Source organism: Populus nigra, chromosome 7, assembly GCF_951802175.1.
Source record: "Populus nigra chromosome 7, ddPopNigr1.1, whole genome shotgun sequence".
NCBI classification, from domain to species: domain Eukaryota; kingdom Viridiplantae; phylum Streptophyta; class Magnoliopsida; order Malpighiales; family Salicaceae; genus Populus; species Populus nigra.
In genome coordinates, this window is record NC_084858.1 from 16,592,790 (window position 1) to 16,732,551 (window position 139,762).

The following is a 139,762-nucleotide window of genomic DNA, read 5'->3' on the forward strand; positions in this document are numbered from 1 at the left end:
CACATTCACATCTGTACTGGTTAGGTCACAATAGTTCAACTCTACCAATGCCAAGTAAAGAGCCAAGTTGAGGTGCCTCAAGGTTAACCCACCCAATTTGATGAGAAACCAAAGTTTTAATTAGACCCTTACCCTTCTTATCTTTATTTTACAACATCTAAGATTTTTTTTATGTTAGTGGTAATGGTTTTTTACTTTTATTAAAAGAATGACATTAGAACAACAAAATTATTATTATTATTATTATTATTATTATTATTATGTAATAGATATTAATAAAAGAAAATAATAATTATACTAGCAAATTATTTTATTTCAATTAGCGTAATAAATATTAATGAGACAAAAAAAAACTGGTTCAACAGCTAAAGAGACTCCATGATGAAGATAATATAATAAAAGGCAGAAAGGTTCTTGGAGAGGTTCACAGAGAGCAGAGCATGTTACATGTGCATCTCAAGTTTAGCAACGCCAACACAGAGAATGATGCTCGTTTACCTTTGGATAAATGTCATGAAATCTTGTTCAGACATCACCAGTTGAATAATTTCACATCCTTGAGATTTGGAGGGGAAATGCAGCATCATGGATTTCACCCCTAGAGGGAACTAGCTGGAGCTTATCAAAGTAGCCAAGTCTCTCCAATATGTGTCCTTGACAGTTCTCGGCAGCCATGATTCCTGCCGAGTATGCTCCGTGCACGGATCCTTGATGGTCCTCCATGCTGACTGCTTCTCCTCCAAAGAAGAGATTGCCCAATGGTGCACGGAGTCTCTCATATGAATCTCCAGGCTTTCCAACTAGATCATACGAGTAGCAACCGAGTGAGTTAGGGTCTGTTCCCCACCTTGTTACAAGATATTGAACCTGTTCCAGCAGAGCCAATGATATTAGTTAATAACCTTTGACATGAGAACTGAATTGAGAAAACTAACATGAAAGAGATAATAGGAGCAGTGCAGAAACCATGCAAAATTTACCGGTTCTGTTGCATTAGGAAACATTTTCTTCAGCTGCAACATGACAAAGTTTGCAGCAGACTCATCAGATAGCTTCTCGAGATCACAAGCAAACCTTCCAGCAGCCATGTAGACAAGAACAGGCTGGCCAGTTGCCTTGTGGAGATTGAGAAAATAACCACAAGCATAAGATGTGGGTGCAACAACACCCAAGAGTTCAACATCTGGCCAAAATACTCTATCAAATTGCATTGCAATCTTGTTTTCACTGCCAAAACCAAGATCTGAAATTGCATCAACCTTCCACTGTGGCAGCTTTGGCTCAAAATGAATTAAGTTTGCTTTAAGAATCCCAAGGGGTACTGTAATGATAGCTGCATCAGCAATAAAGCCTGTTCCATCCTCTACAGTGACCATCACCTTATTAGGCCCGTTCGATATTTTTGCAACCCTACTCAATCACAATTCATTAAAGAATGAAATCATTTCACCGGGAAGCACTGTATAAAACTTCCAATTCAGAAAACAAGATACATCCAAAATATTAAGAAATGAGCAAGTATACCTGTGATTCAGGCATATATCAATATCTTTTGCAAGAGCCTTTATTATAGGGTCATAACCTTGCACCATAAGACCATGACCGCCAGAAAGAACTTGTTCCTGCATGTCAAGCAATACCCTCAACAACGTCAGCATTCATCTAAAGGTAAACTCAAATTGACCTTAACATGGTACAGATTTTGTATAGAATTTTGCAACATACAAGGAAGAGAACGTATTACATTTAACAGGAAAGCAAGCCAATTCTGCAATCTAAGATTCTCAAAAAAACATTCACCAATTTCTTTGCTGCTACTATCTCAAATCAAATTTATTTTTTTTCTAAATCTAAAGTCAACCCATAATGATAAACAACTTCTTTTCAAGTCAATTTTATAAAGGCAAAGCATTTCTTGACATATAGCAATGTTGTGGACATAAAAGTATGCATTAAAGCACAAACATCCTTATGCATAGTTCATGAAATCATTGCAGCACAATGACAAGACACTTTAGAAGAGGTGCAGAAAATCAAGTAGTCCACTTGCCTGATCCCAAGATTTCAGTGATATCATATCGGCATCTGCTGCAAACCAAGCTTCCATTCTACAGATGTACCATTGCAGCACTTCATATGCAAGTCCTTCTTGCCTGCGGGAAAAAAAAAGTTTTATTAGTAACCCTCAAAACTCCATGCTGAAAAAAATTCAAAAGTTTGTATTTGCTACAAGCTGTGCTTTTTACCGTACCTTAACTCTGGATGCCTATCCAACACAATCCAAATCGCTTGAAGAACAGACATGTCATCTGTGTGTTCATCTCTTACTTTCTCAGTCTAAAGGTGTACACAAAGAACTTAGTTTGCTTTAGGAGGAGAATTTTTAATCATAAAGAAAAGTTTCAGTCACATAATTTAGTATGAAAATCCTACCTCGTCAAGAATTCTTTTGAATGCATCTCCAACTTCGATGACCATCTGTTGTGGAATTTTGTGTCCTTCCTTATCAAAAAGGGTGTAACTGAAAGGGAAAACCCAAATCCTCTTGATAAGTTTGGACTCTAAATTAATAAGAACCAGAATAGTGGCTCATAATTTTCTAAGCGATGCAACTTTAATCCATACAAAATAGAATCAGTTTGTTCTACTTGAAAGGAAAAGGAAGGAAGGAAGAAGTTTGCTTAATGCAAAGTCTGAAGTGAATTGCAGAGAACGTAAAAGTAAAACTGGCAAATGACAGACCTCTCTAGATCATGGTCATATAATACAGAGTTGTCTCCACTAGTACGGTATAGTTTAAGCCCCAGACCTCGTATCAGCGGCGCCAAAGGATTCTCATTGCAAACACCATGTAGCCTGGAAGGCAACATGAAAAAAGAATTAACACATTGAGGAGTCAATCTGTGTGTTGCTTCACATTTACAAAGAATCAAATCAAGGCAACCCAGCACATATGACAGCAATGGTAAAGAGTGGTTAAGGAATCAAATGACACCTGAGCACAGAGATCTCTTCCTGAGCTCCATGAAAAATTAATTGTTTTTTCAACACACAATTAATGAGCATTAGCATCCCTAACAAACAAACATATGGATCAACCTTTCCAATGTCAGCACATGTAAAGTGCATTCATTCCACAAAACATGGCAATCACACTACCGGATTATGAGTCAAAATCTATAACAACTTGATATTAGGCAGAATATTAAAAGGTTCCAATAAAATTAAATATGACTGAGAAAGGAAAAATACCATGATGCTCCCAAATCCACAGGATAGCCAAATGAATGGTCAGTATGAATGCGGCCACCAAGTCTATCCCGTGATTCCAGCAAGATCACCTGAAACAATAGAACACCTATTAGCCAATTGATGCATATGAATACACATATTCCGACAAACATATAACTAGGTGCATAAATACATATTCACAGTTTGCTAACCTTAAAAGATGCATCATGGAGTCTTCGGGCAGCAGCAAGCCCTGAAATACCACCACCAATCACGATGACAGTAGGAAGCGAACTGTTTGGCCTCTCAACTTGTGAAATGAAAGTGCCTAGTCATTGGTTGAAGAGAAATCAGCAAATTTGAAACATATGTGTTCATCAAAAAGTAAGAAAGCAAGACTGGAGAGACATTTAGAGTACACTGGCATCACTTGATTTTGTCCAATCGGTTGCTTCTTGCTCATGAAAATTATGTTTAATATTTTCAAAGAGACAAAGACTGCAATACATCATACGCAACACATGATCTACCACATCAACATGGTTGCCAACATGATCATCCAAGATGACAAACATGTCAACAACTTTGATGACATGCTCATGCCAGCTTCCTTAATGTAACCTGACATAATTGACAACTTGGACGGTCATGTTAGCAAACATGACTAAATGGTTGCCGACGAATGTCCTACAATGTTTGTCCCAGTCCCAATGCATCGAAAACTTATTTTCATGGTAAAAATCATTTTTGTCCTAAAATAATTTAACTATATTAACTCGAGAAAATAACTGCCTTCTGTTATAGGCTTATAATCATGCACGAGTCACGTCAAACAAACAACAAAAAATCAATTAATACTATTTACTACTATATAAAATCACTATCTTTTCACCCTAACAAATCACAATCTATATCATAATACAATACCAAGAGAAATTCAATCAAATCATAAATAAATAAAAACCCATGTGCTATCTTTTCAACTTATAACAAATCCAAAAACAAATTGAAAAAAAAAGAGAGGATGTATTATATCTTTTCAACGTCAACAAATAATTAATGAAATCAAGAAAGTGTTTCATAGATTATACTAACCGTTCTCGATCAGATTCTCCATCTTTGAACCACACAAATTATCAGAACACGCAGAAGAATCAGCCAAATCGACGGATTATTATTCTTAAAAAAAAAACAACGGATCGCTCGCGGTTTTGTCAAAAGAAAGAAAGAAGAAACGAATCGTTCACTGGTGTATAGGAACAGGAAAATTAGAAATTAATTGAGAAGAATGGTAAAGAATATATAACAGAATTCCAGCAATAAAATGACTAAAAAGACTGCTCAATGAAGAAGAAGAAGAGCAGTGTAGCTGCTGCTTCTGCTGTTGTTTACGATTTAGACAGCTCATAAGGAGATATTTTCTTAAATCCTCTCAAAATTCCTCTTTCTTTTTGATCAATTATGTGATTATTCAAACCTAAGAACCGAATTTCTTTTAGAAACGAAGATGGTTGCATAGATCGATTGATTGGTTTTTGATGATCAAAATATCAATCGATCGATCAATGCAGGTGAGAAGGAGGGGGAATTTAGGTTTTTTTTTTGTTTGGGTTTCCTTGAGTTTCTGTTGTGCAAGCGAAAAAATCTTCGGTGGATGGGGTTATTTTATAGTAGTGTTTTGTGGGAATAAATTATGAACTAGTCCTTCTAGTGTTTAGAGAGGAATGAATTAGTCTCCTTTGTTTCGTCCATTTTTTGTTCTTTTTCGGTTGATTTTGTAATTTTATTTTAAAAATAGGAAAGTTAAATAGATGTTACGAGGACATTTATAATGGAAGAATATATCATCTGAATTAAATTAATTTAAATTAATTATTTGATTATTTTTAATACAGTTAAGGGGTAGATAATTGTACAGTTAAGGGGCTAAATAATTAGTTTTAAAATAAAAGGAAGTAATTGATTATTTTTTAATAGTAGAGGGACTAGGTTATAATTTACTCTGTTTTTGTGGCGATGACCAAGTTGCTTACGGCTTTAGGTTGGGCTGGGAATAAGAATTGGAATGGGAATGGGAATTGGAATGGGGAGGGAAGGTTCCTTTTTTTGCTTTATTCTGGGTGGATGAGAGATCGGCCATTGAACCCGGTCACCTTTGATGAAGAACTAAGAAAATATTCTATTTTTGTGATTTCTTTTTAGGAAAAGACAAATATAAAATCTTTTTAACGTGGAATATAATTTTTTTCATATATTTTTTTTATTGTTTTAATGTTTTGCAGTTAAAAATAATTTTAAAAAAAATATATTTAAAAAAAAAACAAAAAAAAAACAATTATTATCATATTTATAAACACTACTTTAAATATTCTCAAGATAAAATAAAATAGATACTGTTAGTTAGGATGAATTTAGCGATAGATATTTATATGTTGCAGTTCCAGCCTTATTTGACTTTCCCCTTTCATAACCTATCCAAAGAAGAATATGATTTTTCTTGATTTTGAGAGTACTGAAATGCATAGTAGTTGTTTATTAAAGTAGTTTTTATTTAAAAATATATTAAAATATTTTTTATTTTTTAAAAATCACTTTTAATATTAGTACATTAAAACAATAAAAAAATTAATTTTAAATAAAAATAAATAAATTTTAGCCAAACCTTCATTTAAAATGCAATATCAAATAAAAACTTAATTGATTAATCAAATAATTGAAATATATATTTTATTCCCTTAGAAGATCTTTCAATTGAGAATACCTTTACTTCTTTTATTAATGCTTTAGATTACAAGTTCCAACTTTAGGATTAATATCCATGAAAAGATAATTTTGAAATAAAAAAATATAATTTCGTTAATGAGATTTTATATTAAAGGATATATTAGATAATTAAATATTATACAATGATATAGTATACACTTTTAAAAGTGAAAAGACACATCGGAGACTTGTCCATTTACCTTTTTTTCGTTATTATTATTAATTATATGCGTCCTTGAATTAGAAAATATTTATATTTTTTTTTCCTGGACAATGATTTAATTGTTCTAGATAAAGTGCCCGCTTTAACCTTTTTTATTGTTTTGATATGATTTTTTAAAATATAAAAATTATTATTTTAATATATTTTTAAATAAAAAATACTTTAAAAAATAACATCTACTATGCTTTCAAATAACTCCAAAATCATGTTAATACACCCCATCTCTTACGTAAGATTTGATTTCAACAATCATAATGTGATATTATTATTATTATTTTCTGTGTAATTTTAACAAATAAAAAAATAAAAAAAATAGAAAATCAATATATGGTTTAATTTTGACAAAATAATATTTTCATTTTAAATAATATCTTGATTAATCAATAAATATATATAGAGGTATTACTGTAATTTGATTTCGTAATTTTCTAATCTCCATTTGAATTTAAATTGGATACGTTTTTGAGTGAATTTAAAAAAGAATTGCAACCTCTTGGCCTTGACAAACGACCTCCTGGCTCACGTAACTCTATTATTTTTATGTTACTTTTGTAGCCATCTAATTTTTTATGTGATTCAGTGGCAAGGAATATCTTTGTATTTAATTTAATTTAATACAGGTTATTTTTTATAATAAATGGTATATTAATATCATCTTGTTCGTTAAAAAACATGGTAAGAACAGGCAGTTAAGATAAAAACTGCATTTCTAAAAAAATTAATTTTTTTTATTAAAATTTAATATGATTTTTATATTTTGGATTGTTTTGATGTGTTGATGTCAAAAATAATTTTTAAAAAATAAAAAAAATATTGACATGTATTTTAATATAAAAAATTATTTAAAAAACAATCGCTACCACACTGTGAAATATAATCTAATATATATAAAAAATTCTATCAGTAATGTGCTCAGAATTTGAGCTAAAAAATGAAGAATAATGATTTTAGTGGTAGTAATATTTTTATTTGATGAAATATATGGGTCCGTGCATGAGGAAAATTCCACGATGCTGCTGACTAAGGGATGATTGGAACACAGCTCAGCTACCCTCAATTATTCAGCAACTGATCAGAAGAGTCAGACCTGGCAGTGGTATCTTCGGAAAGTGGAAAACTAAGTAGGTGTCCTTGATTTAAAAAAGTACTGGTACCCGCTGCAGAATATTCCTTTTTAAATGTAAAAAAAAAAACATTAAAATATAAAAAAATATTTTAAATGTTTTTATCTAATAGACCCATAAAACTTGGATTTAACAAGACTTTATAACTTTGGATCTGATAACTATATCTTGATTTCATCATAAGTTCAACGCTACTCAAGGTTATATGAACATTTATGATGTGATTTACAGTGTAAATATTTTATATTTATAATGTAACCTATAATAAAAATATTTTATGTACATAGTTTAAAGTATAATATAAAATTTTGTTGAAATTATTTAAAAATAAAATTATATATATATAATAAATAGAAAACATGTTATTTTAAACTATACAAAATTAAAATTTATAACATAATTTTATTTAGAATTTAATATAAAAAATAAAAACTATTTATTTAACAAAATAGTTTTTTTTTTTTTAAGGTGATTGGATAAAAAACAAATATCTGAAAACAAGAGGATGATGGAGCAGTAGCAGTCAATGGCCCAATGAATCTGCAGAGGAGTGTTGGATTATAGCGTATTAAAATATAGTATTTGGGTTAGGTGGGGGATTGGAAAGGGCTATCTTGCTTTTTTTGGTCAGATTAACTTTTTAAGGTGACGGGGGAGAGGATTAGACAGGAACACGGAAAGGTTACTCCATATCCGTCTCGATTCTGATCCAAAAATGGGTGCAGGCTATTGGGCAGTGGAATTAACTTGGTTTCATCGAATTAATTTGGATTTATTAATTTTTTATTTAAAATACTTTTTTAAAAAAATTATTAGTTTTGATCTAGTCAAGTTTAAGTTTAATTTGATCAAATTATATGTTAACTTGTTAGATCATACAAGTTTAACTAGATGAATATAAAAAATTGATTAAAAAATTTAATTATATGCCAAGGCCTAAAAAACAAACAACTTAAAGTTTGAAAAAAATTATATATATATACCCAACTAATCATGTATTAAATAATTATAAATTATAGTATTTATGTTCAGGCTATGGGTATCCGTAACCCAGTCGAGTATATTTTAGGTATTATAAATCAAAATTTCATAGAGCTTAGATTTGAATAGTTATTTTATTTTTATTTTTAGATATAAATAATATAAAACTCGATTAATGGATATATATTATTATCCCTGAAGGTAGGCTACTTTTTTTTTCATGATATTCTTAGAAGGATTTTTTTTTTAACAAAACTGAATCTATATTATCCTATAACAAAAAAAATCACAATTAAATTTACAAAAAAAATCAATCCTATTAATGGGTTTAAATATTTAGGTGTAGAATGCTAACTATTTTGTCTTAATTATATATACTATAATCTTATATAAATGTTACTGAAAACTTTCTTTTAAAACCTTAATTAAAATAAAAACTGTAATTTATAAATTTTTTTCAATCAATTCTTTCAACCCACAATTATTCTTTCTCTGTCCATTATTTCCTGGGCAGTCATAAAATGATGATTTGATGTTGAAAAATTTAGGGCAAGCTTTGATTTAGAGGGTGGTCTAGTTATGATTTTGAGAGCTGTGTTTTTGAAATGACGCTGGGCTTTGCTGAATTGAGCTACCATCTCCATATTTGGGATGATTCACGTCATCCTAATTAGTGAATTAATTTGGTGGTAAACATGGATTAGTCTGATGACTCAGTTACAACTCCCATTTCCACTAAGTTTCCCACCAACTCTTTTGATTAATGCTTTCTCATCATGCTAACCTAGTATCATCAAGTTAATTAACATTTTAATCAACTTGCTTAATGTTATTTTTAGATTAATGCTTTCCCGTGATCCGCGACCTTCTAGAAAATTCTTCTTTTTTTTTTTGAAGTGGATTATCTTATCAATATACTCTTTACTTGAAATTTATCAATTAACATGTTTATAATCATTTCTTTTTTTAATTAATCTAATTATTTCCCTTTCACTGTCTTATGAAAATACATTTTTATTTCGTGTTATATATACACACACACACACACTTTTTACTATCAATAAATCTTTCTTTCGTTTTGAATTCAATATTAAATTTTACATATTTTTGTTAAAGAAATCAAAGTCTTAATGGAATGATCTTTTCTCTTTCAGTCATCTTAATAATTTGAATAATTTCTTCTCCAATTTCAAACTCATATTGTGGCCTAATGGGACCTAGCCAATTTAAAGCATCCATTCAAGGGTTTTTTTTTTACTTAAATTTCTATCTCATTAATTCATATTCTAATCACTAATGAAGTGTTGGTCTAACGATTAAGATACTAGTATATCCCTGTAAAGATGAGAACGCAAATTTGATCCTCAAAAAACGTACTTATTAAAAGGGACAGTCATGAACCTCGAACAGGACTAGTCTCACTCTTTAAAATAATGTGAGGATACCCAAGTAAAAACAAAAAAATATATATTCTAATCAACATGCTTACTTTATATTTGTTCATATTATAGTCAAATAAACATCACAATCCCACATGAATATTTCTAATTAGAATTTAGCATATTCTTTCAACAATTTCTTTCAATTACTCCTTACCTAAATAATTTATCTCGCATAACAATATTAATCTATCGTATAAACATCAATTCAAAAATTAAATCATTCTACACAATTGTACCTAACATTCTTTTATGCTAAATTCATCAATATATCATTAGGAATGCATGAAATTCACAAACTGAAGCACTTAACCACTTACTCATAAGGATATATAAATGAAGATAAAAGGTCCTAGAATAATTTTTTCTTTTCTTCCTCCCTATTTCTTAAAGAACCCACCAGTCTCCTACCAAGATCCTAAGGATTTTTTCTTGACTCTTTGTCTAAACCCCCTCTAAACTTCTTCTAATCTTCCACTCATTAGTATTTAGTACTTAATTAGGTGTAATATAAGTGAAAGATGTAAGAAATCTCACACGATTTTCCTCTCCTCTAACCCTCACATTCGTCGGCCATGAATGGCTTCCCAAGGAAGCCATTAATGTACTTATGTCATGTAATTTCTTTATTTGCGTAATGTTCGTAAATTTTTTTAATTATCATTTTGAACCCACTCTTTCGTCACCTTAATTGATTCAATCTAACAACCATTTGCTTAATCTTATTCAATTGCACCCCTCTCCAATTTAATATAATTTTATTCATTTATATTTATATTTATATTTATATTTCTTTCTTTTTTAAAAAAATTATTTTATATAAAAAAATTTAGCCTCATTAATAATTCTATTTTCTTTTTGTTAAATTACTAATCCAAAAAAATTTTGACCGGGTGTTTATACCTTGAGCTCAGGCTACTAAGCCTGAGCTCAATATATAGTTGGGGCCTAAGAAAAATGGGTTTGAGTGTTATAGCCTGAGCCCAACATCCAAAGAGCATGGACTTGGGTGTGGTAGCCCGAGCCCACCCATAGATTCGAGTTTTTGCACCCTGGTCGTGAAACTAAAATAATCTTATAGAAAGAAAATAAAAAAAATAACCTGATTTAACCTGGGTTAAACTGTCAAATTTATAACTCTAGTCATGAGAGTAATATAACCCTGTAAAAAACAAGTTAAAATAAATTATAAAACTTAATTCTCGATCGATTCTATTGGATCCAATATGGAACGGTGAAATTTATCAAAATTTTAGTTAAAAATGACACAAAAAATAAGTTAAGCAAACTTGAGTTAACCTGTTAAGCATTATTTTTAAGTTATGATGATGAGATAATCTAATAACAAAAACTAAAATAAATGATGAAGTCTAATTCCTAATCAAACATAATATTAAATTATAAAATTCAGAAAAAAGTCAATTAAAAAAAACTGAGTCAACCGGGTTAACCCGCTAAACCCGTGATTAAGATCATGAGACGGGGACAACCAAATAAAAAATAAATCTAATGTTGAAGGACCTGTGATTAGGGTCTTGAGATCGAGATAACATCTTATAACAAAATAAAAAAAACTGATTTAACTAGGGTAAAAATATCAAAACATGTGACCTTGATAATGAGATTAAGATATCATTATAAAAAGTAAATTAAAATAGATCATGAAACTTGATTCTTAACCGATCCAATGTTAAATAATGAAATTGAAAAATAAATAAAAAAAAGACACAAAAATAACCCAAGTTAACTCTGGTAACCCGTTAAGCATTATTCTTAACTTATGAGACTGAGATAACCTAATAGAAAACAAACAAAACAAATTATGAGCGTAATTCTCAATCAATTCAATATTAAAAGATGAGATTGAGAAAAAAAAGTTAATCAAGAAAAAAAACCCCAAGTCAACTCATCTAACCCACGATCTATGTCATGAAAGTGAGATAATCCAATAAAAATTAAATTTAATATTAAACAATATTTTTTTTTAAAAAAAGCATTGATTGAAAAAAAAAGAAAAAAAATTAATATTTTAATGAATGATACTTTGTAAGGAGAGGTACAGTAAAACCCCCTCATCTCTTGTTTTTTTTTTTTTTTGTCAATAATGATACAAGAAACAATAAGAAAAGAAAATTTATTTTTCTTAAAAGAAATTTTTTTTCCAATCATTTAGGCCATGATTTTTCAGCCAAAGATCTACCAAAACCAGGTGTTGCTTAGTTCGAGTAGTTCTACTTAACACACTTTTTTATGTATTTTTTTTTAAGTTCCTGCCTATACAAGCTTTTCATACACACAACTTTCTCAATGCCAAACTAATATGACACCAATTTTTTCACCAATGATATAATTTTTTCTCCATGAAATTTTTTTAAAATTGGGTGTATAAATACAACCAATAATTTCTAATAAGAAAAGCTAGCCAAGAGCCATGAAAGTTAAGCAAAACTAGGCCAGACCATATAATTTTTAGGCCAAATATGTGCTTCTTAACTCTCATATTTTTTTTCTTATTGTATATTTATTTTTTCTCTACATACATACATACATATATATATATATATATATATATATATATATATATATATATTGATTTAAACGTCAAACAAAATCCATGTTTTTCAAGGAATTTATTTTTTCAGAATCGATCAAATCATCAACTTAGCACATAAATTTTAATTTCTGTATGAAGTTTTTTTACGAACTTCATTAATTTCCTTTAGCAATCAGTATATACTTGGATGGATAATTATTGATCACTTCATCTTTGTACAAATCTCCTTATGATACTTTTCTGTCATTTTTAATATCAATCTCCTATTTTTAACAAACCTGGTTCTTACTTGGTCATTGAAAAAATTTAAAAGCATTATGAAGCAACAAAGTTGTTGTATATATGATGCAATGCTAGTGAGAGCCTTAACTAAGATAAAAGAGAATAAATAATAATGAAATATCTATTTTTCTTGTTATAATTATTAACAATAAAAGATACAACAAATCAATTCTCGTATCTTTAAATCAATCCTAAACTTGATTGATTAGAAATCTAGTCGAGGCTAGTTTTAAAAAATCTAAATAATAATTGATTTAGTTAAATTTAGATAATTTAGTAATTTAACTAGCAAATTAATCATAAAATCTATTTGATTTTTTTTAAAAATAATATAATTTTAATTTTTTAAAATCTTAAAATTATATTACTTTTTATTCATTTGAATTAACTTCAATTAACCTATTTTATAATAGGTCTAGGGTATGGTGCCAGGTTTGATAACTTTTGTTAAAACAAGTTGTGGGCTCAAATATTTGGGCCAAGTAAATAGGCCTATCTAGTGCCTTATGTTGGTCATGAATGGGCCGAACTTTCATTGAAAAAATGGAAAATAGTAATAAAAAAAAGAAAGGCTACTTCTTTCCAGACCAACTAAATCAAATTTCCATTTAGGTTTCTTTCACGGATTTGATTTCATTCTCGCCGAATTAGAGAAGACCTAAAAAAAACTAAAAAAACTAAAAACCCAATAGAGATCGTAACTTTTCCTTTTATTTCCCCCAATTTTCGATTGAATTTTCTCCATTTCTCTCTCTACAGGTACTTGCTAGCCTATTTTATTTTAAGATTTACAGCTATAGTTACATTAAATGGAACTCATTTCTTGATTTTTTTTTAATGCAATTTAGTTGATGTATTGGTTAATTGAGATTTTGGGGCTGCTGGGTTTTTTGTTTTATATGATGTGCTTGGTTTGTTGGGTTTTTGATGATGGTAAAGATGCAGACTTTTGAAGATTTCAGCTTTAGAGCAGTAAATAGAATTACAGGTTTTACTTTTTGCTTCCTTTTACTGATTGTTTAAGCAGTGAAAAGGATTTTTTGGGTTCTTAATAAAGCTAAAGATGCCGAAGTTGAAGTCCTCAAATTCTGTTTTATTGAAAGTTTATAGGGCTCTGAGTTTATTGAGATTTGTTATAGCAGCATCAAAATCGAGCTCGGGGTTTCATGGGCTTTTCTTTTTATGTCTTGTTATTGATTGTTTTGGCTGATTTTGTTAAATGTATTGATTTAGTAGATAAAAAAAGGTTTTTTTGGGTTCCCAATGAAGTTAAATTTACTAGCTTTGAAATTTATAAAAGAGTTTTAGAGCTTAACAGTTTTTCGGGGTTTCTATCTGATGTATTTTTATTGATTGTTTACGATTAATGTTGTTAAAAATATGTTTTAATTTTGATTTCGGGTTTGTTGCCTTATCAATGAAGCTAAAGAAATGAAGCTAAAGATACAGACTTTGAAGTTTTCATTTTGGTACACATTAATAGCCAGCCTAAACAGGATTTTGTAGCTTCTTGGTTTTTGTGTTCTATTTCTTGTTATTGATTTTTTATGTTCCATTTTGTTAACTTCATGATGTTTTTTATTTTGTTGCAGGAATATGATTTGAGAAACTTTGATTATATGATAATTCATTGATAATTATATGTTGTTGTTTCAATTGTACTAAACACAGGAGTGCTTGCATTTGTTTAGTACATTATGGAGGTACAGACAAATGGGAAACCGATAGATTCACTCTTTGAGAAGGTCCTTTGTATGAACATTCTATCATCGGATTACTTCAAGGAGCTTTACCGATTAAAGACGTACCATGAAGTGATTGATGAAATATACAATCAAGTTGACAATGTTGAGCCATGGATGACTGGTAACTGTCGTGGCCCATCTACATCCTTTTGCCTTCTGTACAAGTTCTTCACCATGAAGCTCACTGTCAAACAAATGCATGGTCTGCTAAAGCACAAGGATTCTCCTTATATCAGAGCGGTAATTGTGCCATACCCTTGCTAAAGCTTTACCAATTATTTTTTTGTTGTTATTGGCTTGATTTGGTTGCAACTTCCTGATGTGTGGATATTTATTCAAATACTTCATTGGTTGATCACTCTTGAATTTGAGAAACATTCCCTTGCTAAACAACTTTATATTCTCTTATGTGACTGTATTTACAAGGTCGTTTAATTTGTGGAAGCACTTGTTAATCTAAAAGTGTTTTGGTGTGTAAACATGCATAATTGGGTCTTGAGTTTTAAGGTCACAGGTTGACTTTTGCGGGCCTTAGCTTTAGATCATGTCTTATCAACTTCTTAAGGTCTTGTCTTTACTTTATCTTTTCTTGTTTTCACAAATATTAGCTAAGCTTGGAAACATGATGACTGACTTTTATCAAATTTGGGAACTTTTGGTTAGAGTCTATGATTTTGTTACATCTCAGGAAGTATTTTACCATTTTACATGATTTAAACTGCACAAAGGAAACTAAAATTTTTTATGCAACTTGATTCAAGCTGTTCTATCAACTGCAAATTTATGAATGGATATTTTTATATGAATTAAGCTCCACTTATAAGGACTTTTTATCAACTTTGCTGGAGTGTGAACTGCTGAGAAATTACGAGCCTGTTTTTAATTACAAGGTAATGGGCAAAACATTGCCACGTCTGAATTTTAACAACATTTGAAAATCTCTATTTTGATTTACATATCGCACATGATAATGTCCTTGTTTTTCATAGCAGATCTCTGCAAACCAAGGTTGAGGTGTTCTTGTTTCTTTGAGTTGCTCTGACTTTCTCACTCCTACATAAACTGCCCTTGCTTTGCTGAGCAGGTTTCGCAAAATTAAGGTTTGGGGTGTCTTATTTTTTATTCTCACTCCTAGGCTTTTTAATCCTGAATCGATGCTGTCAGCACTTTTTTAATCATGAATCAATACTGCTCGTTATCTTTTAACCCAATTTCTCTTGCTACTACTTTGACTGGTATTGTTACTATTTTCTAATTATGGGAAAACCAGAACTGGCATTCTGTTGCCCACTTTTATTGACCAGGTGCTGTTATTGTTACCATTTTGGTTCGTTGAAACCATGGATAGAGATTCCTTATTCCACTGCCATCAAAGCTTGGTTCACATTAATCCGCATGTTTACAGTTTTTCTTCTCTTTCTCTGCTTGATTTGCGGAATGTACTGTTTAGCATAGGGACTGCTTTATCTTAGCTTTGTGTTTGAAATGAGGGATTGATATCTCCAAATTTGATTGCAGGTTGGGTTCCTTTACCTGAGATATGCTGGTGACCCAAAGACACTGTGGAATTGGTTTGAACCATATATCAAAGATGATGAGGTACTTCTCTTATCCTTGTTTGAACTACAGTTTAAGTTTCTCTTACCAACCCATGTATAATAACTGGCAACTTGATGCCTTCTGATTCTTGAACGCCTAAGTTGCAACTCAATCTGCTTTTTGAAACATTTTTAGTTTGTGAAAAATGAATGCCCAATAACCATGTTTAAGCTTTCTTCCACATCTTTATTTTGCAACTGGTACTGATCCTAGCAGTTGCTTAGTTACAAGTAGTGTATACATGCCAGTTGTTTAAGGTCTTTGGTGGTGGGTGGGGGAGGGAATTCAACTTCAACACAAACTTATCAGAAGTGTTGATATAGTCTAATCTCCATTAGAATTGTATTGTTTTAGTTGAAATGATGATTGCAATCGCTGTGCTCTGTATTCTTTGAATTAGAGATACAGTGAGTGGTCTTTTGTTCAGGGAAACTGTCTAAGAGCACAAGTATGTTACATACATAGAGATGGACAAACACTTGGATATCTCTTCTGCAACCCAGTTTAGCCAATGTATAAAAACGTGGTCGAACAGAATGCTGTTCATTTCACCAATTGCTTTTCAGATACATAAATTCAGGAGTTAATGTATGATGATTTTTTAATTGATGGTGAAAACTTCTAGATGAAACTGGTAAAGCGGCTGGAACATTTTCTAGTTCTAATTGCTTGATGAATGTAGGCATTGAGGGGGGATACCGATTGCACAAATAACTGAAGTAGTTGAGGAAATAGGAAATCCTACTTAATAACTAAAATACTGCTCCATATACCAGTGTAACACCTGGCCCCAAAAAAAAATATTCTGGACTTCTCCTTCAAATTATGTATTTATTTTTTTGGTTTCACATTATGTTCCTAATTAAAGTGTATCAGGATTCCAGCTAGATAGCTACCAAAGATTGTTTAATGCATGGGTTTCGTGAGACAACTTGATTGCTTAAGAGGCTGACCTCTTTGTCAAATTGGTCATGTTTCTTGCCTGTCCTTTAGTTACTGACATGTATCAGTGCAAAAGAGCAGTTCGTAATTTATTTAGGCCCCTGTCCTTGTTGAGTAGCTTGCTGAAAAGAGCTCGCTCGCAACATCAAATGACCTTGGGAGAATTTTTTTGTTTGCATTTGGATTGGTGGGACTGAAATGCTTCCTTTTCTAATATGTGAATTTTCCAGTAGATCCTGCTTTCCAAAATTTGATATTTATATACAAGTACCTATCTTTGACAGTTACCTAGTAGTTTTCTAGCTAATGCCATCTTTCCTTTAACTGCTACTGTTAACTAAATGCTCCTTCATGCGAGATGTTAATCCTTCATGATTTTTTTGACATGATATGCATGTCCTTTTCCATCAGTAGCTTAAGTTTCTCTGTGTAGTGACGCATTAGAGTTATGATATTATATTTCAGGAATTTTCTCCTGGATCTAGTGGAAGGAAGACAACAATAGGCATATATGTGCGTGATTTACTTCTCGGACAGGTCAGGTTGAAACAATATCTAATGCTTTGTATTGTAGTATTTTCATATTCTGTTACTCTTCCTGGTAGGCAAAAAGGGATTGATTCCATATGTTTTTCTCTTGCAGTACTACTTTGATACCCTTTTCCCCCGTATTCCTGTTCCTGTCTTGCGGCAGATCACAGCCAATCTTGAGATGATGAAGCTACCCACAAAAATTTCTGGTTCAACAGGGGATGGCAACCGTCATGGATCTGATGATACTGCACGTCGACCACCATCTGTGAAGGCTGCACTTTCAGTCTCTTTTGGTCAGCGTGCTCCTCATCGTGCATCAACTAGGGACTCATCTCCTGTTCGTCGCACGCTACCTCCACCCTCCTATGACAGAACCAGTGATGATCCACGAAGTCATCGCAGCCAGAGTCGTGAATATTCTGATAAAGAATATTCAGACAGGGATCGGGATCAAGATAGGGGTAGAGAAAGGGACCGTGACAGGGACAGAGAGAGGGACAGGGTTCGGGATAGAGATCATGATAGAGAAAGAGATCGGGACCGTGGCAGGGACAGTGACAGGAAACAGGAACGTGAGAGGGGTAGAGACCGAAGGTCTGATTACGATAGGAGTTCCAGGTACACTGACAGGGAGAGCAGAAGGGATTATGAACGGAGCAGCCGTGATGGAAGTAGGCGTCATAGAGAAAGTAATTATAGAACCCGGAGTCGGAGCAGGAGCAGAAGTAGAAGCCAAAGCTTGCAAGCTGGCACATCACCATTTGATCAGCATCCAACTCCTCAAAGGGATGGAAGCAAGGATAGGACATCTGCATCTAGCAATCTGGCTAAGCTCAAAGATCTTTATGGTGATCTTGGTGATCAGAAAGGGGATGCTGGCCTGGAAAGGGTTCCTCGGAGGGACAATGATGGTGAAGAAGTTTTTAGACTGGGTGGTTCTACTTGGAGGTAGGTAGTTCAATGAAAGCTGTCACTGTCTGATGTATCAGTAAGGTCTTCAGCCATGCCAAATCACTGATTGAGTCAAGAAAATGGTCACCATTATAAACCTTTCCTCATCTCTATCTAGTCATAGTTCATGTAAGCACGTGTAGTGCATGTGCTTGAGCTGTAGGGGTGCATGTACATGAGCCCCCCCTCCCTATGTTCCATGCGTACAATTGTTTTAGAAAATTTCATATCATGTCTAATTAACTTATTGCATTAAATACGCAAGAGAACTTTCTTTGTCATATCTCGATTCTGTTTTTCTTTTGCTAGTGGTTTCTACGATGTGGGTTGTGATATTCATGTCGATCAGGCACGATTTCTCCTTGCAGATACTACTCCTTGTATCATTGGAAGGGACTTCGTCTTTATGCTAGAGGTTATATGACTAGCAGTTTGGATCCCATTGCGACCATGGAAATTTTAGAGGAAACTGTAAAAAGTAGACCCAGATTCTCCAGGCTCTAATTGTTTTGTTTTTCTGAGAATGAATATACAGTTTGGTGTAATTCAATAAAAAAACAGCACACAGCCCTTCATTTAATTTCAAGATTTGAAAGAAAAAATGAAAAACATTAAGAAAAGATAAATGGAAAATATGAATTGGATAAAAAAAACATACTTTACATGTTTTATATATTTTCTAACCTAGTTTGAGCAATTTTTACTATTGTAATGTATAAAAAGCTAAAGTTGAAGGCAAAAACCGGCTAAATTGATGTTTATGCCCTTTTTATGAAGTCCACTTGCCTTTGAGGCAGAGATAATTTTATTTTTTCAAATGAAGTATTGGTTATTAAAGGATTGTTCTGGGTATAATTGTATTTTTCATTTTTGTTTGCATAATTAAATAACTTAATTACTTCCATATAAAAAATAAAACTGGTGGGAAGGGGTGTAGAGGTCTTTTCATTTATTTTTATACAGTAAATTGATAGATATGTCCTTGAGGTCAAAAAAAATTATACCATAGGATCATGGGTCTTTAGATCTTTTTACCAAGTTTTTATTTTTTATTTTTTATAATTGTTACGAGGTTAAGGATGTTATTTTTTATTTTTATATTTATGATTTTTTTAAATTTTTGTTCTATCAAGTTATTTCAATCTCATAAACTGAGTCACAAATTTTATGATTTAACTTGGATTGACTTATTTTTTATTGTCTAGGTTACATGTATATCATGTTTTATTAGGTTGACTCGAGCAAGGTATTTTTATTTATTTTTATCCAACTATGTATGTTTAGAATTTTTTTCCGGTTTATCTTGATATTTTTTTTATTTAATATATTTATTATCATTTTTAATTTTTTATCCTCGGATGAAAATAAATAAAACGATGTTATTAAATCTAATGAGGGCTATAACTTAGTCGTTTATTTGTTTTTTTATTTCTTTGAAACACATTTGCAATATCTAGACATTGTTCTTTACACAAAAATAAATAAATAAATAGAGACCCGTGGCGTAGTATAGATTTCTAGTCTTAATACAAAAACTTACAGTGAAAGAATATAATATTTTCTGCCAAATTCTCCTTCTCCTCTCTCTCTCTCCTTTTCTTTTTATTCCTTTGCTCTTATACAGAATCAGAGCATCAAGTTAAGAACATTCGTAACTTCACGATGTGTTCTCTCTTGCTTTTTTAGCAATCAAGAACAACAACCTACTTCTTCCCTTCCAAATGGCCAGCAAACTACAACAACATGCTCCTTACTGTCCCTTTGTAAATGCATCAGAAAGATGTTAAATCCAAAACACAAACTCGTAGCAAAATCTTCTTCTGTTTCGCTTCTTCTTTTCATTCTCTTGATCTTATAAATCTTAAAAGTTCATTCCTTACATCCACATCGTACTTGTCTACTCAGGGGAATAAATTCTCCATGTAAGGCTCATATAACTCGATAGCAGGGGTTTTATGCCTCTTTCTTCACTATTTCATCTCCCGCTCTGGGAATGAAAAACTGTTGGGCCTAATCAATAAATAATGTTTCTGTTAACATGGGCCCAGGCCTAATATTTGAATTGGGCTTTTCTCTCTTCCTCAAAATGCTATTAACTACCCTAAATTACAATAAGAAGTAACTTCTAGCCGTTTCTCAACGACCTTGCCCTATACATTCCTTCTCGTACCTTCCCTTCGTTTAGATTCTACAGGAGTTTGGTTCTTTGCTGCTTTCTTCTTCAGCTTTATCTTGTGTTTCACTGCAAACAAGAGAGAGAGAGAGAGAGTTGCTTAAGTTAATAATAACAGAGAAAAAATGGAAGGCAGAGATAACAAGGAGCAAATAGTGGACGTGAGATCAGTTGTTGAAGCTATCTCTACAGCAGATAATAATGACATTAATGTCCCACTTTATGAAGTTGAAAGTCTCTGTATGCGTTGTCGTGAAAATGTATTTCCACTCTCTTTCTTCCTCAAGTTTCTTTGTTTTCTTTGTGTCTCTTTCATGTTGGTGTTTTAGAAAAATGTTTGGATTTTGATTGATTTTAGGTGAATTGTGAGATACCCATTAACTAGAATTTGATAATGAAAAATGGGTTTTGGTTATTTTGGTTTGTTATTTGTTAAAGTTTCATGCTTGCCTTTGTTTTTGACACTAGCTAATGTTGTGTGTTTGTTGCTAACAGGGAACCACAAGGTTTTTGTTGACCTTAATTCCACATTTTAGAAAGGTATTGTAGTCCTTGTGATTTGCTACCTATTAGGATCAATTCTGGTTTTTGTTTGGGAGGGTTTTGCTTTAGAAGTTCTAGTTTTGATTGTGTTAATTATTAATGAGCCTAACTTAATTTTGTGCTTGCAGATATTGTTATCTGCCTTTGAATGCCCACATTGTGGTGAGAGGTAGGTGGGCCGGGGGGGGATTTTATTTTAATTTATTTTTTGTTGCTGAGGATATACCATTTTAGTTTCAATTTCTAATTTTTTTTTATTCCTTTATTTGTTATTAGGAACAATGAAGTTCAGTTTGCCGGTGAAATTCAGCCGCGCGGGTGTTGTTATTCTTTAGATATCCCATCAGGCGATCAAAAGGTTGTTTTCTTTTGTCTTTCAAGAACAACAAAACCAAAAAAAGGTTATGTTTTGGTATAATGTGTAGAAGTTCTAGTTGTACGAGTTTGTTTTCCACTGCTTTGCTGAGCATCATATCAAATTTGAAGAAGATGCACTTTGATAACCGAACAAAATTGTGTGTTTGACAATGCAGATTCTTAATCGACAAGTTGTAAAATCTGAGTCTGCCACGATAAAGGTACCTTTTACTTGATCCTACTTGTTATATTAGGTGTACATTATTTTTTTTACTTACAATTCCTAGGTTTCTGATATTCTATTGAGCTTATAACTTTATTAAAAGCCAGATTGGTTAACTTCTTTAGCAATTCAATGCATGTATCTTTCTGATTTTGATCTTGGTCTTGGTTTGTTTTCCTTCTCTTGGATACTAGTTCTGTTTCTTTAGTCTGGAAAAAAAATTTCATTAGAATTAATGATTATAGTTTGGTTGAGGCCTTAAGTCATAGTGAAGATAAACTGGTATCAACAAGCTTTCTGCAAAATTTGTGCCATCCTTTCTTATATTGTGAACAATGCATCATTTTATCCTAAAAACGAACTTCCTACTTTAGGAAATGAAAATAGAATTATGAGAATCTTTCAATAGTAGAATGCTTTCCATCATCCTTCTGCTTTTTTTTCAAGAAAATAATTTAACTGGTGGATGATGCATTGACATCATTTCCTTTCATTCTTTTATCTATCAATTGCAGATTCCTGAATTGGATTTTGAGATTCCTCCAGAGGCACAACGTGGCAGTTTGTCAACGGTATGCTTCAGACCCTAGTTTTCTTTCAGTTTTACTAGTTTTCAGTTTCCATCATCCTTCATTTTGTTGATGGCTTCAGTCTTTTGATATCTGTCTTTCCCCTGGCCTGGTGCTCTGATTTTGTGGAAACTGAAAACTGTTTCTGTGCATGATTAAATTTGGTGACATCTCTCTGACATTTCTTTTTGTTAAGGGGGAGTGAAAAACAATACCATCAGAAATAAATGTGATGGATTACTAGAGTGAACAGTTTAGAGAAACAGAATGATGACTTTTTAACCTTTTTTTTGTCATCTTAAACTTGATGGCTGGTTGGTTCTATTTTTATTTATTTTATTGTTTTGGGAAGTCATATCTTGAATGCTACAAGGAGATAGCCATCTGGATAGTGATTGGTACTTGATCTCCCTTTATTTTCCTTAAATTGTATTATAGAGAAAAATAGAAGATGATTTAGTAGTGCTCGTTCCTCTGAAAGATGTTGGCTAGAACTACATTTGAAATCAAACCTTATGCTGCTTATATTTACTTTCACCAGAAAGATAAGTTCAGTTAGATATTGCAATGAGAGATTTGTCTCTGCATGCCTTTGACAAGATTGTTACTGCTTTCAACTTCAACACAAAAATTCCTTTTACATGTTTGTTGTTCTGAATCTTGATCTCTGACCATGATACCAATTTCAGAAAGGACCATGGCAGTGAAAAATTGTGTGGTGTGAAAGTTTAATGCCATTGGATGGGTGAATTTCTGAATAGTGTTTGCTGTGTTCCTCTGAATTGCTTCTGGTGCATCATGTCAACTTAGAACAACTCATTCACCCCGGATATCATGCTTTTACTTTGACCATGCTTTTTGCTGCATATGTGACTTGAAGATAATGTTTCTGTTATTTCCTGTATGTTCCTAGAGTATTTTATATCTTCCTTTGAATATTTAAACCATCTCTTGTTTGGCATAATTCTTTTAGATTGAAGGGATTTTGGTACGGGCTGCTGATGAATTGCAGGCACTCCAAGAAGAACGCAAGGTGAATGATAACTTTGATATCACTGTTGTTTGATGATGTTTAATCTGCCATTTTCTATTTCCTCAATGTTATTTCTTTGGTTACCAGAAAGTGGATCCAAAGACTGCGGAAGCAATAGACCAGTTCTTGTTGAAATTGAGAGCTTGTGCAGCTGGGGATTCATCATTCAAATTCATCCTGGATGATCCTGCTGGAAACAGCTTCATTGAGAACCTGTAAGAGGCTGTCTTAAACTTGAGCATTTGTTCTTTCCTTTCGTACAGGAACTGTATATATTTTTCTTCTTTGTTCCCTGCTGAGCAATGTAACCCCCCCCCCCCCCACTCTCTCTCTCTCTCTCTCTCTCTCTCTCTCATGCACGCACACAGACCCCTACCTTTTAAAGTTTTGACAATCTAGAGGTTGATATTTTATTGTGATTTCGCACGGATGATTAAAATCATTTTGCTTTGGCTGACATGGGCTGGGATCTTGTTTTTCTATCATGTATTATGGCATATTGAACAAACCTTTGGGTGATTCTATTACATTTAAATTAGAATATAACAATATTTGATAAACAGGTTTGCTCCATCCCCCGATCCATCATTGAATATAAAGTTTTATGAGCGAACACCAGAGCAGCAAGTAGCACTGGGCTATCAAGTTGGCCAATCACAAATGGGAGTACCTGGTGATGGACCATCATCAGAAGTGACCAGCAATGTTTCTGATCAGATGCGAAGAGAACCTCATGGATCAGTTGGAGCTGCAGCTGGTCATCGGGCCATTGCTCAAAGTAATAGTGCAGAAATTGCTGAAGCCATATTTCGGTACTCTGCACCGGAAGAGGTAAATGTGATTGTCAATTGCAATCATTAAATATCTTATACGATGAAGGAAATTGTCTCTTATATATCATATTCTTTGACACATCCTTCCTTCTGTCAGGTGATGACTTTCCCATCAACCTGTGGATCTTGTGCCAGCAGTTGTGAGACTCGAATGTTTGTCACCAGTATCCTTGACCATTGTTCCATTTCTTGTTGTTGATGATTTAGTTCCTTTTATCAATCAACTTGTCTTCTTTGCTGGAAATGTCGTAAGTTTCTAGTTTGAGTTAGAATATTATAAGACTGTTTAATGGGCCTGCCAAAAGTTTATTTGAAATTTGTTTATGGAGAAGCATGAAAAGAATAATTTAAAGGCCAAGTAGTTTGGCACTGAGGTAACTTAAAGTTAAGGCGCTGTAGTTCAGCTGGTGGGGAAGGGCAAGGTAATCTGATCTCATTATCTAAACCTGGCGCTTGAATTCATTATGATATCCATCCTTTTTTCAGGCATTGTCCACCATTTTGTATGTAGGGGTGCTGCTACAATATTATTTTCTGGGCAGACACTTATCAGTAGCTAATTGTTTCTTGTTTGAAATGTTCACTTTTTGCTATTTGCTGATAGATTTACACTTGTTGAGCTTATTGACAAGAGTTGTCTAAGAGAGCATTGAATGATTATGGTGGACTGTGTTTCCCAACTGTATTTCATGGATTTTTCTGTGTGAGAATAGCAGTCTTGAGGTTAATACCTGGTTTATGATTCAAGATAACTGTCTCAAGGAATTGTTTCATTGGTACCTTCTGCAACTTCCCCCGTCACTGACTTATTTTTCCTTCAACATTCTCAATTGCTAAAATAAACTGTAAAGGATTGCAGTTTTGTGAAATTTGACCATATTAGTTGCTGTGTAGAACTCATCTAACAAAATTCAGTTGAATGCTTCCTTTATAAGGATGAACTCATCAAAAGCATTATGATATGAATTTTGATCCTTAAATGTTAGAGCATATTGCTGGTATAGTGGATGAAGATTGTGGGTCTTAACTTCAAGCAGATATTCCATACTTCCAAGAAGTAATTGTCATGGCATCTACTTGTGATTCCTGTGGTTACCGAAATTCTGAGGTTTGTGCTTTTGTGGTATCATGTTCTTACTTTCTACTCGCTTTTCCATGGAATGATTTTAATAATTATTTACCATGCAGTTGAAGCCTGGTGGTCGAATTCCTGAAAAAGGAAAGACAATCACTTTGTGTGTGAAGAATGCAAATGACCTAAGCCGTGATGTGATAAAGGTTTGCTCTTGTCTTTTATATAATCTTTTTTTTTTGTGATACAATAAATTCCCTATTATGCTGGTTTTCTAGTCACAGAATCCCCTTTCAATTTTCCAAGTTTCCGTTGCCAACTCCACTATTTTGGATTGAGGCTTGGCTGAGTTGAGCTGCTATTGCGGAGTAAATTTTAATTCCAATTGTATATACCTCTCCACTGAAAGGAGCATCTTGAAAAACAAGGAAGAGAGGTGCTAGTGAGGACCATGTGGAAGTGATTCTAGGAGACAAGAAGTTCTTGACCTGTGCCCACAATTTTGGGGTGCGAACATTGGGACCATTTGGGCAAATAGATGATAATCCTGTCATCAATTTTGTGTTGCCTGCTGTTCCATTAGCTTTGTTCTTATGGGCAATAGAGGCCTGAAGAGGACATCATGAAACCAATCTAGAGTTAGGGGAGGGTTTTTCATCAAATCTCCTAGTCTGCTTATGGCATGCACGGCACAAAACATGTTCATGTAAAGGAATGAAACAAACATTTCGCTGTATTTGTGATCAAAACAAACATTTTTCTGTGCAGTTGATCATTTTTTCTGTGTAGTTTCATTTCTAATTTTGCTTTCTTTTTGTGTTTTGCTGCATGGCTATGCATATACTGACTGTCCATTGCTGGAAGAGTGTGCTGACTGTCCATTGTTGGAAGAGTGGATGTTACTACTGGTGTCGTCGAAATGGAATCAGATTAATATTTTTATTGTTTGACTTAGAATATTGAGGATACTGCAAGTGTGAAATATACTTAAATACACATTTAAATCAGTTGCATGTATTGTCTGCTGGTGATGGAGAAAGTGTAGTCACTGTTTCTTTCTGCCTTTACCCTTGCTTAGTACTTAGTGTTCTGCAAGATGTTACAAACCACTCTCTAACAGTATTTTGGTTTTATCAGTCAGATACTGCAGGTGTGAAAGTCCCAGAGCTTGACTTGGAGCTGGCTAGTGGGACTTTGGGTGGCATTGTTACAACTGTTGAAGGTCTGGTCACAAAAATTAGTGAAAGTGAGTATTATTATTACATCTCGCACCTGTTTCAGTCATCCTATCATTTTATAAATGCTCTTGTATTTGTTTTTAATTTCTGTAGTAACTTTTTTTCCCCAAATATATTGCTTCTGACCCAATATGTGTCACTGCTACCTTGGAATAGACCAAGTACCAGCCCAGTCCCCTCCTGGGACATGAATAACGATCCTGTTGTGTTCACATCTTATTGTAATTTTTTTGTTGGTCAGACAACAGACCACAATAACCAGTTTGCAATTATCTTTTCAAATTCTATACTATGAATATCATTTTTGTTCTTACAACATTTGCATCTTATATTATTGCTTGGCATCTCCAGTTAACTAAATGCTGGTTATCACTTTTAGGAAAAAAAAAAATTTCCAACTGTGCAAATTACTTCAGCTGTGCCCTTAATTCCAGAAAAAGGTTTAAAAGTACTGAAACCCTAACCTTCTTTTTGTGTGAGTCATGCCTTTCCTTCATTTCCTTGAAGCGTCTTTCCCCTTATTTGTGCTCTATCTTTCTTACAACTTTTGTCAACTTCAATTGTTTCCTTGTCCACAATAGTAATCTTTTCAACTAAAGAGTGACGTTTACTTAGAAATGGTGAATATTCCTTTCTGTAGAACTGAATGATGTCGAGCCAAAGATAGTAATTTACCTTCTGTCATGATTTTCTTCTGCATATCCACTCTAGATCATGTTAACACTTAAGTGTGATTTCCTTCTGGACACTGAAAACTTACTAAATTAGATCCCAGTTTCATGTTGATTTCCGTTCTTCTAGCCATTTTCCTTAGAACACAGTAAACCCCACCCAAGATTTTCCAAGCTTGCAAGCTGTAACTCTCTTTTTTGGAATGTGCATCTTTTTGGAACTCTTATAAGAACTCATGTATATGTGTGTTAAAATATAATCCTAGGGAGTTCTGTTATTATATGAAAATATTTTCAGGCATTGGTTGGGTGTGGTTTTTCTGTTTTTGTCCTGCTTTATTTATCACATCTTCATTGCAGTATAAGTTTAATTAGTGTCAACTTTTTCTGAAAAGAAAATGACGTGTACTATACGATTTACTATATGGACTTCCATTTTCCAGCTTAAGTTAAGGAAATCATAATATGTATGCTTTACATGTGCAGGTATTGAGAGAATTCATGGATTTACTTTTGGAGATAGCCTTGATGGATCCAAAAAAAGCAAGTGGCAGGACTTTAAATTAAGGTTAAACAAGGTAAAATGTGGTATATGGTTATCGAAATTGCAATCCAAGTGTAAATTTGTACAATCAGTCCAACATGTTTTGGATGATCCTCATTTATTCAAAAATTGCAAATTTCTAGGATCTAGGTTTGGATCATGGCACTGTGATCTTATAGTCCTGCAATTTCATTTTAATCAAGACTATGCATTGGTAATTACTTGGTATATTTTAAGTTTTGACCTTCACCGGTATTATTAATGATTTTTTTTTATTTAATTTTTTTTTATATGTTTCAGCTTCTAAATGTGGAAGAACCTTGGACTTTGATTCTTGATGATGCATTGGCAAATTCTTTTATAGCCCCAGCTACTGACAATATCAAAGATGACCATCAGTTATCATGTGAGTTCTTTTCCTTCCTGTGTTGGCATGTTCAATGTCTTATACAAAATTTTGATGATAGGTCTATATGGATGCTTGCTTGCTTCAGAAATACATATATAGATTCCTAGAAATACGTTTGTAGTTTGAAATGAAAACATTACACGACAAACAATTGAAGAGAGCATTGAAGGAATGTGTTTGAACTAGTATAGTACTCTGGGAACTAACAATTCATTGCATTTTTTATTTTAAAAAAAAACCTTAGCTTTGAAAGGAATGTAATTTGCTTACGAGGAGCTTATTATGTGTCGAAAGTCATGCTCTGGATTTATTATTCAGATGTAAAACTCAGTGAATTTAGTACTTCAAAGATGGTGCGTGTAATTTGTTTCACTCAGCAGTTTTATGTCTGAACTGATTGTTTATCAAGTCTTCCCGTGTCAAATCACTGCATTTTCCTCTTGATGACTTCATTGTGTATTTTACTATTTTCAGATGAGGAATACGAGAGGTCCTGGGAACAGAATGAGGAGTTGGGATTGAACGATATTGACACTTCTTCAGCTGATGCTGCCTACGACTCAGCACAGACAACGATAAAAGAGAAAACGAGAGAGTAGTTGTTATGTTCAATCGCCATGCCCCTCTCTCTTTCTCTCTCTCTCTCATCATGGGGAGTAGGAGGAGAGAGGCGATGCTGAGAAGAGTGTTTTTAGAGTCTAAAGTTGTGCAACAATGTGTTAGGACTGCTTGTGGTGTGTACAATTCACAGTTTTCTGAAGGTCGGATACTGTATGATATGAACTGCCCGTCTGGTTCATTTAAATAAAGTGCTGTTTTTTTGGTTAAATATGGTAAAGCAAATGCTTCTATAGAAAACGTACTAGATTTTTGCGGCCTAGCTGTGCATTGGATTCAATATTTTATTTTTTTTTAACATGCAAAAGGAACATCCATTGTTCATGTTTTTCTAATAGAAAAAAACTTTTAAATTGTACAGGGATTTACCTGATTTACATTTGATTGGCTTATAAATTTAAAGATAACTTAAATAATTAGTTTGACTTATAAAATTTCAAGAAAATATTTTTTAAAAAACAAAATATTAAATTAACTTGGGTTAATTTGAATTAACTTATTAAATCCGTGACTCGGATCATGATTCTAAATATAGCAAATTAAAATAAATTATAAAGTTTAATTTTTAATTATTTTGGTGTTGAAAAATAAAATTATATATATATAAAAATTCATCGTAAGCTAACTTGTAAAATTTATGATTTAAGTTATGAGATCGGTATAATCTCATGGAAAATAAGCAAAAAAAATTATTCATGTTAAACTGGGTTAACCTGTCAAAACTATAACTTAGGTTATGAGACTTTAATAACATTATAGAAAGCAAATCGAAACAAATCATGAAAATCAATTTTCAATAAATCTATTGTTAAAGGATATAATTAAAAATAAATCTAAAAACATGACAATAAAAATATCTTAATTTGCTTGGGTTAACCGGCAAAATACTTGACTTGAATAATGAGATGAGAATAATTTCATAGAAAGCAAACCAAAATAATTCATGAGACTAATATTGAATGATGAAACTGAAAAAATATCAAATAAAAAAAGAAAAAAAACTTGAGTCAACTGGGTTAACCTATCAAACCTGCGACCTGCAACTCAAGTTATGAGACTAAACATCATAGAAAAAAATTAAAATAAATCATCAAACCTAATTCCTAATCAATTCAATATTAAATGATAAAATTAAAAAAAATAAAAATAAAAAACTTGAATCAGTCAAGTTAACCCGTCAAACCCGCAATATTGATCAGGGCTTATTATATAGAAAATAAATCACAATAAAGTATAAAATTTAATCTCCAATAAATTATATATCAAATTATATATTGAAGAATTACATTATATATATAGATTAAAAAAACCCCCTCGATGGCGAAGAGATGATGCACGGTAAAAACACAACCGCTTTTATGTTATTTTGTTAATGCTAATGTTCGACAGCTGGTAACCTTCTTGTTCTTTTTTCTTAGCGGCATAGAAGTCTTTCAAAGTGCTAGAGAACAAATTGTCGAAAGTGTTCAAAAAATATTTTTATTTTTTAAAAATATTTTTTTATAATTTTAAATTATTTTAATGTATTAATGTAAACAATAAATTTTCAAAAATTAAAAAAATATTATTTTAATATATATAAAAAAACAGGTGTTAAAATAATATGTGTAGCTATCATTATCTTGAATCATTTGTAACACGCACTTAACAGCAATATAGCACTGAAAAAGGGTTCCGTTAAATAACGGTTAATGCCTTACAATACACTCAAAACAGAAAGCAATGCTCACATTCAAGCACTGCATGATATGAAGTCCTACATATTCTACTATAAAAGATAACATAACAAAAAGTCCTACATGTAATCTGCAATCATTCTCCAAGGCAGTGGCATAAAGCCCTTGAAATCCCAGAGCATGTCTTCCAAGCCACCTGCTGCATCTCCTCCTGCAGCATAAGAGATTCTATAAGACAACATTCATGTATACAGATGTGCAGAGTTATCTACAATGAAGCCAGTTAAGAGAAAGGAAAGGGGCCTACTCATTGAACATGATGAACACCATATCACTTGCTATTCGCACTTGATTGAATGGTAAATGTGGCGGACAAAAAATAAGGAAGCACGGAAACCAATGGAGCCAAGCATGAGGAAGAAACCATAACAAACGCAAGCCATGTAGCCAAAGAAAAATGAGGTCTGCATGAAGCCGGACATATCCGATCTTGCAAAGTAGTAATACAAGCAATAGCCATAAATGAACAATCCAGTTGATCCACCACAGAGGAAAGACCTGACAAAAACCAAATACATGATAGTGAGTGTGTAGAAAGACGGATCAGGCAATCAGATATCCTTCTAAAACAAGACAATTTGCAGAAAACGTAAGGCAAATTCATGCAATGGGTGATGAAAAGCAAGCTAGGAGACCATTATTTCTGGAAAGTTTGTAACATGACACAAATGATGCCAGATTGACATTATGACTTGGATAGTTCAAGCAATTTAGATAACATCCAACAGTGAGAAAGCATAAAATAAGTAACACAATCTGCTAAAATATCACTACAAGTTAGAAAAGAAAAACAAAGATGAATAACTTTGCAGACAATGACGTAAAATTGAACCAATAACCTTAGAGACATTGATATTTTATAAGTGAAAATTATATTGATCAGTAAAACATACCTCCACCACCACTCATGGTCTTCAGCAGCAAGTTGGAAATAAGTCAATGCCACTGTTATAAAAGCAGTGACAATCAAGAGAATGATGAAGACAATGAACAAGATGCTGTATATGGTGTAGATCCTGTGACCCCAAACACTGGCAAATATGTAGTAAAGTTCGATATAGATTGCACTGAAAGGTAAGAACCCAGCCATGGCCATCTGAGGAAGTGTTTTCCGATACCAAGGCAACAAAGGAATCTCTCTCGGATATTTAGTGGTGCGGCAAGGAGCCTGAAACTCAGCCTTGCTATTCTTCCCAGCAATCCCACCAAGTACCAGCAATGGTGTTGTTACCAAAGCCCAAATAAGAAATATCACCACTATGGTTCCAAAAGGCAATGCTGCAGTGGCACTATATGTGATTGCAACAGTATTAAGAAAGCTGAACGTGAGGAGCAGAGGTCCGCAAAACAGACCTCCAGTTAACAACAAGTTCCTGACCTGCCACACCAAAATTTCAGAACTGTTCAGCCTAGCATGTCTCAAAAGTTGAATGGTAGTTTCTAGAGTAAGAAGTTTTGCGATAAAAGAGGATATAGGATCACAAAAAATTACAATGATGCCAGTGCAAAATGCTTACATCATTATAATAATGACCAATGAACATCAATATCATAGCTCTAATGAATGCTGGCCATGCTAATTTTCACTAAGTCGTAACCAGCATAAAATAGTCAATTGCACTCGTATCAAAGTCTACATAGTTTCATTTCATGTAAACTTATATTCAACTGTAATCTTGAATGCTGAAATCTAACTTATTGTCTCCTTAAGATCGCCTTTTCAAATGTACTGCAAGCCTTCAGGCAGCAGTACACCATCAATTTTCAAGTACACTGTTTCAATGCACTTTCTTCTTTCAAAAAGCTTACCTTTCACATCCCAATTGGTTCAGTTATTAAGTGAGAAGAACAATTCAGTTATCAAGTGATAAAACAATTCACAGAGTAGGTGGTTTTGACCCCCTTCTCCATGCTTAAGCCAATTTCCACTAAGCATTTATAAAAAAATCAACCACATTCTGAAAAACCATTTTCCATGCTTAATTTCTCTCAAAACCAAACACATTCCAAATAAACATTGAGAATTCCAATATGCATGTTACTGAATTTGAATCCGAATACCCTGGGAGACACAGCAATAACAAGTTTCAAGGGCATGCCCAGCAATGACAATGATGTGTGCAGAAGGCAATGAGAAAGGAATTCATGATCACTTACCCAGTTTGTTCCTTCCAGTTGGCAAAAGAAAGAGGCTGCAGTGTAGCCTGCAATTCCAGCTGTGAGGGCATATATGACAACCAGGGCGGTGAAAAGAGCTCCACGATTATAAGGATAAAATACACCAACTAGAGCGAGCAAGAAAATGAAAATTGTGCTGGCAAAGTATGTATATATACAAAGTTAGCAGGTTGCTCAGCAACATACAATAATTAAAAAAAAAAGTTTGAGACAGAAACCCCATAAGCACAGCTTTGAAGTTAAACTTACAGAGTAAACAGCTGGGTGCCAGAGCCAACTGCTGCCGCAAGTACAGACTTATACTTTGGATATCTAAATACATCACCATGGATGTACTTCCACCCGGTCTCTTCTTGGTCTTCAGCTGATTCCTCATCATGAGCATACCTATTGTAAATGGGAGCATCACCATATAAATAAACCAGAAAGCTTAAGCAATGTTAGTAGACATGTTCTAACAACATAAATCATTAACATGTTCTTACTTGACAAAATCATTCTTCAGGACTCGCATGAGAATTGTTGCAAGAAAACCAGTCAAGAGGAGAACAGTCACACATGAGTTAATAATTGAGAACCAATGAATTTCCAAGTGATGAGGCAGTGAAGAAGATTGTGAATATTTCTCCATCCTTTTCTCATATGGAATTTCTGTTTCCTTCCATTTAACTGAATACATGAACTCCACATTAACTTCCTTATTTTCAGTCAGCTCCACAACATTTTTCTGATCGGATAGTGCAGTTATCTCAATGACACGATCCTTGTTGTAAAAGATGGTGAAGTGAAGATGCTTAAAGAGGTAATATTTGTATTCGCTAGGGTCATTCTTGCCTTCCTTTTCAACTTTCCCTATGAAACCCCAAATGGGCAAGTCATCGTAGTACATTTGGAAGTAGTAGTCCTTGGAAACTGCTTCTCGGAACTGAGCAACTTGCTCCTTTGTCAGCTTGTTTTTGCAAGCAATTTCAGAGTCTTTGTCATTTAAAAAGTCAAGTTTGTATGGGGCAGTGACTAAACGATCCCCGTTCAACAGTTCACCAAGGGCTTCCTTCTTGTCCTTTGTAGGACCTGTAATAAATAACATCAGCAAACTTCCACAGTAAAACATAGCATTAAAGTAGGAATAATATAAATTGACGCAAACCTGATGAACAGAAAGGAAGATCGAAATACCGGTATGTTTCACTGACAGAAAGAACAAGAAAGAAACAATATCAGACAATTATGACTAAAAAATACTTAAAAAAGTTCATAGTTCAACGGTTAAAATCTCAGTATAAAAAACCAAAAAATTGGGATGATACGAGTACTTATATGTTTCCTATCTAATTCATACCACCCAACTCACCACCAGCCATGCCTTCTAAATCAAAGCAAATACACATGTAATCTAGAGTGGACTAAGAAAATATAGTTAAATTTTCCAGCATAATTTTGGCTAAGGAAAAGAGTTCTTTCGATTGCTTATAGGATCTAAAACTGAGATCTAATTTTCAGCATTAACAAAGAAATAAGCCCCTAAATAAAATTTTCCACCTCACAAGAAAAAAACAGAAATACAAATCACCTCCTACATCTCTAGACATTATTCTGTTCTTTTACAAACAACCTTTCCTAGCTTGCAGATTTCTCTATTCAACAACTTGCATTCCCGAATCCCACTAAACTATCTCCCCAACACAAAATTAACCAGCTCCTTGTACAAACATTAAGCTGTGTTAAATTTCCAACTTAATTAGTACCTAACCGACATCAACAACATTTTCATGTTCAAGTCCAAGTTCCAATCTTTGGTCTTTTTCTTTAGAAAAACAAACCCAGATCCACTTTACCATAAGCTCAGATCCACAACAATTAAAGAAACCAATCCAAAATTTCATTTCTAATCCAAATCCCACGGTCCCCACCATCCCAAATCATCAAAAAGTCACAAACTTGAAGACAACCCACAAAACCGACATCCTTGAGCTAATAAAAAATGCAAAAGACAGAGAATTGGATTACCTGGGATTGTGAAAAGGTCCAACTTTGTTAACATAAAGAGGGACATCATCACCTACTTTGTAACGATTATTAGATGCATCTGATCTAACACGGGTCACATTGCATAGGATCAAAATAGAGACTACCAAACAAGGCACTAGTTTCATCTCCATTTTCGCTCTCTGTAACTCATAAACAGAGCAGAGAGATAGAGAGAGAGTTATAAAGATGGATACTTTTCAGGCTGTGGCTCGAAGAAGACTTCAAGACGCTAAAACGGTTAACCTTCGTGTGAAAAAGAGGCCTTTCTTTAATTAACAATAACAAGGCGAGTAATTGACTTCTCATTAAGGTCATTTTTTTAATTTAAATTTTGGTTTTAATGATTTTTCTATTCTTGAAAATTCTCGACCTTGAATTTTTAAGTCTAATTTTTTTTCAAAATAATTAAATATTGGGCATCCCAAAAATATCATTTTTTTACTTTAATGTTCATCTCTTTTAATTTATTTGGAAATTAATCTTGGTATTTTTGTATTTATTTATTTCAGCACCTCTTATAAATTTATAATTACATTCTTGATTCGAATAAAAAATAATTATATTAAAAGATACCCTCAATGTATAGTTTTTGTTTTTTAATTTTTTTAGTTTTGAAATGATTGTTAGGTAAGTCAGGTTGCAAATCAATTTATTGGATGATCCAAGTTTAACCAGGTAAATATTAAAACTAGTTTAAATTAAAAATCAATAAAAGTCAAGTCTCAAATCCCAAGTTTTTTAGGTTAACTTATTAAACTAGATCAATATCAAAACTAGTTTAAATTAAAACCTAATTTGAATTAGGTTTCGAGTCATGAATTTAGTAAGTCAATTTATTAGATTGAGTTAATGTTAAAATTGATTTATATTAAAAATAAACTCAAATCAAGCTCTGAGTTGTAAATTTATTGAGTTAATATCAAAACCAACTCAAATTAAAATCTAGCTCCAGTCATGTTTCAAGTTATAGAGTGTGTTTGGTATTGCGGTTGCTATTGTGGTTTAAAAAAAGTTGTTTTATAAAAAGTACTTTTAGTTGAGGTTGGTTTGGAAAAATATATGTTTGGTTAAAACTGTGGTTAAAATTGAGGTTGACCAAAAAGTAATTTAATGTGTTTGGTTAAAAATGCTTTTAAAATTGAGATTATAAAATAATTTTTAAAAATATAATTAATATTGATGGTTTTTAATTTAAATATTGTTAATTTAACTACTGCTACTACATCATGAAATAAATTATATAGTGCTATTAAATAATGTTAAACACTAGTTTTTCAAATAAAACACGATACCTAAAAAAAATATTTTTGATATTTTTAAGATATTAAAAAATTAAAAAAAAAAAACAATGACAAGTTCAATGGTAATTAAACATTGTCAGCATGCTATATGAAATTGATAATCAAAAAACAATGACAAGTTTCAAAAAGGAAAAAAAATGGAAAAAAAAATGAACTGCTGATAGAAACAAAAGGATGATGAGAAGCAGGTCAGGGAGAACATGAAAAGCAGGTATGACATGCTTTTGATGAACATGCGGTTAAGCCACAATTATTATATGGGTCCCACAATTTTAACCAATATTTTATTGTTTTCCAAACAGTCATTGACTGTGATTCGCCGTACCACATTTTTTACCACAACAACAAACAGCCTCATAAATTTGCTGGATAACCTCGCTAAAATAGATTTAATAACTATGCATTAAACTGTGGTACTTGAATTAACGTTAATTATTATTATTAAGAAGAAGAAGCTTGACTTCATTTGGAATAGATCCCAAATACATGCATAAACTAATTGAAGAGTAGGAATCAAGGAACCCTCCAAATTATGAAGGTGGGGGAATGCTTAAATGCCAAGGATTATAGCTTGACACTCATGAAGCCCTGGATATCAAAATTGCCATGCCATCATCTACTCTGTGGTTAATTCTGAGGTTTCTGCTGTCTTTTTTTTTTGTGGTAAATTGCTTTTACTTTGATCCAACTCTCTTTCCCATTACGTGGTTGTAATAGTTATTTTACCATGCAGTTGAAGAGGGCATGGAGGTCAGGTCAAATCCCTGAAAAGGAAAAGAAAACCACTCTGTCTCTGTGTGTTAAAGAACGCTAATGACCTAATTAGCCGTTATGTTATGTTATGTGATGAAGAGGGTGATTTTATGTGATGAAGAGGGCGATGAGGGTGTTTTGTTAAAATTTTAAAAAATATATATTCTTCAAGTAATTTTTTTTTAATGTTTTTTAATCATTTTGATGTGCTGATATCAAAAATAAATTTTAAAAATTAAAAAATATATATTATTTTAATATTTTTTTAAATAAAAAACACTTTAAAAAAAAATAATTGCTACTCTCGAATACTTGTAAAGACTTGCCCTAATCTTTCCATATAAATTATAATATTTTCTTCCGTTTGCAATTTAATCAATGTTTCATATTATAATGTGAAGTCATTTCAAATTATACCATTAGATTTAAATAAAATAAAATAAAATTTTAAAATTCAAAATCAACCGTGTAATGGACATTTCACTCAAAAACATTTTGTTAATTTGATAATTTTTATTGATATTTTTTATAGTTTTAACATGCTAATATAAAAAAAATTATTTTAATATATTTTCATTTAAAAAATGCATTGTACCACATTATTAAATACACACTAAGTCATCATGTCCACAACTCAAACTATCATAGTTATTAAATCGATCTTAGCACAACAAGTTGACTTAATGATTTATCAAGTCAAAACCTATTTTAAATGGTTTTTTTTTAAATTATTTTGGAAGTTTACCTGGTTAAATCTAGATGATAAGGTGAGTCAAACTAGAATCTGACCAGGATAAAATCTAGTTGGGTTAACTTTAAGTATTTTTTTATTCAAGAAGACATCATTTTAGGGTTTTTTTTAAATTTTATCTAATTGACATTTAATTTTGTCTAATTGACATCATTTGAGATTTAAAAAAAATATAAATTGAAGGTTTTTTTTATTAGATTAGGGTTAATTTGTTCACTTGCTACTTAACACGATAAACTTGCAACCTGATCTTGAACTGATAGTTGTCTTTGGCCGGCATTGTCATTGAAGAGCGGATGAATTCTAGAATACTACGTTAGACTGTTAGGTTTAAATGCAACAACAGAATCGATCAATTCAAAACGAATCCAACAAATTCAAATCCAGCGATTTAGCAAGCATTGGTATTTTATTTGCATTGAAATGTCTTGACCTGATTTGTTACTGCTTACATTGAAATGGACAGGCTACCAACGCCATCCCCTCCTGGACCAGAATGTTGTCTGAGACATAAATAAAAGTTTGCTGACATGTCCACATCTTATTGCAAATATTTTGTTAATAGACCATGATTTTCTGTTAATGCAAGAACCATAGAAAACTCACCAAGGTTAACCAGTTCAGTTCCAAAAAATTAAGAGATAGTAAATAGATAATTTACAGCTTAGTTTAATCCTCTCGTTTTTGTTCAATCTAAAGATTTCAAGGCAGTGCAAAAACATAAAAATTACCGGTTAGGTTTCATCGCCATGCTCAAGTTTTCTAGTTTTACCCCCGATATAAATGAATGATGGGAAATATATCTTGCTGCTGTAATAAATTGTGGAAATAAGAATGTTCAAGTGCTGCTACCAGGAACACTAAGGCTTCTTACAGTTCTAGAATACATTCAAAACGATGGCTTGTGCTCACATTTAAGCACCACAAATTCTTATAACAGCATTCTAAGGTCCTATATGTTCCTCTCCTATCAAATAAGGTTATTACAGAAGTCCTCCATTTGATGTGCGGTCATCATCCTTCAAAGTAGTGGGATAAAGGCTCCTGCAATCCCAGAAGACTTTTCCCAGTCAACTGTTGCTTCTCCTGTAACATAATGCGAAACGATAGAAGACTACCTTCATCAATACAAATGAGCTGAGTTTCCTTCAATTAAGCCTGCTAAGAGAAAGTAAGCGATCCTACTCACTGAACACAATGAAAACCATATGACTTCCTACTCGCACTTGATTGAGTGGTAAATATGGCGGACAAAGAACAAGGAAGCACGGAAACCAATGCTTCCAAGCATGAGGAAGAAACCATAACAAACGCAGGCCATGTAGCCAAAGAAAAATGAGGTTTGCATGAAGCCGGACATATCTGATCTTGCAAAGTAGTAATACAAGCAATAGCCATAAATGAACAAGCCAGTTGATCCACCACAGAGGAAAGACCTACAAAACACCAAATATATAAAAGTGAGTGTCTAGAAAAATATATATCAGGCAATCACGTATCCTTTTAAAACATGGCATTTTGCAGAAAACACAGCTACCAGAAAAGGATAAAAGAAGCAAACTAGGAGAGGACTAAATCAATGCCAAAATTACATTATGACTTGGATATTCCAGCAATTTACATAAAGATCTGAAGAGTCAGAAAACATTGAGAAAAAAAGGCAAAATTTAACTCAAAGTTAGAAAAGAACAACATTAAAGAACTCTTTTTTTTTTCTGTGAGTGAACCTTGGATATTTTATTGTGCTTATAATAATGGAAAAGCAAATAAGAAGTAGTAACAGTTTGTACCCGAACTTCATATGATCTAACAGTAAAACATACCTCCACCACCACTCATGGTCTTCAGCAGCAAGTTGGAAATAAGTCAATGCCACTGTTATAAAAGCAGTGACAATCAAGAGAATGATGAAGACAATGAACAAGATGCTGTATATGGTGTAGATCCTGTGACCCCAAACACTGGCAAATATGTAGTAAAGTTCGATATAGATTGCACTGAAAGGTAAGAACCCAGCCATGGCCATCTGAGGAAGTGTTTTCCGATACCAAGGCAACAAAGGAATCTCTCTCGGATATTTAGTGGTGCGGCAAGGAGCCTGAAACTCAGCCTTGCTATTCTTCCCAGCAATCCCACCAAGTACCAGCAATGGTGTTGTTACCAAAGCCCAAATAAGAAATATCACCACTATGGTTCCAAAAGGCAATGCTGCAGTGGCACTATATGTGATTGCAACAGTATTAAGAAAGCTGAACGTGAGGAGCAGAGGTCCGCAAAACAGACCTCCAGTTAACAACAAGTTCCTGACCTGCCACACCAAAATTTCAGAACTGTTTAGCCTAGCATGTCTCAAAAGTTGAATGGTAGTTTCTAGAGTAAATCTAGACATTCAGCAATGATACAGATTAGGATCAGAAGGAATTCCATCAATGCCAAAGAGAAAAACTTAAATCATCATAATAATGAATAATTAATATCAATATCAAGAAACCAACAAATGCAAACCACGCTAGTCTTCATAGAAACCACAACCAGCATGAAATAATCAATTGTACTTGTATCCATGTCTAGCATTACTTAGTTTCAATGCACCTAAAGTGATACATTTAAATGTGACTCTCTAAGTGTTGATCTTTAGTTTATTGACTTCTCAAAATCACTTTTTTAAAAATTTAGTGCAAGGCTTCAGGCAGCGTTAAGCCATCAACTTTCAAGTACACTCTTCTCTTTCTCTAGGACAGGTTTTTTTTGCAGCATCAAATGGGTTCAGATATGATACGTAAGGAAAACAATTTACCCAGCATAAGGTGGTTTTCAGCCCCCTTACCCATGCTTATACCAATTTTCACAAAACACTTATCCCAAAACCAATCAGATCCTAAAAAAAACTGCAATTCCACTATGTATGCGTACTGAATCTGATAACATTAACCTTATAGAAATACACCAATAACAAGTGCTTTGGGCATGCCCAAGAATGATGTGAGCAAGAGGCAGTGAAAAAGGAACCCATGATCACTCACCCAGTTTGTTCCTTCCAGTTGGCAAAAGAAAGAGGCTGCAGTGTAGCCAGCAATCCCAGCTGTAAGGGCATATATGACAACCAATGCAGTGAAAAGAGCTCCACGATTATAAGGATAAAAGACACCAACTAGAGCGAGTAAGAAAATGAAAAATGTGCTGCAAAGTATGTATATATACAAAGTTAGCAGGTTGCTCAGCAACATACAATAATTAAAAAAAAGGTTTTGAGACAAAAACCCCCCATGCACAGCTTTGAAGTTAAACTTACAGAGTAAACAGCTGGGTGCCAGAGCCAACTGCTGCCGCAAGTACAGACTTGTACTTTGGATATCTAAATACATCACCATGGATGTACTTCCACCCGGTCTCTTCTTGGTCTTCAGCTGACTCCTCATCGTGAGCATACCTATTGTAAATGGGAGAATCACCAAATAAATAAACCAGAAAGCTTAAACAATGTTAGAAGACATGTTCTAACAACATAAATCATTAACATGTTCTTACTTGACAAAATCATTCTTCAGGACTCGCATGAGAATTGTTGCAAGAAAACCAGTCAAGAGGAGAACAGTCACACATGAGTTAATAATTGAGAACCAATGAATTTCCAAGTGATGAGGCAGTGAAGAAGATTGTGAATATTTCTCCATCCTTTTCTCATATGGAATTTCCGTTTCCTTCCATTTAACTGAATACATGAACTCCACATTAACTTCCTTATTTTCAGTCAGGTCCACAACATTTTTCGGATCGGATAGTGCAGTTATCTCAATGACACGATCCTTGTTGTAAAAGATGGTGAAGTGAAGATGCTTAAGGAGGTAATATTTGTATTCGCTAGGGTCATTCTTGCCTTCCTTTTCAACTTTCCCTATGAAACCCCAAATGGGCAAGTCATCATAGTACATTTGGAAGTAGAAGTCCTTGGAAATTGCTTCTCGGAACTGAGCAACTTGCTCCTTTGTCAGCTTGTTTTTGCAAGCAATTTCAGAGTCTTTGTCATTTAAAAATTCAAGTTTGTACGGGGCAGTGACTAAACGATCCCCATTCAACAGTTCACCAAGGGCTTCCTTCTTGTCCTTTGTAGGACCTGTAATAAATATAATCAGCAAACTTCCACAGTAAAACATGGCATTAAAGTAGGAATAATATAAATTGACACAAACCCGATGAACAGAAAGGCAGATCGAAATACCGGTATGTTTCACTGACAGAAAGAACAAGAAAAAAATAACATTAGATAATCATGACTGAAAAGAAAATCCTTGTGATGCATAATGGAACTGTTAAAATATCAATATAACAACGAAAGATTTAGAATGTCTCGAGTACTAAAGAAGTTTCCAATCTAATTCAAAATAATCCAATTTGCTACTAGCCAAGACTTCTAAACCCAAGCAACATACACAAAACGCACATGAAATTTAGAGTAGAAATGAGAAAATATCAACATAATTCCAGCATAATTTTGCTTAAGAGTGATAGTTTTCTCATTGCTTAAAAGATCTGAGAATGTAGATCCAAGTTCCGCATCCACAAAATAATTTAAAATCTCTCAAATACCTAAACTTTTCTAGCTTACAAGAGCCACCAGAAAAAGAAACACCTCCTACATCTCTAGACCCACTCTTATATTAACTACTGCTTCTTGCTTACAATTTTCTCTATTCAAATCAAACAATTTCATTTCCAAAATGCCACTAAACAAATTATCTCCTCAGCACACTATGGCCTACTTAATCAAATCCTAGTATAACATTAAGCTATATGAGATTTCAACTTAATCAGTAACCAACCCATTTCTTTATCATGCTCAAGTTCCAATCTTTGATCTTCCTTTACAGGAAACCAAATCACGGATCCACTTCCTCACAGCTCAGGTCCACACAAATTAAAGAAACCAGCACAAACAAGAACAAAAAAACTAAACATGGGTTCTTTGAAATCAAACCCATTAATGCTAAAATAAAATTCTCCAAAACCCTACTCCACAATTTCAATTCTAACCCAAATCCCACAAACCCCATTTTCTCAAATCATCAAAAAGTCACAAACTTCAAGACACCCCACAAAACCAATAACCTTAAACTAATCTAAACTGCAAGAAGATTGAGAATTAGATTACCTGGGATTGTGAAAAGGTCCAACCTTGTTGACATAGAGAGGGACGTCCTCTCCTACTTTGTAACGATTATCAGATGCATCTGATCTAACAAGGGTCACACTGCATATGATCAAAATAGAGACTACCAAACAAGGAACTAGTTTCTTCTCCATTTTCTCTCTGTATCTCACAGATGCATCGAGTGAGAGATCAGGCTGGGTTATAAATTTGGGAACTTCTTATGGCTGTGCCTTCGTGTCGAAAGACGGCTTCCTTTAATTAACACAGGGAGTGAGATTTTTTTTTTCTTTTTATATATATATTTTTTTTCCTGAAGAAATTCTCATTTAGGTCGTTTACGGAAATCTCTTTTTTAATAATTTAATAGTTTTTCTTTGAAAAAAAAAAGGTTTTTTAGATTTATGTACTGTATAATGGCTGAGAGTTTCACTGCGGGTAAAACTAATTTTTATAGTGTAAAAAAATAATGTTCAAGTCCTGTGCTATAAATATATTTTAAAAAATAAAAAAATATCCACAACTCAATATCAATATTATAGAGAAAAAGTTAAAAAAAAAATAACGATTCTTAATCCTTAAAAATTAAAATATATATAAAAAATTTAGTCCTTTATTTTTGAATCTTGTCCTCTTTTTTTTTTAATAAATGTGTTTTAATTGACCATCAATTTGAGCTTATAAGAATATAATTAAAAAAAGAAGAGCTAAAAAAAATTACCAAAACAATCCATAATAATTTATCTCTAGTTGAAGTTTATCTCTAGTTGAAGAATAGCACGGGAAAACTCATGCCTTTCAAAGTATTTTTTAATTAATTAATTGACTATAAAAGTATTAAAGAATGAAGGTGAAGATATCATACTGCAAACTAAAATACTTGGATGATTTTTTATTTTTTTTTTATTTTATTTTGATTTCATCCCTTTTTTTTTCAATCTTGTCTTTAAACTTTTTAACTGACCATCCAATTTTTTTTTTAGCCGATTAAGTTGACAGAATCATATTATGATAAATCTCACACATTTAATTTTAAACTTAAGTTAAGCAAGTAGTCAAGTTAGAAAGAGTTTTTCTTTTTCTAATTTTGTATTTTATTTTTTTTTAATTTTATCCTTAAATTATTTTTATTGGTCATCTATATTGCATTTAAACCAAGTCAATTAGGTCATATAAGAACAAATCTTGTATGTTTAATTTTAAATCCGAGTTAGATAAAAAGTCAAATAATTAGTTTTTTTCTTTTAATTTTCTTATTTTTTCTCATTTTATCCCTATATTTTTTTAACAGTCATCAAGGTTTGTTCATTACGTTAAAAAAAAAAAAACAAATTAATCCAATTCGCGACACAACACAACTTCTAAACTAGTATTTATGGATTTGTTCGTGGCTTCATGGCATCCGATCAGCTGGAGATTAAAAAATCGAGCGGCTGTCTACTAGCCCACGTCCCAATAGAAAAATCGAAGTAAAATTTTATTATATAAGTAGATGCCTGTTCCCTGTGAGGGATCAAATCCACCAAACTTGTAGCTGATGAATCTTTTATTTCACTTAATAATAATAATTAAAAAAAAAAAACCCATGTTAGAAAATGCATTAAAAACAAAGTAATAGAGTAGAATAAAAATGAATCGGGCCTCCCTTCAAGCCTTCTTGGCTTTTTGGTTGACATCAAGGTTTGTTCATCGGTGAATCCTTTGCATCCAAGCATCCATACACCTTTAAAATTAGGAGCATTGTCCCTTAATTCCCACTCTTCAAATACTTTATGCATATACTGACAACCAGAATGAGATCTATCCCAATCCCCAAACCAATTATGTTATTTTTTTTAAGGTTTTGTTTATTATCCCATAGTGTGGTAGTACAATATAATTTATGTTTTACCTCAATATAAATTTAAACATGTTTATTTATTATCGCGTCGTACAGGATGATTCATGTTTTATGTCAATATAAATTTAAAAACATTTAATTAATTTAGACATGTTATAATTTTATCTTAAATCCTTTCTTGGAACATTAGTTACCACAAGACTAAAATTTATAATTTTTTTAAATTTATTTTTTCAAACCGTAAAAATTATTATAATAAAAGAGAAGAATAAAGAAATGTAATGGGGGAAAAGGGACATTGTATGGATTCAAACTCATAATAGTTGATTGGATTCACGTTAGAAGGAAATGGCTTGTTGTTAATTTCTAGGTATGAACGTGGGAATCACTTGCTTTGAGCAGATACTCCATGATTTTCACTCAATCATCATATGGGTTATTAAAATCCCTTTTGTCAAATGAAGGAAAAAATTTTGCTCTTTTTTTTTTCTTTTTAAAACTTCTTTTCTCTCTTTTCTCGTTTTATGGAAAATACAAATGGCTTGTTAAAATGTCATTTTCTATTAGAGTACTACATGAAGAAAAAAAGGGACTAAATTAAATTATTTAAATTATTATATTGATAATTTAGCTTTTTGGAATGGTTTTTTCATTGGATATGCTTTGAAAATAAAAAAGAATAAAAGATCAATATCTATAAATAAAAACTCAAAATCATTGAAACCAACATAATTTAACAAATCAATCCAATGACGATTTAGAGCCTGTCATAGGTTAGATTTTGTTTTTGAATTATTTTACATAATTTAACATGCATAATTAATCAATGACCTATCCAAACTTGAATGAGACAAGATCAAGCAAACTTTAAGAAATTTCTTCATTCATCATGCTGTTGTTTCAATTTTAAAAATTAATGTGGTTTATTTTTCATTAAAAAAAACACCATTTTAGTATTGATGTGATAATTAATGATTCGGGCTTTTAGTCTACATAGATTTCGAGTTTATCTGACAACTATTATAATAAAAGTTAAAAGACTTCATTTTTTAATTATGCATTTTACATAATAAAATTACTATTTTGCTTTTAATTATTTAAGTCATATAGCATGCATTCAAGGGTAATATAATATTTTTCACAGGACACATTTGCTATTATAAGTTTAAGTGGGGTAGAGGAGTCTTTTATCATTTTATTTGCACAGTGTAATATCTAAAATACCCTTAAATGTTTAATTTCCTTAACAATAAAGGCAAGGGCACACTCGATTTTTAATCTTTTTGGTATAGTGTAACTACTAAAGTGTTCTTTGAGTCAAATAATCTATAGCTAAGATTGTGGGTTTTTTTTTTTATCTTTTTCTTATGTTTTTTTAATATTGTGGTGTTATTTTGGGATTTGTATAAATTAAATTAAAAAAGAAGAAAAGTTGATGGCAAGTGCAATTATATGTGAGGCGCTCGCGCCTTTTAGGTGGTGCGTATGACGCCTCCTAATAAGCACAATACCATGTTTCGGGGTGACTTTTGATGTGTCTCGCTGTCCTTTCTATGGTGGTGCAGCGTGTGTAACCTTCTCATGCATGCTGAAGTTCCGACGATGTTTTTTCTTTTCTTCTATTTTCTCTCTCTTCAACCTTGAAAAACATGCTGCCTTTGAAAAAAATCAAAAGAGTGTTATCTATTAATTTTATCACATTTGGTTCTCGTTCTTTTAATTGTATCAAATTTTATTTTTTATCATTTTTATCATTCGTCATTTGATTTTTATATCAAATTTGTCATCTTATTTTATGATGTTTTAGGCTTGACCCTTATTGTTTTGATTTATAATTTAGATTCTTGGCTCTTTTACCAAATTTTAATTTCTTTTCAATTTCATCCTTAAATCCATGATCTTATTTTTATTTTTTTTTCATATTTGATCCTCATTCCTTTGATTTTTATTTTTGTTTTGGATGCTTTGTGAATTTGATTTTTCTTTTTAATTTTACTCTTCAAATCAAAATTTGATGATATTTAAGGTTTGACTATCAATATTTTGATTTTTAATTTTGATTCCTAACTCTTTTATTAAATTTTAGTTTGTTTTCAATTTCATCATTAGAACCATAATCTTGATTTTTTATTTTTTTTTAATTTGGTTCTCATTCTCTTGATTTTTATTTTGAATTCATTTGTTAATTTGGTTTTTTTTTTCAATTTTGTCTTTCATTTCAAGATTTTATGTTGTCTTTTTTCTCTCTTTTTTTTTTTTCGAATGAGGTCCTCATTCTCTTATTTGCTATTTTTTTATCCTTTATTTTTTTTTATATCGTCATTCAACATTTGATTTTTTAGAATTTGGTCTACTTGTTTTTACCCATTGTTTTTAGGCCTTACACAGGAGTCAATCTGAGATAAGTATTGGGTCACGGGTCGAGTGGGTTGACCCGAGTTAACTTAAGTCAACCAAAACTTTTTGTTTTAACAAAAAGTAAAAAAGATACAATTTTAAAGGGGTAAAAAAGCAAAATAGTCAATGGGTTTTGACTTAGATTTGCCCTAGGTTAACCGAGGCACGGGTTGACCATCGCCTTACATTGGACTACTTCTCCCCTAATTTCTTTTGAAATCCAACTCGGTCTAAGCCATAGGTCATCTGAGTCATGGGTCAAACTGTTAGATCGAGTTGAGTTTTAAAATAGTGGCTTTCTAGATGTGATTTTCCAGATGCGATACTTCCAGTTTAGTCACTAACTAGAGTCATGAGTTTGAAAAGTTAAAGCGAGTTGACATTGTTTTCTTTTTCAATTATATCATTTGAAGTTTTTTGTTTTGAAAAATAAACTTCATTATTTTCTTCGGTTTTCTTTTTAGTTAAGTTATTCCTATCTCATAATTTAGGTAAGAGGTTTGTCCGAGTGGTTTAGGTTTTTTTTAAGTTGTTTTTTTTTATTTTCAATTTTATCCTTCAAAATTTGATTTTTTTTAGAATTAAACTTTAATTTTTATTTTTGTTTTGCCTTCTATTAAATTCTCCTGTTCATATGATTTTATTTGCGAGTTTTAGCAACCTCACCTCATTTTGTTAGTACTTTGTTTTTTTAAAACCTTTTCTTTTCAATTTCATACCTTCATATTTTGATTATTGAGGATTGATAATCGTTATTTTATTTTAATTCTCTTTCTATGATGTTGAGTTGTAGATTTTTTTTGTTTTTTAAAATACACTTACAATGCATAAACATCATTTTTTTACACTGTAAAAAATTAGTCTGACCCGCAGTGAAGCGTGAGCAACTATCTAGTATATAATTTTTTTTTAAAAAAAATTCTTTTAAATTATTAAAAAAGAGATTTTTGTAAACAACCTGAATGAAAATTTGTTCAAAAAAAATATATATATAAATTTTTTTAAAATTTTTTTATATATATTTTAATTTTTAAGGATTAAGAATCGTTATTTTTTTTTTAACTTTTTCTCTATAATATTGATATTGAGTTGTGGAAAATTTTTTATTTTTTAAAATATATTTATAGCACAGGACTTGAACATTATTTTTTTACACTATAAAAATTAGTTTTACCCGCAGTGAAACTCTCAGCCATTATATAGTACATAAATCTAAAAAACCTTTTTTTTTTCAAAGAAAAACTATTAAATTATTAAAAAAGAGATTTCCGTAAACGACCTAAATGAGAATTTCTTCAGGAAAAAAAATATATATATAAAAAGAAAAAAAAAATCTCACTCCCTGTGTTAATTAAAGGAAGCCGTCTTTCGACACGAAGGCACAGCCATAAGAAGTTCCCAAATTTATAACCCAGCCTGATCTCTCACTCGATGCATCTGTGAGATACAGAGAGAAAATGGAGAAGAAACTAGTTCCTTGTTTGGTAGTCTCTATTTTGATCATATGCAGTGTGACCCTTGTTAGATCAGATGCATCTGATAATCGTTACAAAGTAGGAGAGGACGTCCCTCTCTATGTCAACAAGGTTGGACCTTTTCACAATCCCAGGTAATCTAATTCTCAATCTTCTTGCAGTTTAGATTAGTTTAAGGTTATTGGTTTTGTGGGGTGTCTTGAAGTTTGTGACTTTTTGATGATTTGAGAAAATGGGGTTTGTGGGATTTGGGTTAGAATTGAAATTGTGGAGTAGGGTTTTGGAGAATTTTATTTTAGCATTAATGGGTTTGATTTCAAAGAACCCATGTTTAGTTTTTTTGTTCTTGTTTGTGCTGGTTTCTTTAATTTGTGTGGACCTGAGCTGTGAGGAAGTGGATCCGTGATTTGGTTTCTTGTAAAGGAAGATCAAAGATTGGAACTTGAGCATGATAAAGAAATGGGTTGGTTACTGATTAAGTTGAAATCTCATATAGCTTAATGTCAACTTGATCGGCTAAAAAAATAATTGGATGGTCAGTTAAAAAGTCTAAAGACAAGATTGAAAAAAAAAGGATGAAATCAAAATAAAATGAAAATGAAAATGAAAAAAAAATCATCCAAGTATTTTAGTTTGCAGTACGATGCCTTCACCTTCATTCTTTAATACTTTTATAGTCAATTAATTAATTAAGAAATACTTTGAAAGGCATGGGTTTTCCCGCGCCATTCTTCAACTAGAGATAAATCATTGTGGATTGTTTTGGTAATTTTTTTTAGCTCCTTTTTTTTTTAATTATATTCTTATAAGCTCAAATTGATGGTCACTTAAAACACATTTATTAAAAAAAAAAAGAGGACAAGATTCAAAAATAGAGGACTAAATTAAAAAATAAAAAAGTTTTCAAAATTTAAAATTTTGCATCACAATTCCTTCAATTCATTATTTGGTTATTTTCATAAACTTTCTCTAACATTTAATATCATTCTTTATATTAAACTTGTCCAATTTGCTTTTTTTATTTTCAAAACAATACCTCTAATCATTATTTATTTTTATCAAAATAAAATCCTCAAGATGTCTTGTTTATCCATTTTTTATTATTTTATAAAAATCTCATGGGGCTTACAAATCTAACCAAAGAAAAAATTTCAAGAAATTAAGGTATATTATTTGGAGATAATTCATTCATAAAACATCATATATCTATTATGAAATTTTCTTTTCTTTTTTTATTTTAATATCTTGATTTTTATGCTAAAACCAGGAAATATTTTTTAAAATAAAGAAAATAAAAAATAAAAATCTGATAGCTAATATTTTAAAATTAGTATACCTATTTAAATTCACTTAACTTTTACCTTATTTATCCACCTATTTAAATTGTTTAACCAATTCCAATGAAATTTACAATTTGGATTGTAAAGACTTAATCGAAAATAAATCAAGTTAGAGACTAAATTATATCAGTGTGTTTTATTTATTTTTGGGGCGTGTAATTTTTTTTATGAAAAATATCAGTGTGTTTTTTTTTGTCGGTAGTAAATTAATTATTTTCATAAGATCCATATGGACAAGATAGGTCCACATGCTATACTGACCCAATGTTGACAGTATGCATGCAAACAAGCCCAATAACAAGGGAGTTCACATGAAAATTATATAACAGCCCAGTCATTGTTTCAGTACTGAAGAGAAGGGATGATACATTTTCTTGTATTTTCTATTTTAATAATATATAAATTTATTTCAGAGATATATTTATTTTATATCCCCCACTTTTTTTTTCAACTAAAAACACCTTATCTCCATTGTCTTTATTTTTTATGCTAGGACAGTGAATAAACACAATCTTTTTTTATTATTATTATTAACGTGAGTGTTCGGGTCAGCTTGCGCGTACCTCGACTAATCCCATGAACTCAGAAGTTAACGACCATGTAAACATTCAGTAGCTATCATATTAGCAATCACATGGCTCGAACCTAAAATCATAAAAAAAACAAATCTCTTGATCTCAAACTTTTATTACTGGCAAGATGGTTAATAAACACAATCTTTACTTGGTTGTGACAGTGGAGAGTCTCAACAAAACTTTGTATGCATTTATTTCTTCTCTGTTTTTTAATTTATTATTTATTTTCTTATCTTATTTTCCCCCTTTTATTTTCTCCCGATTTTATTTATGATCACGATTTTGCAATGCTTACTTTATCCTTTTTCACTCAATTATCTCACCAAAATGAATGAAAACAATTTTAGAATATTAGAATAATCATATAAATGTATTTTTTAAATTTTAAAAAAATCATTAAAATAAAAAAGGTAAAAAATAAGTCACAACAACAGCCCTGAACCTAGGTTACCATAAAAAATTATTGGATATGAATATGCACAAGAAAAGTCAATATATTTAGGCATGTTAATAATTATGAAGAGGACAAACCTTCTGGAAGGAAACTGGCACTGTTAGCAATCTTTAATGATGCTAAACTCCCCCACTTTGTCCAAAATTTATTTTCTATGAGAAAAGTCTTACCCAAATTTGATTTTTTTTATGCTGCTAGTTGCTTCAAGAACTTGCTCTCCTGCTCTATAAATAAATAATCCAAACCCCAGAAGAATTTCAAGAGGCATAAACTGTGACATCCAATATTATTCAATAATTAATAAACACAGCAACTCCAAGAATATCTTTCTTTTAGAGCATTCTAGAGATGGAAAAGGCACGTACGGTTGGTGTCGGCATGGATTACTCTTCCACAAGCAAAGCAGCCCTGCGTTGGGCGGCTGAGAATTTGATAGGTGAAGGCGACCGAATTATTCTGATCCAAGTTCAGCCTCCTAACGCTGATCATACCAGGAAGCAGCTTTTTGAGGGCACTGGATCACGTATGTATTTTCCCATTAATTTCTTACTGCCTGTTCTTGTCCTGAAAACTCAGGGCTAGCTGTTGCATGTATCCATGGATTTAATTTATAATCTGTTAAGTTATTTACGAAGCTAATATTTTTTTTTACGAGTTTTCAGCCTTAGTGCCACTCGCGGAATTCAGGGAGATCAATTTTTCAAAGCAGTACGGGCTTACTTATGATCGTGAAGTTCTTGATATTCTGGATACAGTTTCAAGGACCAAGGGGGTATGTATGAATGCATGATCCTAGTTTTGATCTATAATTTTCTGTATGATCTGCTCTTTGATTGGTGCCAAAATGATATATTTATTTATGTTTTTGGTGATTAATTGTGTGGTTAATTAGCAGGCTGAAGTGGTGGCGAAGGTCTACTGGGGAGATCCAAGGGAGAAGTTGATTGATGCTGTGGAAGATCTTAAGTTGGATTCTCTTGTTATGGGAAGTAGGGGTTTAGGTGCTATCAAAAGGTATTTTTCTTGTCAATCAAATCCAAGTGCCCTAATCTGAATTTCTTTTTTTTTTTTTTCATTTTTCATTTCCGTTTATCTCCCATTTTAAAACTGTATTTATTTTAAAAACATCAAATTCCAACTTGTTCATTTCTTTCATGTGTATATTCATGATGTTTTTCAACAAAAATTCATTTTAATCCTTAGTTTTTTCCAAACACCAAACCAAAGTTATTAAATTTGGCATGAATTAGTGGTAGGTAAATAAATTTGAGTTTACCTGAAAATTAATTTAAAATAATATAATTTAAAAAATATATTTTTTAAAAAGTAAAACAATGCGGTTATAAGTGTTTTTAAATGTCAAATCAAGTTAATCAAATTAATTTTTTACTATATTTAATTTAAAATCTAGTTCCAATCAAATCTAAATCTATTACTAATCAGGTGCTTTAAGAAGTTTCAACAAGTTTCAATCCTATTTGTTTTTATATTTTAAAGGTGTTTTTAAAAAATTTTAATTTTTTTTAATTTTTTTCTTTATTTCAAATTAATATTTTTTAGTGTTTTTAAATTATTTTCATACGCTGATATCAAAAATAATTTTAAAAAAATAAAAAATATATTATTTTAATATATTTTTAAATAAAAAATACTTTGAAAAATAATCACCAACATATTTATACCAAGTTAAAAAAAAAAATCTGCCCAAAATTTTACCGAATATTACAATACTAGATCATATAGCATAAGCACAATTCACTGTCGTTTTAATTCTTTATGCTGAAAAGTAAAAGTCTTCGAAGACATTATTATTCTTTAAGATGCTGAAAAGTAAAAGTATTCGGAGATATTAATTTTTTTAATACATTTTTGTATTTCAAAAGTATTAAAATTTTTTTTTTCCATTTATTTTCTACTATGCTGATGGCAGGGTGTTGCTTGGGAGTGTCAGCAACTACGTGGTGACAAATGCTCCATGTCCAGTCACTGTAGTCAAGGGATCCAAACCTTAATGACCTCAAGAATCTAGCTTGTGTCGCAACATGGGATTGCTGACGATATCACGAGGCTCAATGTGTGTATTTTCATGTGTAGAATACAGTATTATTATTTTTTACTGTGACGTTGGTATTTGGTAAGAGTAGATACAAGTTACGAGTGCTGGTGTGATAAAAGGGTGACAAGGATATCAATGATTTGCTTCCAATTTGAGCTTATCTCTATTTATTTTCCGTAGATATAAATATTTTTTAATTATTATATTAGAAAGTCCACTTAATCATTCTTTTAAATGCGAGAGTGTTGAGGTCAGCTTATGTATATTTTAATTAATACATTAAAATTTTAAAATTAATGACCATATAAGTTTTTAGTGGCTCTTGAATTGGTAATTTTTTAGAATAAATTTAGGATCTAATCAATTAAATTATACCTTTTAAAATTAAAATTACTAAATTTTAACTAATTTAATTAAGTCAAGTAGATAAGATAAAACTCTCAATAATATATTTTATTCATAGAATTTGATCCCGAGATATTATTTAAAAAAAACAACCATCCAAGTATCCAACCATTTGAACGTTCACTGTTGGTTGACATTAATACACACGTGTGTGTGTGTGTGTAAAGTGTGTTATTGGGCTAGGGCATATTGATATGCTCCACGTCCATGTCCTGCTTGGACTGAAGATCTTCGAATTTAATTCATAAATTTGTGGCGGAGACATGCTTCAATTATGTGAGGCGGCTAATGATATTCTCTTGTAGTCGTTTTAATTCGGAAAAAATCTAAACACAAATCTCAATTGGGTGCCCAAACTATATAATTTCTTATTTGGATCATCAAAGTATCATACATTTCTCAATTGGGTCCTTCCATCAAAGGGTATTATTAATATTCAACATTAGAACCTGATTAAGTAATCTCTGATACATTGAAAATGAAATTAACCAATTTTAAAAGGTTCTTTGTTGGGGGATGAAAATGAAGTTACCCTCTTAATTCCCTTTCTCTCTAAAAAAGATGTTTAGGCAATTGTAATATTTTCAAAGAAACAAGAAAAATCTAAAACACATATCATTGATTTAACTAAATTTAATAAGTTGATTAATTTAATAATATGATTTTAAAAAAGACATCAACAATAAATAGAGCAAGTACCAAAAAAAGCAATAATTAATTAGGAAAAATGACTCGCCAACATCATACATGTGAGGAGAAAAAAAAAAGCATATTGGTGACTCACCATTACTTTATCATGAACACTACTTGATCACTCAAAAAGAGCTCACCGAAATGATTTTAACGTCATTATAAAACGCTACATGATGATATCAAAAAAGACTGCATGCACCATCAAAGCAACAACCCGAAAAGCAAACTAAATAAAATATTATTAATTGAGTATCTCATAAATACATTTAATCAATTAATTTAGTTAAGTTCAAAAACAATTTTTTTTTTTAAAAAAGTTAAATTTAACAAAAAAAAAACAACAAATAAAAAGATAACCTGAGTTATTTTTCAAATTTTTGAAAAATCATATAAAAAACTCAATCTCTAATTAAATAAATGAAACTAAAAAATCACGAGCTTAAAAAAAACAAAATAATTTAATATTAAAGGATGAAGTAAAAAAAAAACCTTGTGCGAAGCTTAAACCTAAGTTAATTTTTCAAATGTGCAACCTGTGAAATTCTAGATTGAAACTCACTCAAAAAACTCAATTCTAAAAAAAAAATTAACTTGTTTGATTGAAGAGATATAATCAAATACATAAAATAAATCTACCACTAAAATAATTTTAAAATAAATTTTTATTTTTTTAAATATAAAATACAAATAAATTTATCGTTTCTATTGTATCGTTTTTATTCCAAGAAATTAACCCAACAATACCTTATTCTTTATCTTTAGACTAGACTAATTACTAGATTTTTTAGTTAGATTTTTTTTAAGCTTATCATTTCCTATTTGTTTTTGTATTTTAAAAGCATTTTTGAAAAACTTTGAATTTTTTTTTTACTTTAAATTAATATGTTTTTAGATCATTTTGATGCACTGATATATAAAATTAAAATATTATTTTAATACATTTTTAAATAAAAAATATTTTAAAAAATAATAACAAATATCCCCTACACAACACTGTGGAATCTTAGAATTACAATCTTAAATAGATAGTGATTAGATATAGTACTAGAAAATTGACAGCCTTATGCTGTAACTTTGATCAATTGTTTTTTAATATAAAAATAATATTAAAATGTTTGATATAATTTTTTTTACTATATAAATATTAACTTGATATAACCTGATTAATAATAAATTTAAAAATAATTTAAACAATTAATAAAAATTTAATTTAATTTAAAAAAATTAAGATGATATATTTTAAAAAAATATTGAAACAACAATATATTATATTGACTTGGATTAAATTGGGTTAACCTGTCAAATAAGTTACCCAGATCATAAGACCTTGATAATCCAATAGAAAATAATAATAAGAAATTAGTAAACTCAATTCTCAATCAACTAAATAATAAATGATGAAATTAAAACAAAATTCAAATAAAAAAATAAATCGAGTCAACCCGGATTAATCGATCAAATATGAATCATGGGATCAGGATAACCCTAAAGAAAGTAAATTGAATCAAATTATAAAACTTAATTTCTAAAATCAATTCAATATCAAAGGATAAAATTAAAAAAAATCGCTTGAAAAAAGACACAAAAAGCCACCCGAATCAACCGACCAAACAATAAGATTATGAGACTGAAATAACCTCATAGAAAATAAACCAAAACAAATTATAAAACATAATTCTCAATCAAACAAATATTAAATGATAAAATTAAAAATAAATTCAACTAAAAAAGGACACAAAAACCTTTGGCCAACCGGCCTAACCTACAACTCGAGTTATGAGATTGTGATAACACTATAGAAAGCAAATAAAAAAAAATAAGGCTCAATTCCAAATCAACCTAATATTGAAGGATTAAAATGAAAAAATAAATAAAAAAGACAAAAAAAAACCCAAGTTAACTCGGATTGACCTACCAAACCTAGATCAAGAAACTAAGCTAACTCTATAAAAAGCAAATAAGAAAAATAAAAAAGTCAAATTCTCAATAAATCTAATGTTGAAGGATAAAATAAAAAAATATTCAATTTGAAAAAGGATAAAAAAACCCGAGTTAACATGGCTAACCCGCAAAACTCAGAAACCGGGTTATGAGACCATGATAACAGCACAAAAAAAATAAAAATAATTATCATGAAACCCAATTCATTGAATGATGAAATTGAAAAAGAAATTCAACTAAAAAAAGGACAAAAAACACTCGGTCAACCGACTTAACCCGTGACTCGGGTTATAAGATCGTGATCACCCTATAGAAAGCAAATAAAAATATTATAAAGCTCAATTCCCAAGCAACCCAATGTTGAAGGATTAACGTAAAAAACATAAATAAATAAATACAAAAAAAACCCGAGTCAACCAGGGTTAAACTGCCAAACCTGGGTCAAGAGACCGAGATAACTCCATAAAAAACAAATAAAGAAGAATTATAAAGTCAAATTCCCAATAAATCAAACATTGAAGGATAAAATAAAAAAATAACTACTCAATTTAAAAAGGAGAAAAAAAATACCCGAGTTAACATGGCTAACCCATAAAACTCGGAAGTCGGGTCATGAGACAATGATAACTCTATAATAAATAAATAAATAAAAATTATAAAATTCAATTCCATATCAACTCAATGTTGCAGAATGAAGTTGATAAAAATAACAATTAAAAAATATCAAAAATAACTTGAGTTAACACAGCTAATTAATCCGCAAAACTTGTGTTGTGAAACCATAAAACTCAATATATAAAAAACAAATAAAAGTAAATTATGAAGTACAATACCCATTAAACCTAATGTTAAAAGATGAAATTGAAAAAATCCTCACAAATATAAGGACAAAAAAAAAACTTGGCTTTTCACCGTTGGTCACTAGAATGAAAAATCAAGTTCTTTTAGTTCTTTTTTATTTAATAATAAAAACAATGATAACAACAACTAATATCTTGTTCAATCTACAAAACTCACAATACGGGTAAAAATAAACATGAAAATTAAGGTAAATGACTATTGTTTTTCATTATACAGTATAATTTTGTTTGATATTGTTATATATGATACTTTTTAAAAATATTTTCAATTTGAAAATGTTTCAAAATATATTTTTTAGTTTTTTTTAATATTAATACATTAAAATTATTAAAAAAATATAAATTCATGTTTTTTTAATTTAAAAACATTTTTAAATTGCACTCAAACACACGCAAAAAAAAAAAAACAAAAAACCGACGCCTTAAAAGCTCTATCTTGAGTTTGTGCAAAGCACTTACCAGGTGATCAAGTCCTATTAAACCCCAATACTTGCATGATTTCTTTCACTAAATATTTCAAGGCACTACCACTGTTCATGCTGTTCATGACCCTGAGCGATGCTTGCTGTACAAAAAGAACGCAGCTTTCCATCACTAACGATCTGGATTCAAGCTCGGAACTCTTAGTTCATTGTAAGCCAAGAAATTATGATCTTGGCTTAAAATCCCTCTCTCCTCATTGTAGCTGGTCATTTGATATTGTTTTTAGATTAATGTGGATATTTGTGCTTGTTTTTGCGTATCTTAACTAATTTTATAGATTCTAAAACTAACGACTATATAAGTTTTCAATAACTTTAAAATTTATAAAACTTGACTTTGATAATTTCTAAAAATTAAATTTAAAATTTAACCAATTAAATTAAACTATTGTCATTTTATTTTTACCGTTGTTGTTTTGGAGACGCCTCGTATTTTTGTAATATGGTTTGGAATGGACAAAGTAAACTGTTCGATATCTACACAGGAGAAAGGGATGGTGCAATACGCGGTGTCGGTGGTTGGCCTGTCCTTCAAACGGCGGTCAATTGTTTTCCATGGAAGTTAGGATGACTCCAACGAGTTCTCCAAGGAGAGAAATATGATGGAGATTTAGAGATTTAGAAAGGATCTTGTAGTATGTATGCTAGATCTCCTGTTTAATAAAAAAATAAATTACTTCTTTATTTATATCCTTACAAGTTGCAATTATAGTTATAAAATTTGAATCGAGTTTTAAAAATATATATTTTTAAAAATTAATGAATTGAGGGTTTGATTTTAGTTGGGTTAGCTAATGTTTTTTTAATTTTTTTTTAATTCAAACCAATCTAAATCTCAACTTAACTAAATTTCAAGTTAACTTGTTAATTATCGTTAGGATTTTATAATTAAGGTTGCAACTTTAAATATCATATATATAGCATTATACTGTACATGTCATTGTAATTTGCATAGCTTTCTCTATTTATGTTATTGCTTGTTTCCAGTGATTATGAAAAATATTTTTAATTTTATAAAACATTTTATGCCACAATCAGTTTAATTTCAGCCAGCTATTCATTTTCAATCCAATAAAAATAATTTTATTTTTATTGGATTGAATATCGGAACCCAATTAAATAATGAATTATACATTTAAAAATGAAATTAATTAATGTAAACAGTTATTTGTCAGGGATAAAATTGAAGATCGCCTCTGAATTTTTCATCCTAATAAATAATTTTTTTAGGTACGGGTGCTTGTTAAGTTTCATTTAATACTTTTAATCAATCACAATGTTTTCTTTTTTGTTTATAATTTATTATAAAATTATAAGAATATTGTCATAAAAAAATAACACTTATTTAATGTCTTTAATACATATGTAATTGGTTTTTTTTCTTAAATATCTGAGTTTTTTTTTAACGAAACAATAAATTAAGTTTAATAAAGCTCACATTTTTTGAATTCTAATATCATAAACTAATTTATGGTGCCCCCCTCTTTTTATTCTAATATTAAAAAAATTAAAAAACTAAAAGAGATTAGTCACTATAAATTAAAATAATATAATAATTATTTTATTTATTTCAACAAAAATAATTGAATTGTCTATTAAAGGTAATACAGTGTTTTTTTCAAGGTATACTAGACATAACTAAATTGACCGGGATAGATTATTTTTTCAATAACCTGAGTCTCAATTTTTTTTTTTAAATCTCTAGCATTACCTAAATATCATTTTTTTTAGTTAAGAAAAACCTAACCTGGCCTCCTTCCATAATGCAAAACACTTATCAATTATTGTCTACCAATTTCATAATATTGTCCTTCTCCCTTGAACTAATTTGAAATTACCTGTAATTAAGAAAAGGTCCACTAAAACACCTCTTAAGATTGAAATTTCAAGGGATTGGTTAATTATCTTTTGTGTTAGGCTTATGAAACAAGCTCAATTAGACATTAAAGATAATTTTCAGGAAGTTTTTTTTTTCCTAATCATGTACTTTAAATATCATTGTGAAATATGAAAAGTCACTCGAGAATACAGCTAGAGAATAAAGCTTAAGAGTAGTGGTGAGAAAAAAATCGAAAAATCAAGAAAATTGAAAAAAAAAAATAGCTGAAAAAATTGAATTGTGAAAAAAACCCAATAAAACCAATTAAAAATTTTAAAAAATCAACCAGTTCGGTTTTGGTTTTATATTTTGGTTTTATAAGTCTAAAACCGAAAAAACCGAACCGAACCCAAACCGAAAAAACCCAGAAAAAACTGAGTTAAAACCGAGCCAAATCGAAAAAAACTGAGCCAAACCTATTTGAACCGATTTTTGTCCTAAAAAACCAAACCGAACCGAATCCGGTCAGTTTGAACCGGTTTTGATTTTTTTTTAATTTTGTTTTGATTATTTTTTTTTATAAAAGCTAAACCGAACTGAAAATGATCACCCTACTTAAAAGCGATATATATTATTATCATATAATAAGTAAAATTTTAACAAATTCCAGGAATAGAAAATATTGCAACTTGAAAAATATTATTCGCGTTTTCAAATCAAAAGTATTAAAATAATGCTTTTGGTTTGCAACGCGAATATAATCACAACCACACCGGCATTTCCAAATGCGACTAGGCTCTACTCTTTTGGGAGATAATTGAAGAAGTGAGAAAAATCTTTAGCAAACACCATTCATCTTCTTCTTTTCCATGACAAACTTCCTCCAAATTGTAGTTATCTCCCTCTGGGTCTCTAGAGCAGTTTTCTTCACAACTACAGCACCATGCTGCTCATTATCACCATCACCAGAAATCGAAATCCTAGCACAAACTTTGCATGGTACGGTCTCAAGCTCATGCATAACTTTCTGGATATCATTGACAAGCCGTTCGGCTAGTGTTCGCGAGAAGTCTTCTCGTATAACGACGCGCAACACTGTAATATGTTGAGCATCAGGAGGCATGGTGTATGCAGGCACAATCCAACCAAACCGCCTTAGCATGTCGGATACCTCAAACTCATTGTGGGTGCTACTGTCCTTCAAAGAAAAGGCTACCAATGGTACTCCAGTGTCTTTAGAGATAATGTCGAACCTGCCTGTCAGCTCCAATCCTTCTTTGAGCACGAGCATGTTGTCTCTACAATTCTCCATAACATTCTTGTATCCCTGATGAAAAAATGATTAATAATTTTGGTGTCTCAAAACTAGCTAATTTCTCATGTTCATAGATGTTGAAACCTACCTCATAACCCAAACGAATCAGTTGATAGTACTGGGCAATGACTTGACTAGAACCTGCAACAACAAGAGGCAAGATTTAGCTTATCCATGTAAGATATAGGGTAAGCTAGGTAGGTAGAAAACTGTTAAGAGAAAGCTATTTTGAGCTTGGAAATAACCTTTAGAGAAGTTAAGGGTGAAGGTGGGCTGATCAGCTCCGAGATAATTGATATGGAAGATAAGCTCTTCAGGCAAGTCCTCTTTGCTCCTCCAAATGACCCAACCAATTCCAGCATAAACTAGTCCATATTTGTGTCCACTAACATTGATGCTCTTCACCAATGGCAACCGAAAATCCCATTCAAGATCAGGGTATATGAATGGTGCTATGAATCCTCCACTTGCTGCGTCCACATGGATTGGTGTATCCCATCTGCAAAATAGTGAATTTCTTCTTGGATTTAGTGTAACGTACAGATAAGAATTAATGAATGTCGCGAGAGAGAGATAGATCATACCCAGTTTCCTTGTTCTTCTTAGTCAATAGATCATTCAAGAGCTTGACATCTTCAAACTCTCCGTTCAGAGTGGAGCCAAGGATAGCAGCAACACAGATTGTGTTCTCATCCACCATTTCCACAGCCTTTTCAGGGTCCATCACATAATAGCCTTCTCTTAGCTTCACTTCTTTCAACTCCACTTCAAAATACCTTGCAAATTTCTCCCAGCAAACCTTTCATGCAAAAGGGTCAACAAATTCTCAGCTATACTAGCAATGATCACATTTGACTTATTGAAAAAGAAGCATAGTACTAATCTAAATTTATTACCTGAACATTGGCCCCGGTGACGATGTTGGGCTGATCACAGGGCTTTCCCTCAGCTTTTCTCTTGTTCTGCCATTTTCTTTTGAATGCTAAACCTGCCAACATGATTGCCTCTGAGGATCCTACAGTTCCTACTCCAACTGCAGTCTCTGATTCTCCAAGTGGGGCATTGAAGAGATGTGCTATCATGTTAACACATCGATTCTGCTTGTATAGGAATTAGAAGATGAGCTCCACGAGCTTTAATTAAATGTTCGTTATTTAAAAGATGATTGTAATTTAAATCTGAATTAATTATTTTTTGAGTCAATTGGGACTGATTTGTTTTCTCATTAATAAGACCATATGAAGAATAAGGCAAAATTATATGAGAAGCTAGCTTTATTGTTTTAAGAAGGGAATTATGTGCTTAAATTATTTTGATAATTTTTTAAATTGATTTTTTTTTTTGGAAAAAGACATATTTGTCTCCAAAATATCCCATTATTCTTGCTGGCTCTCCAAACCAAAACCAATTCCCAATTAGATCACTCTTCTATCAAACATCACCCAATTAAAATGGTATCGTTTCTTAAGATTTAAAGGCAAAAAATTTAAGGGGGAGAGGGTTAATTGGGTAAGGTCTAATCGATTAGGGGATCCGATTGGGATTTTGTTTTGTTTGGGGACATTGTTGAGAGTTGCATGATAGCTGGGGGATAAATGTGTTCTTTGCTCTAATTTTTAATTATTTGAATGTAATGATAATATTGTATATGAATTCTCCTTAAAATAATTGAATTATTTTTAACAACGATTTCTTAATAATTTTGGTGCATTTATCTATAATGTGATCTTTCTAGCTTCTTAATTGATTTTTTTTTTGGTATTTTAAAAAATACTGATATTTCAAGAGAAATTATCATACAAGATTAAAGAGAGTTTGTGGTCCAAAATGTGTATCGGGATTCCATCACTTTTTACTGACTGTGAATATGATTTATTAATAAAAACAAATTCCAATCTTATTACCAATCTCTGCTCTAAATTCTTTTAATATCAAAGCTATTAAATATGTTTAGCCCATGGTTGGACTCACATGTTAGATATAAGAATTAACTCGGATAATCCAGGTAGATTTAAAATCATGTTGTTTTATAATTTTTTTTTAGCTTGTTTTTTTTATGTTTTTTTAAGATATTGAATTATATATATATATATATATATATAAATTATTTTTATATATTTTTAAAATTTTCAAATATACTAATATCAAAAATAATTTTTAAAAAATAAAACAAATATTATTTTAATATATTTTTAAATAATAATAAATACTTTAAAAAACAACCTCATTATTTACCTTTGGACACACCGAAATTATAGAGATTAAAGCTGAAATCTCGGATAAACAACACCTAGTCTTAAGAAAAAAGCACCAAGCAAAACTAGTGATGACCCAATCAAACCTCAATCTGCCTTAAAATCTGCCTTCTTTCTGTTTTCTCTCTAGGCCAGCAACAACTATGATAGGAGTATATCAATAATATTAATTATACCATATATATATAGATATGTGATGGTTTTTTGTTTTTTTAGATTTAAATTCCATATATAACATCATATCATTCAATGAGTAAAAAACTGACATATTTATTACATTAAAATAGCATTTAATTATTATATCAGCAAAAGAAAAAAAAATTAATTATTTAAAAAGAGAAAAACTTACTTCAAATTAAACTGTTTAAAAAACAGATCTATCTCTGTTTCTCTAGCCTAATATCTTTTTGTTTCTTCTTGTACATATCACTTTTATCCCGAGACATTAACTAGACGTAATCTAAAGTTTTTGATATAATTTTTTTTTATTTAGTCAAAATCTTTGTATAACAATGATCTGAATAGTGCTGGCTAGGAAACTATCATGGCTGTCACACCTCCATGCATCACTTAATTCATGAGAAGATTACAGATCCAAAGAGCTGCAACAGGTTTTTGATCTAAATGGAATATCCATTTTAGAATTAATTCATGCATGGAAATATATAATTTATGAATGCAACACAAGGATATGATCTGAAATACCAAGCAAATATAATTAACTCGCCTGTAATTCAGTGGTGACAGGATACTCATCCATGTCAACATAGTTCTTGTTAACAGAAGCCATGATGAGCTTGTCGCACTCAGGCTCCATCCATGTTGTCACAAAAGACGCCAGGTTCAGCCTAGGGTTTCCATCCAGCATGAGCTCATCGTTTATGATCTGGTAGGCTGCCTCTTTTGGGATCGAATTCTCTGGCATTCTGAACCTGAAAGAATGTTCATCATGGAAAAAAAATGATTTAAAGATCGAAATCAGAAAAACAGATTCAGGAAGTGATGGGATATAGATCACCTTGGAAGCGAGGCTCGAACATATCGAGATGCGAAGGTCGAGTGGACAGAAACATCAGTGTCTAGTGCAGTCTTGGAGAGAGCCATGGTGTGAAGACAAGATCAGAGGTAGCAGAGAGGCAGAAAACGAGAGAGGGATGATGCTTATATGGTGAAAACTTTGAGGCTTTGTATTTGCAGCTTAATTTTCTTGCCATTTCTAACAGACATTGACGTCATTTATGGTTACTCTTTCATTTCTTTTTTGTTTGGTTGGGGGAATTATGGAGTACAGTGTTTTGTTTTTTAATCTCTTAGCATTTTAGGATTGGCCTCATTTATTTTTAGATGACATTTCCTGTTGATTTCATTTATTTCCTGTTCTTTTTATTTTTATTTTTTTATTCACTGTTTTTTTTAAGCAGGTTTACATCTTGCTCCATTGCATTTGATTAATGTTAGATGACAGAAAGAATATAAATATAAATATATTTAATTAAATAGATAAAAAAAGACATAATTAATTAAATGTTTTAAAATAGTTTTGAAATGAATTTTAATATTATTAAAATATGAAGTACAATAAGACATATATCTGTTTTTAATTTTTCCGTTTCGAAATATAAAATAATAGTTAGTTTTGAAATAGTTTGTGTATTAATCCAAAATAAATCTCTTCTGTCAAACGATCTTAAATTAAAAGACCCTCTTCCTTGTGCTTTTAAAATAATTCAATAAATCATGTACTAATTTCCAATTTTAAATACAAAAACTAAAGAAAAATCATATATTTTTAATCATCAAACCAATTGTTTCCTCGCAATCAGTTTAATTTACTGAATTAGTAGTTCTCACAACTAAATAGGACATACAATTTCTTTATTGTGATGGTTTTTTTTTTTTAAGTTACTGGTAATCTACTCTTCTGATTTATTTCATAATTGTCCTTGAGAATTGATTGCACATAATTAAATTAAAAGATATTAAGGAGTACTGCTGGAATTATTGTAGCGTGCTAAACATTTATGCACTTTCACATAAATTATTGTTGATTGTAATGGTGTGTTTTTTTTAAAAAATTTAATTTAATTATCAAACTTTTATTTCACACAATTAAGCTTATTCGAACTTAAATTAGACTTTGATTGCACATATTTTTTTTGAGGGACAGTTGAATTGAAAGATAGAGGATTAAAGTGAAAAAAGAGAGTAAAATAAACGGTGACCTTGCAATTTATTTGAAAAGTTCAATTTAGTCCCACATCTTTTTTAGCTAGTAGGTAAGTCGTCCTTTTAATTTTTAAAAATTTAATTATGATATCTTTTTTTAGTGGGAGTAGAGAGAAGGGCTTGTTGAATTTCAGTGTAAATAGAAAAAGTTGTCGTTGATATAATGATTCTAGCAATAGAAAAGATCTATTTTTATATCAAATAATTTTTTATAATGAGAAGAGTTCAAATTAGGTATGTGTTTTTATTTTGAAAATGTCTAAAAAAGATATCCGAGCTTAGAAAGATTTTTTTATTTTAGATTGATTTTGGATTTTGAGGCAGTTTTTTTGTGTTTAAGGATGCCATAAATTAGTTTAACAAGATTTTTTAGATGTTTTTGGTAAAAAAGATGGGTTTTTAGGTGAAAAAACAAGAACCTTGTTTTTCCAGCCACTAATCTAGGGAATTCTAGACAATGTGCCATTTTTTTTTTCAAACAAAATTAAGGCAGACTAACTTAAAAAAAAAGTCAACATCCTGCACGCGAGCCTTTTCTTGATGGGTTAGATGTTTGGCTTAGCTTACCAGGCTCAACAACATCCACCTCATGGTTTTTTTTTCTTTTCTTAATTTTGATTTTTTAAAATACCATCTTTTTTATATATATCTTTTTTAAAATAACACCCGATTACATGAGAGATGCAAGGACACTTCCTTGACCCATTCAGAATTTGATCTGAATTTATAATTGGAGGTTGGATTATCCAATAGACTTGATAGAAATCAGGTTTACAATATCTCAAACACCACGGTCAAAGACATGCAGACAAGCCATATTGTATCGACTGCTAGTTCCTTGTATTTGGGTTCGAGCTCCTAATCCTTGGTTATCAAGATGATTATATGAGAACAAGTAGAAGCTCGGATGACTTGGCTTAGTGCTGAGATGATGCAACTTAAATCCGAGATGATTGAACTTAGGTGATTGTACGAGGAGGTGTTGCCAAGTCTTGATGGTTCATGTGGTCTACCTACCTCATTGCCCATTTGGTCTCGATGAAGATTCATCTCCTCCTCTTTCAGTTTCTGTCTATTATATAAATTGTTTTCAATAATACTTTTTATATTAATAATAAAAAATTTGTTTTTTTTATTTTAGTTTTATTTCTTTTATGTTTTTTTAACTTTTTTAAATATTAAATATAATACTAACGGAATTACCGATAAACTTTGAATTACATATAGAATGACTGACATGATAAGTTCTTTATAAAGTTCTAGAGAGTTGAAAAAAATTACATGACATTGCCATTAATAATTACAAACAGAATTACCGATAGACTAATTCTCTCGAAAAGTTCTAGAGAGTTCAAAACAATTTACAGGACTTGCCAGTGACAATACATGGATCTCCGATGGGTTAATTTTACCAATAATATGCATTTTATCACTGATAGAATTACCTATGGTTTATTTTTTTCGGTAATATGCCATAATTTTCAAAGAAATTATTAATGAAATAATACTAATTATTTTTTTATTTAGTGTGTTTTTCTTGTCTGTAAAATCATTGAAGATTATACTACAGGAAAATGATTGATATAATATAATTCATAGAAAATATATTTTTCAATTACCGGTTATCTTCCATAATTTCATCCGTATATTCTTTTTTAATAAAATAAAAATTTAAATATCAACAAAATATTTAGTTTCAAGTTTTATAAGTATGATTGAAGTATTTGATATGTAATTTAATTAATCCACCCTCTTCTGTTTCGATTATGATATTTAGGAACCTTTTTTTTTTATTATGGAAGAATATTTTGGAAGAAAACTTAATAAAAATCTGACGTCCTCATAATCCTTGCTTGATTAAGTACTTCAAGCATAAATCCATTCCTGGGTTTCAAAAATACACACAATCAAGTAGTTGTACATCACATAACGATGACACAAGAAAACAAAAAAAAAAAAACAATTTGATTGATTAGCAACACTAGCTCAACATCATAAATAATAAAATTGCGAGAGGGAAAATCACTCCAGCTCAATCCACCACCCTTTCATTCTCTAGCAAACACCATTCATCTTCTTCCTTTGAATGACAAGCTTCCTCCAAGCTGTAATAATCTCTCTTGTTTCTTTCTGGACGTCGTCCTTCTTGTCTTTATCGGCCACGGCATCCTTCTCTTCATTAGCCAACACAATCTTGGCACTGATCCTAGATGGCAATGTCTCAAGCTCATGAAGAACCTTGCCAATGTCAATGACAAGACGCTCAGCGAGTGTCCGAGAAAAATCTTCTCGAATTACGACGCGCAACACAGTAACATGTTGAGCATCAGGAGGCATGGTGTAGGCAGGCACAATCCAACCAAAACGCCTTAACATGTCGGACACCTCAAATTCGTTGTGGGAGCTATTGTCCTTCAAAGAAAAGGCCACCAGTGGCACCCCATTGTCTTTCGAAACAATGTTGAACTTGCCTGTCTTCTCTAGTCCTTGTTTCAGCACCAGCATGTTGTCTCTACAATTTTCCATGACATTTCTGTATCCCTGATGAACAAGATGTGTTTCTGATGTTAATTATGATTTTCTTATGCAAAGTATAATATGATTGATCATGTTAACATGTGTTAGAGAATCACCTCGTAACCCAACCGAATGAGTTGGTAATATTGAGCTATAACTTGACTAGATCCTGCAAAAGAAAAATAGGGTAAACTGAGTATAGATTTTGGTCATGAAGAACTGAAGGAAAACGTTATGAATCATGGATGTTTTGTCAAGTTACCTTTGGAGAAGTTAAGGGTGAAGGTTGGTTGATCAGCTCCAAGATAATTGATATGGAAGATAAGTTCTTCAGGCAAGTCCTCCTTGTTCCTCCAAATGACCCATCCAATACCAGCATAGACTAGTCCATATTTGTGCCCACTGACATTGATACTCTTCACCAATGGCAACCGGAAATCCCACTCGAGCTCCGGGTATATAAAAGGTGCAATGAAGCCACCGCTGGCCGCATCTACATGGATCGGAGTATCCCAACTACAGAAAAAAAACTCAGGATTAAACAGAAAGTGGATTCAAAGCATATCCCCCCCCCCCCTCTAAGATGAGCAAACTTATTTTGTTAATAAAGTATATAAACATAGAGATTAATTACCCTGTTGCTTTGTTCTTCTCCACCAGGAGATCATTCAAGAGCTTGACATCTTCAAATTCTCCATTAAGAGTGGAACCAAGAATAGCTGCAACACAGATTGTGTTCTCATCCACCATTTGCACTGCTTTCTCAGGATCCATCACATAATAGCCATCACTAAGCTTCACCTCCTTCAACTCCACCTCAAAGTACCTTGCAAATTTCTCCCAACATACCTTCAAGAATGAATAAACATCACATTATTTAGTATGATTTCATGCACATTATGGTAAGTAACTTGTACCTTGAGCATTAATTGTTATCAATATATATTCATATTAATCACAATACCTGAACATTGGCTCCAGTGACAATGTTAGGCTTATCGTAAGGCTTTCCCTCAGCTTTTCTCTTGTTTTGCCACTTCCTCTTGAATGCCAAACCAGCCAACATTATAGCCTCAGAAGATCCAACAGTTCCTACTCCAACCGCTGTCTCCGAGTCTCCAAGTGGAGCATTGAAGAGATGGGCTATCATGTTAACGCATCGATTCTGCATGCAGAATAAACAATCATCACATGGTTCAGCTCCTTTGCAAAAAAAAAAAAAAAAGGGTCTTGAAAATTCATCAAATTAAAGACTAACAAATGCAATAATCAATATTTTCTATCTGTGGTTGAATGGTTACTTTATATTTAAGAATATCATAATTAACTTTAATATATATATTTTTTACAGTGAATACAGGTTAACCCTGGTGACCACAATCCAAGTCTTATTACAGATATGACAAATATCCTGTTCTTTGTTGAAGCTCAATTGTGTACAGATCTGCCATATCTGTATTCGTCTTTGTCATTTGGAAAAAAAGAAGAGAGAGAGAGTAGAAGACAAAAGTACATCAATTGTTTTTGACATGGCTAAAAGAAGAATTGATGTCCTCGCCTAAAATCGAAGGGCCATTATGATTCATCACGCTTGTGCCATTCATTCATCGCTGGCTCAATGGGCCCAGCAATGGAGTCGTCTTCTTCCTGGCTCACCGACTAGTGGATGTGATGATAGAAGATGAAAAAGTCCTTAAATCACGAATTCTCTAGGCTGTCGGTGTGTGTGTGTCTTGCTACTTTTGGGAGAATCAAAATAATCATAATTTCCAAGGTTAATCTCAATTAATTCTTCGCTGATAAAACAGAAAGTGAATCCCTGTTTCCTAATCTCTTATAACAGGCAGGTGGATCGTGACCTTTTGTTTTAGGGCATACTGTAAAAGTCAACATCTAATTAAGAGAATGTTACATCATTGGACAGCTCGAACCATCATCTTCACACAGCCAATAGTTCAATAGGTAATTTTGGACCTGCAACTATAAAGTAAAGGCTTCAAAATCGGCAAGAATCAAGACTAAATTTATTCAGTTCGATCGCACTATCCAATCCAACTCCAATTCAATTGATTGCATTCATATTACACTTTTGTATTTTATTAGCTGGCTGCTTTCGGAAAGTTTAACGCGAATAGAATAAAAGTTTTTTAGATTTAAAATTATTTAATTTTTATCAAATAAAATAAAAATAATAAGATAAGAGTTTGCTTGGTTAAAAAATAATTTCAACCTAAAAATTTAAATTATAAAGTGAAATTTTAAGAACAATTTATATTATATTATTCTTTATCAGAATTACTTGGATTATTCTAGATTTTCAAGTTTTTTTTTTTTTTTAAAAAAACTCAAAATATATTATTTTGAAAATAATCAGCAAATTATCGAGTTGATTTGTGCAAAAATGATGCAGAGTCCTTGTCTGCTTAATTTTCAACATTCAAGTTATTATGTCAATATTGTACCTGTGGATGAATAATGATGACGATTCTATCCACGTGCGGAGCAAGAAAAAATAAAATTAAAAGGTGAAATTAAAAATATTTCTTTGTAGAGAAAATTCTCGGGTAATATTGTTGTGTAAATATAGTTTTAGTTGCCAGTAATCTACTAGTTGTTTTTCCCTGCAATTCATGCTCTAATCAGAATTTTCTTTATAGCTATTTTTCTATAAATATTTATAAGAGAGGGGTTAGGAAAAATATTTTCTTGTCGGAGCCGGGGCCCTATCAACCCTCTATCTCCGCCACTAATTCTATCATTTTAAAATATTATTTTTATTATAAAATGATCAAAATAATATATTTTATAATGTCAATTCTACACATTAGATATTAATATTCCATTAAAAGTCAATTATATCTTTTTGTAAGATTGATTAAAAGGGTACTCGACAACCTAGTTTATTCTGATTGTTTAATATTCTTAAACTTGTTAAATTAACTAGGGGATGCGTGGAGACCCATCACCAACTTACTAGCTAAGAAAAGCATATATATGGAATAAAGGAGAGCTGCAAGCATACGTACATCGACAACCTGACTGTATAATTTAATATTCAAATTCGATTTTTCTTTTTTCTTTTTTTAATACTTGAATATATATAATTATAGGAAAATAAGTTGAAAATCATTTGATATTATAAAAATAAGCTAGAAAAAAATAATAATTTCTTTTTGTCCGGCGGCCAAGGACTTGTCGTTGTACAATACTTAAACCATCCTGTCCGTAACTACCACATTATACAAGTAAAGATTAAATTATTTTAGAATATAGTCTTTATTAGAATCCAATACTTTAATGCATTTTATAGCTTAAGTAGGTAGATGTAATGAGCTGTCTAAATTAATTTATTTAGTTCTGAAGACTTAAATCTCTGTGTAGGAGAAGAAAATAAATAAAAAAATAGCAGCAAAATATCGTGTGTGAAGGTACTGGTGGCTTGCCTGAAGCTCAGTGGTGACAGGGTATTCATCCATGTCGACGTAGTTTTTGTTGATAGAAGCCATGATAAGCTTGTCACATTCAGGCTCCATCCATGTCGTCACAAACGATGCTAGGTTCAGCCTAGGGTTTCCATCCAGCATGAGCTCATCGTTTATGATCTGAAAGGCTGCCTCCTTCGGGATCGAGCTCTCTGGCATCTTGAACCTACTCGAAGGAAAATAAAATACAGGAACACCATTTATTCATCATGTGTGTGTGTAGGTGGATTCAAAGGCGATATATGATAAAAAAAAATTGGAGAAGAACATGATCAAGATGATCAGACTAGTAATTATACCTGGGAAGTGAAGCTCGAACATATCTAGAGGCAAACGTTGAGTGAACGGAGACATCAGATTCTGAAGCTGTCTTGGAGAGAACCATCGTGATCAAAGAGAAGTGTGAAGTGTTGCTGAGATGGGAAAGAGTCAAGAGTGAAATTGCGTGAGGAAGGTGAGACTCGAGGGCAGGTTTAAATAGAGAAAGGAAAGAAATGTCATTGGTCAGTCCTTAAATATTACTGGAGTAGGTAGCAGGTTACATATTTTTCCAGAAAAAAATATATTTAACTATTATAAACGTTTTTTTAAAACTAAATAATAATTCAGATTATATTTATGACCATTTTATTTGAATTATACGGGAAAATAGAGAGGTAACAATAGTAAACAAGAAAATATATATATATATATCTATATACATATATAGATATATAATTGCTATATAAAAAGGATAAATAAGCTAAAAATATTAAAGAGAACGAGTATTAATTAAAACATTAGTTTTAAAAATATTAAAAAATATTCATATAAAAAAGTATTGATAAAAATCAAAATTTAAAAACAAAAGAAAAATGAGGTCAGGTATTGTTGGGTCTAGTAAGTCAGGTTAAGCACTTGGTTTAACCCTGAAGGATAGCTTAATTGGTCAGGCCTTCGGTTTGCTAGATCACAGTTTGAGTCCTTTAAGAACCACCGGAGACTTACATGATCGTTAATTTCAAAACCCGTGGGATGAGTCAAGGCATGTACAAGTTAGGTCGAACACCCATATTAATAATAATAAAAAAAGATCTTTGTACAGTTTTTTAATTATTATTTTAAGTTGATAGGACAGATCGTCCGTTCCTTTTAATTTAATATAATTATTTAATTTATACTATACTATAATTATAATTGGTAAAAAAACAAAAACAATGGTGATCTAAATAATTGTGCATACAGTCTCTTCTTTTGCTAAAAAAGAAAGAGCTGATCGTGCATTGGATGCTCCATTCCAAGCTAGCTCCCAATGCCATCTGGGCCTTAATTTGTCTAATTCAATTGGCCCTTTTTCTTTGTTTTTTTTTTTTTTTAATTTCATTTACTTTATGCAATTAAGGACTTTCTTTTTTGCATATATCAAGATTTGATGGCATTCGGGAAAAGAAAAGCCCCCCATAATTAAGGCCAGCATTATGGATGCCCATGCCTAAAATCTTGACTCGAGTGAGTTGGATATATTGCGTTTGGGTAGAGGGAAATCTAAAGTCAATATAACCATGTGCCCTCTGTCATTTATTACCGTTGTCCTTCTGTTCGAGAATCTAGAGTGCTTGTCAGACTTTTGAAAGCAAATTTTTTTATTTTTTTGTGGAGGCTATGAACGCGGAAAAAACTCTTCGGCACGACTGATTATTCAGTGGTTTTTGTATTGTTCTTGTATGCAAATTGTTGCCTCGGGGGAACATTTGCCATGGGCCCTCTGCAATTAATTGCCCTCCATAGATTTCCCTTCCATCATGGCAACTAATTTTCAAAGATACGTGGCTGCTTCAATCCCTTCTTCCACTTCCTGTGAGAGCTCAGTTTGAATTAAATCCTTACTTTGATCAGAAATTTCTAAAATATTGGGGTTTACAGGCAATAAATAGTATTTAACATAGCTGACAACGTCAAGCTAGAAATCCAAAGCACTTCACCCCCCCTGTGTTTCATGAATTACCACCTTTTCTTTTTCCATCCCTTGAGCAAAAAACCAAGAAGCTGGAAGAGAAAAGGGGCATGGAGGTAGGGATATCAATGGCTTTCCATGAGTCGGGAACATGTATGGATCTTTCATACTGGATCCCAACACAATTGAGTCTTGGGTAACTATCGGTACTCATAATTAATTCGGATTTGAATGCTATAGTTTACAACTATTTAGTATATAATTATCGTGGTACATATATAGTTTTGTTTTTTAACTCCAAGGGTATTTATTTATCTTGAGTTGTTCCTGTCAAATAAACTAGTATCTATATCAAATTTGAAACCTGAATTTTTATCTCCAAGTTTTGCCGGAATCTGATGAAGTGAGTTGCTTCAGGTAACTCTTCATCGACATGAAATTAATTGCCATCTCAGCCAAGCGGTTTCTGAATTATTATTATCTTTAAATTACTGTTGGGCACAATTGAAAGCAACTATGCATTAATCGGCTTGAGCACGTTTTATGCATCCAAATGAAGGAAAGCTCCGATGCATATAAAAATGGGGGACACGTCCAAGCCGAAGAAAGCCAGAAAAAGGAGCGGTTAATCTGGAAACGTACATGCTGGGATGTGAAAGGAATTGCTAGTGCTTAGAAAAACGACATCCAAACATGTTTTTTCTCTCGAAAATGGAGATGGTGCCTGTGCCAAATAGAACAGCCCAGGTTTTGTCGTCCTGTAATTGTGTACGATAACATGAATCATGATGCCCAGGTGGGCCGATGATGATAGATGATAACTTTGAAATATAAAGGAGTGGTCAATGAAGTTTTGGATGTTCTTAGCTACTGTTCTTGATGATATTTCAGAGAGGGGAGGGGGGGTGGGGGGCCGCCCGCTTGCTGTGGATGAGAGTTATCAGAGAATAAATGCGTGTTTGGTACCGTAGAGTATGTTTTTTTTTTTTAATTTTTAAGAATTTTTAAGAATTTTTTTACATTAAAACTTTAAAATTATTGTAAAATAAAAAAATCAATTTAATTTTTTTTAAGCCCAGAACATTTTTAAAATGCACATAAATAAATTTTTACTTTAATAAAAATAATTGATTAAGTTGACTGATAATATAGTAATATATGCTCTTTTTTAGGCCAATTTTTAGACCGACTGTGACAATTATATTTATTTGGCTTATTTTATTAAGCATAACCCTTTTTAAAGCTAAATATTGATTGTTTTTTATCTAAATTATTTCCAAATAGACAAACAACCCCCCCCCCTTTTTTTTTTTTCCTTTTTAATCCTGTCATCTTCCTCTCCGGACGTTGATCGAAAGAAATTATATAAGGATTACTGTACAAGCCCATTATCATTGGACCAACAACTATGGGCAGCATAGCCTACTGAAAGCCCATACTCATATCTGGAATCCTCACAAATTTTTAAGAGCTCGGACCGTATTTCAATATTTTTAAAAGACACCATACCTCCGTTACCTCGCCGCCAAAACCACCACCAGCGCCACCACCCTTCACAAAACGAAATGACCTTCAAACAAAACTTCAAGCTTCTTTTAACGAAAAAAATTAAAATTTTACTGCTAACAGCAACCACTGGCACCGCCGCTCTCACTCTCTACACCACCACAACTACCACCGACTCCTTCACTAACAAAATCACCTCTCCAGTCCACGCCGTCCCTCGCTCCTCTCGCGCAATCTCCACAGTCCGTAGAAAACTCACCTATATCTTTCTAAACTAATTACTTAATGAATCATGTTTTAATCGTTTGCATTTTTTGTGACAGATTGCGTTAACCATCGCTGATTACAAACTCTCTCTCCGTAACCTACCAGTGAACTCTGATTCTTATTATCAGAAATTATCCGAGGTAAATGAAGTATATTTGTTTTTCGTATTTTTTTAATTTATGTGTTAATTTGTGATTTAGTGAATATTTTAAGTTTTGATTTTGATTGAATTTAATTAATTAAGGTACATTTACGATCTGCGAAGAGGATACTAAAATTATGTGAAGAAAACAAAGGATTTTATGTGAAAGCTGGACAGTTTGTTGCTTCATTAAAACAAGTACCACAGGAATACTCTTTGATGCTTTCTTCATTGCAAGACCAGGTCTTAAATTTTGAATTTCTTGTTAATTTTGATTGTGTTTATTGCGAAATCCATTTGTTTATTTGTTGCGTGAAGAATTTGTGTCTGTTTCGTAGGCTAATATTTTGTTTAGTTATAATGTAGGCAGTTCCTTGTAGTTTTAAGGATATAAAACAAGTGCTTCAAAGCAATCTGGGTCGAGATTTAAAGAATATGTAAGTTTCGATTCAGTTTCTTTTTTAGATGTTGAAGGTGGACATTTGTTGTTGAATTATTATTATTATTATTATTATTATTTATTTATTTATTTTAACGTAAATGGCAGATTTTTGTCGTTTGATGAACAACCAGTGGCTGCTGCGTCGATTGCACAAGTGCATCATGCAATTTTGAAAGATCATCAAGAAGTAGCAGTCAAGGTTGGTTGGTGTCAGTTTTAGTTGTAAAACTCCCTTGGTTTCATTTTTTGCTTTAGCAACTAAGCAATTTTCTTGACCTAAATTTTGGAAGGTTAAGAATGCTTTTAACTGGAGATGATGTGATTCATTGACACCATTGATCCTTTGATAACATGTTTCCAATTTTACTTTGATTGTCTTTAGTTTGTTGAATCTTTGCTTACTTTCCAATATTAAAGTTGTCTGTGACTATTATGCTGGGATTCTTCTTCTCTCTCTTGCCTATCTATTTTTTGACTTTTTCAAAAGCAAACTTTTTGCCATACAGTTATTTATTGGATATGTTGGATCTTGATTCATATGTGGAACTTAATCCATCATTATATATCCAATTTGCAGAGGAAAAACTTGATATCATTGTGATTTGATTCTTCCAATAATGTTGATGATTACATTAGGAGAATCTATATGATGTTCTCTGGTGAATGTGGAACATACCCTTCCAAACCTTCTTTTTAAATGTTAGAAAATTTTCTTGTTCTTCAAAACTTTACGGATTCTTGTGAGTTATGTATTTAATTGTAACATGCTTCTCTTTTTCTGCATGTAGGTACAGTACCCTGGGTTAGAAAGCCAGATGAAGATAGACATAACCACTATGTCCTTTCTTTCAAAATCCGTGGCATGGGTGCGTGATAAAATTCTCTTGACAATTTAAATTATATCTCTGTTGCATCATAGTGGTATCATCTTTTTGTGAAGTTAGACTGTGGATGTTCTTTTTTAGATAAGGTAACAGTCAACACATCTGATGTCTCTTGAATCTTGAATATGAACATGTCTTCCTTTTCTTTTTGGACAACAATTTATTCTCCTGATTTCTTTTTTTGGCATATTTCATGTGGGAGTTTTCACTTCCTAATTAACTTGTACTCTTTTTATTTTGATGACTGATCCACTAGCTTAGAGTTATCTTTCTTTTTTCCCTTTCTTCCCCCCCCCCCCCTCTCTTTTCCACAGCTTTTCCCTGATTATAGATTTAACTGGCTGGTAACAGAATTCAGAGAGGTTATTTCTTCAGAACTTGGTCAGTGGTATTCCTTTGCTTATTTTATGCATTTTTAATCTCCTTGATAGACACTTGAAGAACTTGTGTAACTTCTTCACTGCATGCATTCTCCATATTCCAACATGAAAATTGCCTGCAACAAAGGATAAAAGTATGTGCTATATGATATTCCAACCTAAAGTATTCAACTGTTTAGAACGGATGTCAGTTAGTTACAAAATGAATATTTTAGACCCCCTTGCCATCATATGGCCAACCAATATGATGTGGAACAAAAAAAGATTTGAAGCCTAATAAGAAAGAAAAGAAGAAGCTAAGAAGAAAAGGCTAAAGAAAAAGTCAGAGGAAACGAGTTGGGGTTGGAAAAGTTTGCAATTTTGCAAATTTTTATTTGATTCATCAAAACTCCCTAACATTTAGAAAAGTAGTATATAGATACTAAAACCTTGACTAGAACAAGCAATTGGGCTTATAGCCCACTAAATAAAATACTCAACAATAATTAAATCAAGCTCAACAAATAAAGCCTGATTAATAAACCTTAATATAAAGTTCAAATAAATTAAACCAAAATATAAGCTAAAGCCCAATCTCCATCGTCTATGATCATACAAGTGCGTAAACAATGTCTCGGGTCCGATGTCCTCACCAATTCTCCCGAGATTGGAGAAACTAGACATCGTCAAGTATAGTTCAAGGCGACTCCAATAATGATCCTAAAGATCATGATTAAGCTATTGTAATATCTCTCTGATAATCCAAATATAGTCTGTATCTAGTTATCTAGCCCCTATATTGGGATTCGTTGAAGTTTACCATTCCTAGTGAAAACAACTTGTGCATCCAAAGCAGCATTAATATGTATTTTTTTGTGTTAATGATAAAGATAATACGATAAGGATATCAAAAGGAGTATCAAGAATAAACTGTTGTGTTTTATATATAACGAGATCTTTCATGTCAAAAGTAGAACTAATATCAAAATTTAGTGACAGTTTAATGACATAATTATTTGACTCAATCATTTGCAACACTTTGAATGGTCTAGCACCACTCACTTATTTATGATTGGAAAGATATGATTTTTCATGTTTCCATGTTTCACAGATTTCATTCAGGAGGCAAGAAATTCTGAGAAAACTGGCAAAAACTTTAAAAATAACAAGTTCGTAAGGATTCCTCGTGTATTTTGGGTAGGATGACTGAGATTTTACCAACAGCTCATTGTCAAATTATTTGTGCTTACTGGTGAATGTAATTCTGAGGACCATATTAATATTTCCAGGAGCTGACCACACGTCAGGTTTTGACGATGCAATTTTGTTGGGGGCACAAGGTATGGATTTTGAACTTGCTGCATCTGTCTTGTGATTAGGATTCCAATGAACTTAGAAGGTCTATTTCGGTTCTCTGCGGGCCTTGAATTCTTTACGATGCTGCCAGTAATGTATTAATACAAGCTTGGGCAACAAAATGGGTTCCAGAACCATAATTGCCAAGATAACCAATAGCGTTTTTTATTTTTTTCCCAGCAGAGAAAAGGTGCTACTTTTAACAAATAGTGGTTTATGACTCCAATTTTTGCCCCAATTTTTCTACCAATTACAGGGAACTAAATTGGGCACTAAACTAAAAGGTTCTGGGACTTATTTAAGGAGAAGTATCGGTTACCTAGTTCACTTTTCCAAAATTTTGATGGTGTTAAAATTCAAGATTTTTAAACCATCATTTTAAACAACAATTACAATATAACATAACCGATGAACATTTCTTCCATGGTGAACTGTTGTTAAATCATGAACAACTTTATCTGATACTTCTCAGAAAACCTATTAAATTATAGCACTGTTCATAGTATCATTTTGAAACGTAATGGTTTCTTTTAATTGGTCTCTATATTATTATGAGGCTTTTGGCTCAACTGCTACGTGCTATTAACATGATGTTCCTAGCATTTCAGGTTGATGATGTGGAATTTATGAAGGAAACGAGAATAAATCCTATAAAGGTTGGTTTCATGAGTCCCCTTTAGGTTGTTTTTCTCTAAATTTATAACAAATACTCAGTTTCCTACAATTGAGATTGCTTGTAAATGTTCACAAATCGAGGATATCATATTTATTGTGTGGCTGGTCATGATTCATCATTAAAACTTACAATGCATGATGCTGACTAAATTAATATTTTTTACCGATCTTCCCTTAGCCTGTATATTAGGTTGCGAAAGCTTTGGTGGAAATCTTTGCTGAGATGATATTCGTACATGGATTTGTGCATGGAGATCCACACCCTGGAAATATATTAGTTTCTCCAGAAGGTCCAAATGGCTTTACTCTGGGTATGTGTTGAATTTTGAATTATCATAAATAAATTCTCATTTGCGAAAACAGCTTGTAGTATGAAGTTGTTTCGCCATACACCTGCAGCTATTTTAGATCATGGAATCTACAAACAATTGGATGAAGGATTTAGACTAGACTATTGTCAGCTGTGGAAAGCTATGATTCTTCAAGACACACATAAAATACAGCAGCTTGGCAAAGGACTTGGTGTTGGGAAGTATGCTAAATACCTCCCTGTCATTTTTCTTGGAAGAACCATGAACAGGTGATTTTTCTTGTTTTTATCTTTTACTATGTGATGTTAGAGTTAAATGTTGAATAATTTTGCAATTAAATACAGATTTTTGTTAATAATATCATTGTCGACCATAGTGGTGATGAGATGATGGGGGTTATAATTGAAGTCTTCTTGATGATGTAGAGTGGTACAAGGGACCGTTCTGGAATTGTATTATGTGGTACACTTTTCTTGAGGCTCTACAGTATAACACCAAATATGAAACTCAGTATTTAACCAGGAAACTGGGGTTTTATGATTCCTAGGTATATAAGATTGTCACCTGACTTGGTTCTAACTGTCACTCTTAATTCTTTCATCACCTTCTGTTTCTTGCACTCCCTGTGTTACTCCACAAATACTCGTTTTCTTTCTGTTCGTTTCATCCTTTACTGAATGTGCCTTTTAGCATTCCACAGCACATAACCCCACTTAAGGATACCCAAACAAAGACCGCAAGTGAAACATAGTTACACTGGTCTGTTCCTGTGAATTAGCATTTCTTATCATATAATGGAGATCTAGTGGCATTTTATTATTGAATATTAACAATTAAATTAGAGACCGAACTGAGCTTGGTTCATGCAACAGTAAAGCAATTCTTGGAAAGGGAATGTCAGATGAAGAAAAGAGTAGCTTGAAGCAGGAGTTGAATTATTTGAAAGTGGATGACTTATTTTCTTTCATGGAATCTCTACCACCTGACTTTCTCACTATATTGCGCACGGAGTAAGAAAAGTCCAACATCCTAATCATTTACTTTCTAATAAAGTAGCTGCGCAGCCCTTACTGGTCGGCTGTTCTTCTGCAGTGGCCTCCTCAGGTCAGTCATTAGGAAGCTGGGAGCTCCACAGAATGTCAGGCTATTAGCCTATGTGAAGTACGCAATACGTGGCCTCTCTCCAAGGTTGAGTCCTGAATCTGGTAGGTTCTTGAAATACATGTCCTAAACAAAGGGATTATTTGATAATTCAAGCATCAAGGGATCTTACTCTCTCATATCCATGCCCCTGATGATGAGTTTCAGCTGATATATTTTTATATGCTCTTGTTCTCCTTTCAGATTCATCAATGAAAGTTGCCTTCTCCAGATTAAGGACAAATACGAGTTATCTTCTTCAGCTACGGCTTTTTCTCGGTAAGAGTGCATATAATTCACATCGAAAACAACCCTCTAGAGGCCTAGTTTAGACAACTGGATTTACAGGGTTTCCTTCTTTTGCAATTATAGCGGGACTCCAGCTGCTTTTTTGGATGGAGAAGGTCAAGCAATTTCTATGCACATTGTATAGAAAATTGTTGCTGAAATGCCTTCCTGGTAAGCATGATAATTGTCCTATGTAGTTAAACCTCTATAAAACAGTATCTTTGGCACCATAAAAATTTATTAATTAGTTGTCATATTATTTAATCAAGATATTAAAGTTTTAACAAAAATGTTATTTAATTGAGTTATTGATTTATCAAGGTTATACTGTAATTTGTATCTGATTGACGATGGGTAACTTGTAAAGGATGGGTGAATGGATGGTTGAGATTGATTTGATAAAATAAATAAATAAATAAAATAAAAATAAAAATAAAGGGTTATGAGATTAGTTTGGGATTTTGATCTAAATTAATCATATTGTGCCATTCAATTGAAAGAGGGCAAATACATGAAATTATAAGAGAGAGAAAAAAGATGCAACTATTTCTAAACAGTAAGTCAAGCCACTGTTATAAAACCTGCTTGGCAGGTAGATTTTGGACTTGGCCGATTTGGGATCTGTTTTATTTTAAATGAATTGACTCGGTTTGATCCGGTTAGAAATCTAGGTTAAAACGAACATCTACTTCTACACCTTTTTCTTCCATGAACTTGGCCAATTCCATCCGACGATCAAACATTGGATCCCCTTTCCATCAAATTACCATTACACTCCACTCTATCAACTTCATTCTATCCATCAACTTTGATCCACCACCCACCGTTGGATTGCAAAATTCATGGTCCCGAGCAGCACCAAGGGGCAATGCATGGTACCACAGCAAATCATTAACAGCTAGTGGTATAACAGGATCATCATCGATCGATAGAGATTCAAACTTTGTCCTAATAGCCCCACTAAAACCTGGGCAGTGAAATATATCAATCTAATCATTTAGGTGGTGACCAGTAGTAAGAGTTTGAGACCAAGAGGTTTGCTTCCTCTGTGGTCTCAGGTTCGAGCCCTATAGTTGTTCATATAATAACCACTAGAGGCTTACATGATCATTAACTTCAGGGCTTGTGGGATTAGTCGAGGTGCGCACAAGCTGGTCCGGACATCCATATTAAACTAAAAAACTAATTTTATATATATATATATATATATCTCAACCCTTTGATTTTCAATGGCTCGAAATCATCAAAATGAGTTAAACGTAAGCCTGCATGTTTAGCTATGTTGCCTCCTGCACTTTTACCCATAACATAACAGCTTGAGTAATCAGAATGTTCCTTGAACCAAACTTCATCGCTATTTTTTATGAAGTGAGTTGCTTCTATTGCATCATCGGAGGCCGCGGGCAGCCGGTGCTCAGGAGTGAGGCGGTACTCGACAGACATAACGATAGCCTGGACATGACTTGCCAAGTTTGAGCAAAAGCCATGATAAACAATCGAGGCTGCACCGATGGAAGTAATGAAACCTCCTCCATGCAAATAAACCACAATAGGGAGTGCTTTCTTGTCGGACAAAGAAGCATCTAATGCTTGCTTAGGTAGAAATATTCGAGCCCAGAGTGTTTTTTCCTTGGTTAACAGGGATGTCCTTGGAGAGAACTGGGGTTGGATTGTCAGGTCTGGTGTAGATGGGACGTTCAGAATCGTGCTTGGTTTTCTAGTGATTGTACCATCAGGTATAGGGATTACTGGCTACGCGACCGTGCTTTGTCACGGTTCGGATAGAAAGGTTTTTGAGAGGAAAAAAAACAATATTAAGCTGATCTAAGAATATTTTTTTTTTAAATAATATCAAATGATAAAAAATAAAAAAATATAAAGAAAAAAAACTTTGATCATATTAACTTATTAAGCTCGTAACTCAAGTAATTTGACCAAAAAAAACTTAACTGGAAAAATCTTAAAGCTCAATCCTCAACAAACAAAATGTATGAAATTAAAAAAAAAAACAAAACCTAACATATAAAATGATAATAAAAAAAACAATTATAAGCTAAAAAAGACTTGATCCTACTCGGGTTAACCTGTCAAACCTACAGTTAGGTTATGGGACTAGAATAACTTGACAAAAAGAAAAATAGAGAATCATGAAACCTAATTTTTTTTTAAAAAAAACCATTGTCAAAATATGAGATGAGAAACAAATCAAGTAAAAAGAACCATTTGATTGAAAGCACCAAATATAAAAAAAAACCATGAAAGTCAATTCTTAACAAATCAGATATTGAAAGAAGAAATAAAAAAATTAATAACACAAAAGGATTTTAAAGAAAAAAAAATTAATTGAAAAGAAAAAAAAAAGGGGCAAGCCTACCTGGATTAATTGACCCGCTAAACCCATAGACAATGTCATGAGATCGGGATAACCCTATAAAAATAAAAACTAAGAAAACCATGAAGCTTATTTTTTTTTTTAAATCAACATCTAGTAATGAAATTAAAAAAAAATAAGTCCATAAAAAAATGAGAACTTGTGTTAGTTTATAAAACTCTTAACCTGATCATTTAATTAGAAGCACCAAACTTGAAAAAACCATGAATTTCAAACCTTAAAAATCCAAATGTGAAAGAATAAAGTTGAAAAACAATTAAATCATAATATATATAATAGCAATAAAAAAAAAATAAGGATGAAATTTGAAAAAAAAAACAAGTAATATGGTGGATAATTTTAAATTGAAGGGCTAAATTAAAAAGAAAAATCAATTTTACAAAAAGAATTAAAAGAAGAAATCACCCAGAAAATTAGAACCAAAATTTTAAAACAATAATAAACTAAATATCTTGATTAAAAGATGAAATTGAAAACAATTAAAAGTTCATTAAAGAGATAGAGAAAAATAAAGAAAAAAAAATGGAAATAGGACCAAATTAAAAAAAAAATAAAAAACAAAAACTTACAAAAAATATAAGGATAAAAATAACAAATCAAAAGAATGAGAATTGACATTAAAATATCCCCAACTAAGGGGACCACCTTGAAATTTTAATTTCCAGACACAAACTTTAAAGGAGAGAGAGAGGGAAAAAAAAGATATCTCTAGCTATATTCCATTCAGTAAACAATAACACGCGCCGCCTCTATGGAAATAGGATGTCTTGGGGAATCCATTGATATGGCAAATGATAATGTTTAGAACACCAAACGCACTACTCAAGCATAACGGAACCCACCCACGTGCATCCGCGTTACATCCACGTGTGTGACAGATTCATAAATTTAATAACTTTTAATCAATGAAAAAAACACCAATTTACCCCTCTACTAATATGCTTATAATGCAAAAACCAACATGAAATTCCATAAATACCCCCAAAGCAAGCCTAGTTTTATTTTGATTCCAAGGTTAAGTTAGTAATTGAACTATACAAAAAAAAATCTAAAAAAAGCTCTTAGTAACCAATGACCTGATTTTTACCTGTGAAGGTATTGTACTATTCTAAAAAATTAAGAACTTTATCCCCACAATACTAATTTACTATTATTATAATCCACGGTGAATCAAGGCTTGTGCATAATGATTTTTTCATATGAAATAGGTTCTGTTAATTTGGAGATATTAATCAAGATCGACTTGTGATAGGTTTGTTTCGATATTGATATAGCTGGCTGATATTTTAAGACCCGTCTAATTTATGCACTAAAGTAAGGTTGTTAAAATCGCGTTTTGACTCGTAAAATCGTACGATTTTACGAGTCAAAACATGTTTTACGTGCTGAATCGTTTGAAAAAATAAAAAATGGGTGAAATCGGGTTGAAATCGGGTGAAATCGTTAAAATCGGGTGAAATCGCACAAAATCGCGATTTTAGAACCGATTTTGTGATTTCACCAAAACGCATAAACTGAAGAAAATTGTCCCCCCCATGCTCCAGCTGTCCGGCGCCTATTGGCTGTGTAAATGCACAGTCACGCCAATTCTTCAAAGTCTTCACTCCAGTCATCGCGCAGAACAAATTTCTTTCTTCCTTTTCACCGAACAAATCCCTAATCTCCTTCTCTAATTAACCAACCGGCAACCACAAAAGCGGCGACGATCACGGTCACTGTCACTGTCCAGTCTTCACTCCTTCTCTTTCTTCACTCCAGTCATCAGTGCTCACGGTCGCGGCTTCCTTTTCATTAACAGCAGCGACGATCTCCTCAACAGCTCACGGCTTCCTCTTCAATCTCCATCAACAGCGGCAAGTCGACAACGATCTCCTTTCTTTCTCTTCATCAACAGCAGCAGGCGACATCGCTCTCCTCTTCAGCCTTCATCATCAACGACTCCTCTTCACCGTAAGTTGTTCCCCTGTAATTGTATCTTCAGACTTCAGCCTTTAAAATGTAAAACTGCAATAGTTGATTTTGCCGTGTAATTGTACATTCCCCTCATCCTGTAATTACAAATTTTGAATGTTGATTTTGCCGGTCCTGATAATGATTTTGAATAACAATTGATGGAATGATTTTGTTGGTCCTGTAATTTGTCCATTTATAATGTTTTTCTGTCCCTTGAATTGAATTGATGGAATGAATTAAATGGAATTGATGGAATGTTTTTCTGTCCCTCATCAGTATACTGTGGAATTGAATTGAATTGAATTGAATTAATTAGTTGTTGTTGCCTGTTGCTCTGTGTCTGTGTGGTGTGGGTTGTGGACTGTGGAATAATGAAATGATTTTAGGATGCCATTTCAGTATAGGATGGAATGATGGAATTGATTTTATTGATGGAAATTTGGAATGATGGAATGATTTTACAAAAAAATTAATTGTATAGTATATGTACTGAAGCACATTGAAAATATTATAGTTTTGTGAATTGTTATGTATAACAAAAGGTTAATTACAATCATAAAATATTTGGATTGATTACAGGGCTGATTTGAGTTGATTCTTGAATTGTTGAACTATGTATTTGAAACATGAATTTTTTGTTAATGTATTTTAAAATTCCTTACGATTTTACGATTTTACGATCCGTTTTTACGATCCGAGTTTGTTTTGTATTTTCCGTGCCGTGTTAAAATTGCGATTTTAAGAACCTTGCACTAAAGGTGTATGTTATTTCAATTAAAGCTGTGAATTATGTTTTGTTCAGGTTGGAATTACTGATATATCTCATACTAAAATGAAAAATAATATAAATTTTATCTTGTTAAAAATCTTAGATTATTCCAAAATTTTCAGCTAAATTCCATATCAGATCATTCCAGATTTTTCAGTTAAATTCCAGCCTAGACATTTCAATATCAAAGTTCATTCCACTCGCTCTGTTCCTATCATGGAAAACTCTTCTTCATTTTTTTTTTCCATCTTAACTAGATTGCGTTTATTCTCATTAGACAAACCAACTATCCCAGTCCTATGCATTAAAACTTGTGCGATTTTTTTAAAATTTAATTAACTTAGTGATAATAGAACATATCGGTCTTATGGTAGAAATATGGAAAGCCAAGAGGTATTTTCTATTAAATTGGATTTCCATCAATGAAGTTTTGATCTTCAACAGGATAGGGATATGGAAAGCCAAAATCCCTTAAGCCAGATGATTCTATCAGCCAACAAGATAGTTCTCTCAAAATTATGAGGGCCCTTCTGCGAAGGCTCAGCCAGCAATTTGATGTCTCCGACCAGTTACTCTAGTTATCATACCTAGTCCAGGTCTGCCTACATGCTCAAAGGTCTAGGTTGTATGTATGCGGGCTTAACTCAAAACAGAATATGTGTATATATATAAAAATAAAAGCAGTCTTCGACGTAGCCATCGAGTAAGCAGAGATTTGAGATTAAGAACCGCCTTGCAGTAAACTAGTCGGCGACAAAAATTACAGTTGAAATGATATTGAATTGAATCAAACAAGAGACTGGAAAGAAGAAAATAAAGCTGAGTTGTTTAAATTCATGAGTTCCCTACTCTTCCATCTTTCCCTCTCCTTTATTACCTTCGCTGCTCACTTTGCATGCAAAGTCCTGTAAACAACACCAGCACCTCGATTAAGATCTCTATTGGTTTCGAACTACATTTTGGAACAAAAACGTAAAACAATTAACAGAACAGAAAACCACAAGATGTTATGAACATTGAAAAGTCGACAAACAAACATGAGATGCAACTACTCTTGTTAACACATTGCTTATCTAGATGATATCAACATCCACTTCTCAGCTTAAGTTGATGACGTTCACGAATTCCTCATGGTGACATTTTGCAAGACGAGGAGTAGGTTATGATATAAATTGTACATGAAACCTACTATGAGACAAGAAGCCAGCCCTGATGTTTCTAACAGCCAAGTGATTTGGCAGAACTAGACTTCGATGTTAAAATTATTTGCTCATAAAAATCCTACATTCATAATCCCTTTTTTTTTAGTAAAGAGAAAAAACACAGATAATCATACGCTCCAAACTTGATTAACATCAAGGTAAAGAAGAAACTACAGCATTAAAACCATTCTAGAGCCGAGCAAAGTTGGTGAGTATCACATACAGTTATGCCTTGATAGAAAGTCTGGCTTTCAGCTCCTCCGCCACAGCATCAATAAACTCCTCGGTATTGAGGTAATGGTCCCTACTAACCCTGCAACACGCACAAGAATAATATTAAACACTTATAATTCATATAAAGTAGAGCATAAACATTGATATACATTCAAAATACACTTTTTACTGGGCTGGTCTTACTTAGATCCATGGATAAGCAGAGCGAGATCCTTGGTCATCTTGCCAGACTCCACAGCTCCGATACAGGCTGCCTCTAGTTTCTCAGTGAAATCCAAGAGTCTGGCATTGTCATCCAACTTAGCCCTAACCAATAAAAAACACATTTAAATTATTGACCAGAGCTTTCAGCAAACTGAAATAGTATAATTTTCAAGACCAATGGCATAAATTTGCGGGATCATAATTACATACCTGTGGGCAAGTCCTTTTGACCAAGCAAAAATAGAGGCAATACTGTTTGTGCTGGTTTCACCACCTTTCTGGTGAACCCTGTAATGCCGAGTAACAGTGCCATGGGCTGCTTCAGCCTCTATAGTCTTTCCATCTGGGCACACCTGAACCATACCAATTTAAACATAGTCAGAGATGATGACAAAGAGAGAGTGAACAATATGTAAGGCTATGTTTGTTTCTTGAGAAAGTGGTTTCCAAGAAACCACTTTCCAAACTTTTCTGTGTTGTTTGCCATTAAAAAAGTTGGTCAACGGAAAGTACTTTCCAGTCAAAGAAAAAATTGGCTTGGTTTCCAGTAAAGTGTTTTTCTGGAAAATTTGGGCAGAAAACATTTTCCGGAAGTTGTGAAAAATTTAGAAATGTCATATTATTTGCTGATTATATTAAATTTAGTCCTCAATCTTTTGATTGCTCTCTCTCTCTCTCTCTATATATATATATATATATATATATATATATATATATATTTTGTTTTGAAAATTTATTTTTCAATTTCATCTCTTAAAATTTAATTTTTATATTAACTTTGGTCCTCATTTTTATAATTGTTATTTGTTTTTTCCTTATTATTTTTTTATTGAAATTTTTTATCTATCAAATTTGATCCTCATTCTTTTGATCGTTACTTATTTTATTTGAAATAATTTATGAAATGTTAATTATTATTATTTTAATTTCTTCATCTTTCATTTTTTTTTTTAGATTTGATCTCTATTATTTTGATTATTATTTATTTTATTTGAGATAATTTATGATATTATATTTTTTTTTCAATTTCATTCTCATTCAACTTTTTAATTTGTAAGATTTGTTCCTCATTATTTTAATAAACTTGAGAAAAATAAAACATTAATAAGTTATTTTTCATGACATAATCAAACACTGGAAAGTGTTTTCCATCTTATTTTCCATTACACTACCAAATATCAGAAAATAATTCACTTTCCAAAACCTATTTCTTGTATCAGCACCTTGATCAAATAACTAAAGAGTTAGAGAACTTCAAAATTGGGAAACCAATGCTTTATGCATGTAAAAAGCAGTCCATAAGGAGAAAAGGATGCAAGACAGTTTGATCAGCAGAGGGAGGATTATTCTACTGCAGGAGTACATAGAATACAGATGAACAGAGACAGCAATAAAAAATAAAACAAAAGGTAACTAAAAAATATTACAAGAAAGTTTGTCGGATATCATACCAATACAGAGGTCATCAAGCCAAGAGATCCAAAACCTGTAAAAAGACAGCCAGATATCAGTACTGAACTTCCTACCCAGAACCAAAGGCCACAAAGAAGAATTATAAATGTTGCAGCCAGAATAAGATAAGCACACTACAAAGGTTTTGGAAGCTGAATCTTCATGGTGTCAATGGTCTGTTCCACATACCTTGGGCCAAGAAATCACTCTGCACATCTCCATCATAGTTTTTGCATGCCCATACATACCCTCCTTCACTCTTAAGAGCATAAGCAACCATATCATCAATGAGTCGGTGTTCATACCTTCCAGTTCAACCATACGAGTTATTGACAATACAAATGCAGCCAAAATGAACCATCATCTTAAATGAAAGACAGTGAGTCACTCACCATATTCCCGCGGCCTCATACTTTGATTTCCAGTTGGCCTCGTAGACTTCTTGAAAGATGTCCTTGAATCTGTATCAAATAGAAAAGTCGACATATATCAACTAAATAACCAAAAGAAAATACAGGCAGGTTCATGAAAGCCAAGCATGGAGTTCTGAAAGGTATCCAAAGTGATGAAAGTGTCATACCTTCCATCATACTTCTTAAGAATGGTATTTTTTGTGCTGAGATAAAGTGGCCACTTCTTCTGGTAAGCAGTGTTCATGGAAGCCTCAGCAAAAGCACGGATGGACTGCATTCCAGGGTCAAAAATAAAAGACAAAATTAACATACCTGCATTTTGGCTCATTAGAATAATCATCAGAAAAAATTAATATACCTCATCAGTGTTATACATGGCCAATGCCACCCCACCAGCACCTGTAAAGTTGTAAACCTCCAACTCAGTCTTCTCATCCTGTCCTTCTGGCACTGCAGATTGAAAGACAAATAAGAAATGAGAAAATATCAACAAAAAAGGAAATTATTCCTAATAAATTCTGAATAAAAGCTGCAAATCAACAGAAAATCTTACCAAACACTAGCTTGAGCTTGCCAGCTCCTTTGATAACTGCATCAGTTGCTCGATATTGATCACCAAAAGCATGTCTTCCAATGCAAATTGGCCTTGTCCAACCTGACAACAGCAATAATCAGTACAGCCCTAGTCCATCACTGAAATTGTAGAGCTGCTGCATCGACAAAATGAAAGTTACCTGGGACAAGGCGGGGGATGTTTTTGCAAATAATTGGTTCTCTGAAGACAGTGCCTGCAGAGATCGAATATGTAATTGGAGCTAAAAGCAAAAGGAATGTTATATAAACATATGGTCTGTCTTAAGTGCAGCTTCACTGACCATTCAAGATGTTCCTGATTGTTCCATTTGGACTCTTCCACATCTGCTTCAAATTAAACTCCTTGACACGAGCTTCATCTGTCAATAACACATTGAATATAAGAATTGTGCATGGCTGCTTTAGAAGAAAAAAATATATTGCCATAGGAAATTAATGTTTCTTTCGATGTTCATGCCAACAGAGATGAATGCATACCTGGAGTAATAGTTGCACACTTGATTGCTACGTTGTACCTGAAAAGATTCGAATTTTCATAACATAATCACAGTCAGGTCAAACACTTAGTTCAGTACTATTAATCCAATATCTACACCAAAATACTCACAAGTAAGAACTGAAGGATGGATCAATATTAACAACTTTTTACATACATCTTTATATCTAAAAGGAGAGGATTAAAGGATAACTCTATCTGGGATAAAGGATTCTCAGCACAAAGGAACATATATATAAACGAACTGAACACTCACTTAAGAGCAGCTTCGGCACTTTCAACAGTGACTTTATCATCAGTGGCATCACGGTGAGGGAGACCAAGGTCAAAGTACTTGATATCCAACTCCACAAAGGGGAAAATAAGCTGTCGTCGTTACACCAAAACCCACATTACAGCTATAATCCATTAACTCAAACCTTGATCAACCAGCAAGATAAATTCATAAATGTACAAACAAATATTAAAATCACCTTATCCTTTATTGATTGCCAGAAAATTCTGGTCATTTCATCTCCTGTATCATCACATAACAAACAAGCACGACATGAGAAACAAAGAATGACGTAAAGTATTCAAACACAGAAAGAAAGACACTATCTTTGTGATTGACAAAATGACGATTCCAATAAAACCCAGATCTCAAGTAAAGGGATCAATCAATCCCAGATTCAAAATCAGATCCTATCCATGACCCAACAACTTTTTTTAGACAAAGAAACATAAGGATCCAAACTTTCATGCATCTACAAAAGCAAGGATGCTTACTTTATAACACCATTGCATCACTAACAACCAATCAAAGTCTAAACTTTCAGTGATAAAAAAATGAATCCAAACAGCTGAAAGTGATAAGATCATCAAAATGAGTAAAGGAGTCAGAATTAAAAAAATAATAATCTTACCGTCCATTTCAACGATGGGGTTGGCAACCTTGATCTTTTCGAAAGCCATTGTTTTGTTGTCTTGTTTTCGTTTGAGCTGAAACAGTTTTAAAGATTGAAACTTGAGGATTGTTTTTCTTTCTTTCTCCTCCCGTGAATTGAGTAGAGAAGGAAAAGAGACAGTGGGGAAATAATGCAGAGAGGAAAGACAGGAGGAAGGTGGAACTGGTTTATATATTCAACCAGGGAGTGTTTTGCCCTACCAATCATTTTGATGTTGGGCTTTTTTTAGTAAGAGATTAGAGAAAGAAATTAAAAAATAAAAATATTGATTCGAATGATAATTAGATTATTTAGAATATTTGTAAAAATTGATTCAAAATTAATAAAAAAAATTCTAAAAATTAAATAAAAACAGTTAATAAAAAGTTGATTCAGTTTTGATTTGATTTTAAATTTCAAAAACAGAAAAAAAACAAACAAAAACAAACAAGAAATCAAATAAAAAAATTAAAAAAAAATACATACAATCCAACCAACCCAAATTTTTTTATCCAAAAAACACTTTGATAAAAATCACTCGAACTTTCTTTAATTTTTGACTCCTTTCAAATTATTAAATTTTTTAAAAATTAAAATTAAATTGAATTGGACCGAAACTATTTAGTTCTTTTATTCAATTAAATTAAGTTTAAATTTTAAAAGAAATATTAATTTATTAAAATTTTTTATCCAAAAACTTATTTTAAATGAAATATTTCACATAATTTAAGCATTGTGTTTTTATTTTGGTTTTATATTTGTTTTAATATAATTGAAGTGGTTCATTTTTCAAATCCTTTGTTAGCAATCCAAACCGTAAACCATAATTATTTTTTTTCTAATAAAATAGTGAAAACCTAATTTGCATAATGCATTTTTTTACTTCAAGAACGCACAATGATCTCCCAAATGATCCTTGATGAGGTGGAAAAGGTTCTTCACATAATCAAATGAGTCGACGAACAAATGTTGATTAACATAATAAGAATACAAGAATTAAAACTTTAAAAGGCACAGACGCAATGGCATATTGTAATTAAGGTATGGAATGATGGGCAATCGCTTTAGAGGTGGTCCCCTCCAACTAACCTCCATTTTTGTCCGAAATGATGGCATCATTTTCCACCTAACACATTGACATAACCCTAATCCGAAAAAATGGACTCTCAAATCGGTATCGTTTGGCAATATTGGGGTATTTGTTGGGCACATATATCGTGTCTTTTAAAAAATTTAAATTTTTTATTTTAAATTAATATTTTTATATTATTTTATTTTGATATGTTGATTTTAAAAATAAAAATAAATATTTTTAATATATTTTTAAATAAAAAATATTTTGTATCATTATTTCAAATATCATTATAGTATTATGAGTAACACCACAACAAAACAAAAAAAATATATATTTTTTTTAATGTATTTGTAGGTAAAATACAGGTGCCACCTCTACCTCTAAATAGAAAGGGTAAGTTGATCCGTTTTTTTCTTCGCCTCTATAAAATATAAGAAACTCCATGAATCTAACTAATTAGGTGATGATTTACTGATAAGAGCTTGGAACCAAGAAGTTTGCTTCCTCTGTGGTCTCATGTTCGAGTCCTGTGGTTGCTCATATTATGACCACTGGAGGTTTACATGGTCGTTAACTTCAGGGCTCGTGGAATTAGTCAAGGTACGCGCAAGCTGGCCCGAACACCTACGTTAAACTAAAAAAAAAAAGAAACTCCATGAATCCTTGAGTATATATTGTTCTTCTTAACTAAACGCTTTTTCTTGGGAAAAAACTGAGGACGAGGAGGAGAAGATCTTGTTCTAGAATTACAAATTAAAAAAAAAACATTTAACTAGTAATAATGGCAAGCTTAATATGTGTTTATCCAGGATTTATATAATCTGTATATGAAGTGTGTGAATTCAAATTTCTGGTAATAAAAAAAAAAAAAAAAAAGTGTCCGTGGAAGGGAGCCAACTGACGCTTGCCTTAGTACTCGCAAAACTTGTGAAATATTAAACAATTATATATATATATATATATATATATATATATATATATATATATATATATTTATTGAAAATGACGTGGTTTTCTCGTGTCTTTTTATTTATTATTTTATTTTTTAGATTTTGTTATTACTCTAAATTAGCCCACGTGTCATTTTATAAAAGCTGTCGTATACAATTTTCAATGCCAAAAAACAACATTAGGCATGAGGCATTGAAGGGCATTCATTGCAGAACAAGAAGGAAAAAGTTAATAAATAGCCATTTTATTTGCAATAACATTCAGATATTGGCAACTTTCATTTTGCCATTCTTGTACATAAAATATTGTCAATATATAATCAAATTAATGGATCGACATCTATTGGGTAAGGGATATGTCCTCTTGGTTTTTTTTAAAAAAATAATAAAAATTTATTTTAAAACTATTATAGATACAGTCTTTATCTCTTTAATTAAATATTTTTTTTATATTTTTGGTCTTAAAACGATAATTATTTTAATATTACTGGTCATAATCTTGGTTTGAAAATAATCATAATGATAGTGATTTACCTACATGTATGACCACGAATTCATGTTGCCCTATCCTTGTAGTCCCAAGGAGAATGCCTCACTAATCCGATGCAATTGAGCTATAATATTAAATAATAAAAAAAAAACTGAGAGGGATGGTAAAAACCATAGTTTTTTAACTCAATTTGGTTCAAGATCCGGGTTTTGGGTTTTGATCGGGTTACCGGATCGCCCGGGTCAAAAAAATTTTTAAATCAAAACAACTTCGTTTTAGTAAAAGAACCACAAAATTCAACGGGTTGCAATCGAGTTTTTGATCGAGTCTTGCCGAGTCAACTCGCGGGGTCACCCTTGATTTTGCCTTTCCCTATTTTTTCTTAAACTGGTCCGGTTCTAGTCCCGGGTTGGTCGGGTCTTAGGTCGACCCGCCAGGCCGAATCGGGTTCAAAACTATGATAAAAACAATATTCTTCTATATATATTACACTGTACATGAGAATAATATTTTTATCATCTTGCCCTTCAAGCTAAAAACATTAGGCTAATGGTTAAAATGGTTAAGGGCAGAATTGTCTTTGTAATAGAAGCATATTAACATTTTTAAACTAATCAAGAGCAAGACGAGTATTTTACTTTTAAATTCCACAGTAAAATGACATATATTCTCTTAAAAGTCATAAATTGTTGGATGCCATAGAGATAAATCCCCTTAAGAGTCGTTAATTGATGGTTTCTATAAAAGGGTAAATTTGTATTTTTCATTAAAAGACGCACGATAAAACAATCTATTTATCTTTATAAAAAAAAATAGAGTTTTTCATACAATTTTACACATCAAGTTATCTACATTCATACTTCCAATTACTAAATTTTATTCATGATCGAATCATCCTAAATCCTGTTTAGTTCAAGACTAACCATGCTTTTCAGTTCACCTGTATCCAAACATGCATTTGAACAACCATACGACACAAGTATTTAAAGAAAAATAAAATACAAACAACAGACATGTATCCAAAGGAATTCAATATATATAAACAGCTACTGCCTATTTTCAACAACTGGGCACATCACACCAGTATCCTCACCATGCATTTTCTAGATTGTTGACTTGAAGCGAAAGCCTCCATGGAGTAGATGTGCTTGCTTACGTGGGCTCTTTCCCAGTGAAGCTGTTGAATGACATCGAGACAAGTAATATTCAAGGCACTGGAGAGTGTTTCTGGAATTGGTCCGCAGAAGAAAACATTGTTGTGAATCTGAAAATAACAGAGGAGAGATTGCATACAGAGGAAGGGATGGTATCACACAGGATTATTAAATCCAAAATTGAAGTCGTATACTTGTTTCAATAACAAGCACATGTAGCTTTAAGATGTTTATGGAAATAATGAGGGATAGCTTAAATGGCCAGATCTTGGGTTTGCTCCTTAATAGTCATGATTTCGAGTTCTTTCAGGGCCACTGAAGGCTTACATTATCGTTAATTTCAGGGCCTATAAGATTAGTTGAGGTACGCGCAAGCCGGCTCGGACACCAACATTAATTAAAAAAAAAAAAAGATGTTGACAGGAATTTCATCACTAATGAATGTGTTGTTTCCCCAGGCCAACTGCTGTAGACGAGACAAACGATCTAACTCTCGCGGGATAGAATAGCTGAAGCTGTTGTTTTTCAGGTTTGGTATCCTGAGAAAGCTCGATTTGGCGCCAATGGGGGGAGATAGGCTGTCCTCCGGCAGCCCCACAACTCTCTGATGACAAGGATTCGTTCCACGAGCTTAGCATACCCAGAGGATCATTAGTAATATTTGCATTTGATTAGTATTCTAGGATAAAAAAAATGTGTTTAGTTGAAGAAATAAAAATAGATATATAAAAAAAACATGTTTAGTTGAATTTCTATACTTTAAAATAGAAAATGCATGAAAACATATCATTTCTATTACTAACAAGGAGAGTCTATTCCTGCTCTAGGTAATGAGAAGCAAAAGGAGAGTTAAATTATTTGCAAGAGATGTTACCAACGTAATTAGCAGCACAACATTTCGAAGACTATGCAAACACCTTGATTTTCATGATCAATCTCGTAAAAAGTATTGAATTAAATTTACAATTTGAAATAGAAGTTACAATTTTTTATTTTCTTTCTTAAAAAAACCGCCACAACCAGGATAATATGTTAAATCTACAATCTGAATTATAAGATTACGAAGTTCAATTTCTAACTAATCTAGTATTAAAGGATTTACGTAATCGAAGAAAAAGCAAAGACATAAATAATAAAAAACAACACAAGTCAGCTTGGGCTAACCTGCTAAATCCGTAAACTAAGTTATAAGACTAGAATAACTTCATAAAAAAAATTACAAAGCTCCATTTCAAACATATCCAATGTTAAAAGTTAAAATTAAAAGAAAGAAAAAATCAATAAGACAATAATAGCTCAGTTCTCAAACAACTTAATATTTAAGGATAAAATTAAAAAAAATGAGTTGTTGGAAGGTGAAATTGAAAAAAAAATCAATTAAAAAAAATCTAAACAAATAAATCAAATCAACCTAACAAACTCGTAATCCAAGTTCTTAAAATTGGAATAACTTCAAAGAAAGCAAATAAAAAAATTACGAAGCTCAATTAAAAAAGAACCCAAAAAAATGAACATAAACAACCCGGATCAACTTACAAAACTCACGATCTAAGTCATGAGATAAGGAAAACTCTATAAAAAAATAATAATCTGAAATTAAATTTTCAAACCAACCCAATGTTAAAAGATAAAATAAAAAAATTAATTAGAAAAAATAGCAAAAAAAATCTGACTCGAATCAACACAAGTTAATAAGTTAAACTCATGATTTATGTCATGAAATTGAGATAAATTCATAGAAATCAAATAAAAAAAATTATGAATCTTCACTTTTAATAAATTTAATGTTAAAGGTTGAAATTAAAAAATAAATCCGTAAGACCAATATATAATCTAACATAAAAAAAATAAACAAAAATTATATACAAAACACAATTCCTAAAACAATCTAATATTGAAGAATTAAATTGAAAAAAAAATGGTTATTGAAAGATGAAATTGAAAAAAAAATTAAAAAAAAATACAAAACATTATTCCAATAAATAATATTTTGTTAATATTACTATAATAATTTAATCATACTCTTTAGTGTTTTTTTATATATATATAATTAATGCTAGCTCATGTACATGGCGTGCATTGTTTTAGAACATGTAGCAATGAAAAACATTAAATTTCTTACAAAATAACGCAATTTTTCAATAAAATAATAATAATTTAGATAGTTGATCTAAATTGAAAACTTCTAAAAATCCAAGACTAAGACTGATACAATAAGTTGTTTATTGACAAATATGAGACTACTAATAGTCGTGGGGCATTTTTTAGGTTAGTAAAATCAATAAATTCTCTTAGATATGTATTTAATTCAAATAAAAAAAATGGAGGAAAAATTTAGATTTTTAGTTTTTAAAATTCACAACAAGAATTTATCACCATCTAAATCCAGGTCTCGCTCGCCACTATCATAAACCCTAAATGGAAAATTTTGAGAAAATATGGAAGGTTTTGACAGGTCAGATTATAAATGATGGATTTTCCTATTTTCTTTTCCAGAGACAGCTGCAATACTTGATAAGATATTTAATTTGCTTATAAAGCATTTTACTAAATATTCAATTAATATTCTTTACATCTCAAATATATAACCATAGTTGTAAATTCTCAAAATAATAGTCTCAAGTAAAATTAAAATGTTTTGAATTATATTAGTTTGAGATTTTCTTAATATATTTATGCAAACATTTTATTAAATTATTCATTAAATTAACTAGAATATTTTCAATTTCAAAATTCAATTAATTGTAGCTACTTTGGGTTTTTTTAAAAAAATATATTTATGCAAACATCTCATCTCAAGTTCATGGAATTTTGAATACATTATTCAATTAAATTAACTATAGATTTTCTCAATTTCAAAATTCAATTAATTGTGATTTTTTTTTTAAATTCTTAAATCAAGATATCTAGAGAACAACACAGTAGTTGCATTTAGAGCACGATATTGTTGCATTAATATTTCGTAGATGTATGATAATGCTTAATTATAATTTTGGAAAAGGTCTTACCAATCATCAATTTACTAAATTTGTTAAATGATTAGTATTATCTAGTGTTAATCACACAATAATTAAGGGCATCATGGCACAATCAAAATGTTTGTATTGATCAGTACACAAGACAAGCTAAGCCTACCCCAATTCAAACATGTATCATCAACAACCCATCAACAGATTAAACTAGCCAAGCATGTTCCTTAGCCACAGCAGTTAGTCCTCCACTCTTCGAAACTACACAGTCGAGTCATGCTTGTTCTTGGATTGATGAGGGGGGAAACAATGGTTATGAATACTTGGAAAAAAAAGTAAAAATCATTTGTATATATCCCACTCCATATATGGTAGCTTTTCATGCGAAGCATATCTCTGAAACCACGAAATTTGCTGGCTTGCATTTTTTTTTTTTTTGCTGTAACGTGTAATGCAGTTCATGGCCAGAAGAAAGAAAGAAAAAGTTTACAAAAAGCATTATGCCTAAAACAGTAGAAAACCAAGAACCAGAAACCTATCTTTGTAGGATTGGTTTGGTGTTCATTTGCTGTCCTTATTTGGAATTGAGTTGTTGGGCTATATATGCACAATATCTGATGTATAATCATAGATTGTGCATTACTAGCCTGCATACCAAGAAGGGAGACTTGTAGTGATAATATTTTGCGAGTAAGAGGAAAATAATGGAGCTTTCAATGGGGAACAATGGTGGCGCTTCGGGCGATGAACATGAAGCAGCTTCTAACTCTAGAAATCAGGGAAAGAAGGCTTACCATCGCCATTCTAATCAACAGATTCATCAGCTTGAAAAGTACAAGACTAGCATCACTCTCTTTTCAAGGACTTTGTTTTATGTTCTTTAAGCAAAATATAAAAACAAGATTTTGATCTTTATATGTTGCATTTGTTGTTGTTTTTTATATGGTTTTTGTTTGGCTATTTTGATATGTTCTTCCGATTGATTCATAGCTTCACCATCCATTGATTACTGTGAAGCTTCTGTTGATGTTCACGAGGAAATCTATAAATTTTGGTGTTTTTCACTCTTGGCTTGCTCTTTGTTGGTAAGGTCTTCATTATTGAGCGGCTTTTGGATAAAGTCATTTCACTCGACATGAGAGGTCTATTTTATTTATCTGTGAATGGAAGAGGATTTTCCCATTTTTTCCCTTTTTCAGATTGCTGATGGTGTTTTTGATGGAGATTGTTTACTTCTTCTGTTGATGCATTCATTTTTGTCTGGATAAATCAATTTTCCTATGTGCTAGTTCGGTCCTTGATTGTGTTGTTTGGATTGCTTGCTTCCTTAATTCATTCACTTGGCTTATTAATGTCAGAACTTTTTTTCATGGATTTTTAATATGCATCCTGTAAGAATATTTGATGTTCCTTCAAAAAGGTCCGTCCTTCCACCCCCCACCTTCATTTTCTGCGTTTGAAGTTTGTGGTTTTGTTACTCTGATGAAGATTTTTCAAGGAATGTCCACATCCGGATGAAAACCAGCGGCGCCAGTTGAGTAGGGAATTAGGGCTTGAGGCTAAACAGATCAAGTTCTGGTTTCAAAACAAAAGGACTCAGAAAAAGGTACTCGTGATTTCTTGGTCTAAAACCTTGTGTTCGAATACATTGTATCCCTTAATAATGCACTGATGCTTTTGCACCTTCTGATCCATTTCGCAGGCGCAGAGTGAGCGAGCAGATAATTCAGTTCTTCGGTTAGAAAATGAGAGGATTCAATGTGAAAATCTGGCAATCATAGAGGCACTGAAGAATGTGATCTGCCCAGCTTGTGGAGGTCCTCCCTTCGGAGAAGAAGAACGCCAACGTAGTTTGCAGAAACTAAAGCAGGAAAATGCTCGGTTGAAAGAAGAGGCTAGTTTGGATTATTTCAACGAAGTTCCCTTTCTAAATATCTCCTCGTTCTCTATTAGGCCTTTGCTTTTTAATGATCCATAAATGTTTCTGTTTCGAGAGTCTTAATGATTTATTTATTTATTTATGATTATTATGATTGTTGTGCAGCATGAAAAGGTATCCACCCTTCTTACCAAGTACATAGGAAAATCGATTTCACAGATTGATTCGTTGACACCTGGCGCTGGATCTTCACATGGCGTATTGACAACAAACCCTGGCATTGATCTGGAACGGAATCCAGGACTGGACAACAGTCAGTTGGTCTATAAACGTAGAGGAATTCTAGATATGGAAAAGGCACTCATGGCTGAGACTGCTGCCAGTGCAGCAGATGAGTTGGTCAGGCTTTTGCGAGTTAATGAGCCTCTGTGGATCAAGTCCCCATCTGATGGAAGATACATCCTTGATCGTGTCGGCTATGAGAAACTATACCCCAGGGACAGTCACTTCAAAAGTTCTAATGCTCGTGTCGAATCATCCAAGGATTCAGCAATGGTGATCATGCCTGGAATGGACCTGGTTGACATGTTTTTGGATCCAGTTAGTGCGCTCTTACTTTCCACACTGTAAGATCAGACCATATTCTGTTGCTAAAGAGGAAAACAATTTTAACTATTTGCTTTGATTTTACAGAATAAATGGATGGATCTTTTTCCGACAATTGTTACCAAGGCCAGGACAATTCTATTACTTGAAGCTGGAACTGTAGGAAACCGAAATGGTTCCTTGCAGATGGTATGTTGAGTAGCTAATAAATCTCTATCATTCCTTAAATTTTGTCAGGTCTTGAGCTGTGTATTAATGAAGTGAAATGCAGATGTATGAACAAATGCACATACTGTCGCCCTTGGTTCCACCTAGGGAGTTTTACTTCCTTCGTCTTTGTCAGCAACTTGAGCCTGGGGAGTGGGTGGTAGCAGATATATCGTATGACTTCATGAGAGATGGCTCCCCTTCCCGCGCTTGGCGGCTTCCTTCTGGATGCATGATCCAAGATAAGTCTAATGGATGTTCCAAGGTAAGTAGTTACTGCATCACAATACCCGAAATGATCAAATGATTGAGCAAGTGTCACTTCTGCGAATTACTTGTTCTAGATTAACCATAGTACCATGCTTGTTCATAGCACAGATTAGGGCTGATTGTGGCCGAGTTACTGTTATCAAATGTTACCGATTCTGACGAACAACGACCAAGTTCTGATGCACATTTGTCAATTAATCAATGAACTATAAAAGGAATGGAGCCTGGCATCTCTATCCTCTTGTTTACAGAATATTTTGACGTCTGCATTCAGTGTAATGTTCATATTAATTAATGAGCATGGCTATTATAAATGTTTCGTAGATGCAATATCTAAAACAAGCATATCTGCAGACCCCCATTTATTCGATACCAATTTTTTCATCGCTGATAATGTCATGTACAGGATGATCTTTTTCTGTCATAAGCACTAAGCAAGCATTTGTATGCATCTCCATGAGCTACCAACAAACGATGACTTAAAGATTGCAAGACTAGTTTAGCATAGAATCATTGCATAATATTAGTATATCTGAAATTGTCCAACAATAATTTATGTCAATTTTAAGTGAATCGTGTGTGAGACTGATTTTGCATCACACAAACTTGATAGGTAACTTGGGTAGAACATGTGGAGGTGGATGATAGAACTCAAACTCATCGCCTTTACAGAGATCTCATATGCGGAAGATCTGCTTATGGAGCAGAACGATGGATTGCTAGTCTCCGGAGGATTTGCGAGAGGTTAGCTTTCTACAAGGAGGAAACTGCAGCTGCTCGAGAATTTGGAGGAGGTGACAATAATCATTTTTTTGCCTTTCCATTTCTTTGACACCCATTTTATGCAATACTGTGGAGCTTTAACATCTTCCATTGCTCAGTGATCACTTCACCTGAGGGTAGAAAGAGCATAGTAAACCTAGCCCACAGGATGGTGAAGATCTTTTTTGCAAGTTTGGGCATGTCAGGAAAACTGGATTTCCCTCAACTCTCTGAAGTGCACAATAGTGGGGTTCGGGTAGCTATTCGTAAGAACACAGAACAAGGGCAGCCGATTGGCATGGTTGTTAGTGCTGCTACTTCTCTCTGGCTTCCACTCTCACCTCAGAATGTGTTTAACTTCTTCAAAGATGAGAAATCACGAATTCAGGTTTATGAAAAGTAGAATGATTCATTCTGTGATCAATAAATACGTACATATTTCACTCATTCGGATATTTATAGCAATGTAACAAATGGTATTTCGTGTCATTGTCTCTAACAGTGGGATATTCTGTCCAATAGCAATCCTGTGCATGTGATTTCACACATTTCCAATGGGACTAATCCAGGGAACTGCATATCCATTACTCACGTAATTTCTCTTCCTTTCTCTCCTATTCTGATGCAGTATAAACTATAGCCAAAAGGCTTACAGCAACAATGTATTGATTCATTTTCAGTAAGTTTACTTGTGAAGTTCTTTGATTGTTTTTCCTTTCAAATTAAAGCAGCCTTTCATTCCTACTGAGAACAACATGCTGATACTTCAAGAGAGCTGCACGGACTCTTCAGGATCAATGGTGGTATATGCTCCACTTGACATTCCAGCCATGAACATGGTGATAGGCGGTGCAGACTCATCGATCATTCCCATACTTCCATCAGGTTTTGTAATATCTGGCGATGGCCGTCCAGACACAGGAGGGGACAGTTCTACTTCCACAAGTTCTACTGGGGCAGACTCAGGAGGTTCACTTCTTACAGTAGCCTTCCAAATTCTGGTCGCTGGCCCTAATGTCACATCCTCTACAGAACTCAACATGGAATCTGTGGCAACAGTCAATACCCTTATCAGCACCACGGTTCTCAAAATTAAGGCTGCTTTGAATTGCTCTAATTTGGGTTAAGCATTGGTGGTGCTGTTGTTGAGAGATTAGTTTCTTATCATATGATTCTGCCTGGAAACTGAAACACAAAAAAATAATCAGCTGCTACTTCTGCTCAACTTTTGGCTGCCGTCTAGTTGTTTTAAAACACTTTCATCTCCAGGATGATGGTCTTGCATTGCAAGAGAAAGACATTGAGTTTTTTTTTTCTTTGATGGATGATGGGGATGTTTTATTTATTTATTTTCTTTCTTTCTTATATATCCTCTCTTTAATTAATTATTTGTGTTTATTTATTTGAAAATATTTCATGCTATATTTAGCATCAATAGAGACAAACCATTGATTAATATTTCTTATAATGCAAAGGATTTAATACTTAAGGAAATTTGTTACCATCAAAATGCTTTTATAAATCATTTGTAATACTGTTTTGCACTTGAAATTTTGAACACTTTCAAAAAAAAAATATATATCCTGATGGACTTCTTAGAAGAGTAAGAGACTTCAATAAAGATTAATTTCCAAATCCCATTAAAAGGGATTGCTAATGGCAAATCGCATAGTCACCTGCAGAAGCACAAAAATATAAGAACAAATTTTGAATCCATAAACTAAATTAAAACTGGTTGCATTCATCTTTTGTTCCTCCATGCAGTATTCGTTCTTGTTTCTAATCAGATGGTTTAAGATTTCTGAAGCACTAAGTCAAGGATATAACACGCTACAAGACTTCAATTCCATGCATTTTCATGTTTAAAACCAGAACAGAGTATAACAAAAATAAAATCCTGAAGTCAAAGTTTACAATGAGAACCATAAATAGGATACTCAAATCAACAACAGCACCGAGGTTCCCTAGTTGGCAACAAACACGTACTCTTTACCCTGCAAGGTTATAAGGAAATACAAAGGACATAAGAGCTAAAGTACCAGAGGAGCACAAATTACTTCTTAATATCACAAGGATAAAACAAAAGCAACATCATAGCATCAACCCGTGACAATAAAGCATCAAGCTTGCCACTGTTCTTTAGAGATGGGAACACATCACCATGTCCAGGAGGCTACATGCATAAATAGAAGTTTTCAGAACAGCAAGCAAGAAGATAACACGTTGATAAGATTATAAATTAAACTATACACTCAAACCTACTCCTTGCACTGTACAATTCCTAACTTTTTTTAGGTGTTATTTTACTTTCATTTCTGAATTTTAAGAAATTGCCCATGTTGGATCCCACTAAAAAAATTTCTTTCTTTAAGAGGGACAAACCTTGATCAGACACCATCAGCTTCCAAAAATTTGAGTAACAGATAACATTAAAGATATGCCAAAGTAAGATTGGATACACAATCTTCCAATTGTGGCATACTTTCATCTCTGGCCAGTGATCCAGACACTCTATGCTAAGTTACACTCATCGCTCAGTTTTCAATAAACAGCTAAAAGTATAACAGGCATGTCTTTGTCACATATCATAAGGAAAGGAAGTGATTTGTGAGAGCATTAGTATGCAAGTATTGGAGTTACTTTCTGGATTTTACACATGTCAGAAAAGCAAAATTGATTTGGAGAAGTTTATACAGCTCAGAAGTTGGTAAATAAATAAACGACTTGATATGCATCCAAATAGTCCCTTACATAAGACTCTAGAAGTAGGAGGTGGAATAGATTGATAGAAGTTCACAAGCTCAGAACAGCAGGTAAATAGAAGAGTTTTCAACTCAACTTTCTTAATCAGAATTCACAGAAGTTCAAGCTCTCCCCTAGTTTTACAACATATTCAAACTCATAAGCATCTGGTGCCAAATATATTATCATCAGAGTGCATCTGATAAATATATAATTATATAGTGCATGCAAAATGGTAAAAATTGACTGAAAGATATTCATTGAACTTCATATAGTAAAATATAGAAATTTGAAACTATACCATCCATCCTTGTCAGTTAGTCCTTTTGAAGGCATTGGCACAAAATCATCAGCAACCAGAAGAGGATATTGGCTCTGTGTAATTCCAAAGGGGAAAAGGCAAATTTGTTGTTTAACATTTTCAGCAAAGCAAAACGCAGATATTAAAAGAAACCAATCAAATAGTAGTATCACAAACCTGATTAAAGGTGTGAATCTCAATATTTGAGTTTAAGTGCTTCTCAATAATCTAAGTTGGACAGCAACTGGTGTTACTATACAAGTAAAATCTAGCAAGGACAAGAGAAAGAGCAGGAGAAAAAGGTAAGGATCAGGCACCTTCTGTGTATCATCATGAGTGTTGAATGAGTTCATTAGAAACAAGGGAACGCTGCACCCATATTTGTTGTTAAGATTCTGCAGCAACTTTAACAGTTAGTTCCATGCAACAACAGAACCAAATCAAAATCAAAGCAGAACAGAACAGAAGAGACAAACACTCACCTCAATCTGGATGACAATAAGGTCAAGAAATGTCAGTCCATTACGAACTTCAATGCCAGAACGGTGAAACACAACAGCATAAATCAATTTCAATGTCATATATATCTCCTAAACCTCCATTCTGCTCCACAGACAAAAGGGTAAATCATTTCAGCCAAAAAAAAACAACAACCATCACACTAGTCACCAATCTGACATTCACCTTCTTCTTTTTTCCCTAGCAATTTGACAGCATAACAAACAAAAGATTACACATTTAGGACCAGTGCATCCCATTGTTGTCCCCAAACCAAACCTCCATTAACCTGCAAAACAACAAGCTTGTCAAAAAGCTTCTTGGTTTCCTCTGGGTCTGCAACAAAATCAAATCACTTTAAGCAACAACCACACAAGTTTGGCTAAAAATAATGCAATAAAAATTCAGATCATTATCAATTACCCTCAGGAGCTGACTCCAAGGTATCATATGGAACCACTACTTCATCAGTAGGTGTCTGAATCTTACTCCACTCAACTCGCCGCGCTTCCCCACTTTCACACACAAAATCAATCAATAAATAATTCAATAAATTCCAAATCTCAGATTCATAACAAAAAAAAAAGAGCAATTATCCAAATACCAAAAACAATCTCCATCACATTGCGCTTAGCACTAATACAAATATCACAGTCATATAAAACAGAATTATTCCTTTTTTTTCATTTTTGAGCAACAAAATCAATTTTTTTAACGGGAGTTGGTTGAAGAATAATGAATTACATATGATAGCAAGAGATGAGGATGAAGAATGTTTTCTCACTCTCACTGCACCAAATCTCGAAACAAAATTAAGAAATTGTAAGTAGATCTGAGAACGTAATTACTTTGATTAGTGAGATTAGCAAGAAATGAAGGAGTGAATAAAGCAAAAGAACATAACAAGATTTAATGACAACCAAGTAAACCCGAAAATCATCTATGAATTTTAAAACAACACCTAAAATTATTTGTGTATTAATATTAATTGATGACTTGATAGGAGAGAAACTTAGGACCCACAATAATAATAAGAAAGAATGCAACATTGTCTCGACTCTAGAGTCAATAAAAACAGTGAAGCATGGCTAATCAGTTCTTGAATATCTTTTATTCATGTGCTATAGGGATTTTGCACTGTACATTCTAGACTACTAAACTAAGCAGTCAAGCCCTAGTACTTTTATAATTTCAGCAACGTTGATTCCTATTTTCTATTTTATCAACTCTTTAAGGTGTGGGGCATAAACAAAGTGGGAATCCAAAAGAGATCAGTTGAAATTGGAAGGAGTAAATGTTGTACTCTGAGTCTTGTTGGTTTCACAAGTTTGCAGCTTTTCCCGCTTAAAAAGCTTGCTCATAATCTTTAGTTTTATTGATGAAACTATAGCAAAAACATCACAGAGAAATTCACATGAGAGAAACAGAGGAGGCTAAGTAAGTGGCTTATGTTACTCGCAAAAGGAGGAAAAATAGAGGTTTGCTGCTGTGGAGGTACTTGGAGGTCTTACTGGTTATGCAAAAAAAATAAATTGATGCCCTTTTATGCATTAAGATTTTGAACAAGTCAAAATGGAAGAGGTGTACATCACAACAGCAACAAGGAAAATTAAAGAAGTCAAGTTTACTTTGGAAAGATTGATCCATTGGCATCCAGGAAAACTGGCTTCCAACCTGCCTTCTCCTATTTTATTTTTCTAGAAAACTTAGCAATGAAGGATCATACTGAGTGCTGAACATATTCACTGGTCAATTTGCTAAAACAACCACACTGGAGAATCTCTGATTTATTCACACACAAATGATATCCACTATCCAATTATAATAAAAATTAGATTAAAACTTCACCATCGAATTCCAATTGCCTGTTTGCTATGTCATATCATCAAACATCACGAAATTCAGCTGTACAACACTAAAAATGAAGATCCGATGCTCTTTCATGGAAATACACCATACATATTCAACCATGAAAACACATATTACCAACTTTGCAAACAGAACAAAGGATCCCAAAACCAAAATAAGAAACACAAAATAATCCAAACGCACCAGGGCTGTTTGCGTATTTATTTGTTTCTCATTTGCAGAATTGGGGGTAGCATCCACTTGCATCCATAAGGCAACAGTAATTGAGAACATTCTACATACAATAGCACTTAAATTATGTCTTGTTTGCTTTAAGAAAAGCATTTTTGAAGTTACCCAAGATGATGACAATTTTACACAAGTTTAATCACTAATGAGAAAATTGAATAGGTTCATCACTTTAACTCAATTTCACACATATTTATTGACAAACATAAATGTGCATGTATAACCCAGAAAGCTGAATGCTAGTCCAAAACAGGTATTATGATTTGTGAAACAAAAGCAAGTAACTGGTGTCATTGTCAAGTTTTTGACAAGACTGAACTAACAATATAGTAACCAAGATTTTGACAAGACTGAACTAGCAATAAAATAACTAGAGAAGAAAAAAGCTACCTAATATTTGCAGTGTGAATTAGCAGCATGAAAAATTGACATAAGCCTTTTTCACCATGACGACTTCACGTAAGCCTAGATACTTCTTCAGAACAAGATTGTCTTCATTAGATAACAGATCTTCTATCAAGCTGTGGTTCCCGCATCTGCAATGAAACCTCTGTCTCTCATTTCACCGATAAGATGCACTGCCCTTGATTCATCCTTGTGCTGGAGAAATCCTCGGATAATAACATTATAAGAAAATTCATCTGGAGGGCAGCCATCGTCTTCCATATTTCGGAAAGCTTCTAATGCTTCATCTAACAACCCTTCTTTACAAAGTCCATTTATTATTGTAGTGTATATCTGAACATTAGGCTGCAACCCTTTGACAAAGAGTTCTGAAAACAGTTCCCTTGCATCTTTAAGATTCCCGGATTTGCACATGGCATTAACTAGGATGTTATACATCACCAAATTAGGCTTCAAGTAAGTACTTTGCATTGCTCGAAACAATCTCAATGCCTTACCAAGATACCCTTGTTTGCAAAAGCCATCAAGCAATATTGCGTAAGTATATAAATTTGGGAGGTTTCCATTAGTGTGCATATTCTTGAAAAGATCTTGTGCTTCCCTAAGTCTGCCTAATTGGCATAATCCATGAATAAGAGTGTTGTAACTAACATTGTTCGGAGTTGAGCCTTGATGAATCATTTCATTAAAAAGTTGCTTGGCCTCATCTATCCTTTTGGCCTTACAATATCCGTTAATTAAGATGCTGTAACTAAAAACATCAGGTTTACAACCCTTGGTTATCATAACATCGAAAAGCTTTCTAGCTTCAACAACTTCCGTCCACATGGAATATCCATACATCAAAGAATTGTAAGTCACTACATCAGGCTCCACACCCATTTCAGTCATTGTTTTTAACACACCTTCAGCCGCTAAAACCTTGCCTTCTTTACAAAATGTATCAACTAGCACGTTGAAGGTGACAACATTTGGCATGATATTCAAATTCGTCATTTCATTTAGCAATGCCGAAGCCTCCTTCCATCGGCTGAAATTGCATAAGCCCTGGATCAGAGAGGTGTAAGTGAAAATTGTTGGGGAAATGTCTTTAGCCTTCATATCAGAGAAGATATCTAAAGCCTCATTCACCCGCCTGTATTTGCAAAGACTGTGGATGAGTGTACTGTATGTCACCACATTCAGCTGGCAGCCTGCCTCTTCCATTTTCTTAAACAATCCAGCAGCCAGTGCAGTTTCCCCAATCTTACATAAGCCATTGATAATCGTAGTATAAGTGTAGTCATCAGGTTGACACCCTCTTGCCACCATGTCATCAAATAATTCCACGGCTTGGGCAAATTTACCCACCTTACCGAGCCCATTGATTAAGGTGGTAAATGTGACAATGGTGGGTTGAAGACCAAGTTTAATGCCTTTGGCCAAGACAGAGAACCCAAGATCAATACGTTGCAACTGGCAGAAGCAATTAATCAAGATATTAAGCGTACAAGTATTAGGAGAGAGCCCAGCTAATTCCATTTGTTTGGAAAGAGAAATCACAGCATCGTAATGCTGTCTCATTTTGACAATTGCAGATAATAATTGATTGAATTGGATGATACAAGGCAGGGGTTTCCTATGAAGCATTTGATTGAAAGAAGCAAGGGCAACATCAATGTTTCTGAAAGAAGAAGAAGCATCATCATTTTTGTGTTTATATCTACTGCTACTGCTACTGTTACTGCTAGATGAAGAAATGGAGTTGGAGTGGTTGCTAGACAACAGTGATGGAAGAATCATACCCATTATTTTCATTTGGCATCGCTGAATTTGGGACCCAATAAAGAAGGCTTCTGAACCTCGAAGTCTGACTGCCGTGACCGCCATCATCATCGGCCTTCCTCTGTGTTTTTCCTTCTCGTTGTGGTCTCGTTTTTTATCGACCAAAACGACAGAGACACTTTGTAACAAATCTGGAAGATTGAAGAAAGGGACTTGGGGAGGCAGCAGCGTCTCCCTCTAAAACCACGTGGGAATGAACGGTTGGGACTTGGGATCATGCTTGGAGCGCTTCTAAAACGCTGGCGTTTTGAAGAAGAAGAGACAGCAAATTTACAGCTAATACAATCCAGTCCAGATTTGCTTTTAAATTTTAAATTGCATCCATTTTTAAATTTGAAGATTTGTTCCAGTTTATATGTAGAAGTTCTTTTAAGAATAAATGTATATTGAGTGTCCTAAAGCTATTAGTTTAGCAATTGGAGGCCCCAGCAACCTCGATTCTACCCACAAGTTTTTTTCTTCTTTTCAATTAAGTCCCTGTTAGTTAAAGTTATTTCATTCAACAAGAATCTCAGTTTGGGTTCCTTTCAATTACACCCTTTTTCAACACAAACTACTAAATTACAAACCCATTTTATCACATTATACATTCACAAAACACCATTAAAAAAGAGAGAATTGTTACACATTGAATGAATTACAAGCATAGTAATTCAAATTCAAGAAAAGTTGCATCATCATTGAATGAATTACAAATATTGGAACTTGGAAGGTTTCTTCTCACCATCTTTCTTGCCCCCTCACTTTTCAATGCATGTAACCTCTCTAGGGATGAGCTCTATAATGGCTTCCTGGTATTTTTTGTCAGCTTCTTTAGGGAATTCTTCTTGGTTGGGCAAGCAAGCACTTGCAAAAAAATTTCTATCATAATAGAGAGAGAGAGAGAGGGAGACACCACAAAAATAGTATTCTATGAATCTTATTTGATAAATGACAATAAAATAATATCCTAGAACTAGCTTTCAAACAAGAAAATCAAGTCTATGTTTTTAATCCATTCAAAGATAAATTATCTATGTAAATTTTAATAAGAATCTTTCAATGTTTTTATAGTAAAATATAAAATTCATTCAAATTCAATTCTACTTGAAGTGTTTAAATTGAATTGCATGCAAATTAAGAAGCTAAAGTAAAAAACTTAGAATTGTGATTGAGTAAAAATAAGTTCCTAACATGCACATTAACATATACAATACAAAATATTATACTTATGACATCAAGTATGGAACTAAAAATAATTTAAATATGATGTATTTACATGTTGAGGATATTTAGAATAAGAAGGAGAACATTGTTTTTAAGATTCAACCATTTATCCTTAAAATTAAAATGCTCATCATTATGTAATGCAAATCATCTTCTTGCAAATAATCTCTCATAACTCCATCAACTTAACTTTTAAAGGTTGCATTACCTTTCAAATTCCACGAATCAAGAAAATGGACTCAAAATCTCTTTGTGACATACCAAAATATAAACTTTAGAATATAACTAGATTGTTGGTCAGAGTTACACTGTGGTTCAAATCAACTTCTTTTTCGTGTAAAAAAATCAATTGTTGCTAATGTTTTTTTAGTAGATAAAATCTAAACCGCGAGGAGGTTAACTCAACATAACACGTGACCTCGTTAACTTGGTAGTCCAAAGACAATCTGAATGAACAGTAAAAACATAGTTTGACTAAAAAAATTCAAGAACATATCTTTTTTTTTATATTGAGACAACAATATATTGGATCGATTAGGGTCAATCGTGGTTAGCCTGCCAAATTCGCAATCCAAGTCATGAGTCCATGATAATCTCATATAAAGCAAATCAAAACAAATTATAAAACTCCAAACAACCGAATGTTGAAGGATAAAATTTTTTAAAAATAAAAATAGATAAAAAAAATGACCCGAGTCTACTCGTCAAACCAACAAACCAAGGCATGAAACTAGGATAACCCCATAAAAAGTAAATCAAAACAAATTATGAAGCCTAATTTCTAATCAACCCAATGTTGAATGATAAAATTGAAAAGAAATCAATAAAAGAAGAAACACGAAAAAGACCAAACTCAACCCAGATTAACTCACCAAACTCATGATCTAGGTCATAAGATTGGAAAAACCTTATAGAAAGTAAAAAAAAAAATGACCCGAGTCAATCTAGATTAACTTGTCAAACCCACAACTTGGGTCTTGAAATTGGGATAACCCCATAAAAATCAATTTTAAACAAATTATGAAGCTCAATTCTCAATCATCCCTTTCTTGATAGATGAAATTGGAAAAATTCATTCTAAAAAAAGGACACAGTAAAACGACCCAAGTCTACCTAGGTTAAACCGCAAACCAAAACCAATCAAGAAGCCTTATAGAAAGTAAAAAAAAAAATGACCTGAGTCAATCTAGATTAACTTGTGACTTGGGTTATGAGATCGGAAAAGCTTCACAGAAAGCAAACCAAAACCAATCAAGAAGTTTAATTCATAATAAAAACCAATATTGAAGGATGAAGTTGGAAAAAAAATACATTTTAAAAAAAATTGAATCAACCAGGTTAACTTGTCAAACCCGCGACACGAGTCAGGAGACTGCGATAACCACATAAAAAACCGAACACAATAAATCATGAAGTCCAATCTCTAATAAATCAGATGTTAAAAGATAAAATTAAAAAAAGAAAAACATAGATTTAAAAAGGAAAGAAAAAACAAAGACAATAAAAAATTTACAATTGATAGTATTTTGTAAGGTGATGCTTAGTAAAAGAAGCACTTCTTTTAGTTTTTTGTTAAATTTTTTTATTTGATCAAATGATTATCTCTACCAATAAAAAGTTAAAAATTAATCACAAATAAAAGCAAACCGAATCAACTTTAAAACAACTCAATGTTGAATGATGAAACTGAAATAAATTAAAAAAAAAAATCAGGGTCAACTTGTGCTAACTCATTAACCCCACAACCATGGACACATAATTGGGATAACTTTGTGGAAAAAAAACACGAAGACTAATTTCTAAAAAAATTAAATGTTGAAGGATAGAATTGAATTTTTTTTATAAAAAAAAGACCTAAAAATCACCAAAATTAACTTGTATTAACTTTCAAAACCTGTTACCATGATCATGAGCCTGAGACTTACCGTGTAAAAGGCAAACCTAAAAAAACAATGAAGCAAAATTCTCAATAAAAAAATGTCAAGGTACGAAACTTTAAAAAATCTAAAAAAATCAATGAAAAAAAAAATCTGAGCCAGCCTTAATTAACCCACAAACCCAGCTACTATGAGAATATGATTGAGATAAATTCATAGAAATAAAAGTGAGAAAAAATACAAAGACCAACTCGTACAAAAATAAATATTGAATGTTGAAATTGAAAAAAAAATAATTAAAAAAAAATACCAAGACTAACCTCTTTTAACCTTCAAAACTTGTGACCGTGGCTATAAGGCCGGAATTAACCACATAGAAGGCAAACCCAAAGAAATAACAAAGTAAACTTCTTAATAAAAAATATATTGAAACATGAAACTAAAAAAAAAAAAAACAAACTCAACCCAGGTTAACCTGCCATCCCTGTGATCATGAGTATAAGATTTTGATAATCTTTTAAAAAGAAAACCAAAAAGAAGAATTATGAAGACCAATTCTACAAAAATCAAACATTGAATGATGAAATTGAAAAAAAAAATCAATTTTATAAAAGAACAAAAAAAAAATCAAAGTCAATTCATGTTAATTTTTAAAACTCGTAGCCTAATAAAACAAATGACGAGGGATGAATCTTTTTAAAAAATATAATAAAATAAAGATTCAAAACAAAACAAATATAAGTAAAAAGAATGGGGATCAAATTTGACATGAAAAAAAAATAAAATCAAATTATGAGGGATAAAATTAAAATAAAATTTAATTCATGTAAGGATGTATAAATATCAAAAGAATAAGAACCAAATTTGATATAAAAATCAAACCTAATGATTGAGGATGAAATTAAAGAAAAAAAATAAAAAAAACAAAATAAATAAATAGCAATCAAAAAAATAAAAATTAAATTGAATATGAAATATAAATGGTAGGACATTCTTATACCTTGTTCAACCATTTTTCCTTTCTATTAATATTTTATATTTGTGAAAGATCAAATTAACCCTAAATCAACTTGATTATAATAAAAAAAAAACAAAATGAAAAGATGAAAAATCCCTTTGAAGGAAGTTTTATTTTTATAATTAATTCTAAATCAACTTGATTATAATAAAAAAAAAAAGATGAAAAAGCCCCAAGAAAGTTTTATTTTTGTTGTTTTTTAAAAAAGTTTAGTAATTTAATTATGCTTGAAAGATAAAAATATCTGAAAGGTCCCTTGATGAAAAGTTTTATTATTATTATTATTATTATTACTTTTAAGGTTAATTAAATCATTTAACCATTCGTAATGGAAGACAAAAGTTAAATTTATCCTTAATTAATTTGTCAATAATTAATGTGTCTCATGAAAAAACTAAATCAGTCCTTTATTGTTAAGTTATAAAGTTTTTTATAGGGCCAAATTGGGGAAGATATTGTTCATTGCTACAATACTTTCCCCACTTATTCTAGTCTCTTGTTAATAACAAACAAAGCAAAAATAGAGCAAAAGAAACCTGAAAAAGAAATCAGAGGATAAGAAGGCAAAGAGTCATTGCTTATTATATAGAACACCTCTCATTCAATCTTTTTTTTATAAATGATAATTAATAGGAGGGACTAACATGTTAAGGCTTAGAAAGATTGGGGATAAAAAGAAAACTAGAAAGATTATAAATGATAGTTACTAATTATAAAAATTATAAAATTTAGAGGCTAATTTTTAATTATTCTGTTTTAAAATGTTAACATTCAATAATTTGCAAAGCAAATAATGAAATAATAGCTCCAATCACTAGGATTAATGTTATTAAACCAGTCCGGCCTCCTAATAGATGACTTTAGTGACCCATTAATTTGAGACCTGACCATACCAAGGTTTATAAATAAAAAAGAGGACTTGATAACTTCGAGATTCAGACAACTGCAAACTGAATTCATCTCTTATTGCTCTAGCAAAATACATGGGAATTGCGACATGAAAACAAGGCTGCTCGAAGTTTTTCTTCAAAACATTGTTGCGCCAGGCAACCTTCTTAGAGGTCCTCTGGGCCATTAATTTCCTGGGCACAGAAAAAGAGATTGGTAACTCCATGGTGAGCCAATACAAAGAATGTTCTAATTGTGATAAATCATTCAAGTTTAGCATCTTACCTTGTTTTCAAGAGCGACTCCCTCTGGTATTTCCAGTTTCACACCAGATTTCACCACGATGCTCACTTTTCCCTGCAGAGGTGATGGAACAGAATGGCAAGTGTTGGTCATGAAGGCTTTTACCCAGAGAGACTAAGGCAACAAATCAATAATTACATGCAACACGTTAAAGATAAAGGGATTTATACAAGTCGCAAGTTGTTGAGAATCAATACAAGGCCAGGGATAGAGAGCAGTGGTCACTAAAAGATCTCTATACAGTAAAAAAGTCATCTACGCCCATGATTATACAAAAAGAAGTTTCAGCACCGAGCTAAGGAAAACACCCTTCCAAATTGATGTTAGGCAAAGAGTCTATTAATAATTTTTGTAGCATGGGCACAGGGTAAGAAGGGTCAATAGGAGTTTGGTGAGTCAACAGAACTGGGATCAGACTCAAGAGAGGGAACTTTTGAGTGAGAGGCCACCTCAGATCATTTCAATGGAAAGGTTAATCCCCAAATTTCTTTCGAGGGACTATAAAGAAATCAATGGCTTTTTGTATTGTGGGACTATAACAATTCAATGGCTTTTTTTTTTTTAACACCAATCGATTGCTCGTACCGTAATATAAGAACCTTACAAATTACATGGTTTTTTCACCAGGAACACCACGCTATAATATGGATAGGTATTCAAGTTAGTAAAAGTTCCAAACACCTCATCTCCTAATTTTCCAAAATACACCCACCCCACGGTACATAAAGAGTAGCGGTCACTAATTTACAGCAATAATTACTTTTTAAAATGTTTTTTACTCAAAAATACATCAAAAAAATATTTTATTATTATTTTTTAAAATTTATTTTTAATATCATTACATCAAAAAGATAAAACAAAAAAATAATTTTGAACAAAAATAATTCAATTTTTTAGCAAACCCGATCTAAAAGATCTCCATAGAGTAAAAACAGTTACCTATGCCCATGATTATACAAAAAGAAATATCAACACCCAGCTAAGGAAAACACGCTTCCAAAATGATGTTAGACGAAGAGTTTATTAATAGTTTTTGTAGAATGAGCACAGGGTAAAAAGGGTCATTTGCAAAGAAATTGGGAGTATAGTGAGTCAACAAAACTGGAATCAGACTCCAGAGAGTGAACTTTTAAAAGTGAGATGACATCTCTTGAGACGGCCACCTCAGACCATTTCAATGCGACGGTTAATCTCCAAATTTTTCCTCATCATATGAAACCAACTTTCGTGGGAGTGGGACCATAACAATTCAATGGCCTTTGTTTTAACACCAATCGGTTCCTTGTATCATAATATAAGCACCTTACAAAATATATGGTTTTTTCACCAGTAACACCATACAACATTCAGGATAGGTATTCAAGTTAGTAAAAGTTGAAAACACTTGCAACTTCATCACCAAATTTCCCAAGGGTACACATATACATGGGGGCAATGGTTAAATAGTGAGCACAAAAAAGGAACAAAAGAACATGTAATACTAACTTGAATGACTGCAAAAGAGGCAACCAAATGAGTTAAGCGAGTTGCAAACAGTTCTCCAAGATCTAATGGCACTGAAAGAAAAGAAAGCAACCTGAACAAGAAGCAGATCTGAAGAAGCCTTCACTGGAAGGAATCGAGATCAAGGTACATTTATACCAATTGCACGGTCAATGAACTGGTAGACGAGGAAAAATTGCATCAAATGTATGATTTCAACATAAAAACCTCATGAAAAATCATGTTGAGTATCAAGTACCCTAACTGCTGCTCCAGCTGCAGTTTCTAGCTGAAGAAATTCGACTCCATCCACATCCTGATAGCAAGATTAACATTATCATAATTAGCCATTCTAAAATTGTAATTTTTCATTTCTGGAAATAAAGAAACAACAGATGAAAGGAAAGAAATAAGAACATACCTTTGGGTTTAGAATAATCTCCATCTTAAGTGCATCAGCTTCCACAAGCCTTTTGATTGCCTTCAAGTTCACCCACCTGTTATAGCATATATTGTTAGTAGCATATCAAAGTATAATTGCTGCATTGATGGCAAGGTTTACTTACAAGTTGTTCTTATTGAAAATTTTGAACTTCTCAATCGGCGTGAACTCATTGACCTGTTTCAAACAGAATCAGTCGGACAAGAACTCAATTAAGATTGTCTCCAAAAATAGTGTAAATGAGTGCTAATTCCATTGCTATCAAGGCAAACTGCTAAGCAAATGCCAGATGGATTGAAGGAACAATCATTTCCAATTACAGGAATGTTGCCAGCCTCAAGTGGGTTAATCTACCTCTTCTCCACTGGTGCCATTTACCTCAATACTGTACATGAGCACCTCAATGGTGTTTCTTGCCTTTATCTAAAGGGTACTGATCAATGGTGTTTCTTGCACCTCCATTATTGAGTGCTTCTCAATAATATAAGTTGGACAACAACTGGTGTTACTATACAAGTGAAATCTAACAAGGACAAGACACAGAGCAGGAGAAAAAGGTAAGGATCAGGCACCTTCTGTGTATCATCATGAGTGTTGAATGGGTTCATTAGAAACAAGGGAACGCTGCACCCATATTTGTTGTTAAGATTCTGCAGCAACTTTAACAGTTAGTTCCATGCAACAACAGAACCAAATCAAAATCAAAGCAGAAGAGAAGAGAAACAACAAACACTCACCTCAATCTGGATGACAATAAGGTCAAGAAACACAACAGCATAAATCAAGTTCAATGTCATATATATCTCCAAAACACACCTGTGAAACACAACAACATAAATCAAGTTCAATGTCATATATGTCTCCAAAACCTCCATTCTGCACCACAAACAAAAGGGTAAATCGTTTCAACCAAAAAAACGACAACCATCACGCTGTGGTCACCAGCCTTCTTTTTCTTCCCTGGCAATTTGATGTACAGATTAAAATGCACCAAACATAACAAACAAAAGTTTACATACCTAGGAACAGTGCATCCCATTGCTGTCCCTAAACCTCCATTAAGCTTCAAAACAACATCTTGTCCCAAAGGGAACCACTACTTCATCAGTAGGTGTCTGAATCTTACTCCACTCAACTTGCTGCGCTTCCCCTCTTTCACACACAAAATTCACAAAAAAAATCAACCAATCAATAAATAATTCAATAAATTCGGAATTTATGCAGTCAAGCCCTAATAATTTTGTAATTTCAGCAACGTTGATTCCTATTTTCTATTTTATCGGCTCTTAAAGGTGTGGGGAATAAAAAAAGTGGGAATCCAAAAGAGATCAGATGAAATTGGAAGGAGTAAATGTTGCACTCTGAGTCTTTTGGTTTCACAAGTTTGCAGCTTTTCCCGCTTAAAAAGCTTGCTCATAATCTTTAGTTTTATTGATGATCTGTTTTCTCATCTCCCTCTCTCTTTTCTCTTTGTCCTCTATATGAATGGCATTTTGCTTGAATAACTATACCAGAAATGTTTATCAGTAATTAAGTATTATAAAGGATGTCAGCAATCTCTAGATTTGACCATGAATTTACAGGCTATACATAAGAAAAATAACAACACAATTCCAGAAATTCTAGATTCCTAGATTCTGATGAAACTACAGCAAAAGCATCACAGAGAAATTCACATGAGAGAAACAGAGGAGGCTAAGTAATAGCATTGGCTTATGTTACCTCAAAAGGAGGAAAAACAGAGGAGATACTTGGAGGTCTTGCCAATTATGCATCTAAGAAATAGATGCCCTTTTATGCATTAAGATTTTGAATAAGCCAAAAAGGAAGATTAGATATGGGAGTATTACTTTGGAAAGATTGATCCTTTGGCATCCATGAAAACCTGGCCCCCAACCTACCTTCTCCTATTTTATTTTTCCAGAAAACTTAGCAACGAAGGATCATATTGAGTGCTCACTGGAGAATCTCTTATTTATTCACACATGTGATACCAACCATCCAATTATAATAAAAATTAGATTAAAACTTCTCTATCGAATTCCACTTGCGTGTTGCTATATCATTATCATCAAACATCATGAAAATCAGTTGTACAACACTAAAAATGAATATATGATGCTCTTTCAAGGAAACATACCATACATATTCAATCATGAAAACAAATATTACCCAACTTTGCAAACAGAACAAAACACAAAATAATCCAAACTCACTAGGGCTGCTTGCGTATTTATTTGTTTCTCATTTGCAGAATTGGGGGTAGCATCCACCTGCATCCATAAGGCACAGTAATTGAGAACCTTCTACATGCAGTAGCATTTAAATTATATGTCTTGTTTGCTTTAAGAAAAGTGTTTTTGAGGTTACCCAAGATGATGAAAATTTACACTAGTTTAATCGCTAATGAGAAAAATAGGATTCATCACTTTAACTCAATTCCACACTTATTTAGTGACAAACATAAATGTGCATGTATAAACCTAGAGAAGTGAATGCTAGTCCAAAACAAGTATTATGATTTGTGAAACAAAGCTAGTAATTGGTGTCATTGTCAAGATTTTGACAAGACTGAACTAACAATAAATTAACCAGAGAGAGAAAAAAAGGTGCCTAATATTTGCAACATGAATTAGCGGCGTGAAAAAATGGCATCACCTTTTCACCTTGACGAGATTCAAGTAAGCCTAGATACTTCTTCAGAACAGGATTGTCTTCATTAGATAACAGATTTTCTACCACGTTGTGGTCCCCGCATCTGCAATGAAACCTCTGTCTCTCATTTCACCAATAAGATGCACTGCCCTTGATTCATCCTTGTGCTGGAGAAATCCTCGGATAATAACATTATAAGAAAATTCATCTGGAGGGCAGCCATCCTCTTCCATATTTCGGAAAGCTTCCAATGCTTCATCTAACAATCCTTCTTTACAAAGTCCATTTATTATTGTAGTGTATATCTGAACATTAGGCTGCAACCCTTTGACAAAGAGTTCTGAAAACAGTTCCCTTGCATCTTTAAGATTCCCGGATTTGCACATGGCATCAACCAGGATGTTATACATCACCAGATCAGGCTTCAAGGAGGAACTTTGCATTGCTCGAAACAATCTGAATGCCTTTCCAAGATACCCTTGTTTGCAAAGGCCATCGAGCAATATTGAGTAAGCAAATAAATCTGGGAGGTTGCCATTCTTGTGCATATTCTTGAAAAGATCTTGTGCTTCTCTAAGCCTGCCTAATTGGCACAAGCCATGAATAAGGGTGTTGTAAGTAACTTTGTCCGGAGTTAAGCCTTGAAGAATCATTTCATTATAAAGTTGCTTGGCCTTATCTATCCTTGTGGCCTTACAATATCCGTTAATTAAGATGTTATAACAAAAAACATCAGGTTTATAACCCTTGGTTATCATGACATCAAAAAGCTTTCTAGCTTCAACAACTTCCATACACAAGGAATATCCATACATCAATGAGCTGTAAGTAACAACATCAGGCTCCACACCCATTTCAGTCATTGTTTTTAACACACCTTGAGCCTGTGAAACCTTGCCTTCTTTACAAAATGTATTAATTAGCACGTTGAAGATGACACTATCTGGCATGATATTCAAACTCCTCATTTCATTTAGCATTGCTGAAGCGTCCTTCCATCGGCTGGAATTGCATAAGCCCTTGATTAAAGAGGTGTAAGTGAAAATATCAGGGGAAATGCCTTTAGCCTTCATATAAGAGAAGATATCTAAAGCCTCATTCACCCGCCTATCTTTGCGAAGACCGTCAATGAGTGTACTGTATGTCACCACATTAGGCTGGCAGCCTGCCTCTTCCATTTTCTTAAACAATCTAGCAGCAGCAGCAGTTTCCCCGATCTTACATAAGCCATTGATAATTGTATTATAAGTGTGGACATTAGGTTGACACCCTCTTGCCACCATGTCATCAAATAATTCCGCGGCTTGGGAAAATTTACCCACTTTACAGAGCCCATTGGTTAAGGTGTTAAATGTAACAATAGTGGGTTGAAGACCAAGTTTAATGCCTTTGGCCAAGACAGAGAACCCAAGATCAATACGTTGCAACTGGCAGAAGCAATTAATCAACATATTAAGGGTATAAGTATTAGGAGAGAGGCCAGCTAATTCCATTTGTTTGGAAAGAGAAATCACAGCATCGTAATACTGTCTCATTTTGACAATTGCAGATAATAATTTATTGAATTGGATGATACAAGGCAGGGGTTTCCTATGAAGCATGTGATTGAAAGAAGAAAGGGCGTCATCAATGTTTCTAAATAAAGAAGCATCATTGCTGTGTTTATATCTACTGCTACTGCTAGAGGAAGAAATGGAGTTGGAGTGGTTGGAAGACAACAGTGATAAAGTGGTTGGAGATAGAAGAAGAATCATACCCATTATTTTCATTTGACATCGCTGAATTTGGGCCCCAATAAAAAAGGCTTCTGAACCTCGACGTCTCACCGCCGCCGCCGCCATCATCATGAAGTGGTCTGGTTTTTTATTGACCAATACGACAGAGACACTTTGTAACAAATCTGGAATATTGAAGAAAGAGATTTGGGGAAGCAGGATCGTCCGTCTCTAAATGCAGAAGTTTCGGGAAGAAAAGTATGCGGGAATGAACGGGAAACACAGGCGTGTCGACGATGATGAAACAGCAAATTATATTATAATTATAATTATTTTTAAAAAAAAAAAAAACCTAGAAGATGGTTTGTTTTATTGTACTAATCAGTCAAATCCTCGCATTTTTTTTTACTCAGTGTTTTAATAAAGAAATATTTTTTAATATTAAATTTATTTTTTACTGCCTTTCGTGACATAAATAACTTAAATAATAAATGAGGCGGTTAACATCATTGATATAAATTTTTTTATTTTTTTTATTATTATTTAATATTGAATTGATTTAAAACTAATTTTTATGATTTATTTTGTCTATTTTATATTAGATTATTCCAACCTTATAACCCCTGAATAACACTTAATAGGTTAACTCAAGTTAACTCGAGTTGTTTGTTTTATCTTTTTTTATTTGAATTTTTTTTCTAATTTCATCATTTAACATTGAATCGGTTCAAAATTAAGCTTTATAATATGTTTTGATATTTTTTATGGGAATATCTTGGTCTCATGGTCAGTGTCGAGAGTTTGGTCATTTTAACTCTAGTTAAATCAGGTTGTTTTTTTTTAAAAGAAGTTACCTTAGTCTTGTGATTCGGTTTACAGGTCCTTCAACATTAAATTTGTTTTTTTATTAAGTTGTTTTTATCTCATGACTCGAGTTGTGGATTTGACGGTTTAACCTAGTTGACTAAGTTTTTTCTTTCTTCTTTTAATTGACTTTTTCTCTCAATCTCATTATTTAATATTGTGTTTAATTAGGAATTAGGCTTCATGATATGTTTTGGTTTGTTTTTTATTAGTTTATCTTGGCCTTATGACCCAAGAATAATCCTTAACGAGTTAATCCGGGTTCACTTAAGTCATTTTTTTTAATTAAATGTATTTTCAAATTTTATCGTTCAATATTGGATCCAACGAGATCGATTGAGAATTGAATTTCATAATTTATTTATTTTGCTCTCTAATGTGTTATATCAGTCTCATGACTAGAGTTAGGGATTTGACAGGTTAGCCCGAGTTAAATCAAATCGTCTTTTTATTTTCTTTCTATGAGACTATCTCAGTCTCATGAACTGGGTCATGGGTTTGGCTGATTAACTCGAGTTGTTTTTATGTTCTTTTTAAAATTGATTTCTTTTTCTAATCATGTCTTTCAACATTGGGTTGATTGTTGGACTTCATAATTTGTATTGATTTGCTTTTTAAGGGATTATCCTGGTCTTATGACCTAGGTTGCAAGTTTGACAGGTTAATTCGGGACTATTTTTTAGGTCTTTTATTTAATTTTTTTAAATTTTATCCTTGAACATTAGGTTGATTAAAAATTATACTTCATAATTTGTTTTAATTTTTTTTTATGGGGTTATCATAGTCTCATGACTCGAGTCGTAGAGTAGACATGTTAACTCAGGTTGACTCAAGTCAATTTAATATATTATTATCTTGATATTAAAAAAAAATATCATTTTAAATTTTATTTTGAATCAAACTATATTTTTTATGGTTCATCTCATTTACTTTTAGACCCACAAAGATAACCATGTCACATCATGTCAATCTCCATGAGGTATAGATTTTTTTTCACTAGAAAAAAATAGTAGCAACATCTGAATATTTCTTTAAGTTCAAGAAAAATTTAACCTGGCCTGCAGTGTAACGCGGGTCAATGATCAACATATACTAAAATGCCTAGTTATATTGTTGTTGTTGTATGACAAAACTATGAACGTTATGGGTAAAACATTATGCATACACGTATTGTTTACCCTCTTACATTTTAATATAAACTCATTATTTTTATTTTGATCTTTAAACTTCTTTTCTTATGCAATTGTATCCTTTTTAGACCAGTTTAAAGGATAATTGAATCAAATTCATTGATAGAGAATAAAATTAAAAGATGGAGAATCAAAGTAGAAAAGACACCACAATGGGTGATGGTTTCAAGTTCTCATAAAAAGTTTATTTTAGTACTCGAACTTTATAAATTATACCTTTTTAGGCCCCTCAATATTTTTGAAATTCAATTTTAAAATAAAATCTCATTTTTGTTATTTTTTAGTTCTTGGTTTGAGAGAAAAGAAAGAGATTGCTTGATCCCAATGGTAGAAAGAGAAAATCAACATTGACACCAAATCTGACCACCAAAATGGTTGATCTTGATATTAACGAGTTCTATTTGATGAGGAGAGTTCTACTTATGTGTTTTTTCACCTTGAAATTTTCTTAAAAATCAAATCTAAGATCGATAATATTTTTTGTTTGAGGTTTTTATGTGATTTTTTCTTAAAGCCATTTATGGGTTTTTCAAGGTGTTTAGACTATTTTCGAGGTGTTTTGGATCAAAATGAGTTGGAAAACAACTTTTTGATATAAAAAATATAACTTGTTTTTCTGGCAACCACAGTAACTGGAATGTGGGGAAAACCAGATGATGAATCGTCTAAAAATGTTTTTCAAAAAATAATGGAGGGATGATTTCATTTTTCAAAAAAAAAAACAAAGTTCACATGCGAGCCCTATTTTTTTTCTTCTTCTTCTTATTTTTGTAATTTTGCCTTTTAAAAAATCATGTTTTTTATATGAGTTTTTAAAAATAATTTTTTATTTATATTTAAATTAATATTCTCTCTCTGATTTTTTATTTTTTGTATTTAGCTTTTTTTAAATAGTGGTTTTATTTATTTATTTTGTTTGTATTTAATTTTTAAAGAGATTATTCTAATTCAACTATAATTCATTTTATGTTTTATATAATTGAAACTTTTTAAAAAATATATATTTTTTGATAGTATTTCAAATAAGTGCAACCTTGAAAGATATTTTTTGCCCTTTAATTTTATTCAATTAATTTTCCATGTGTGTCTTTATTAAATAAAAAATTGATTTTGATAAATAGCATGATGAACACAATCATGTAAATACCCTGTGTTACAATATTAAATATCTTGATCTACATTCGCCTCTCGACTTTTTCAGATATATATTTAGTTATTGTTTATAACTTTTTATTTATTTATTGACACAAATAGTTTTTTATTTTATGTAATTAGATGTATGCAAATGCTTTTCAATTTACACTTAATACTTTTCATTTAAGAAAAGAAATCTTGCATGTTCATTTTTTTTGTTGAAAAAAAAAATATCCAACTGGCGAATCGTAGTCAAATAGCTAGTAACATATACTAAAATGCTTAGGATGTTTACTGTTGCAATAATTTTTTCAACTCTTTTTTTATTTATGCATCCCTCTAAGCCTAGAATGCTAAAAAAAATTGTCAAAATTTTTTAAGGATTGAATTATAATATATACTAAAACACCGACGACATTTATTGTAACATATGTTTTTCCATCCTTGAATTTTTCTTTCAATTGCTTCCCTCTATGCCTAAAATGATGAAAAATTTGCCAAATTTTGTTAAGGATTAGAAGGTTTCAATGATAGGGTACCAAAGTGAAAAATACATAGAAGTATGACAACCAATCTTATTGCCATCATAATGTGAAATTCTAAACGTTAAAACAATATCATTTAAGTCAAACCAAAGTTAATCAAGTCAATTATTGCCTGATTTAATTTAAAACTCATCCCACGCTAGTTCTACACCAGTTCTAGATTGAACTTCTAGAGTCAAATTAATACTCTTGATTTTTAGGTTTTCACCAGACTTGATGTGAACTAAATACGGACATCACCAAAATTTCCATGAGATAATGAGAAATGCAGACAGTCCTCATCATCGTAAACCTCCCAATAAACTAACTGACGGATAATTGAACAAAAAATTGGATCATATATATTAATATGTAGCAGAAGCAGTTTTCACACCCTCGAGTATACCAGTTCTTGTTATAAACAAGGAAGACTTGTATGCTGCAAGATAACTTCGAGATTCAGACAACTGCAAACTGAATTCATCTCTTATTGCTCTAGCGAAATACATGGGAATTGCGACATGAAAACAAGGCTGCTCGAAGTTTTTCTTCAAAACATTGTTGCGCCAGGCAACTTTCTTAGAGGTCCTCTGGGCCATTAATTTCCTGGGCACAGAAACAGAGAGTGGTAACTCCATGGTGAGCCAATACAAAGAATGTTCTAATTGTGATAAATCATTCAAGTTTAGCATCTTACCTTGTTTTCAAGAACGACTCCCTCTGGTATTTCCAGTTTCACACCAGATTTCACCACGATGCTCACTTTTCCCTGCAGAGGTGATGGAACAGAATGGCAAGTGTCGGTCATGAAGGCTTTTACCCAGAGAGACTAAGGCAACAAATCAATAATTACATGCAACACGTTAAAGATAAAGGGATTTATACAAGTCGCAAGTTGTTGAGAATCAATACAAGGCCAGGGATAGAGAGCAGTGGTCACTAAAAGATCTCTATACGGTAAAAATAGTCATCTACGCCCATGATTATACAAAAAGAAGTTTCAACACCGAGCTAAGGAAAACACCCTTCCAAATTGATGTTAGGCAAAGAGTCTATTAATAATTTTTGTAGCATGAGCACAGGGTAAGAAGGGTCACTAGCAAGATACTGGGAGTTCAGTGAGTCAACAGAACTGGGTTCAGACTCAAGAGAGTGAGTGAACTTTTGAGAATGAGAGGCCACCTCAGATCATTTCAATGGAAAGGTTAATCCCCAAATTTGCCTCATCATATGAAACTGACTTTGAGGGACAATAACAATTCAAGGGATTTTTTTTTTTGTGGGACTATAACAATTCAATGGCCTTTTTTTAACACCAATCGATTGCTTGTACTGTAATATAAGAACCTTACAGATTACACGATTTTTTTCACTAGGAACACCACACTATAATATGGATAGGTATTCAAGTTAGTAAAAGTTCAAAACACTAGCAACTGGTCTCCTAATTTTCCAAAGTACACCCATCCCACAGTACACATATGCATGGGGGCAAATGGTTAAATAGTGAGCATAAAAAATGTAATGAAAGAACATGTAATACCTTGAGAGTAATATTAGCACCAAACCATACATCACCAGCAACCTTAAGACTATCAAGCTCAATGATGCTAGGGATCGACTTAAATCGGCTCAAGAAGTTGGCAACCTGCCAAGAGGAGAGAAAAAAAATCAATAATAATAATAATAAAAGAAAAAAAAATCTCAAGAATACTTGATTGTCAAACACTTTTTTACCTTCTTAAATTCTGCCCCCAGTTCGATAGAAGGATTTGCAGGATTTGTTCTAGCTGAATTTCGGATGACAAAGCCATCAACTACAGTGTAAAGATCAGACTGCAAAAGAGGCAACCAAATGAGTTAAGCAAGTCTCAAACACTTCACCAAGATCCAATGACAGTGACCGAAAAGAAAAGAAAGCAACCTGAACAAGAAGCAAATCTGAAGAAGCCTTCACTGGAAGGAATCGAGATCTAGGTACATTTATACCAATTGCATGGTCAAAGAACTGGTAGACAAGGAAATATTGCATCAAATGTGTGATTTCAACATAAAAACATCATGAAAAATCACGTTGAGTATCAAGTACCTTAATTGCTGCTCCAGCTGCAGTTTCTAGCTGAAGAACTTTGACTCCATCCACTTCCTGATAGCAAGATTAACGTTATCATGATTAGCCATTCTAAAAATGTAACTCGAATATCTGAAAACAAAGAAACAACAGTTAAAAGGAAAGAAATAAGAACATACCTTTGGGTTCGGAATAATCTCCATCTTAAGTGCATCAGCTTCCACAAGCCTTTTGATTGCCTTCAAGTTCACCCACCTGTTATAGCATATATTGTTAGTAGACAGACTATCAAAGTATAATTTCTGCATTGATGGCAAGGTTGACTTACAAGTTGTTTGTATTGAAAATTTTGAACTTCTCAATCGACTTGAACTCATTGACCTGTTTCAAACAGAATCAGTTGGACTATAATTCAAATAAGATAATTCTCCAAAAATAGTGCAAATGAGAGCTAATTCCACTGCTATCAAGGCAATCTGCTTAGCAAATGCCAGATGGATTGATGGAAATGAAGAATCAGTTTCAATTACACAAATGCTGCCAGCCTCAAAGCGGGATAATCTCCCTCTTCTCCACTGGTGCCATTTACCTCAATATTGTACACTAGCACCTCAATGTTGTCTCTTCCCTTTATCTAAAGGCTACTGATCTACAACCTATATCTAAAAGGCACCGCTACCTATCCATTATAGATATACAAAATGAAAACTGGAAGGAACACATTATCTGAAAAAGGGATCAGAACATGTCTTACATGCTGATCAGGGACCTGTGCAATTTCCAGGAGCTGCATCACATAATCAAGGAAAAAGTATTAGTCAACACCAAAAGCCATATTTTTCTTCCTTTTTTCTCTAATAACTTTGATTCAAGAGGGAAGGGGGAGGAAAGGAGAGACTTTGGGGCTGCTGGAGGGAGCAAAGTGAATGAGAGCATTCCCAAAGAAAGAGGAAAAGGCAAACATAGCATGAGCAAAAAGAATTAACCTCAAAACTGAAAATTGGAGTGAAAAAGAAAGAACCAGAAAAAAATGTCAAATATGAGAAATGAAAGCACTTCCAAGTCTACAGAAAATCAAGTCGTTTGCAAGTTCAAGCAATTATGATTTAGAATAATTTACGCAAAGCTATATTGGGAATTTTATCCAATTCTGTTGGACTGTTGAACTCAAGGCAGGAGTTGCTAACACCGGGTAAGACGTATATACCTGAACCTTCCCTTCATAAGAGATGAGAGTACCACCTTTCACATCAGCCAGGGTTTTGGGTGTCACCTGCAGAAGCACAAAGTATAAGAGCAAATTTTGAATCCATAAACTAAATTAAAACTGGCTGCATTCATCTTTTTGTACCTCCATGCAGTATTCATTCTTGTTTCTGATCAGATGGTTTAAGATTTCTGTAGCACTAAGTCAAGGATATAACAGGCTACAAGACTTAAATTCCAAGAATTTTCATCATTAAAACCAGAACAGAGTATGACAAAAATTAAATCCTGAAGTCGAAAGTTTACAATGAGAACCAAAATCAGGATACTCAAATCAACAACAGCACCGAGGTTATCTGAGTTGGCAACAAATACATACTCTTTACCCTGCAAGGCAATAAGGAAATACAAAGGACATAAGAACTAAAGTACCAGCGGAGCACAAATTACTTCTTAATATCACAAGGATAAAGCAAAAGCCACATCATAGCATAAACCTGTGACAATAAAGCATCGAGCTTGCCACTGTTCTTTAGAGATGGGAACACATCACCATGTCCAGGAGGATACCTTCATGCGTAAATACAAGTTTTCAGAACAGCAAGCATGAAGATAATACATTAAAAAGATTTTTTGATAAATTAAACTATGCACTCAAACATATTCCCTACATTGTACAATTCCTAATGTTTTTCAGGTGTTATTTTACTTTCATTTCTGAATTTTAAGAAATTGCCCACACTGGATCTCACTAAAATTTTTCTTTCTTTAGGAGGGACAAACCTTGATCAGATACCATCAGCTTCCAAAATTTCAAGGGAGTTACAGGTAACAACAAAGATATGCCAAAGTTTGATTAGATACATTATCTTCCAATTATGACATACTTTCATCACTGGCCAGTGATCCAGACGCTCTATGCCAAGTTACACTCATCACTCAGTTTTCAATAAACAGTTAATTGAATTATAGGCATGTCTTTGTCACATGTCATAAGGAAAGGAAGTGATTTGAGAGAGCATTAGTATGCAAGTATAGGAGTTATTTTCTGGATTTAAATCAGGTCAGAAAATCATAAATTGAGTCAGGAAAGTTTATACAACTCCTTAGAAGTTGGTATACAAATAAATAAATAAATAAACGACTTGATAAGCATCCAAAAAATCCCTTACATAAGACTCTAGAAGTAAGAGGTGGAATAGATTGATGGAAGTTCACAAGCTCAGAACAGCAGGTGAATCAAAGAGTTTTCAATTCAACTGTCTCAATTAGAATTCAGAGAAGTTCAAGCTCTACCCTAGTTTTACAACATATTCAAACTCATAAGCATCTGGAGCCAAATATATTATTATCACAGTGCATCTGATAGAATATATAATTATAAAGTGCATGCAAAATGGTAAAATTGACTGAAAGATATTCATTAAACTTCATATGGTAAAATATAGAAATTAGAAACTATACCATCCATCCTTGTCAGTGTGTCCTTTTGAAGGCAATGGCACAAAATCATCAGCAACCAGACGAGGATATTGGCTCTGTGCAATTCCAAAGGGGAAAAGGCCAATTTGTTGTTTAAAATTTTCAGCAAAGCAAAACACAAATATTGAAGGAAACTGATCAAACTGTAGTGTCACAAACCTGATTAAAGGTGTGAATCTCAATATTTGAGTTTGAGTACTTCTCAATAATCTAAGTTGGACGACAACAACTGGTGTTAGTATACAATTTAAATCTAACAAGGACAAGACACAGAGCAGTAGAAAAAGGTAAGGATCAGGCACCTTCTGTGTATCATCATGAGTGTTGAATGAGTTCATTAGAAGCAAGGGAACGCTGCACCCATATTTCTTGTTAAGACTCTGCAGCAACTTTAACAGTTAGATCCATGCAAAAACAGAACCAAATCAAAATCAAAGCAGAAGAGAAGAGAAGAGAAGAGAAGCAACAAACACTCACCTCGATCTGGATGACAATAAGGTCAAGAAATGTCAGTCCATTACGAACTTCAATGACAGACCTGTGAAACACAACAACAAAAAATCAAGTTCAATGTCAAAGGCATCTCCTTAACCTTCATTCTGTTCCACAAACAAAGGGGTAATTCATTTCAACCAAAAAAAAAGATAACCATAACACTTTGGTCACCAATCTGACATTGCCTTCTCTTTTTTTTCCCCTGGCAATTTGATGTACAAATTAAAATGCACCAAGCATAACGAACAAAAGTTTACATACTTAGGACCAGTGCATCCCATTGTTGTCCCCAAACCTCCATTAAGCTTCAAAACAACAAGCTTGTCCAAAAGCATCTTGGTTTCCTCCGGATCTGCAACAAAATTTCAAATCACTTTAAGCAACAACCACACAAGTTTGGGTTAAAAAAAATGCAATAAAAATTCAGATTATTATCAATTACCCTCAGGAGTTGACTCCAAGGTATCATAAGGAACCACTACTTCATCAGTAGGTGTCTGAATCTTACTCCACTCAACTTGCTGCGCTTCCCCACTTTCACACACAAAATTCACAAAAAAAATCAAACAATCACTAAATAATTCAATAAATTCCAAATCTCAGATCTCATAACAAAAAAAAAAACATCCAAATATATATAAAAAAATCTCCATCACATTGCACTTAGAACCAATACATATATCGCAATTATAAAAAAAAACATAATTAATTAATTTTTAAGCAACAAAATCAAAATTTTAAAAGGAAACTCGTTGAAGAATAATGAATTGCCTGAGATAGCGAGATACGAGGTTGACGAATCCAGTTTTCTCACTCTCACTGCACAAAATCACGAAACAAAATCAAGAAATTGTCGGTAGATCTGAGATCTCTTGGCTTCATCATCTCATTAACGAAACGGAATCACTTTGATTAGTGAGATTAGCAGGAAATTAAGATTACCTGATTTGATTGAGATTAGCAACAGCGGATTTGAGCTGAGAGATCTTCTCGGTATCAGTAGCCATTGTTGATTGATTTGATCTTAAGAGGTTAGAGAGAGAGAGAGAGAGAGATGAAGAATAAATCTGTGTGAGCAAAGGAGGATGTTTGAAAGGATGCGTTATATATATAAGTAGTGGTGGTGATGAAGGGGGTTTTTTTTTTATAAGAAACCCCAAGTTAGCCCCTAAACTAGTATCTATTTCTCAGTTGAGTCCCAAAATTGTTTCGTAGAGTGAGAGATTATTAGGGTAATGTTTGATTATTATCTCATTATAAAAAGGAGGAGACAATAGAGATAGAGTAAACATACCTTCACATATTTTTTATTTTTAAAGTATAGAAATTAATTTTAAAAACAGATTTATTTCATGTTTTTGTTTTTATTTTTATTTTTATTTATCTCCTCAATCAAACATATTTTCACCTATTATATATTTTTTCTTTCTCTATTTTCTCTTCTAAAATACTAATCAAATGCAACTTGGTCACTCTTGTTTTAGTTAATTCGTTTTATTGTTCACATAAAAGTGAAATTTATGTATATTTATCATAATAGACATTTTTATGTGAATGAAAAAACATTACATATAAAATTAAAAAAGACATTTTATTCTCATAAAGATATTAATTTGACTTGTCCCGAATAAATAATTATTTTTTTGAATAATTATCTTACGTGATGGTTAATAAATAGGATATAAATATTGTTTAATGTTACCCAAAATTTACCTTAAGATAACCTAAAATATATATTTATATTATATAGATATATATGTTTAACATTTATTTTTTAAAATAAAGTAAATATTCAACAATCGTGATAAGGTATGGTGCAAAAGAAAACGTGTGTACCTAGAAAACAGAGATTTTGTTGATTTTTTTTTTTTAATATCACAAGACTTAAAAGAGAGTAAATAATGATGAGAGTAAAAGACAATAAAATTTTGTCTCTGGAATTGGAATAAAATAAAAATGTGATGGGCAAAAAAGGGGTGGTGCTGTGTGGAGGTGATGGAATTTGCTACGCCACAAACAGTGTTTTTGGACGGGCAGGAAGGCCAAAAATAGGCGTCAAGGTGGTAAGAGGATGAAGGAGAATATGCAGGAGAATATAACGTTCGGCCTTTTAGTTATACCCAAAGAGATAGACTTGAAAAGGAAGTGGTGGCGCCCGTTTTACGCAAAGCTGTGGACAGCTCTCACGCCCCCTCGATCCATGTGTTTGGTCATGATTGGTTTCTATAAACTTTGTTTAGCTTAGTAACTAGATCGATGGCCCCGCATCATGATGCGGCTAGTACTAATTTTTTTTTCTTTTAAATTAAATAAATAGGATACGGTTGTGTTTTTTAAAAAATAATAAAAATTTAATATTAGTTTAAATTTTGGTTAATTTAATCATAAAAAATTAGATAACACCAATAAATAAATCAAAATAATATTTTATAAGTTAGAGTTGGGTTAACACATGAACTCGTGACCTAACATATGAGATAATGATAAATCTATAGAATTATGGTATTAATCAAAAAATCATTTGAAAAAAAATCTGAAAAAAAATTAAATCAACTCAATTCGATCTTTCAAAGATTATGGGTGTAACAACCCAAAAATACCAATTATATATCCAACTATAATAATTTATTTTTTCTTTCTATATATAAATTTTTTTATCAAAATTTTGAGAGAGTTTTATTTGTATCTTCAGGATCAAGTTATCAGCTTAATAATTCCACAACCTATGTGCATCAATCACAATAATTGTCCTATCATCCTGGACTTTCATATATTAACCATAATATCAACTTATATTTCCTTTAATAAACATTCAATAGAATTATCATTTTAACATTTTATAATTATGGCATATCATAAAATAAACATTTAAAATTAAAATAATTAGAAATACATATATATATATAACAATATTTTTGATTAAACACACAACCATAAATTAGCTTAAAGTAATTAAATATCTTAATTACAATATTCATAATTAAGTTAAACAATAAAAAAAATTATATAAAAATATATTATAACAAGATATTGATTCTTCAGAGTGCATGAATTACTCGGACAAAAGTATATATATATATATATATATATTCTAGATGTAATTAACTTTACACATTATTAAAAATTACATATATTCATGTGCACGCATATTTAAATCACAACATCCTTTAACGGAAAGGTTTGTTTTTATTTTATTACCATCTTTGCATAACATTTATAATAACACCAACCTTTACAAGTATACCAAAATTGTTTATAGGCTAACTCAAATATCTATCTTATCTAAAATTAATTTGTATTCTTTAATTACTTATTGCCAAAAAAGTAGACTCTTAGTACGTCATCATTTCTATCAATCCAAGGAATGATTTGATGATTTGCTCAATAACTCAAGAAGTGATCTCATTAACTAAGAATTAGTCTCTCAATCCATCCATTCAGCATGACATTATTTCTATTAACTTAGAAAATAGTTTCTTCATTCACCCAATTACTCGGGCACTAATCTCATTCAGACATTCACCAAGAATTTATCTCTCAATTTATCCATTCAATAAGACACTATTTTTATTAACATAAGAAATATTTTTTTCATTCATCCAATAACTTGGGCACTAATCCCATCAACCAGTGATTTGTCTATTAATTTTCTCATTCAACAAGACACTAGTTTTCATTAATCCGGGAAATAGTTTGTCCATTCACCCAATAACTCGGACACTAATCCTATTAACCATGGATTAGTCTATCTGTTTTTTAATCTTTTGCTTTCACAATTCACACTAAGATACAAAATAAAAAAAATTCAATCTAAATTTAATATAAGTAATAGTTTGTCTTAAGATGTCGAATACATATCTAATGTCTGTGCGCGCGAATTGATCTTCTGCTATTAATTAGGTCCCACAACCTCTCTTGTAACAATTAAATCATTACATCAATTATCATTTATTTATTATATCGGTCAACTACATTCTTCATAAAAAATTCTGAATTATCACTTTATTCTTGTTAAGAATTCCCTTTCTAGTTGTATAAAACATCCATTTCTTTTTTTCCATTCATTCTCCATTTTCTTTTTAATCAACACATTTTATATAAATCTCTTATTATTTAATCTAAACAAACCCATTTTATTTTTATTTTTTCTTGCTTTCAGGTGACTCAATCAAAATCATTTAAACATGTTTTTTCATAATAAATAATTAAGAAAATTTATAATCCTTCCCATTTCAATACATCCTTGGCCGAACATGGGAAAGAAAAAAATAGGATTTATTTCCTCCTTTCTTCTTTTTAATTTCATTCAATAACATTCATCTAATCATAATCCCCTACAATCCTAATTAATTTTGTCAAAATTATCAATTTACTAATTTCTTTGCCAATTTCTTCTTATTGGCCGAAATTCAACACAATTAGGGAGGGATTCTTATCCTTTACATTTTTTAAATTAAATCCTTACCCAACCCTGATTCATGCATGCAAACATAAATCAACCACAATTACATCCGCTTATCATATAATTAATTCAATTCCATCCTCACATACATCTAACAATTTCAATTCATTAACAAAATCATAAATTCAATGAAATTAATGGCATTCCTTATCTCAATGGGATGATTTTACAAGTGTTGGATGAAAAAAAAAAACCCGAAGCCTTCATCAATCCCTTCTTTTCTTCCAAAACCCTAACCCTTACTTTATCCCAAAAACTACCCAAAACACTCAATTTCTCCCTTTTGATTCCTTATCCAACTCTTACACGCACTAATTCTTTTAATTTTGAGTGGATTTGACAAAAATTTTGAAAGAAAAATCAAAATTTCCTCCCCCTCTCTTTGCTGGAAATGCCGTCAGCCATGAGAAGAAAATTGGGCTTTTATATTGCCCAATTTTCTAATTTTGCACATTGACCCATTGTTTTTAGGTTTTTTTCTATTTTGCCCCCAAGCTTTCCTTCTCAATTAATTCATGCTTTACCACCTTATCCTTTGTTCAATTTCACCCCTCTCGTTATTTTGTTTGAAGTCCTTTAATTTATTCTACTCACTTTTGTTTTTAGGTTGCATAGTAATTTAATTTCCACTCGAAATATAATTTTAGCTGGGTTATTACAGTGGAATAACTCACACACAGCCACCTTTTTTATATTAAATAATATTTTATTTATGCTACAAATACCAAACCGCTCCTTTTCAAACTCAGTAATTACTAAAAAAAAATGAAAAGACAAAACAAACCACCCAAGGCAACGAGAATTATAATTCAAGGGTGTTATGGTAATTTTACTATGCATTTAAAATGAAAACGTCAAAAATGCCCTTGCGTATTGGTGTTTAAATGTTTGCCTCCATTGACATATCAATAATTTCATTGTGAGAATAGTGATGAAAAAGATTATTATACCCTCCCTCGTTCACAAGGCCAATTGTATTATGTTTATTTGGGCAAAATAATCATTTCATTATTTCAATCCACAATGACACTGAATCTATGTACACAATAATAAATTCATAATAAAACCAGGAGCTAGCCCCATCAGTTTATCTTAATGTCTTGTAAGTTATTGTCTAAGGGTTTGATTTCACAACGTGAGTTAAAACTATATTACATGTCCATCACCAATTTTGAAAGTATTTGATTAATTAATATACAACATAAAATTATAATTTATAGTTTTTTTTAAATTTATCTTTTCAAATTATAATCTTAAAATTTACCATAATATCAAACACGTTACAAATATGCAAATAGCTTTTGATGTTGTAGTTTAAAATAAATAGACTTAAAAAAAACTATAAATTATAGTTTTTTATTAATCAAGCTTTCAAAAGAGAATTCTTAGTATGATATATATACAACTGTGGTGTATGTTGATTAAAGCAAAACATAGATCACAGTGCATCACAAAACAAATTGAGCTTAATTAATCTAGACAATGAATGATTTCTGTTTGATATATCAGAATTAAGGCTCAAACCAATGTTCAGAAGGTTATGTGTCACATGAATACGAAACCATTTTCTTCTTCTCCGCTTTGCACATAGGATAGAAGGGGGGAAATGGCTTTTCCATGCCTACTTTTCAATATGAACTTGTCTCTGCACAATGGATTTCATTGGTGAGAAAAAAACTGAAAAATTGATTAAACTAAAAAAATTTAAAAAAAAAGTAATTGAAAAAATTGAACCGTGAAAAAAAACTGATTAAACCGATTAAAATTTTGAAAAAACCAACTGATTCGGTTAACCTGAAACAAAAAAAACTGAATCGAATCCAAACCGAAAAAACAAAAAAAAAACCGAGCCAAACCGAAAAAACTGAATCAAACTGATTTGAACCGGTTTTTGTCCAAAAAAACCGAACCGAAACTGGTCAACCGGTTTCGATTCGGTTTTGGTTTTGATCTTTTTTTTAAATTCAGTTTGGTTACTTTTTTTTATAAAAACCGAACCAAAGCAAAAATGATCTACTCTACATAACCTCGAGGTTGAAATATTATTTATTAGCTTTTTAGACACATGCCTATTATTTGAAGTTTTATTAAAAATTATTATATTAATTCCTTTACATTCACGGATTAAATTCAAAATATTATAAAAAAATATAACATCTATGATTTGAAATATTTAAAAAAGGAAATATTCAAAGTATTTTATTTTTAACAGTTAAATAATATTATAAAAGTATAAATTTTAAAAAAATTATAGAAGGTGTCAAGCAATGTGAAAAACAATGCATTATTGTTTTTGTTTTTAATTGAATAAACTATAAAATTGAAATCCATGAATTATGTAAATAGATTAAAAAAAAATACTTCTCCATGATTTTTAATGCATGCATAAAATCAAAAGTTTTTCTCTCACACTAGTAAGCCTCGTAAATGAGAACTTTATAATTAAGGTGTTCTCTAGTGCCTTATGAATTGACAAATTAATAATCAATTACTTTTAGCAAATCATAAATTTTATCATTTTGAGTAACCGAGCCATATATATAAGCGGATATTCGAGTTTTTATGAACATCATACTAAAACAATTAGATCATTCCCGTTATTTATGAAATGCAATATCCTCTGAAATGCTGATATTAATAACTGTAGGTGATTTATATTTTCTAATTACATAATCTATGTTCATCTACCATAAATAAAGGAGAATTATTTTCTTTCATACTTTATAGTTATCGCATTTTAGATTAGAAATATCAGAAAATAGCAGATTGTATAACTATTAAAACAAATTTAAAGTAGATGTTTATGTTAAATTTGAGGAATAAATAAAATTTCATACTTTACCAGTATAATTCATGCTAAAATTGAATCTAATGACATGAAAATTACATGTGGGCTAAATTTCTAATTCAAGCAGGTTCAAATATATTGTATGATAGAAGTATCAAATTACATACTTAATTCATAATTTTATGGTTATATATTATGAGAATAATTTGATATTCTATCTTAAACCTTACAATAAAACTATCAAATTATTTACTTAATTTATAATTCTTGTGGGTATATTATAAGAAATAATATGATATTTTATTGTAATCAATTGTATAAATAATGATAATTAATTACAATTAATGTCTATAATTCTTCATGTGATCCTAACATAGCATAATATATAATTTTATTTAATTAAGGATGTTATGGCTAATCCCTAATTATTTAAAATCATATAGATCACTAGGCATTAAGTTAAGACATAATTTTATATAACATAAAATAACATGTTACCTTTTTTTAATTCATAAAAGAAGCACCAAAGAAAACAAAAATAAAGCCATGAAAATAAACCATGTAAAAAATCAAAGTGACATCCACTCGAGTTAAAAGTACATAGCCTGAATGAAAAATAAAATAGATAGCACAAATATTGAATGATTAGAAATCAATTTTTTTTAATGATTTATAATCATATGAAGCATCAAAACAACCCCTAAAATAAAAACCCCAAAATATTTATTTTTGGCACAAATGGTTTTCAATTTATTCCTACTAGGCATGTAGATGGCAATTATCTTCTTTGCTAATACGCATTATATTCATGGCAATTATTAAAACGCATTCCACCACAAACTAAACTTTGAAGCCATAAATGAAGTCAAGTTAAATTTGTTAATCATTAATTCAATTTGGGAACCAAGGTTGTTCCTAAAATTTTAGGGCATATAAAATATGGCAGAATAAAAAATAAATAAATCCATTGACTACTAAAAATTTTCATGACAAATATAATTAAGAAGATTAATTAATTTATTTGGGCATGAAAATTCCTAAACATATATATCAACATAAATATTAAGGCAGGTGTATTATTATAGACTCTGATACCAATTGTTAAACTTGATAAATTTAAACATATTTTTAAAATAATTTGCATTTAGATCTTATGTGAAAAAATAAATAGATCAAAATATACCTTATTCTACTTATTCTATTGATGAAAAATACTCATATTTTTTTTAAGGTTTTGGTACTTTTAAGTTCTGAAACACTTAAACTTAATAGTGTATTTCTATAGGTAAAAGTTTGTATTTTATTATGTAAATCTAACGACTGAAAGTCTATATTTATACAACAAGACCCATTAAACTCCTATTGATATAACTCTCATGCTATTAATTTAGAAAATGCTATTAATTTAGAAAATATTAATTTGAGAGTTAATTTATTAGATCAAATTAAAGTTCCTAAAAAAACTGTATCTCACATTAATAGGAATTAGTAAATCATAACTTTAACACTTAATAAATAAATATCATGGATCGGATACATCTTGAGATTTTTAAAACCCGTAGAAGCCATTCTAAGTAACCCTAGTCCTAGAATGTGTGTGTGTATTCATGTAATCTTTATTGTGTTCCATGCATTTTAGTTCTTTTGTTTTTAGTATATAGTTTAACTCGCCCGTTAAAGTTCAATTGTTGCAACATGATCCTTATAATTATTTCTCAAAGGTAACAATTATTTGGTTAATTATATTCCATAGCTAGTAGGTTAGTAGCCTTTTATACATGCATGGCGAATGTCTAATGAGGCATGTAGATGAAGATATTCACATTGGAAAGTGAAGAATTTATTATATTTAATTAATTTGAACCAAGAAATGGAAAATGTGAAGATCAATATTCATGTTTCCAAGGTATTGGATGGACCCGAGACCGATGGACTGGAATTCTTCTCGTGTTCATCTCATGGAGATATCATTTTCTGCTTATGCAAACTAAGCGCAAGAAGCACTCACGTGCATTTTGAAGATGAAATGATTGCTGTCTTTGTATCTAATATATGTATTTTATGGATGTTATCTTGTTCTATATTGCCTTTTTTAGCATCATAAAAAAATTATGAGAATTTATGTGTCTAAACCCGTAGATATCTGTAATATTTATAAAAAATTTAATTTAATCTGCTTGGGTATAAAAAAAATAAATAAATTAAATATATATTTTATAAGATATTAGAAGTTAGGTTGGATACAAGTACATAACCAAACCAACTCAACTATTTATATGAACACTGTAATATTTATCATGTTTGAGGTGATATGATTTTTTTTCTTTGATTCCTTTGGAGTCTCTCAATTAAAAAAAACTATATATTTTTTTAGTAATCACAATGTAATATTTAATAGTCAATATAAAAAAATAAAAACATATATTATCCATAAGAATAATGAATTTATCACAATTCTAAGATAATGTTTGGTTCCTGGAATAAAAGAGATAAAGACAATGAAGAAAAAAATATATTTGGTTGAAGAGATAGAGACAAACACAGGGACAAAGACATATCTCTCATAGATAATTTTAAAGTGAATTTCTGTACTTAAAAAATAAAAGGTACAAAGGAGACATATCTACAGAAACAATATTTATTATTTTTTATTCCTAAAATATCATTATAAAAAACTCTCAATTTCAAAATTGTCCAAGTAAGACTTATAAATATAAAAATAATTATTATTATAGTTTTAAAACTCAATTTAGAGGATCGATCCTAGGTAAAACTCAGGTCACTAGTCAAGGCTCAGGTCACAGGCCGGGTGGACTCGAGTTACTATAATAATAAAAGTTGTTATTATTATAATTTTAAAACCAGATTCGGTAGTCGACCTGAAGTAAGGCTCAAGTCACGTGTTAAAAGGGTCAACCTGAGTTAACCCGAGTTAGCATAAAAATAAAAATGGTTATTATTATAATTTTAAAACTATATTTGGGGGCCAACCCGGTGCAAGCCCTGAGTCATGGATCATGAGGGTCAACCTGGGTTGACCCAAGTCAATGTGAGGATATAAGTTGTTATTATCAAAGTTTCAAAACTTGGCTCGGGGATCAACCGAGGCAATGTATG

The 139,762-nt window shown here is 32.1% G+C and overlaps 15 protein-coding genes and 1 pseudogene across 36 annotated transcripts; 6 read left to right on the forward strand and 10 right to left on the reverse strand.

The window, feature by feature from the left end:
• Positions 1-379: 379 nt before the first annotated feature.
• Positions 380-4,877, reverse strand: LOC133699086 (probable polyamine oxidase 4). Of its 2 annotated transcripts, XM_062122223.1 has the most exons (10): positions 4,327-4,877; positions 3,444-3,559; positions 3,253-3,341; positions 2,743-2,856; positions 2,434-2,521; positions 2,252-2,337; positions 2,051-2,153; positions 1,525-1,622; positions 981-1,410; positions 380-867 (listed from the first exon to the last, which is right to left on the reverse strand). In XM_062122223.1, the coding sequence occupies exons 1-10, from the start codon at positions 4,346-4,348 to the stop codon at positions 550-552; spliced, it is 1,464 nt and encodes a 487-aa protein (XP_061978207.1). In that variant the 5' UTR covers positions 4,349-4,877; the 3' UTR covers positions 380-549. The 2 variants fall into 2 exon arrangements, with proteins under 2 accessions (XP_061978207.1, XP_061978208.1); XM_062122224.1 differs by lacking the exons at positions 3,444-3,559; positions 4,327-4,877 and adding an exon at positions 2,996-3,074 and having other exon boundaries at positions 3,253-3,347.
• Positions 4,878-13,182: 8,305 nt separating this feature from the next.
• LOC133699229 (pre-mRNA splicing factor SR-like 1) lies at positions 13,183-18,649 on the forward strand. Of its 8 annotated transcripts, none has more exons than XR_009843255.1 (5): positions 13,183-13,356; positions 14,269-14,582; positions 15,335-15,442; positions 15,861-15,941; positions 17,349-17,407. XR_009843255.1 is itself a non-coding variant. In XM_062122395.1 (5 exons), exons 2-5 carry the CDS (start codon positions 14,295-14,297, stop codon positions 17,597-17,599), a joined length of 519 nt encoding a protein of 172 aa, XP_061978379.1. In that variant the 5' UTR covers positions 13,187-13,356; positions 14,269-14,294; the 3' UTR covers positions 17,600-17,847. The 8 variants fall into 8 exon arrangements, 3 of the variants coding, with proteins under 3 accessions (XP_061978379.1, XP_061978377.1, XP_061978378.1); XR_009843253.1 differs by having other exon boundaries at positions 13,184-13,356; positions 14,269-15,232; XM_062122395.1 differs by lacking the exon at positions 15,335-15,442 and adding an exon at positions 17,527-17,847 and having other exon boundaries at positions 13,187-13,356; positions 17,349-17,425.
• Positions 18,650-20,122: 1,473 nt separating this feature from the next.
• LOC133699807 (uncharacterized) lies at positions 20,123-28,862 on the forward strand. Its single transcript, XM_062123278.1, has 16 exons — positions 20,123-20,801; positions 21,037-21,081; positions 21,213-21,253; positions 21,361-21,442; positions 21,618-21,662; positions 22,180-22,236; positions 23,207-23,266; positions 23,354-23,481; positions 23,830-24,097; positions 24,197-24,263; positions 25,137-25,207; positions 25,288-25,377; positions 26,309-26,417; positions 27,567-27,658; positions 27,925-28,030; positions 28,508-28,862. Exons 1-16 carry the CDS (start codon positions 20,667-20,669, stop codon positions 28,630-28,632), a joined length of 1,521 nt encoding a protein of 506 aa, XP_061979262.1. The 5' UTR covers positions 20,123-20,666; the 3' UTR covers positions 28,633-28,862.
• A 1,419-nt stretch (positions 28,863-30,281) lies between these two features.
• Positions 30,282-34,848, reverse strand: LOC133699307 (transmembrane 9 superfamily member 4-like). The gene is made up of 8 exons (XM_062122519.1): positions 34,573-34,848; positions 33,713-33,753; positions 33,051-33,636; positions 32,815-32,952; positions 32,545-32,701; positions 31,281-31,765; positions 30,635-30,885; positions 30,282-30,538 (listed from the first exon to the last, which is right to left on the reverse strand). The coding sequence occupies exons 1-7, from the start codon at positions 34,722-34,724 to the stop codon at positions 30,666-30,668; spliced, it is 1,779 nt and encodes a 592-aa protein (XP_061978503.1). The 5' UTR covers positions 34,725-34,848; the 3' UTR covers positions 30,282-30,538; positions 30,635-30,665.
• Positions 34,849-38,186: 3,338 nt separating this feature from the next.
• Positions 38,187-42,815, reverse strand: LOC133699226 (transmembrane 9 superfamily member 4-like). 2 transcript variants are annotated; one of them, XM_062122390.1, is made up of 8 exons: positions 42,548-42,815; positions 41,589-41,629; positions 40,927-41,512; positions 40,691-40,828; positions 40,422-40,578; positions 39,222-39,706; positions 38,588-38,834; positions 38,187-38,484 (listed from the first exon to the last, which is right to left on the reverse strand). In XM_062122390.1, exons 1-7 carry the CDS (start codon positions 42,697-42,699, stop codon positions 38,615-38,617), a joined length of 1,779 nt encoding a protein of 592 aa, XP_061978374.1. In that variant the 5' UTR covers positions 42,700-42,815; the 3' UTR covers positions 38,187-38,484; positions 38,588-38,614. The 2 variants fall into 2 exon arrangements, with proteins under 2 accessions (XP_061978374.1, XP_061978372.1); XM_062122388.1 differs by having other exon boundaries at positions 38,187-38,834; positions 42,548-42,814.
• A 5,300-nt stretch (positions 42,816-48,115) lies between these two features.
• Positions 48,116-52,916, forward strand: LOC133698683 (universal stress protein PHOS32-like). Of its 2 annotated transcripts, XM_062121701.1 has the most exons (5): positions 48,116-48,390; positions 50,824-51,148; positions 51,288-51,397; positions 51,518-51,639; positions 52,556-52,916. In XM_062121701.1, exons 2-5 carry the CDS (start codon positions 50,974-50,976, stop codon positions 52,635-52,637), a joined length of 489 nt encoding a protein of 162 aa, XP_061977685.1. In that variant the 5' UTR covers positions 48,116-48,390; positions 50,824-50,973; the 3' UTR covers positions 52,638-52,916. The 2 variants fall into 2 exon arrangements, with proteins under 2 accessions (XP_061977685.1, XP_061977686.1); XM_062121702.1 differs by lacking the exon at positions 48,116-48,390 and having other exon boundaries at positions 49,746-51,148; positions 51,521-51,639.
• A 4,209-nt stretch (positions 52,917-57,125) lies between these two features.
• LOC133700121 (S-protein homolog 4-like) lies at positions 57,126-57,633 on the forward strand. Its single transcript, XM_062123678.1, has 2 exons — positions 57,126-57,319; positions 57,498-57,633. Exons 1-2 carry the CDS (start codon positions 57,126-57,128, stop codon positions 57,631-57,633), a joined length of 330 nt encoding a protein of 109 aa, XP_061979662.1.
• Positions 57,634-59,526: 1,893 nt separating this feature from the next.
• LOC133698137 (glutamate decarboxylase 1-like) lies at positions 59,527-63,699 on the reverse strand. Its single transcript, XM_062120967.1, has 7 exons — positions 63,470-63,699; positions 63,179-63,383; positions 61,093-61,293; positions 60,781-60,995; positions 60,442-60,695; positions 60,285-60,337; positions 59,527-60,208 (listed from the first exon to the last, which is right to left on the reverse strand). Exons 1-7 carry the CDS (start codon positions 63,553-63,555, stop codon positions 59,720-59,722), a joined length of 1,503 nt encoding a protein of 500 aa, XP_061976951.1. The 5' UTR covers positions 63,556-63,699; the 3' UTR covers positions 59,527-59,719.
• A 2,798-nt stretch (positions 63,700-66,497) lies between these two features.
• Positions 66,498-71,155, reverse strand: LOC133699568 (glutamate decarboxylase 1). Its single transcript, XM_062122864.1, has 7 exons — positions 70,976-71,155; positions 70,638-70,842; positions 68,159-68,359; positions 67,829-68,043; positions 67,457-67,710; positions 67,311-67,363; positions 66,498-67,218 (listed from the first exon to the last, which is right to left on the reverse strand). The coding sequence occupies exons 1-7, from the start codon at positions 71,059-71,061 to the stop codon at positions 66,733-66,735; spliced, it is 1,500 nt and encodes a 499-aa protein (XP_061978848.1). The 5' UTR covers positions 71,062-71,155; the 3' UTR covers positions 66,498-66,732.
• A 2,934-nt stretch (positions 71,156-74,089) lies between these two features.
• LOC133698908 (uncharacterized) lies at positions 74,090-80,299 on the forward strand. The gene is made up of 16 exons (XM_062122016.1): positions 74,090-74,357; positions 74,439-74,522; positions 74,627-74,767; positions 74,891-74,961; positions 75,072-75,165; positions 75,755-75,832; positions 76,165-76,231; positions 77,321-77,406; positions 77,499-77,549; positions 78,174-78,221; positions 78,431-78,551; positions 78,640-78,820; positions 79,424-79,561; positions 79,644-79,756; positions 79,896-79,970; positions 80,064-80,299. The coding sequence occupies exons 1-16, from the start codon at positions 74,175-74,177 to the stop codon at positions 80,174-80,176; spliced, it is 1,644 nt and encodes a 547-aa protein (XP_061978000.1). The 5' UTR covers positions 74,090-74,174; the 3' UTR covers positions 80,177-80,299.
• Positions 80,300-80,593: 294 nt separating this feature from the next.
• On the reverse strand, positions 80,594-83,984 carry LOC133700122 (carboxylesterase 1-like; annotated as a pseudogene).
• Positions 83,985-85,786: 1,802 nt separating this feature from the next.
• On the reverse strand, positions 85,787-90,815 carry LOC133699767 (isocitrate dehydrogenase [NADP]-like). The gene is made up of 16 exons (XM_062123209.1): positions 90,594-90,815; positions 90,162-90,205; positions 89,945-90,054; positions 89,670-89,707; positions 89,474-89,551; positions 89,333-89,386; positions 89,152-89,253; positions 88,957-89,048; positions 88,766-88,869; positions 88,578-88,646; positions 88,375-88,490; positions 88,185-88,219; positions 86,944-87,086; positions 86,713-86,835; positions 86,519-86,608; positions 85,787-85,998 (listed from the first exon to the last, which is right to left on the reverse strand). The coding sequence occupies exons 1-15, from the start codon at positions 90,640-90,642 to the stop codon at positions 86,521-86,523; spliced, it is 1,245 nt and encodes a 414-aa protein (XP_061979193.1). The 5' UTR covers positions 90,643-90,815; the 3' UTR covers positions 85,787-85,998; positions 86,519-86,520.
• Positions 90,816-97,956: 7,141 nt separating this feature from the next.
• On the forward strand, positions 97,957-102,849 carry LOC133700123 (homeobox-leucine zipper protein ROC8-like). Its single transcript, XM_062123679.1, has 10 exons — positions 97,957-98,084; positions 98,741-98,858; positions 98,955-99,146; positions 99,297-99,731; positions 99,825-99,926; positions 100,009-100,209; positions 100,828-101,008; positions 101,096-101,364; positions 101,479-101,568; positions 101,708-102,849. Exons 1-10 carry the CDS (start codon positions 97,957-97,959, stop codon positions 102,101-102,103), a joined length of 2,112 nt encoding a protein of 703 aa, XP_061979663.1. The 3' UTR covers positions 102,104-102,849.
• Positions 102,850-104,698: 1,849 nt separating this feature from the next.
• LOC133698249 (pentatricopeptide repeat-containing protein At1g62930, chloroplastic-like) lies at positions 104,699-109,097 on the reverse strand. Of its 7 annotated transcripts, none has more exons than XM_062121118.1 (5): positions 108,804-109,092; positions 107,005-108,434; positions 106,570-106,660; positions 104,941-105,032; positions 104,699-104,806 (listed from the first exon to the last, which is right to left on the reverse strand). In XM_062121118.1, the coding sequence occupies exons 1-2, from the start codon at positions 108,892-108,894 to the stop codon at positions 107,131-107,133; spliced, it is 1,395 nt and encodes a 464-aa protein (XP_061977102.1). In that variant the 5' UTR covers positions 108,895-109,092; the 3' UTR covers positions 104,699-104,806; positions 104,941-105,032; positions 106,570-106,660; positions 107,005-107,130. The 7 variants fall into 7 exon arrangements, with proteins under 7 accessions (XP_061977102.1, XP_061977101.1, XP_061977096.1 ...); XM_062121117.1 differs by having other exon boundaries at positions 107,005-108,682; positions 108,804-109,090; XM_062121112.1 differs by having other exon boundaries at positions 107,005-109,097.
• Positions 109,098-113,735: 4,638 nt separating this feature from the next.
• Positions 113,736-120,747, reverse strand: LOC133698431 (UTP--glucose-1-phosphate uridylyltransferase 2-like). Of its 6 annotated transcripts, none has more exons than XR_009843137.1 (11): positions 120,471-120,746; positions 118,276-118,332; positions 117,079-117,211; positions 116,797-116,875; positions 116,632-116,709; positions 116,184-116,236; positions 116,039-116,114; positions 115,883-115,933; positions 115,712-115,795; positions 114,118-114,189; positions 113,736-114,026 (listed from the first exon to the last, which is right to left on the reverse strand). XR_009843137.1 is itself a non-coding variant. In XM_062121343.1 (10 exons), the coding sequence occupies exons 3-10, from the start codon at positions 117,096-117,098 to the stop codon at positions 114,000-114,002; spliced, it is 462 nt and encodes a 153-aa protein (XP_061977327.1). In that variant the 5' UTR covers positions 117,099-117,211; positions 118,276-118,332; positions 120,471-120,744; the 3' UTR covers positions 113,736-113,999. The 6 variants fall into 6 exon arrangements, 2 of the variants coding, with proteins under 2 accessions (XP_061977327.1, XP_061977328.1); XR_009843136.1 differs by having other exon boundaries at positions 115,877-115,933; positions 120,471-120,745; XM_062121343.1 differs by lacking the exon at positions 115,712-115,795 and having other exon boundaries at positions 115,877-115,933; positions 120,471-120,744.
• A 3,733-nt stretch (positions 120,748-124,480) lies between these two features.
• LOC133699615 (UTP--glucose-1-phosphate uridylyltransferase-like) lies at positions 124,481-130,548 on the reverse strand. Its single transcript, XM_062122926.1, has 21 exons — positions 130,338-130,548; positions 130,167-130,214; positions 129,838-129,929; positions 129,657-129,747; positions 129,378-129,438; positions 129,203-129,280; positions 129,060-129,110; positions 128,883-128,956; positions 127,916-127,988; positions 127,748-127,805; positions 127,564-127,610; positions 127,420-127,485; positions 126,967-126,999; positions 126,541-126,593; positions 126,392-126,467; positions 126,231-126,287; positions 126,066-126,149; positions 125,879-125,977; positions 125,685-125,789; positions 124,839-124,910; positions 124,481-124,747 (listed from the first exon to the last, which is right to left on the reverse strand). The coding sequence occupies exons 1-21, from the start codon at positions 130,400-130,402 to the stop codon at positions 124,721-124,723; spliced, it is 1,410 nt and encodes a 469-aa protein (XP_061978910.1). The 5' UTR covers positions 130,403-130,548; the 3' UTR covers positions 124,481-124,720.
• Positions 130,549-139,762: the final 9,214 nt, after the last annotated feature.

What these genes read in the sequence shown, in the direction of transcription:
- LOC133699568 (XM_062122864.1), bottom strand. Translation starts at nt 71,061, where the DNA reads ATGGTTCTCTCCAAGACAGCTTCAGAATCTGATGTCTCCGTTCACTCA. An exon ending in GTTCGAGCTTCACTTCCCAG is followed by an intron (nt 70,843 to 70,975) that starts GTATAATTACTA and finishes TCCTTCGAGTAG; the next exon opens with GTTCAAGATGCCAGAGAGCT. An exon ending in TCACTGGAGCCAATGTTCAG is followed by an intron (nt 68,044 to 68,158) that starts GTATTGTGATTA and finishes TCATTCTTGAAG; the next exon opens with GTATGTTGGGAGAAATTTGC.
- LOC133699307 (XM_062122519.1), bottom strand. Translation starts at nt 34,724, where the DNA reads ATGGAGATGAAACTAGTGCCTTGTTTGGTAGTCTCTATTTTGATCCTA. An exon ending in GGACCTTTTCACAATCCCAG is followed by an intron (nt 33,754 to 34,572) that starts GTAATCCAATTC and finishes TCTTTCTGTCAG; the next exon opens with TGAAACATACCGGTATTTCG. An exon ending in GACCATGAGTGGTGGTGGAG is followed by an intron (nt 30,886 to 31,280) that starts GTATGTTTTACT and finishes GGTTTTTGTCAG; the next exon opens with GTCTTTCCTCTGTGGTGGAT.
- LOC133699767 (XM_062123209.1), bottom strand. Translation starts at nt 90,642, where the DNA reads ATGGCTTTCGAAAAGATCAAGGTTGCCAACCCCATCGTTGAAATGGAC. An exon ending in CAAGCTCAAGCTAGTGTTTG is followed by an intron (nt 89,049 to 89,151) that starts GTAAGATTTTCT and finishes TTCAATCTGCAG; the next exon opens with TGCCAGAAGGACAGGATGAG. An exon ending in CTTAAGAAGTATGATGGAAG is followed by an intron (nt 88,647 to 88,765) that starts GTATGACACTTT and finishes TATTTGATACAG; the next exon opens with ATTCAAGGACATCTTTCAAG.
- LOC133698431 (XM_062121343.1), bottom strand. Translation starts at nt 117,098, where the DNA reads ATGGGATGCACTGTTCCTAG. An exon ending in TTATTGTCATCCAGATTGAG is followed by an intron (nt 116,710 to 116,796) that starts GTGAGTGTTTGT and finishes AAGTTGCTGCAG; the next exon opens with AATCTTAACAACAAATATGG. An exon ending in AGATTATTCTAAACCCAAAG is followed by an intron (nt 115,934 to 116,038) that starts GTATGTTCTTAT and finishes TCTTGCTATCAG; the next exon opens with GATGTGGATGGAGTCGAATT.
- LOC133698908 (XM_062122016.1), top strand. Translation starts at nt 74,175, where the DNA reads ATGACCTTCAAACAAAACTTCAAGCTTCTTTTAACGAAAAAAATTAAA. An exon ending in ATTATCAGAAATTATCCGAG is followed by an intron (nt 74,523 to 74,626) that starts GTAAATGAAGTA and finishes TAATTAATTAAG; the next exon opens with GTACATTTACGATCTGCGAA. An exon ending in GGTCGAGATTTAAAGAATAT is followed by an intron (nt 74,962 to 75,071) that starts GTAAGTTTCGAT and finishes CGTAAATGGCAG; the next exon opens with ATTTTTGTCGTTTGATGAAC.
- LOC133699086 (XM_062122223.1), bottom strand. Translation starts at nt 4,348, where the DNA reads ATGGAGAATCTGATCGAGAACG. An exon ending in TCCATGATGCATCTTTTAAG is followed by an intron (nt 3,342 to 3,443) that starts GTTAGCAAACTG and finishes CTATTGTTTCAG; the next exon opens with GTGATCTTGCTGGAATCACG. An exon ending in TTCCTAATGCAACAGAACCG is followed by an intron (nt 868 to 980) that starts GTAAATTTTGCA and finishes CTGCTGGAACAG; the next exon opens with GTTCAATATCTTGTAACAAG.
- LOC133699807 (XM_062123278.1), top strand. Translation starts at nt 20,667, where the DNA reads ATGGAAGGCAGAGATAACAAGGAGCAAATAGTGGACGTGAGATCAGTT. An exon ending in TAATTCCACATTTTAGAAAG is followed by an intron (nt 21,082 to 21,212) that starts GTATTGTAGTCC and finishes TTGTGCTTGCAG; the next exon opens with ATATTGTTATCTGCCTTTGA. An exon ending in GGTACTCTGCACCGGAAGAG is followed by an intron (nt 24,098 to 24,196) that starts GTAAATGTGATT and finishes TCCTTCTGTCAG; the next exon opens with GTGATGACTTTCCCATCAAC.
- LOC133698683 (XM_062121701.1), top strand. Translation starts at nt 50,974, where the DNA reads ATGGAAAAGGCACGTACGGTTGGTGTCGGCATGGATTACTCTTCCACA. An exon ending in CAGTTTCAAGGACCAAGGGG is followed by an intron (nt 51,398 to 51,517) that starts GTATGTATGAAT and finishes GTGGTTAATTAG; the next exon opens with CAGGCTGAAGTGGTGGCGAA. An exon ending in GGTTTAGGTGCTATCAAAAG is followed by an intron (nt 51,640 to 52,555) that starts GTATTTTTCTTG and finishes TGCTGATGGCAG; the next exon opens with GGTGTTGCTTGGGAGTGTCA.
- LOC133699229 (XM_062122393.1), top strand. Translation starts at nt 14,295, where the DNA reads ATGGAGGTACAGACAAATGGGAAACCGATAGATTCACTCTTTGAGAAG. An exon ending in ATTCTCCTTATATCAGAGCG is followed by an intron (nt 14,583 to 15,860) that starts GTAATTGTGCCA and finishes ATTTGATTGCAG; the next exon opens with GTTGGGTTCCTTTACCTGAG. An exon ending in GTGATTTACTTCTCGGACAG is followed by an intron (nt 17,421 to 17,526) that starts GTCAGGTTGAAA and finishes TTTCTCTTGCAG; the next exon opens with TACTACTTTGATACCCTTTT.
- LOC133699226 (XM_062122390.1), bottom strand. Translation starts at nt 42,699, where the DNA reads ATGGAGAAGAAACTAGTTCCTTGTTTGGTAGTCTCTATTTTGATCATA. An exon ending in GGACCTTTTCACAATCCCAG is followed by an intron (nt 41,630 to 42,547) that starts GTAATCTAATTC and finishes TCTTTCTGTCAG; the next exon opens with TGAAACATACCGGTATTTCG. An exon ending in CTGAAGAATGATTTTGTCAA is followed by an intron (nt 40,829 to 40,926) that starts GTAAGAACATGT and finishes CATTTACAATAG; the next exon opens with GTATGCTCACGATGAGGAGT.
- LOC133698249 (XM_062121113.1), bottom strand. Translation starts at nt 108,894, where the DNA reads ATGATGATGGCGGTCACGGCAGTCAGACTTCGAGGTTCAGAAGCCTTC.
- LOC133699615 (XM_062122926.1), bottom strand. Translation starts at nt 130,402, where the DNA reads ATGGCTACTGATACCGAGAAGATCTCTCAGCTCAAATCCGCTGTTGCT. An exon ending in TTATTGTCATCCAGATCGAG is followed by an intron (nt 129,281 to 129,377) that starts GTGAGTGTTTGT and finishes AAGTTGCTGCAG; the next exon opens with AGTCTTAACAAGAAATATGG. An exon ending in TGGGGGCAGAATTTAAGAAG is followed by an intron (nt 125,790 to 125,878) that starts GTAAAAAAGTGT and finishes TCCTCTTGGCAG; the next exon opens with GTTGCCAACTTCTTGAGCCG.
- LOC133698137 (XM_062120967.1), bottom strand. Translation starts at nt 63,555, where the DNA reads ATGGCTCTCTCCAAGACTGCACTAGACACTGATGTTTCTGTCCACTCG. An exon ending in CTGTCACCACTGAATTACAG is followed by an intron (nt 61,294 to 63,178) that starts GCGAGTTAATTA and finishes CTATACAAGCAG; the next exon opens with AATCGATGTGTTAACATGAT. An exon ending in TCACCGGGGCCAATGTTCAG is followed by an intron (nt 60,996 to 61,092) that starts GTAATAAATTTA and finishes TTTGCATGAAAG; the next exon opens with GTTTGCTGGGAGAAATTTGC.
- LOC133700123 (XM_062123679.1), top strand. Translation starts at nt 97,957, where the DNA reads ATGGAGCTTTCAATGGGGAACAATGGTGGCGCTTCGGGCGATGAACAT. An exon ending in AGTCTAATGGATGTTCCAAG is followed by an intron (nt 100,210 to 100,827) that starts GTAAGTAGTTAC and finishes CAAACTTGATAG; the next exon opens with GTAACTTGGGTAGAACATGT. An exon ending in TGCTCGAGAATTTGGAGGAG is followed by an intron (nt 101,009 to 101,095) that starts GTGACAATAATC and finishes TCCATTGCTCAG; the next exon opens with TGATCACTTCACCTGAGGGT.
- LOC133700121 (XM_062123678.1), top strand. Translation starts at nt 57,126, where the DNA reads ATGACCCTGAGCGATGCTTGCTGTACAAAAAGAACGCAGCTTTCCATC. An exon ending in ATATTTGTGCTTGTTTTTGC is followed by an intron (nt 57,320 to 57,497) that starts GTATCTTAACTA and finishes CGCCTCGTATTT; the next exon opens with TTGTAATATGGTTTGGAATG.